The sequence below is a fragment of the Primulina eburnea genome, chromosome 11 (assembly GCF_022965805.1).
Source record: "Primulina eburnea isolate SZY01 chromosome 11, ASM2296580v1, whole genome shotgun sequence".
Classification (NCBI taxonomy): Eukaryota; Viridiplantae; Streptophyta; class Magnoliopsida; order Lamiales; family Gesneriaceae; genus Primulina; species Primulina eburnea.
Window position 1 is genome coordinate 1,186,709 of NC_133111.1, and position 110,163 is coordinate 1,296,871.

Below are 110,163 nucleotides of genomic sequence, written 5' to 3' on the forward strand. Positions count from 1 at the left end.
GTACATGTGGCTGTAAACAATATTGTAGGGGACGAGCAGCAATCATCTTTCCGCTATTGCAAAGTTTGAAGCTGAAATACTTTTTTTTTTAAAGCTGAACTAATTCATTTTGAGCAATTAAATATTTTGACACGAAATTCTTAATGTAATTATCATACATATATAATGTTAGATTATTTAATAATTATAGGCATATTGATATTTATGTTTGTGTAATAACTAGTTTAGAAATTTTAAATTATGTTTACAAATAATCAAAAAAGTTATTTTTTTAAAAAAATCGAACCAAGCCACACCGAAACCTAGGTCTGATTGTTTTGATTTGGTTTGTAAATTTACAAAATCGAAAATATTGGTATTTTGATTCGAGTTTTTATTATAAATCGAACCGATCCAATGCTCACCCCGAACAAGTAACTTCATTTAAGGAGAGTGTGACGTAGAAAACAAAGTCTTACGTTAAGTTAAATTTGTAGTGCACGTGGCTATAAGCAATATTGTAGGGGGAAAGCAGCAGTCATCTTTCCATTATTAGAAAGTTTGGGTACGTATGGTGGTGGGAAATTCCATTGGCACCCATATCTCTTGGTTCTTATTTCATCATCAATATTATTATTAAAAGAATAGATTGATTCCAACAAATGAAGTCTTCCCGAATTTTTGTGGGATTGTCAAATAGTAGATATCTTGTGAGACCGTCTCACGAATATTTATATGTGAGACGTGTCAACATTACCGATATTCACAATAAAAATTAATACTCTTAGTATAAAAAATAATATTTTTTCATGGATGATCCAAATAAGATATCTCTCTCACAAAATACGACCCGTGAGACCGTTTCACATAAGTTTATGTCTTTGCGAAATACCAATTTACCAATGCATTACGAAATAAATAACTGCAAAACTCTAATTCCTCATAATAAAATCAAATGATTTGGGTCTTGATTTGAATAATAAATTGAGATTTTAACTCGATTTCCATATAATGTATTTGAACAATATATTGGCTTTGTTAATGTATCTTATTGCTTTGATAAATTTATATCGGGTGATCTTCAAATCTCTCTTTTATTAGTTTAGTAAAATAAATTGGGCAAAAACTTGTGTGAGACGGTCTCACGGATCATATTTTGTGAGACGGATCTTTATTTGGGTAATCTATGAAAAAGTATTGCTTTTTATGCTAAGAGTGTTACTTTTTTTTAGGCAAAAACTTGTATGAGACGGTCTCACGGGTCGTATTTTGTGAGACGGATCTTTATTTGGGTCACCCATGAAAATGTATTACTTTTTATGCTAAAAGTATTACTTTTTATTGCGAATATGGGTAGGGTTGACCCGTCTCACAGATTATGATCCGTGAGACGGTCTCACATGAGACCCACTCTACTTTTTATGGTGAATATGGGTAGGGTTGACCCGTCTCACAGATTGAGATCCGTGAGACGGTCTCATATGAGACCTACTCAATAAATTGACATGAATTTGAGTTACATATATATGGTCAATGACCTAAACGCGATCTTTTCTCCAAATCAAATTATTTCAATCAAATACAACATAAATTCAGGAACATGACTTTGTAAATGACATGAATACAAATTATGTCACTACAAATGAAATCAAATATTTTTATAAGGGAAATTGAAAATCGGATAACAGAGGAAACGATAGGGAGATTGATCAAATAAAATGTGCAAGGATTGCTATAAATTTGATATTGATTTGTTGGATCACATGGAGATACGATAGAATCTGTAATGTCTCGATTTTTTTATCCATCTATTTCTTCTTTTAGCCATTCTAGTCGAATAATTATCACAATTTTGTTTTTGTTTTTCGTGTTTTTTTTTATCGAAAGTGTTGGTATTGACGCGGACTTATAACATGTATGACATCAAAAGATCACAAATTTCAGACAAAATTTCAGTTGTTCGAACGTCTTCCCTTCGGTTAATGAGATCCTACCCATGTGGGCATTGCCTCCATGAGAGGATGGATGGCCAAGATCTTGCCAAACATACAATTTCAAAAAAAAAAAGTGGGTCCTACATATGCATGGACAAATCTTGACCATCCATCCTATCATGGGGGCAATGCCCGCATAGGTAGGATGAAATAAACCCTTCCCTTCACGGGTCGAATATGTTCAAAACCTTAATTTTTCATTGCTAATAAGGAAGTGATCCCCAATTTCAACTTTGATAAAACCTTACCTTTATGTTTTTTTTGGAAACTATCTATAGTTAATGTTAACATTCAATGAGGTTTCATTATGTAATTCGAGGGAGATGTGCGAAAAAAATGGGTGATTGATACATGAAAATGAAGTAACAAAAGAATAGGGATTTTTAACCTCATTCTCATTTGAGTGGGTCTCATGTGAGAGCGTCTCACGGATATTAATCTGTGAGACGGGTAAACCATATCCATATTCACAATAAAAAGTAATACTTTTGGCATAAAAAGTAATACTTTTGGCATAAAAAGTAATATTTTTTCATGGATGACCCAAATAAAGATCCGTCTCACAAATACGACCCATGAGACCGTCTCACACAAGTTTTTGCCTTCTCATTTAGATGCTTGGTTCTCCCTTAAGATGATAACACTTATTCCATGATGGCAAAAACTTGTGTGAGACGGTCTCACGGGTCGTATTTGTGAGACGGATCTTTTATTTGGGTCACCCATAAAAAAGTACTACTTTTTATGCTAAGAGTATTACTTTTTATTGTGAATATGGGTAGGGTTGACCCGTCTCACATATTATGATCCGTGAGACGGTCTCACATGAGATTCACTCTTCCATGATAGTATACATTCCTACCATTTGGGCAGGACGTTTATCCATTCATATCCTCAAAACTTTCTAATTCGAGTATTTTTTTGTTTTAGTCTTGTAATTTGTCGAAGATTTGATTTCATACAATAATTTGGTTTTTTTTTTAAATCCGAAACAACTAAACCTATCTAATACAGTTTATTTGATATTGATTGTATCATACGTGATTTATGAAGTAAAAATATAATTATATTACACATATTAAAATATATATTAACAAAAATAAAAGGGAATGACGAATTTTTTTCCTTTCTTTTTGAAATATTGAAAGTTATATTGCTTTATTTTTATGTCTTTTTTTATCACATTAATTTTAAATTGAGTAATAAGCTTTATTATCTCTATATACGTCCTGTATAATAGAATCAATGTATATTTCGATTGATTTAGTTGTTTCGGGTAAAAAATTATCAAAGCAAAAAATTTCAAGTTACTATATAAAAATCAAAATTTAACAAATTATAAGACTAAAACAAACAAACTTACTAAAGTAAAATCTCAATTTTCTATTTCCAATTTTTGAAGAATTCGGGTAAAAAAGCTCGATGGATAACTCATCTCAGAATAACCCGTTTAATTTTTTGAGTCCGAACAAAGGCCCAGCCCATTGTAGGGGCCGCTACGATCGAATTTGAATCTTCAATCCTACTCACACTGGTTAGGTCCAGTTTGGTAAGCAGGATAAGGGTTGGATTATTTATTAATAATCTGTTTGCTTTGATTTTTAATTTTGACATTGATTAACTCATTGACAACTTTTACTGTGTCTGTAGGAGAAGAAATCCAGTTAACAATGAAGGATAAAAACTATCCGGCAACACCGAAAATGATTAATCCCCAAAATACCCCTTATTTTGAATATCAAAATGCAAGTGGGTCTTATTTTACGTCAGTATCCTATTTTCTTCAGAAGACTAGTGCCATTGACCGCGGCGGCTGAAGAACTTGGAAACCGAAAGGGGACAACCAAATCCTCATTTGTAAGATAGATCCGAAGAACTTCAGAAGACTAGTGCCATTTGGATTGAGAGAAACACTGAGAAAGGTTGAAAGTGTTGCTCTTGAGGGAGTCGCTTACACTGGTCAGAGTTGAAAACAGGCGCTGCATATCATCAGAGTGACGTCCAATTTGGTGGAAAAAACCTTGGTAGTAGGGACTGAAATAAGAATGACACTGGAGCAGAGCATCAATTTGCTAGAAATTAAGTATGTTGATGAGGAGGGGCCGCAGATCTTCTGGGTCAAATGGATTAGAAAGGAAGTTCCTTACATGAATTGGTGGTGGTGTCGTGTAAGATTATTTCACAGGTACAGTGGTCGTAAAGCCTTGCCTGATGGTTTAATGAGTTTCATAGAAAATATTCTGGTTTCAGTTGCTGAGTTCGAAGGTTCAGAATATGTTCCATATTCCAATTTCCAGCTGCTTCAATCGGAAATCAAGTGGTGTCCACACTTCTTATCATTCTTAACTACCCAAAATAAAACGAGAATGGGATATTAATTAAATATTAGGCTGAAGGGTATTTTCGTCATTAACAGATTTATCAAGATTTTATCTACCTTGTTAATTTCACACCACACATGATATTACATATCTCTCAAATTAATAATCTTATCATATCAAACATTTATCAATCAAATTATTAGTCATTCAATTATCACATCCTACAAACCAAGCAAACCCTTAGGGTTTCCAACAGCGACAAGCTAATCCCGCATTACTCTTGTTCTGTGTTTGTGTTTCGCCATGAGCAGATCAGGTCAACCCCCAGACCTCAAGAAGTAAGGGGCTTGAATTTAGAATTTACCGCAATATCTTATTAGTTCTTCGTATTTCTTGTAAATTAATCTGTCTATTTCTCGATTGACGGGCAGGTACATGGACAAGAAGCTACAGAGTAAGTGCCCAATTGTTCATCTTGTTAGTTTCAGATTAGGGTATTTTTATCAATATAGTTTTATAGAAGCAATGGTCTCTGTTACATAATCGTTTTTTAAAATATAATCATTGTTTCATATTTTACCATACTTGGATTTCGTGCATTCAATTTATGATATGCGTGTATGATTAATTCGATCAGTCAATTTTTGGGAGACATCAGGCAGAGGCACACACCATCTAACTAAAGTTATTGAATTTCAAATGGGTTGGAAGAAACTGCTGGATTTTGTATGATACTCGCTCGGTTTTGTAAAATTTATATGTGTTGATAGAAATAACTAGAAGTATGAACTTTGATTTCAGGATTCGAAAATTTGAACATCTTGAATGTTGGTATAGTCAGTTTCTAGCATAAACACCATTTATGGTTGGTGCAATCTGTGTAAAATGGCATCATATGATGTCATGATTAGCGCGAGCCTTTGCTATTTTGTGTTGCGTAAAAATTTCCTGTGCTCTAGATATTATCGGTCCTTGTCAAGAGTAATGTTAATTTCCATTCCCTGTATCTGATGAACTGTGAACTGTTGCAGTAAAGCTGAATGCCAATCGTACAGTGGTCGGAACCCTTCGTGGTTTCGATCAGTTTATGAACCTGGTAATAGACAACACTGTTGAAGTGAATGGAGATGAGAAAACCGATATTGGCATGGTGGTAAGTCCTTCAAGTCCCGATTTTTTGAATCGTTCATTTCCTGTCACGACTCGAAGGATGTCGAACTTACTGTTTTGTGTTACGTTTTGCTGCCTGTTGTAGGTTATCAGAGGAAATAGTGTGGTTACTGTTGAAGCCCTTGAGCCGGTTGCCCGACCACAATGACTGTATATTTGGAATGCACTAAGTAGATCTTCGTTGTAGTGATAAATTGGTCATCTTGGATACTGAAATTGTTGTGTTCTTTATGTGTTCCATGTATTTCATAGTATCCTTCTTGAATCTGGTAGCTTGTTTCATATTTGTTACCTTGCGGTATGAATTGACTAGGTGGCTTCAGTCTGAGAGTTAATGGGTAATTCTGCTTGCTTAGAATCATTTCAAAGGATGAAAAAGTAGCTAGGTCATCTCCGACCTATATCGACTTAGGTAGTATTGTACTAAAATACGCAATTTTTGCACTAAATATAAAAGTATATTCGACAGGTCGAGAGGGTTCATACATATTTCTTGTTTACTTTATACACATTGAGTTTTTTAATTACATGACTATTTTATTTATGATTTTTGTATTTAATTAATTTGAATAATTAAAACAACGTGTCTAATTATACGAGTTACTTTTTAATAAGTAGGGATTATCATAAATCAAATTATGTTAACTAAACAAACTTGAAATTAAAGCCACAGTGAACGCACTAGTACTGTGTTTTACATCATAATTTTATAATTGTTTTTTATAGAAACTAAAACTATTTAAAACCATCAATTGAATTGCATCAATACAACATTGTAGGTGAATGAGGCAACACCGTGACGGGGATCATCCATTGTATTATGCTTCACTAAACTTCAATGTATATTTTCGAACAAAATTTCCAAGCGTTTTCGAATTTCCTCTGAAAAATTCATGGGATGGAAATAATCTCTATGCTAACGTTGTACATCGTAAAGTGATGAGATTTTCTTGTACAGCGTGGAAATCGTATTTTGTTTCTTTTTTTTTTATATATTATTTTACTTGGAGCGCCAATCGGAGTTTAAATTTTGTTAAATGTGTCGATGGGATTTCACAACGTATACAAGGTGGAAAACATACATATCTTTTTGGGGTTCTTTTGCTTTACTCCATCATTTTCCATCTGTCTTAAAAAAAACACGCAAATAGTCGTTGTAAAGATGGACAGGAGAAATAATAAAAATAAAAAAAATTGAAAAAAACCGCTTTTTTAATGCTGTCTCCGTTTTAATTAGTGTTTGGAAAGATGGTAGGTGAACGATCACCATTTAGTTTCTAAGCAGCACTTAAAAGACGGTTTTTTTTTTCCAGCTAAATTATTTTTTTTTGTTAGTCTTCGTATTTATCCAATAATTTCTCTATATCGGATTCAATGTCAAAATAAATGATAAATTTCTTATCTTTATCCGATGCAAAATGATTGGCAATCACGTTGAACAATTTTATATTTAATATATATATATATAAAATTAGGCGGATTTTGAGTTGCATAGGTGACGATTAAGCAGTTTAGACGACCAATTTTTTAACAATGTCCAGACATATCATCTTTCTAAAAATTGAGACGTGACCGATCATTCAGCACCTAATAAATGTTTAAGCCGTATATTGATTTTAACACTAGATGTTACATATTTTTACACTTAAAATTTTTATAATATTTATATTTTAAATTTTTTTCATTCTAACTAGGCATGAAATGATAAATTAATCAAACATGCTTTTGACTTTTATTACATGAACCAATATCTACAAGTCATATAAAAGTTAAAATAATGAAATGTCATTTTTTCTTGAGATATGGATATAGTTTTGTTTTTTCCCCCACAAAGTTTTAATGTAACAAATCTCATTTTTAATTTTTGTGGTGCATCTAAGTATCCTGGACTTAAGACTATTCAAACCGTCATATTATATATATATATATATATATATATATATATATATATATATATATATATATATATATATGTATATATAATGCAAAAACTTGTATGAGACGGTCTAACATGTCGTATTTTGTGAGACGTATATCTTATTTGGGTCATCTATGAAAAAATGTTATATTTTATGCTAAGAGTATTACTTATTATTGTGAATATCGATAGAGTTGACCGTCTCACAGATAAAAATTCATAAAATCGTCTCACAAGAAACATGTTCTATATATAAATAAACTAATTAACTTCAAGTAGGCATCCTTAACTCTCAAATGGACCCTATTTGCTTATTGGCACTTATTGAACTTGTAAATACAACAGCTATGGGTTCAACTACTCCATTTAAAACACACACACGCACCATTGACATTGCATTATAGCCCAACAACTCCAACAATTATTGTAATTAAACAGCTACTTTGGCGCATTGCGACATGTCCCGCCGATAGGATCTCCATGTTTTGTACTAATATACGACTCTTTACATGTATAAATTTTTCAATATTCATGTCTAATTTAAATTATAGGAATAATATAGTCCCATTTAAACGATTATTATGAATGGAAATTGTTTTGTTTGAAATTATGGACATTTTTTTGGTGCATCATCGTTCCATCTTCCATTGTGCAAGAATCGTATTCAATTTTAAGTCAAATCTCTGCACATAGATATGGTGTCCTTAGACAAAGCGAAAGCTAATTTACAAATACTACATTACTAATTATATCATGCGCATATTGAAAACATAATTAGCGCCCCATTTTGTTTTTGTTTTCTTTATGAGTAGGTCTCATGTGATACCGTCTCACGGATCTTAATCCGTGAGACGGGTCAACCCTACCCATATTCACAATAAAAAGTAATACTCTTAGCATAAAAAGTAATACTTTTTCATGGATGACCCAAATAAGAGATCTGTCTCACAAATATGACCCGTGAGACCGTCTCACACAAGTTTTTGCTTTTCTTTATAATATCACGTGAAGATAGTCATATCTTGATTCTTGCATATATCTTTATTCGTGAGATAAGTCAATAATGTTTATTTTTATAATAAAAAAATACTTTTGACACAAAAATAACACTTTTTGTTAGTGACTCAAATAAAAAATTCATCTCGTAAAATTGACTAATGAGACAATCTCACCCGAGTTTTTGTAAATTTGAAAAATGGGATTGCCTAATATAATATAAAATAACTAGGCCATGAATTTAGCTTAGTGTTATAACAAGAAATTAAGAACATGACAAGAATATTTGCCAATATTGATGACCAATTATCTGGTAAGATTTACGGAAGATTTAAGTTAAGTTTCAATAATCATTATTTCATTCCTTTAGAATACCGAAACCATGAGAAATATATAAATAAGTTTTTTTTAGAAAAAAGAATGGAAAGAAAAAAGGGAGATGATGATGATGATGTACAATCCTCACCTTCCACATATCTTTTCTTGAATCGAACTCTACTCTAACCAAATTCTCAAGCATTGACACCCTACGGTATTTGTATACCAAGAAACTTCCCCATTTCTCGTCTTTCTGCTCCTCCACCAACCGATCCCTCAGTAAAGACAAGACCAGACCAGAAACCCCCCCACACCTAACAAATCCATTCAATTTCAGCCGATAAAAATCCAATCTTGAAACACACCGTACACGCGGTTGCTATCGAAAAAGGTTAAAAAATGACAGTGACACTGCCTTCACACTCAACCTCCATTACATGTGTAGCACCTACAAACAATGATGCTTTACCCCAACAAACCTTTCTTAACCCTGTAGCTTTGTACGGGAGAAATAATTGTAATTATAGCTATAATACTGGTACGCAAATACTCGGAGTAGAAGAAGGGAGGGGGGATCAGCTCTCTGTTCTGGCAGTTTTGGTGACTGTTTTCAGGAAATCTTTGGTGGGTTGTCGAAGCACAAGCTGTGAGCTTGAAGAACAGCTAATGGAGATTGGGGTGCCTACCAATGTGAGACATGTTGCTCATGTTACTTTTGACAGGTTTGATGGGTTTCTTGGTCTCCCGGTTGAGTTTGAACCTGAAGTTCCGAGAAGGCCACCTAGTGCTAGGTCAGTCCTTTTCCATTTTCTCTTTGCATAATGATATTCGATTTTCTTGAATTTCATGTTTTGGTTGTTTCATGCGTGCCATTTGTTTCTACAAGATGGTATTCTGTTAATTTTTAATTATGTTTCTTGATGTAAATCGTTGCATTTTTTGTCTCTTTTTGGGAAATTATATCGGTGAATTGGGTAAAAGCTTTAAATGCTCTATCTGCAACTTCTTTCCTTGTATTTGTTACAACTGGTTGTTGATAAATTTTTTACTTGCAGTTAATGTGCAAAGCATGGAATTATAGAATCTCTCAGTGTTTGGTCTGAATGGTTCAGTAAGGGATCATGGTATACCAATTCCCAAAGTTACGACTTTGCAAATTGGCAAATCCTGCTGTAATTTAGATGAGCCATTCACATAACATCGTGACTATCTTTTCCAGTTAAAATGGAACATCTGATTGAGTAGATGGAAATCAAACACTATTGCATCGTTACAAAGTTGTGTTTTTAATGCCTCCTTTATGAATTTCTTTGTTTTCCAAAGAAAATAGTAACAAGCTAAGGGAGACAGTGGACTATTTTCTCCGGTCGTCCTTGAATGTATTCTGATAGTATATTGTACAAGTGATGGGATTTATTAATTATACCAACAAGACAAAAGAAGAGAGTGATTCTTATATCGGATCGACTTTAGTTTAATATCACTTTGTACAGTACAAGAGTTTTTGGAGTTTCGACGGAGTCAATGCAGCTGTCTTTTGACACCAGAGGTAATTGTGTTCCAACTATACTTTTGATGATGCAAAGACGCTTGTACTCGCAAGGTGGCTTGCAGGTATTTCGTTTCCCTCTGTATATTGGTATACATGGAAAATTGGAGAAAGTGTTATATTTTTTGTTTTGAGATACATCTGCTTGTTCTCCACCAATTTTCGCAGTCGGAAGGAATCTTCAGGATTAATGCGGAGAATGGCCAGGAAGAGTATGTCCGGGAACAATTAAATAATGGGATGATTCCAGAAAACATTGATGTGCATTGTTTAGGAGGCCTGATTAAGGTGCCAATCCTTCATTTTGTTTGCTTTTATGTTCCGTTTTATAAAATTTTAAACGAGATCGAGCTGAATCTAATCCCCAATTTTAAATACCAATACATCTGGGAATCGTGCTTTTCTTTCTTTCTTTGTCTCTTTCTTTTTGTTTCCTTATGTGTTAAAGGCACAGGAACCAATCCCTCCATGTCTATTTATTTGTGTGTCTTAAATCAGTTCGTTCATGTATTTATGAAAATATCGAGTTTGTAGTTTATCAGATGTCATTAATTCTTAGCGCTGCTGCTATTTAGGCTTGGTTTAGAGAACTCCCTAGAGCAATATTGGACTCCCTTTCCCCAGAACAGGTGATACTGGCTCAATCAGAAGACGAGTGCACTCATCTTGTTAGTCTCCTTCCTCCAACGGAAGAAGCACTACTGGACTGGGCAATTAACCTGATGGCTGATGTTGCTCAGCTCGAATATCTCAACAAAATGAATGCACGGAACATTGCCATGGTTTTCGCACCCAATATGACTCACGTAAGCAAGAAAAAATTGATAGATGGGCTATTTATGCTCTTTGTTATTTGTCCCTCTTAACTGGTGCAATCTATTTAGTACTGGGATCCAAACCTCACAATTATATGTTACCTACAGATGTCTGATCCTTTGACAGCATTGATGTATGTGGTCCAAGTCATGAATTTCCTCAAAACTCTCGTCATGAAAACATTGAGAGCAAGAGAAGATTCGGTACCAGATGCTGGTCGTGCACTGAATTTGAAGCCTCCAGATGAAGATGCCCATCAGGGCTCGTTGGGACGTGTAATTCTTGAAGTCAACGAAGTGAGTGATCAGGATGAACAACTTCGTGTTGGCAAAGAACCATTGTCAGACAAAAACTGCTATGCTAATTCTACGTCCCCAACCAAGCCAGAAACTAGCAATTCAGCCAATTGTTTCCTTGGTTCTGTTGAGAGCATGCTAACTGACGCGTCTGATAATCTTTCTGCAAATAGACTTGACGGTGAAAAAGATGCTTTTGGTAATGGAAGAACTCAACAAAAGAGTCGGAGGACGGAAAGAAAATCCAATAATGTGAAGAAAGAGTCCAGAAAACCTGCTACAAAAAGCAAGGAATTAAGCATTACTAGCCGCTTAAATTCACGAGCCGAAAGGGTGGAATCCTGGAGGTGAAATTCTTGGAATAGTAGGCAGAGAAAAAGAGAGAATCTCGTGCTTTGTATTTAATTTGTATTTGGATGAATGCATTGTTCAGCTTTGTATTTAACTTCCGACACATTCTTGCCTGTATTAAAAATTTTAAAATGTTCAAAAATTCAAGTTGGATCAACTCGACTCAGGCAACGATTTCAGTAGAGCACGATGAGGATCAAGCTAAACTCAGGATCTTACAATTTTGGTTGGGAGTTGAAAAGCAAGTAAGTGGAGATCCTTTGTGTTGGATGCACAGAGTGACGTGTGATTTGAAGATTATTCCATAACCACTCCCCCGCGAAACAGAACATAAAATCAACACAAACTGTAACTCGAATACTGAAAGTCGACCTTCCAAAACTATGAGCTGCCCATATTTTCTTGTGAAAGATCACAAACTTTAATACAACCAGTCCATTCGGGCTGAGATATGGACCAACTTTGGCGACGTTCTTGGCATGTGGATTTTACTTATTTTTTGAGCTCTTGCTATTACATTTGGGTATTTGAGTATGTCGGTTTCATTGTACCTGGTCTAGTTGGTGATCTTTTTTTTGAATGGTCATGATATTCAATGTGAAACAGTATCTCGTCCTCCCAAAGTGGAGAGTAAGGATACACGACTTTATTTCAATCTAGTGAAAGGATAAACATTCACGATATTGCCAACACTCTAGTGGTGCCTCTCGCGTGGGTTCGATCCCATTTAAGCAAAAAACCCCACCCCCATAAAAAAACACATCCACGATATCCAATTTTGTAGTGATGTTTATGTAACCATTGCCTGATTTGCTTACTAGCATCATAGGCATTGGTAATGCCATCATTCAAGTTACCTAGAATGAAATAACTGGTTCTGCGCCAGGTTTCAAGAGACCAAGCAGGAACTGTCCAAGAAAAAACACCGAACATAAACTTTCAGTGGCCTCATGAGTGGAATACATCTCTCTGCTTGCTATATCCTTTTTCCAAAGTTGGGATTTGGATCTGATTTTGGCACAATAGTGGTGTAGAAAAGAAATGTTTCAAGATGATCAGGATAGTAATTTACAGATCCACGGCGCTAATCACATACCAAGAATTTCAACCATACAAGCATTCTAAACTGAGGTCACTTGTGTTTGATTGTTTCATGTTAGTTTACTTTTTGGCCTCCTTTCCCTCTCCTTACATCATGCTTATTCCTTGTTTTCTGCAGACACAGTTTGCTACAACGGTGTTTGCCAACTTGCCAATGGTGATTTCAGGCACTTGTTTATTTGAGAAGTTGCATCTGGACTCTGGTAAGGTTTTCCATGGTGTGGAAGTGACACTTTATCATTCACACGAGTCTGCATCTTCTATGGACATTTCGTGGATAAATTGGTAGAAGCTTCGAGTCGTTTGGTGAAGTTATTGAATGTAACCTTCTTTGGACAGCTAAAGACATGTTAGGATCATAATCTTCCTCTGGCAAAGCAGAACTTGGTTTCTATTTTATACTTCATCGAGATAAATACCCATATATCTTTTATGTATAATCCATATATTATATATAATATAACAGGCACCAGAATAACTCCCACAAACACCCATTAATTTCAGAAAATGAGATTTTCTCAAAGGGTAAAAATGTTTATTTCCTATTTGTTTTATCCCCAAAATGTGGGGAAATAGTTGGAATATAACTTGTTAATTTTTTAAAATAAAAGAAATCGATTATTCTTATTGAGACTTGAGAGTACAACCATTTGAAAGAAATTGACGATTTGTATTGAAAGAACTCAAGAAGAACAACTATTTTTTCAAACAAGATAAAATGTGGGATGGGGAATATGGTTAGATCAATAACCAAGATTTAAATTTCGGCTTTCATACCCAAAATTGAATCGAGCAACATCCCTGCAAATAGAATTTCTTGAACAAAGGAATTGTAACCCTGCAAATAGAATCGGAAAGACCTCCTGTAAATATTAGAAGGACTAGTTAGATTTAATTCTGTAGTGATATTCTTGCATCTGATTCTGAAATAGTGTTGAACTCCGAGTTATCTTCAGCGGCCTACATGCAACTCTTCGACATGTTCTAAATACGCGATCTTGAATTCAAGAAATTATGCAGTCTCACCCAGAATTTCATTATCTCCTCCCACATCTTGATCACGGGTGTTGCTTTATGTGGTGATGGCATTTCAGCAGGGTCGGTTGATGCGATCATCTTTAGTTGTTCTTCCTCCTCAAGTGGCGGGTGATTTAGCCAAATAGTGGGAGACTTGAACTCGAAGAAATCATCAACTTCATCCAACTTTTTCATGATCTCCTCCGACACCTTATGCAGAGTTTCTGGTGTCGCCGCTGAAGTTTGCCAAGGTGATGGTGGGATCAATGTATGAAAGTCTCGGTGATACCATGCAGGAAGCATAACGCATTCTTCACACCAATCATGATCACCAAAATATGCATCCATCCTCAAATTAACTCTTTCTCCTGCAAATATTTGACGGGTTTTCACAGAAGACACTAAGTTTTGGAGGAATGGTGAAAATATTTGATGGATTTTCATAGAAGAATAAGGTATTGGCTCTCAAAAACTCTGATTTTTATGGGGTTTTACGGCCTTTTGCATGCACATTTATTAGGAATAGGAAGGGCAGTAGTTTGAGTTTTGACGCTTAAAACTAAAACTTTCCTTGTGTGCAACCAAACTTTCTCCTTTGTAGGCCAGGCGAACTCTTTTTTATTTATGGAAATCCCAAAAACGAAATATTTCCGTTCAACTGTGAGAATTATTTCCTTCCGTATTTATGTGGATACATCAATTTTTTTTATAGGAATAAAAGTAAGTTGTTTCCCAGTTACAAGGTATTTTTTTCACTAAAAAAATTATATTACCCTAGCTTAATTTTTTAAAACCTTATTTTAATATCTTCAAAGATGAAATTATATCTAAAGTATATTCTTGTATAATAATATCGTGTCAATTGAGTTTATAAATACACTATTTTTTTACAGTGTAAAAAAAAATATCACATGACTATATAAAAATATATGATATAATTTATCAAAGGACCAGCAGATTTTCCTTGCTACCCCTTCGTTTGTGTGTGCGCCAAAATAATAAAAGAGACTTTGTGTTCAGTCCCCATTTTCTGGCATCTTTATCTTCACTCCCCATCAATGAAGGATATTTTTTTGGCATTTTCTCTCATCAGGGAGTTGTAAACCATTTTGTTCTGAAACAGGGAATGATCACCAATTCACCGAAATAAAAATAATTACTAAGGGATTAAATTGACCAAAAGCGGGCTAATTAAAGTCTAATGATTTGGAGTAGGTATACTGTGAGACGGTTTAATGAATTTTTATCTGTGAGACATGTCAACCCTACTGCTATTCACAATAAAAAGTAATACTCTTAACATAAAAAGTAATATTTTTTCATGGATGATCCAAATAAGAAATCTGTCTCACAAAATACGATCCGTGAGACCGTCTCACACAAGATTTGCCAACGATTTAATGATTAAGATATGTATATGAATTAGATTATTGGAATTGCATCATGTATGATAAATTGATCATAAATAATACAACATTTATATTTGTAAGTAAATATTCTCTTCTTAACCAAAAAAGTGTGGATAAATAAGAATTGGAATATTTAATATCAAATATATAAAAGCATTGTAAGATATTGATTTTCTATAAAACTAAGTCTATATGGTTTCTATTTTTTTTTCCCACATTCCTTGTAGAATGAGTCGACATGAAGGCGGATTACACTGAGAGCAAACAAAACTGTGAAAATATATTAGAGATCCAAGTTACATGTGCAAAGCACGTGCATCGTATGTGCATTTAAAATAGAAATCATATATGGAGAAAGTATCTCCGTAAACAAATGAATTTGGATGTTTAGACCAAACAGATGCTTAGATCTTGAACTGGAAGCAATATTTTTTAAAGTGTTAATCAAGAAACTCAAGCTTCGCCTAAACATCAGTTCCAGATGTGATATAGAAACAACCCATCACCACATTGTTTAATAACTTCTTGTTTTAAAACTAAGCAGAAAAGATGAAAAAGGGTGACATTGTAGTTCAAGAACAAACAGCAAAGCATTAAGATGTGATTTACCGTTCATACAAGAATGATAGGTCTTCGGGGGCTTCGATCCAAATGCGGTCAAAGGTGTCGTTTTCCTCCCAACCGTTAAGCTTCTTTCGGGGGAAGAATCTCTCTTTATCCAGAGAATATTGAACGCAACGCTTGCCATAGTAGAGAACCTTGGGGAAATAAACACTATTTCTCATCTTTCCAAGAAGATCCGTCACAGCATGGCATGAATAGAAACTCACAAAGAGCGTCAAGTTTCCTAGAGTTTCAATTCTTATCCATTCCATTTTTGTCTCGTCTAACTTGAATACGAGCGGGTCATCATGAGAGCTACTGTTTACAAGGTAGACAATTCCACCATGCTCTGCCATGAACTTTCTGTTATACCAAGATTTTGAATATGAATTCAGGGGCCTCTGAGGTAGGGGCACATGATGAACAGTCCAAGAACTTTTGCTGTGACTATAAAGCCCCAAAAAGCTGGTATAGCTAAAACAACAGAAATGGCCCTTGGAGAATACGATCTTATCAAACAGACTGCAATCAAATGCTGTGTGGCTTTCGTAATTAGTGGTCGTCCATTCTTTATCACCAGGACGACATGTCCTAATTTCAACGATAGAGCCAACAACTCGCCTAACTGTGAAAAGAACACAGCTAGGAGATGTTGGCGCGGCCGAAAAAGCAATCATTTGAAGTGCTAACCGTTGCAGAACAGGCAATTTTATCACATCTCGCGTATAAGGGCAAAAGAAGAATATGTTTTGAGGTTTAGGGTTCATCATCAGCAACCAACCATCCTTGGCATAGCAAAGTCTAGAGTCTTGCAACTCCGGAAACTTGAGCCAATATTTCTTGCGCTCTGAGGGGTCATAGAATTCACAAAGATCCCCATGTTTAGGCATATACATTAACCAGGGAGGTTTATTGGCTTGCCGGACAGAGAATGCAACAGCTAACCAGCACTTGCAAACGGCAGACGCACGGATATTGTCTTTTAAGTTCAATTTGGAAATAAACTGTTCCAAAAGCTCAATTGGAAGCCCCGACCATGTCTGTTCCTCATCTGAATCCACACTTGAATCTCCTCTCTCTGTTTTTATCGTATCAGCTAACCTACAAGAACAAAAACCGAGGAAAAAACAGCAATATCAATCGAGAAGTGCTATTACCGTAGTTGCACTTCTTCACTGTTGGTTAAGAATGCTGCTTGAAAAATAAACAAGTAGAACAAATATCATATGCAGAAACTGTAGATTGGTAAATCAGTAAAGAAATTCACAGGTGCTTAAATGCAGCAGGAAAAATTTCATAAGTATAGCCATTCAAGACGTTTCTTTAATGTGACGATTCAGCATGAGCAAAGATCAGCAAACCAAGGTTGTTATTTAATTATTGGTTTCAGAATACATTGATCATAATTACATACAAAAAAAATCGAACACTTAATTATTAGTGATGAATCCGGAACAACCAAAAACTACTAATGAAGGGGGTGCCATTTTAATGGCATAATTGAAACATGCCACGCCTTTTGCAACACGTGTAAGGGGTACGGCCGCTGTTTGCCCGATGGAAACAGGCGATGCCTCTTGCAACACGTGTTAGATGTAAGAACATTGTTTAAATCCTTGAATTTAGTACATTTTGGGTCTCCACAAGAGGTTAGATTGTTTCAGAACAACCAAATCTTTCCAACCGTTGTCCGTACAACCGAATCTTTCCGAATCTTTCCGACCGTTATCAAACAATTGTTTCAATCTATAGCTCCATCAGATGAAATCTTTCATAAAAAAATAGTGTCATTACAAATTAGGAAACCATCCTTGGCTCCCATTTCTTTCACAGATATACATTCTTGATTTCCCAACTTGGTTTCTGCTAGTCCCAATAATGTTGATGTCAAAAAAGTTTGACGGCAAAACTCCGATAAATTTTAAGCCTACCCAGATTTGATAAACCAGAAAGTAAACAAATAAGTAACTAAACAGATTCAATAAGAACCAATCATACTTTATCGGATGGATTCCTTAGTCATTCGCTGGTCATTTTTCTTCGCACACTTAAAACTGAATGAATGCCACAAATTTCAATTTCTTTCGCTAATACAACGTAAAAGAGTTAACCTTTACTCGTCTACAAAATCAAGTCTCAATCTATGTAAATCAAGAACATAAAACATACCGTAAAACCCACAACTCCTGAAACGAAATCCCAAAAAATCTCAACATATAAATTGCTAAATGTAGTATACACGGGCAACAGAAACTCACAACTTCACCCTTTTTCTCCGCCTGGCCATAATTGGTAAAACCCAGATGGGATTACAAGAAAATTTTCCTCTTGTAAAAGTGCGGATTCCGAAATGAAGAGGCGAAGGGAATTAGAAGAAAAAACTGCTGTTCAAGTGACCTGTTTGCCTAATACCTCTACCTGGAGGGGAAATTTAGGAAGATAGCATTCAACAACATCATATTTAAAAAACTAACACTCACATTTAAAATGTCTATTTTACCCTCATTTTAAATATTTTCAAATCTTTTTTTTTCTTTTCTTTTAAATCCTAAACTAACGTTTCTTCCTTTACAGGGCCTCCTTTACACCTAATTGTATTTGACGTGGAAGTCGATCGAATTAGATGCGTGGACCACCTTTTTTTAGGTGAATTTTTGCTTTGATTCAGCGGTTTGTTTCTCGAATTATCGGGGCGATGATGATGATGCTATTGATGGATTTGTGGGTAAAATAATGAATTTGTTTGGTTGATTTTTGGATGAGTTTTCGAATGAAGTGATTTTTGGAAGTACGACAATGAGCAGCGAGAGACAATCTGTGAGTGTGCGAGACCTCGTGGATGAAGCTAAGAAGCGGATTGATGTTTATTTCACCTGATAACTAACGAGATTGTGCTGCTTTGGATCACAAGTTGTAATTGCATCTTTAAGTTTCTGCTCATTTTTACGCATGCGCTACGGCGCTTGAAAAAAATGCCTTTTTTATTTTGTGAAATAGCTTCTTGATTTATACTAATGTAGGGAATATCATGCAGGAATCTAGAATTAGTTCGATGTTCATTTTACCTGATATTATAGTATGTTTTCATGTATAAGAAATTATGAAATTAAACATAGTGTGAAACAAGACAAAAATGACTGAGGGCGACTGAATGGCGACTGGGAGCGACCAAATGGCGACTGAGTGATATGGTAAAAAAATGAGCAAATTCGTGTTTTATATCATATTTACTATATTATGGTATGTTTTCATGTATAAGAAATTATGAAATTAAACATAGTGTGAAATAAGACAAAAATGACTGAGGGCGACCGAATGGCGACTGAGAGCGACCGAATGACGACTGAATGATATGGTAAAAACAAAGTGAGCAAATTCGTGTTTTATATCCTATATACTATATTATAGTATGTTTTCATGTATAAGAAATTATGAAATTAAACATAGTGTGAAATAAGGCAAAAATGACTGAGGACGACCGAATGGCGACTGAGAGCGACCGAATGGCGACTGACTGATATGGTAAAAACAAAGTGAGCAATTCGTGTTTTATATCATATTTACTATATTATGGTATGTTTTCATGTATAAGAAATTATGAAATTAAACATAGTGAAATAAGGCAAAAATGACTGAGGGAGACCGAATGGCGACTGAGTGATATGGTAAAAACAAAGTGAGCAAATTCGTGTTTTATATCCTATTTACTATATTATGGTGTGTTTTCATGTATAAGAAATTATGAAATTAAACATAGTGTGAAACAAGGCAAAAATGACTGAGGGCGACCGAATGGCGACTGAGTGATATGGTAAAAACAAAGTGAGCAAATTCGTGTTTTATATCCTATTTACTATATTATGGTGTGTTTTCATGTATAAGAAATTATGAAATTAAACATAGTGTGAAACAAGGCAAAAATGACTGAGGGCGACCGAATGGCGATTGGGAACGACCGAATGGCGACTGAGTGATATGGTAAAAACAAAGTGAGCAAATTCGTGTTTTATGTCATATTTACTATATTATGGTGTGTTTTCATGTATAAGAAATTATGAAATTAAACATAGTGTGAAATAAGACAAAAATGACTGAGGGCGAATGGCGACTGAGAGCGACCGAATGGCGACTGAGTGATATGGTAAAAACAAAGTGAGCAAATTCGTGTTTTATATTATATTTACTATATTATGGTATGTTTTCATGTATAAGAAATTATGAAATTAAACATAGTGTGAAATAAGGCAAAAATGACTGAGGGCGACCGAATGGCGACTGAGAGCGACCGAATGGCGACTGAATGATATGGTAAAAACAAAGTGAGCAAATTCGTGTTTTATATGCTATTTACTATATTATGGTATGTTTTCATGTATAAGAAATTATGAAATTAAACATAGTGTGATAAGGCAAAAATGACTGAAGGCGACCGAATGGCGACTGGGAGCGACCGAATGGCGACTGAGTGATATGGTAAAAACAAAGTGAGCAAATTCGTGTTTTATATCCTATTTACTAGTGATATACCTATTGGTGTTTCGGCAGGCCTTTTGATAAGGCAAAAATGACCGAGGGCGACCGAATGACGATTGTGTGATATACTATACTAAAATAGAGTAAATAGACCACGAACGTGAAGTTGCTCCTATTTTCTATTATAAGAATCATATATCACTCAGTCGCTCTCAGTCGCTCTCAGGCGCTCTTTGAATTATTTTACGCCACTTTTACATTTATACTCACACGATTATAATATACTATAATATATTAAATAGTTTACAAAACATTAATTTGATAACCTTTTACACATTGAATAGTACAAAATATCTTCGATTCATTCATACTAAATCATTAATGTTCAATTACATTTTTAAAAAAAATCCAAACTTGCACTTCCAAAAAACTATATTGTATAGAACTTCAAGTGGTTCTATTAGGATCACTCATATATCATTCAGTCGCTTTCAGTCGCTTTTTGTATTATGACATTATTTTTATATTTTACATTATCAATCCGTTATACTATACTAAAATAGAGTAAATAGACCACAAACGTGAGTTGCTCATATTTTCTATTATAAAAATCATATATCACTCAGTCGCTCTCAGTCGCTCTTTGAATTATTTTACGCCACTTATAATCAGTCATCATCCTAGCCGGAAAAAAAAAAACCGAAAAAACACAATTAAAAAAAGAAAAAAAAAACACGAGCTCCAAATGAGATCAGATGCTTTCCCAAAAATAAAATAAAATGAGAAGTCCAAAAAACATTCATTATAGTTTCATCAAATCCATTTCCCTGCGTTTGCTGGGGGAAGACATGATTCTTGATTTCTTTTCTTTATTATTTTCGATTTTTTCCTGGGATTTCAGACTGATTAAAATTTGTAAGCTTTTTTCTAAATTAATTAATTATTTTTTTAAGTGAGTGTTATTTATCAAATTTTGAGTTGTAAAAAACTAATTTTTAAATTTAATATTTATTTAAGGTTAGTTTTCAAAGTGGCCCCTACCTGGAGTTTACGGTCCTTTGACCAGAGTAAATCCAACATAAGTGCCACGTACACATCATGGGGGGTAGAATAGTGATTTTAACAATTTTATTAATATTAACAAAATTTATATATTAATTTTGTTATGATATGATTTTTACCATAAATATAGATTTTCATATCTAAATTTTATTTATGACAAAAATTTGTGTAAGACGATCTCACTAGTCATATTTTATGAGATGAATCTCTTATTTGAGTCATCCATGAAAAAACATTACTTTTTGAGTAGGTCTCTTGTGAGACGGTCTCACGAATCTTTTTCTGTGAGACATATCAACCCTACCGATATTCACAATAAAAAGTAATACACTTAGTATAAAAAGTAATATTTTTTTATGGATTACCCAAATAAGATATCTGTCTCACAAATACGACATGTGAGACCGTCTCACACAAGTTTTTGTCTTACTTTTTTATGCTAAGAGTATTACTTTTTATTGTGAATATCGGTATGGTTGATCCGTCTCAAAGATAAAAATTCGTGAGACCGTCTCACAAAAAACCTTCTCTTTATTTATTTTTAGATTTGTATATTGTATTTATATTATATAAATATTGTTCTCAAATGGGAATGAATTATATTAGTTCGTAGATCAATAATGGGAATAAAATATATAGTTCGGTATTAATATTTTTGAAAATTATTGATCTACGAAGTAATATAATCATATTGATATAATATCAACTATTCAGTGCCGCACATATGCGCGAGGGGTATTGTCCTCGCACATAACTCGTGTCTTTTCTCGTCTTTCTCGGTCTGATCTTTTCCGTTTATAATCACACCAATTATCAATAAATCATTTAAAATTATAATAACAAATTTTTCGGGCATTACAAAATCAATCCTAAAAACCAACAAGCTCATATATAAATGGAAATTTTTAAGTTGTATTTGGATCGATGGATTATGAATTCAAATTAATTCGATAACGCAAAGATTTAAAATAATGATATATGACAAGTCCGGACAAGGAAAAATTTGGTATAAGTTTGTTGACCCGATCATGATATAATATTTGTGGAAACATCATCATTTCGAAAAATTTAAAAACTAATAGAAGTGGACGAAATTAGGGTGGGTTGGATGTGCGTTACCAAAGCTAATAAAAATTAAAGCAGGCAACTCACTTCACTTGTCATACCCGAACCGCATCATATAATATAAAACTATTTATTTTATTAAGACTAAGATTTTTTTAAAAAAAAATACTTTCCGTATATTTAGATGGAGAAATCGAATGCATTTAATAACTATACTCTGTCATTTATATAAATTGAATTAAATAAGGCAAAAACCTGTGTGAGACGGTCTCACGAGTCGTATTTTGTGAGACGAATATCTTATTTGGGTCATCAATGAAAAAATATTATTTTTTTATGCTAAAAAAATATTACTTTTTATTGTGAATATCGGTAGAGTTGATCAGTCTAACAGATAAAGATTCGTGAGACCATCTCACAAGAGACATACTCTTAGATTAAACCAATATAAAATTTGATCCAACCAATTTGTGGATGGTCGTAAATTAGAATTAAAGCTAACTCGATTATTAGGTTACATTATGAATTATTGAGACATTATTTTAGATTAAAAGAGTCGAGGGTTACATCCCATTATTAACCTCGAAAAACTGAAGGTATAGAAGATTTATATATAAATAAGTTAATTATTAAAATTAAAACATCGAAAAATTGTAAGTGTGTGTGTGTGCGTGCGTGTTCTAACTATTTTACAAAGAATTTGATGAGATGGTACGAGGAATTGGTTCGGAATTTAAGTGACAACATATGTTGAAATTTTCTAACATCAAGCACTATTTATTTTTTGCATAAAAAATTATACGAAAATTCAACGAATAAGTAATATAATCTTGCCTTAGTTATCGTAATTTAAAATTATTTTTCCCTCTATTATCAAAGTCAATATTATTAATATTTATTAAATGAAAGAATAAATTTTCATGTCTCCTTCTTAATAAATACTGTTAAAAGATGCATACGTGTTGCATGTATATTTATTATTTTCAATTTGATCAAATAATACTAAACAATTAACACGAAATTATTTTTAATTTAGAAGAGTTATTTTATTTAAAAGGAAAGTTTTGTTTAATTTTTTTAAATGTAAAATATGTAGTGATTTGAGGAGGTTTTAATAAGAAAATAAATATAATTATAAAATTAAATATTTTAATGTCCTCTAAGTAGTTATTAGAAAATCTCACACTTAATAATATACTAGTACATCTACGCACGCGTTGCGTGCTTGTACGATATTTTTTTATAATTTATTTGGTTTATATTTAAATGAGGTTCAAAATATATTTATAAAAAATAATGAGTTGCTACATTGTAATTTTGATATATGAACTAAATAAATAAATAAAAAAAGGAATAAAAAATACCCAAATAAGAATGAGTGAGTCTCATCTGAGACCGTCTCACGGATCTTAATTTGTGAGACGGGTCAACCCTACCCATATTCACAATAAAAAGTAATACTCTTAGCATAAAAAGTAATATTTTTTCATGGATGACCCAAATAAGAGATCCGTCTCACAAATATTATCCGTGAGACCGTCTCACACAAGTTTTTGCCAATAAAAATTGAACATGCAACATATATCATAGCTAAGAAACATAGACTTTATCCACTAAAATACTTGTGAGTTGCATTAATTTTTTAGCACTTTATTAATATATATAATTAGTAAAACAGAGCATGACATCAAAAAATAATTATTTTAGAGGTCTCTTACTAAATAATATAGTATAGATATAATATAAATAATATCGATACATATATTATTTGATATAATAAAAATAGAAAAAATAATGAAATCAGCAGTCAAGAAGTTGTAAGCTGAAACTCCAGACAAAATCATCCACTATAAATAATAATTTTATATTATATTATATACTAATACAATATTTTAATATTAGTTTATTTAATTTGTTGCTGGGGCTTTATAAAATTCTTCCATTCCCACTTTCAACCTGATATTCCAAAAACACCTTAGCCTATAAAGATTATTTTCTTCTATTATGCCTCAAGTCGATCTTGTCAGCGCTTGCACTGGTGGAGGAAATGACCGGAAAGTCGTCTGTGTAACTTTGGCAGACGATGAATCGCCGGAAAATGAATTCATTCCCGATGAAGAAGACACCGACTTCCCGCCGGAGTCTTTCTGGCTGTCCAAGGATGCTGAATACGATTGGTTTGATCGCAACGCCTTTTTAGAGAGAAAAGATTCCACCAAAGGCAACGCGAACTCTGCGAATTTGAACCCTAATTCTAACCACAGTTCTCAGAGGTTTTCAGTTGCCTTGAAATCCAAGGCTTCCATTATTGGACTGCCAAAGACGCAAAAGAACACTTTTGTGGATGCACATAGAAGGACCTGTAGATCGGTGAACGTGAAGCTGTTCCCCAAACGCTCCTCCTCGGCGGGAAAATCGACTGTTCCTATAATTGATCCGGGGTCCCCGAAGGTTTCTTGTATCGGGAGAGTCCGCTCGAAGCGCGGCCGGCGGAGGCCGAGCTCCTCCAAGATAACCGAGAAACAGCTGGAAAAACAAAAAACCAGCCGGGAGAAGCAGGTGGAGATACCAAAAACCACCGGCGCCGAGAAAAAGAAGCAGAAGAAGAAGCGCGGGTTTTATTCCAAGTTAATGAGCGTATTCCGGTCCGCTGACAAGAATTCAGACCGCTCGAGTAGCTGTAAAACTGTGGAAGTCACGGAGAAAAAACCGGTGGCAGTTGGAGCGCAGTGGAGGAGCGTGAATCACAAAGCTGCGTGCGAGCCGCCGAGTTTGGGAGGCGTGACGCGGTTCTCTTCGGGGCGGCGATCCGGGTCTTGGGCCGCGGAGGATCTCAATCAAGTGGGTTCCGAGTCGCAGGAAATGGATCGGCGCGCGTGTGGCATGAGCAGAAGTTAGTGCGTGAACATCCATTAATTATTCTGATGACGTGGAATTTCTTTGAGTGGCGGCTATAATTAACTGTAATGTAAATAGATACGGGGATTGTACTCTATAAATACAATTGATTGGATTGACCCATAGTACACCGTGGTTTGTCAGTATTTGGGTTTTTTTTTTCATAAAAAAATTATATTTTTTATAAATCAAATTAAATCGAAAATTTATCTCATAAAATTGATTTATAAAACGATTTAATAAAAAAATTTGTGTTTGTTACTAGTAATAAAAATTTTGAATTCTCTATAATAAAGTTTGAATTTCTTTCCACTTTCTTTTGCGATAAATTGAGTTGCATATAAAAACAATGTCTTCCAATATCTGTCTCCATGGTTTTGCTGGAAGATTTTATGACACTGTCCCCATGAGAAGATCAAAGACTCAATTTTAACCATATATGTGGGATCCATTAATTTCTTTAAAATCAATGCCCAAATCGACACTACCGGTTTTGCTGCAGTACAGGGAGAACTTGTCATTCTTATCGATTACTTGGTCAAATTGAATATATATATGTTAGACTTCAACCCCTCCATTTTGCGTGGTGCCGTGTCAAATAAGAACCTATTTAATTATTTAGCCTTTATTTAATTAGTATAACCGAAGATAATCAATGATGAGTGTTCAGTGCATTTTCTTTTAAATGCGACAAAATAGTGAAATCGGGAGCCTCCATGTTTGACTCTATTTTCTCCGAAATATTATTTTACTTGGAAGAATAATAAAATATTATTTAAAAGTACAATGGGATTCTTTGTTTTTTCGTTTGTTTTGTTTTTTGTTGAATTTTGTTTCAAGGGGAAAATGGACTGCAATCAAATGAAAAATAAATAATGCATTTTAATTAGTAAAGATAAAAACTTGATTTAATTATTTTTTAATTTACAAATATATAAACATAGAATTGGCAAATAAATAATGAGTTGATCAATAATTTAAAAAGAATTGATAAAATGAATATAAGAAAAGTAACACACGTGTAATTGTGTACAAGAAATTATAACATGACAATTACACTGTATTATGGCACGTATTTCTTGGAGTTTGCATTGATATCTGCAGCCTTCATGAATGAATTCCAAAGGTCAAACATAAGATGAATGAAGCTTATTATACGAGGAGCCAGGGAAATTATTGTAAACTTCAAGCCGGACAGACAGAAAGTAATAATTACTGTTCTGTGAATTTTTTTTTTTTAAAACTAAATAATAATAATTTGGGCTTTGACAGAATCAGCAGCTGTTCTCTACACGGATTCTGGATGACGTAGCTCTTTGCCCTTCTTCCACCAGCGATTCTCGAGCGGAGATGATGCTGCTGCCCACCAAACTGGAGTCGAAAGCCGAGCAGTCAATCCAATCCTTGAGCAAATCCTCCTGCCCCCAGATATCCGGGATCCAGACCCGACCCGCCACCTCCACCCAGTGCCTCTTCAGCCTTTCTCGCCCGTAGCAACCATCACCCTCATCTCCGCTTCTAGCCGGGGAAACAGTACCATCTGTTCCCGCGTCTGAAAGTAGTGGTGGTTGACGGGATTGGTGAGTAGTAATTTCCTTTGGCACTGATTTATTGTTGTTTGATATTGAGAATGATGCATCGGATTCCTCTGAATCCGTTAATTTCTTGGACTTAGACTGAAGGGACGGGGTTTTGAGATTCTGGTTGCGCATGGCTTCTTGATACGATCTTTCGTGTATCGATCTGAAACTGTGTTGGGTAAAATGGAGAAGAATTGCTTATGATTGAGTGTGGGGGAGACGAATGAATGGGAGTGTGTGGATACACGTATGGGATGTTGGGATATCAGGGAAATAAACGAGGTAACATCGCAGCGGAACATCATAAGTGATATCAACAATAAATAAGATGGACACCAATATTTATAGTGGTTCACCCCAAGATTGGGCTACGTCCACTCTAAACCTCTCAAGGAGATCACTTCTTTATTAATAACAAAGAAGACAAGAGAATTGAGAATACAAAGTATTTCACTCAGAACACTCTGATTTTAACACTCACTTTCTCTCCACTAATCCTATTCCTTCCAAGGATAAACACTCCTTAAGAAATCTCACACTAAATCCTTTATCTCACTTCTACACTTATGATTGTAGATGAGAGGATTTGTGTTTTTGGTGTGATTTTGGAATGAAGAATGGGTGGGTATTTATAGGTAAAGTTTAGGGAAAAAACAAAAATAAAAACATCATGGCTTACCTCATAATTTTTGACTAATCAACACATGTGTTAATTGTGTTGTTGAATTCCAAAATTGTGTGCTTTGAATTCAAATATGGGTGGCTTGATTACTTAGCAATTCTCCCCCTCAAGCCCATTTTGTGATTCGATCAAACCTGCAACAGTTCTACAGTATTCCAACTTCCATTTCGGCAATGTCTTGGTCATCATATCAGATCCATTTTCATCTGTGTGAATCTTCTCAAGTTTTAACAACTTCTTCTCCAATACATCCCGTATCCAATGATAGCGTACATCAATATGCTTTGATCTTGAATGCATTGAAGGATTCTTTCCAAGATGAATTGCACTCTGACTATCACAGAACAACTTATATTGATCCTGCACAAAACTTAATTCCTCCAAAAACCCTTTCATCCATAATAGCTCCTTGCATGCCTCAGTTGCTGCAATGAACTCCGCTTCAGTGGTTGATAATGCTACACACTTTTGCAACTTTGACTGCCATGACACAGCTCCCCCTGCAAATGTAATCAGGTATCCTGATGTGGATTTTCGGGAGTCAACATCTCCTGCCATATCTGCATCTGTGTAGCCTACAAGCTCAAGTCTGGATCCTCCAAAACTCAATCTATGTTTAGAGGTTCCCCGTAGATATCTGAATATCCATTTTACTGCAGCCCAATGTTCCTTTCCCGGTTTTGAAAGGAATCTACTCACTACACCTACTGAATGAGCTAAATCCGGCCGACTACATACCATGGCATACATCAGACTTCCAACAGCTGAAGCATATGGAACACTTTTCATTTCTTCTTCCTCATCCTCTGTAATAGGACTCTGCTTTGAGTTCAACTTGAAGTGGTTGGCAAGAGGACATCCAACCGCTTTGGCCTGGTCCATGTTGAACCTCTGAAGTACTTTCTCAATATACTTCTCCTGCGACAACCAGGTCTTCTTGGCATACCTGTCTCGATGGATTTCCATGCCAATAATTCTTTTTGCTGGCCCCAAGTCTTTCATTGAAAAAATCTTGCTTAGTTGCTTCTTTAGGCCTTTGATTTCAGAAGCATCTTTGCCAACAATCAACATATCATCTACATAGAGTAGAAGCACCATCAAATCATCATCAGAGGTATCTTTGACAAACACACAATGGTCTGCAGTGGTTTTCTTGAATCCCTGTTGAGTTATCACCGATTCAAACTTCTTGTACCACTGTCTTGGTGCTTGCTTGAGACCGTACAAACTCTTCTTTAATCTGCACATGAGGTCCTCTTTCCCCTTCTCTTCAAACCCCTCTGGTTGCTCCATGTAGATTTCTTCCTCCAAATCCCCATGAAGGAATGCGGTCTTGACATCCATTTGTTCCACCTCCAGATCAAGCTCAGCTGCTAACCCTAGCACAATCCGGATGGATGTCATCTTCACCACAGGTGAAAATATTTCGTCAAAGTCGACCCCGTGTTTCTGTCCGAAACCTTTGACGACAATCCTAGCTTTGAATCTTGGTTGACTACTGTGTTCTTCGTGCTTCAATCTGAACACCCACTTATTCTTCAAAGCTTTCTTGCCTTTCGGCAACTTCACCAGCTCAAACGTCTCATTATCATGCAATGATTGCATTTCTTCTTGCATAGCCTCCATCCACTTATCCTTGTGTTCACTGGTAATAGCTTCCTCGAAGCTCTCTGGTTCTCCCCCGTCAGTTAGCAGGATATATTCATTTGAGGAATATCTGGTTGAGGGTCGCACTTCTCTTCCAGAACGTGTGGTCATTGTACCACGAGAACTTTCTGCTGGTGGTTCACTGTGAACACGAATCTCATCATCATCTTCATGATCGTTCTGCAATTCTTCATCTTCAACCGGTTGTGGATTTACCGTTGAAGGCCACCATTCCAGATCTTGTTCAGATCCAGAATTCTCCTTTTCCGCAGTCTCCAAGAATTCATTCTCCTGAAATATGGCATCACGACTTCTTATAGGCTTTTTGAGATCTGTATTGTAAAACTTGTAACCAAGTTGATCCTCGCCATAGCCTATAAATATGCACTTTCTTGTTTTGACATCCAACTTCTGTCTTTCATCCTTTGGTATATGAACATAAGCAACACAGCCAAATACCCGCAAATGATTATAGGAAACTTCTTTGCCTTGCCACACCTGCTCTGGGACATCATAATTGAGAGGAACACAAGGTGAGCGATTCAATATATATGCAGCAGCAACCACGGCCTCACCCCAAAATTCCTTAGTCAGCTTTGCATGTGAAAGCATGCTTCTGACTCTTTCTGCCAAAGTTCTATTCATCCTCTCAGCTAATCCGTTGAGTTGTGGTGTCTTTGGTGGTGTTGTTTGATGTCTGATTCCGTTCTTTTTGCATATCTCATCAAAGGATCCAATGTATTCTCCTCCATTATCCGTTCGAATACATTTGAGTTTAATGCATGTTTGCCGTTCAACCAAGTTTAGAAAATTGTTGAATGTTTCCGCAACTTGGTCCTTGGTTTTGAGTGTCCACACCCAAATTTTCCGAGAATGATCATCGATAAAAGTTACCCAGTACCTCGCTCCTCCGAGCGACAATGGCATCGGACCACATAGATCTGAGTGCACCAGATCTAGAATTTTTTCGGCTCTGCTAGGAGGTGAACTTTTGAATGATATCCTGTTTTGCTTTCCGGCTAAGCAGTTTGTGCATTGTTTCATATGAACCTGCTTTATACCGGGCAGAACTTGCTTGCTCACAAGGCGTGTAAGATTCTTTTCACTTATGTGACCAAGACGTCGGTGCCACAACTCTGTTGAGTTTTCTTCCCTTGCGTAGTTCACTCCTTCAGAATGATTTTCCTGAACTACATATAGCTTTGACATCTTTAATCCCTTTGCCACCACAAGTGATCCTCTTGAAATCTTACATACCCCATTTCGGAAGGTTGTACAGAAACCTTCTTCATCGAGTCTTTCGACTGATATCAGACTCAGGCGCATATCTGGCACATGCCTGACGTCTTTCAGGATCAGTGTAGAGCCATCCACGGTAGTCAAGCTCACATATCCTTTTCCCACGACTCTGGATAAGTCGTTATTCCCCATCCTCACCACACCAAAGTCTCCTTGTGTGTAGGATGTAAAGCATTCTCTTCGAGATGTGACGTGGACTGTTGCTCCACTATCGATCACCCAACTAGTTACTTGAGTTGCCAAATTTACGGACTCCTGCTCTAGCTCGTGAACAACATTGAACTCGTCAATGGCGTTTGTTTGCTCATCATCGGTTTCATGTTTGTTTTTCGGTTGCCGACAATATTTTTTAATATGTCCGTTTTCTCCACAGCGATAACACTTTACGTTGGCATATCTCCCCGAGGACTTGCTTCTTCTTGGCTTCTGATTTGTGTTTTTCTTGATCTTGCTTCTTCCCCTTGACTCAGCAGCCAAAATATCTGACTGTGAGGTAGAGGAACCTTGAGATCTCCGCCTCATCTCTTCATTCAAGATGCCACTCTTGATGAAGTCCATACTCACGGCTCCTCCTGGTGCTGTGTTCGTGAGTGATACCTTCAGAGTCTCCCAAGACTCTGGCAATGAAGCTAGCACAATCAGAGCTATCACCTCGTCATCAAGTTTTATGCTCATACTTGATAACTGCTCCACGAATCCTTGAATCTCGTTCAGATGATCTGCGACCAGAGTTCCTTCTTTGTATCGAACCTGGACAAGCTTGCTCAAATAGAACAATTTGTTGTTACCACTTTTGGAGGCATATAGTGTCTCCAACTTTGTCCAAAGCGTACGAGCATGTGTCTCGTTAGAGATGTGATTATACACGTTGTCATCGACAAATTGTCGGATGTACCCGCAGACTTGCTCGTGCTCGAAGTTCCATTCAGCATCTGATTTATCATCTGGTTTAGACTCGCTGAACACCGGTAGGTGCATCTTGGTGACGAATAGAAGATCTTTCATCTTACTTTTCCAAAGTTGATAATTAGAGCCATTAAGGCTAATCATCTTGCTTGTGCGTACCTCCATCTTTTGTGAATGCTACCAACGAATAATCGTCAAAGCCTGAACACAAAAGAACCACTTCCCTAATACTGTCTAGAAAGCCTTTTCTGATGTGGAAGTTCAGACTAAGCTGCAACCACAGAGCATACGAGGACTTCCTATAGTATTTGAGAATCTAGCTCTGATACCAGTTGTTGGGATATCAGGGAAATAAACGAGGTAACATCGCAGCGGAACATCATAAGTGATATCAACAATAAATAAGATGGACACCAATATTTATAGTGGTTCACCCCAAGATTGGGCTACGTCCACTCTAAACCTCTCAAGGAGATCACTTCTTTATTAATAACAAAGAAGACAAGAGAATTGAGAATACAAAGTATTTCACTCAGAACACTCTGATTTTAACACTCACTTTCTCTCCACTAATCCTATTCCTTCCAAGGATAAACACTCCTTAAGAAATCTCACACTAAATCCTTTATCTCACTTCTACACTTATGATTGTAGATGAGAGGATTTGTGTTTTTGGTGTGATTTTGGAATGAAGAATGGGTGGGTATTTATAGGTAAAGTTTAGGGAAAAAACAAAAATAAAAACATCATGGCTTACCTCATAATTTTTGACTAATCAACACATGTGTTAATTGTGTTGTTGAATTCCAAAATTGTGTGCTTTGAATTCAAATATGGGTGGCTTGATTACTTAGCATGGGAGACGTCGGAGGGGGACAAGTGTTTTGTGTTGTCTTTTGGATTCCATTTCGTGTGGTTTCTTTTTCTGCAGACTTTTGGTAAACCATTGTAGCCAGCCAATCGTATGCTATCGTTTTACCTCACAGATTGCACGGGATATCCTGCGTTCAATGTGAAAGTTGAAAATATTATGTCTAGCGTGTATGATTAGTTGTTTATTATTTTATCAAAAAATATAATAATAAAGATCTAATTTTAACATTTTAAATAGCACATAGCGATAATCATCGCGTTCAGGAAAGTAAGAAACGGGGTTTTGATTGTTATATCAACGGGTAGCCACCATATCCTCTAATAACATATATCATCTATACTTGGTAGTCTTTTTCGAGAGAGTTCATCAAGCAACTATATATTACATCTATCATATTACGATTTGATGTAGTTAAGCAATATTAAAAAGTTTGTAACGCATGTCCAATAGACGGTGCGTGATGCGAACATATCCGTAGTAAATCTTTGTAGCGCTCCCACACCTCGTACATCGATTCATGCTCATATTGGGCACAGGTAGTGATATCAGCTCTCAATTTCGTTGTCTTTGATGGAGAGAAATATTTGTTAGTAAGAAAAAGTGTAAAGAAATAGTATTGTCAGAAACTACATAATGTTTAAACTTTTCACAGATATCGGCAAAAATTACAATATGAATGGACAAAAACTTGTGTGAGACGGTCTCACGGGTCGTATTTGTGAGACAGATCTTTTATTTGGATCACCAATGAAAAAGTATTACTTTTTATGCTAAGAATATTACTTTTTATTGTGAATATGGATAGGGTCGATCCGTCTCACAGATTATGATCCGTGAAACGGTCTCACATGAGACCCACTCATATGAATGTTGGGATCTTCGAGTGTTGTTACCCAAAACTGGACTTTGTTATGAATCATATACCTAAATTATGAATGACTAGATTTCAAATTGATTTGCATCACAACTGATCACAATATTTTCGGGCACGTCCCATCGAGAGAATTTTGTGTACACTCGACATCTCATGATGTTGCTCTTCTTCCTCCTAATGCATTTGTTCTTCTTGTGTTGTCATCTTAATTCTTTGTTGCCTTATTTTTCTGTGAAAAGTTCTCTCGATTTCTGGATTGAATGGTTCAAGCTCCAAGTCAATGGATCGTGTCATGCACCAGAGAAAGAATATGTGGAAAGAAATGGTGTTAGCTTCACGAAAATGAAATCAAACTAAAGCAAATAACTGAAAAAAAATCATTATATAATAGTCCTTGACAACAACGCACAAAACTTGATCGAACTTTTATTGCACTGAAAATCTCCAATAAAAATTTGATCTTTTACGCGTGAATAAATTTATTGTATAATGTATAAAATACGAGTACCATGCCACAAAAAATGTATCACACAATTATTATTTTCATAATATAATCTTTAGTAAATCTTAAACGATATTTTGAAGTGTTCTTTATCTACTAAAAATAAACTAAAAGTATAATTCAATAAAAAAATAAATTCAAGACCTTGTTGAAGGCGTTGCGAAAATATTAAAATCAAGACATAGAGAATTTGTTGAAAATCTTGGTTCACCTCCCCTTGTTAATTCAAATAATCAATCTCGACATTTATTCATGCTTTTGACGAGATTCCCTAAATTATTAACACACTCTATCAAGTTCTGCTAACCTAATTCAACATGATGAAATAATTAAATAATGCTTTTGACATGATTTCCTAAATTATTAACACGCCTTCTCAAACTATAGTACACTAATTCAGCACGATGAAAAAATTAAATGTCTTTAATTATTTATCAAATATGAATTGCATGCACGATTTATGAAATCTCGTAGCTTTCGACCTATCAGGTTATCTATATTAACATGTAATCAATTTCATATGCCTATATAAATTGTAAATCCACATACTATTTTACTCCTTATTACAAACTATATATTATTTCAAACTCACTCGCAATATCAAAATATCATAACAGTCAGATATATTTAAATAATTCAAAGGAAAATAATAATACAATCAAGCATAAAAAAGAGTCGAATATTAAATTAATCAAAACAACAGTTTATGGTACGTAGGAGCCCCTAATTCCCAACAAATAATGAAAATTTAGCTCGCTCATCGCAAAACAACAATTAAACAATTGTTTTTCACCAAAAGAAAAAAAAAGAAAGAGAAGAACAAGAATGTTGTGTGATGTCATATCTTATTCCTTGGCTCATCGACTTGAGGAATTAAGGAGCGAGAAAGGGAGACCGGCCTCCTCAGCATTGGTGATATTTTAAGGTTTATAGTAATGGATAGAATGGTATGTTCCTTCCATGCATGTAAAGGATTTTTTGGTGTATCTGTGAGGCCGATGTTGATTTGATTATTTATGTGATTTTCAATTGTTTGGGCCATTCCATTCATGATGGAGAATTTGATATGTCGAAAGATTTGTTGAATCATGCATGCAATTTGCATGGATGACTCGTCGATGTGATTTGTCTGGAATAATTTGTCGGATTTTATAATGAGACCAGAGGCCACCGTCCCAGGATCAAGCCACTAGAGGGGCTCAAAACTTTTTTTTTTTTTTAATTATATATGTATATGTTGAGTCGTAGTCGTTCACTAAAATAAAAATAACTTTGTCCAATATAAAATAAAAAGAAGACAAATTTGATTTTTTTTCTTCTATATAGTTAATCAAAATCGATATTAATTAAATAATGTCAAAAGATTTTAGGATATTTGTTTAGTTTAAAGAGTTTTTAACCATCATGATTAATAAGTCTTGTATGAAAGTTCAACAATTTTTTAATATGCTAAAATATTTGGGAAACTGAATTGTTTATTCTCGAATACTTATATTGTCTATAATATTTTATTAATCATTTCAGTAACAATTGCATTAGTAGGAAAAAAAAACTTATAAGTTCTAGTTATTAAATACTACATTCAATCAACAATATCACAAGATATATAAATGAGCTAGATATGTTGTCGACTAATAAATAAATGGTTCGACAACTAAATTATATGATTTGATAAATATTTATGACTCAAACAATTAGAATGATTATTTCAAATATTTGTTGACTTGTTATTAATTTAATATATTATTTCTTATGTATTTATGTATTGTATTTGTTATTTGTTAACTGAATTCTCCGTTATTTTTTCGCAACTTGAGGGTCTATTTTTAACTTTCGACTGTAGTCTCATCGAATACAAGTACAGCTGGATATGTGACCAATTAGTTATTTTTAAATTTTATTGACTTAAAGGCGTAGAGAGAAATTATTAAAAATTGTTTTAATTCGATGTTTGGTAAACCTGGAAACAAAATTTGCCCGACAATATTGTGATGCAAAAAGCTCCCCCCAATAAACTAATATTTTTTTTTTCCAAATAAGAGAGTTGAATATTCCATACTCCGTGTAGGGTCCTCGACATCTCTATTTGTTCTTTTTTCCTTTCTTTAGCTTTTTTGTTTTTCCCTTCTGATCTTTTTTTTCTCAATCTACCCTTCTGATGTTCAAATATTTGTTCTAAAAACCGATGCTGAATTGGTTAATGGCAGAATTTATATCTAATCACATATTAAACTGATTTAACTTAAACTTATATTAATAATTGATTATTAAACTAAACTAAATAAAATTACTAGTACAATTATCAACAACATACGATGTTACCACCTAAACTAAACAAACAGATTGAGCTGTTCAATTATTTCGATCTGATAGAGTTTTTTCATCAGCACGACTTCAACCAAATTGTTCGAACAGATCAACTTGAAGACCAGTCTATCAACACATATCAACTTGAAGACCAATCTGTTAACATTCTCTGAAGACAAACAATTTATCTATAAGTTTATAATAAAGTTGTCAGCAAGAATAAAAGAAAGAAGATCTGTTGGTTACTCATTTAAGCTAAAGTCCATAGAATTTGAATTGACCGATACTATATTTGATAAAAGACAAAGAACAAGGGCAATATATATGCATACATGTCCGCTACCCAGTATGTTCGTGAGTACCAGAAATATTTATTGTCATTGGGGATCAACACCTATAAATAAAGAATTATTTATTGTCATTGGGGATCAACACCTATAAATAAAGAATGCATCAAAACTGAAGATCTCTCGAAAAAACTGTTACCGCTTTATCAATCTTCATCAAGCATTCAAATCGCACACCCCTCATAAATTCATTTATAATTTGTTTTCGCACGCACTCAACTTCTCATAAGATCGATTAAACACTTTTTATTCTCATTTATATTGTACACACGAGTGATGTTGTATTGTGAGAATCAATTGTAACTGTCATAAACCTATTTCTGAACAGATCAAGTTGAAAGAAAGAGTGCTAAGAGTTTCAACTCATTAGGGTCGTAGAACAAAGCTGAATTAGGTTTGCACAATTTGTTGTATTGTACTAATAAAATCTTCTAATGAAATTCCCCTAGAAATAGTATAAACGGAAGAAAAAGAGACGTAGAAGTTTAATCTTCGATCTTCCATAAACTTCTTGTCTATTTATTTATTACTATTTGCTAAGACTACCATAAGTAACTGACGAAAATTGTACGGTTGCTTTTATATCATACTTAATAAGTCCGAGCAATTTTTGAACTTAGGACTTGTTTCTAGTAGCTCAAATTAATCCGTCTGATTGGAATATTGATCTAAGCCAAGCATTATTTGATATAGTTTGCGTAACTATTCATTCATCCCTCCATATTGTTATCTTCGATCCTAAGTCCTAACAGAATTAATAAATTTTCACACAAAATTCTGTGCATATTTGTTTCACAAATCATATGATATGATGCCTAGCAAAATATCCATCACTAATTTCATCTTTCAAAAATTTTCTTACCGGTAAAATAAATTTTCAGTGATTAAAAAAATAGATATACAGATACGCTTGGCATAACTATTTTACTGCACTAGGTTCAGTGTATTCTAAAGACACTCGAGCATTTTTCTTCCACGTGCTTTAGAATACACGCAGGAGAACGTAAATATCATGTGTAACACAAGATTTTGTGCAAACTAATATGCTTACGATAGTTTTTAGGTGCTCCGACTCAAACACACAGATTTATCATGTTTAGTGAAAGGAAAAAACCTACGCCTCCACGCTTATCAAAGTTAAGATTCTTATTTTTTGTATGAAAGCCAAAAACCTGTACAGATGACAATCAACTAAAAGACTTACTTTAAGACCGAGAAATATGTAACAGTGGAATAGATCGAGAGAGTTTTCAAGCTGGGGGATAGCGGGAACGTCCTTTCTTCCTCAGGAACTCGGGAATCTCCACTCTGCCTTCCAAAAACGATGATGGCTGCCTGTTGAAACCAAGGTTTGCCTCGGTCTGGGCCAGATGATTTGCCTGTATTTTCAATACGGACCAACAAGTTGTCAGGATTGAGTGAAAAGTCGAGCACGCTGCACGTATACCATGATAAGTATGGATGAGATACCTGTAGGTTTCTCCCATCGCTTTCCTCTTGCCGTTTAAAACCAGTGGCGATCAATGTTATACTCACCTGCATTCAGTAGCATATATATGGGTCAACCTTTTGTCATTGAGCTTCAAAATGTTTGAATAAAAAAGCTAAGCCTAAGTTGTTAAGCGGAGGAAACAGATAACTCCACACACAAGAAAAGTACCCCCAAGAAAAAGAACCGGTATTTAATATAGAGAGAAATTAATAGTTTCTGCAACAAATATCGTCACTTTCACAGGTCCCAAATTTTGTTAAGCAGCTCGGTTTCTTTCCATAAATAAACACTCCGAGCTTCAGCAATTTATAATGTGAAGTTAAATGAGCATTGTCTCGAACTTTAAGGACGTATGCTAGAAATGGCGGTAGCAATAGTCATCGGTTTTGTCAATAAAAGCAGTCTTAAAAAGATCAACTTACTTGACCACTTATTGACGGGTCTATCACAGCACCAAAAATTAGGTTGGCGCTTGGATCGACAAGATCATATATGACCTCTGCTGCGGCGTTTACCTATGATCACACGTTGAAAACCACAGTTTCTGAATAATATGAATAAGAGAGCAATCATGAAGAACGAAGTACATGGAAGATAGGTACATGATGATGCTACCAAAAAATATCACATGTAGCAGGGTTTATTGCAAAAGAAAATCTCTCTTCCCCTCCTCCCTTCCTCTCTCTCACAAATAAAATGCTCATTTTTATGGACCTGGCTACAGTCTATTTGCGCATTGCAAATATCATCGCAGGTGGTTTCCTCAAAATTCACTAAACCGTGGAGCTGGGAGCTGTAAAGAAGAAATTGTTCAAATCAACATCTAAATTGAAAATTAATTATGGGAGGACAAGAGTAGTGGATTGAAAGCAACCCATCACAACCTTCATCCAGGGATGGGCCAACTAGACATGCTAAAACTGTGTAGCCCACTAACCACCTCACAGTACTTGAAACTTGAGAGAGGAAACCATAGTAGCGTAGATACAGAAAGTTTTCAATCAATCCTTTTTATTTCCACAATAGATGTAAATTTCACGTAAAACTAATAATTCACACTTCTATATGTTAAAACTTACGTAAATGATGTCAATAGAAACAAAGGACACCAAAAATATTATAATATAAAAACTACGAGTTTAAGCCAAAAAAAGAGGGGAATAGCCCCTAGTTTACCTCAAACAATGTCATATCACAGCCGCCGGTTATATTCCACACAATTCCGGTGGCTCTCTCTATTCCGATATCCAGCAAAGGCGATTGAATCGCATTCAATGCAGCATCTCTGGCCCTGCTCTTCCCTGCACATGGGAATATTTAGCCCAAACTATATGGTAGAACATTTTCGTAAATAGTTACTTTTGATCAGCAACGTCCATTTTGTATTTTCGTCCATACCCGTTATAGTGAAAACTAAAAAATATTTTAGGAGCATTGTTGAAGTGGTCACTTTGTGAACAAATTTGTTGGATTCTTTTTCTCTTTGCTAAGTACCTATTTTCCATAAGATTCTGATTTTTCATGTCGCCTCTTACCTCTTGTGTTTGGACCAAAAATTAAAGAATACGGAGAAAATATTCATTTTCACTGCAGAAGATATGCATTTTGCTCCCTTGGTAACCAATTCAGCACTTTAATAGGTGGACGAAGCCCCAATATATGCAATATATAGTAGCCAGAGAGGCAATAGTACAAGTCCTGGCCCAGGTTGAATTACAAGCAACCACGAAGGCATGCCTCCTCTGCCTTGATGGCCTAGTTCAGACATATCTACCCCCAAAGAAAGTATTATTCCCTCATAATATATCCATAACAATTGCTCATGTTAATTTTACTTCTCAAAAATATCTCAAAGTATCGAAATTAATTTATTCAAGAAAATACACGAGTAAAGTCAAAAGCAACAAGTATCTTCATGCTTGAAATTCTTAAAAACTGGGGCCAAAAGCTAAATATCTTGTATTATTGTGAAGAGTAAACATGAGATTGGTTAACAAATGATGAGAAAAGTAGGAGAAATGGAAGTCAAAATTCATCCAGCAAGCAACACGACTAATATTAACCAAACGGTTTACTGGCAATACCTGTTGCAGTTCCTATTCCCATTAATGAAGAGCCTGCATTAGCCATAATAGCTCGCACATCAGCAAAATCTACATTCACTAGCCCTGGTATCTGCAAATAATGACACCGGCAATAAATTTCCCTCGAACTGGAGTGGCAAACAATTGTTTCTCCAAAGATAAATTTAGAACAAGAATAAACAAACATGTATATAACAACAACACACAGAGAGTAGTGAACAGAACCTTATATAGTACTTTAGATTCGGATGATACTTAAGAAGATTGTGTGCATGATTCAAACACCATCAATCTCTGTACTTATTAAGATTGACTCTAAAAAACAGAATCATAACTTCGTAAACTGTATCCAATCTCATCCTCACTTTGGTCGTAGCAATTTGCCATCAAATTTGACAATCCTTATCCTATAACATGCATATACAAACAGAACAATTTAATTATAAACAATGTTAACCTAATTAATAGCCAGATTTCATGAGACACTCAGTAATGAAGTTAAATATTAACAAACAAGAGAGTGATTCAAAACACATACAATTATAAAAACAACACTAAAAACTTTCCGATGAAATATAGTTGCAGATAACCATGGAAAAAAAGATGAATAACAACAGACACCCATGAACGGAAATTGAACATATAAACAACCTTGATTATTAGAACAATGGCATTTGTTATACACATCCATACCGTGATTATGTCAGAGATACCACGAACTCCTTGCCGAAGAATATCATCAGCGAGATTAAATGCTTCTGTTACTGGGGTAGATGCAGAAACGGCAGTCAACAGTTTATCATTTGGAATCACTATTAATGTGTCAACATTTTCTCTCAAAGCAGCAATTCCTTCTTGGGCTTGGACAGATCTTCTTCGTCCCTCAAAAGAAAATGGAGTCGTAACAATACCAACAGTCAAAATACCCATTGATTTTGCAATTCCAGCAATCACAGGAGCTCCACCAGTTCCGGTTCCTCCACCCATTCCAGCCTGCACATAACCCAAGATGAGAGAATGAAGAAAACAGAAGGAACATTTTTTTTATCCGCAAAGACACTAGTTTCTTGCAAGTTCGATACCAACCCAGTCAAAAACATCATTATTTCTTTAAATGTAGATTTAGACTACAATAGTTGGAAACGAACCCAATAAAGTGATTATTGTTTAGTTTAAAAATTAAAATCATTCATCCATTTGCACATCATATCATATGTATAAGTGGACTGGCAAGAAGAGCATAAATCTAAGTAACTGTATATAGAAACAACATGGCATTAATTCGGCAGCAGCCAATTGGTTACGTATCCATTAAAATCAGACTTCCGATAACTGACAAAGATGTAAAATTAAGATTTCTACAGCATTCAATCACAATTATTTCTAGAAATTAGTCATCTCTATTGATCCAAGCAAATCATGATTGAGACAGAGAATTTTTTTGGAGTAAGGCTCTGTCTCATTGGAGCCGAAATTATTACTGCTTAAAATGAAAAAGAGCTGGACTCTGAGATATAATACATTTAATCATGATTGTATATACGAGTGAAAAAATATTAAAACAATGTGGATTAAGGAGGTTTAACATACTAAGCCAATGAAATATTTGATCAATGACAAGCTAAACTTACAGTTACAAAGACCATATCTGACCCATACACTGCATCCTCTATAGATTCTTTGCTTTCGTTAGCCGCACTCATCCCAATATCAGGGTTTCCACCAGCTCCAAGTCCTCTAGTCAGCTCCTGACCAATCTGCAACCGATTCTCTGGAAAGACAGGTGACATCCTCATCGCTTGGACATCAGTGTTAATAATCCAGAATTCAACACCTTTCATTGAGCTCTCTATCATCCGATTAACAGCATTTGAGCCACCGCCTCCAACGCCGATAACCTTTATCTTGGCCTCATTATAACTGTTCAAACTTGATGAATCTTTCAAGCTCTCGGAAACACTGCCACTCAAACCATCCTGCCTTGGGTCTGATATTGTAGGGTTTGTGTCACCTCTAAGCATCGAGATCTCCGGATGTAGACTCAGAAACGAGTCCTTGCTCTGAAACTGATTGACACTATGAGAGTTTGCTGTGCATTTTAGCTGGCGGAAATTCAAACCACCTTTTTGACTAATGCTTGGACATAAATTCTTTTCTTCAATCACTTTCAAGGGGCAAACTCTTGGTCCAAGAAAATTCCTCAACCCCACCGACCTTTGAGTATTGGGAGGAGTGAAATAAGGGGATGTGCATGTAGCCATCGCGGAAAATATATGAACCGAGAAGAATCGTGTTTACAGCCCAAAATATGCCAGATATAATCCACTGAATCCCAAATTTTAGCCTACTTTTCGTCTCACAACCTGTCACTAATTAAATCGTCAAAAAATGAGATTGCCAATTTAAAGCAACGCGAATTTTCAAAAGAGAAAACTCATCATAGTCATAGCCGGATATTATCAAGACAACTGCATTTGTAAAAAGTAAAAGGAAACAAGGATAGCACAAAAAATAAAGCGGCAAATAAAATCCAGATAGAAAAACCCATTCGGCACTTCCGGATGCAAGGGTTTTAAAAAAACTCGAAATAATCCTTAATCAATAATTATCAAATACAGAAGAAAAAGATACTCTGAAAGACAGCATTAAACAGCAAACACAGAAAAAAGAACCAATTAAACTCCAAAAAAAGAAGCCGTTCACCTAAGCAATTGCTGCTTCAAAGCAACAAAGAAGAACTCAATCGTAACGTTTGCTGCATTATTGGAAATAGAGATATTCTGCTAGCAAATGGTGCTGTCAAATTGCCGACGGCGGATATCACATCGATTTAAAAAAGGAAGCACGAAAGATCTCCAGGTTCACACGAGTCTCCTTCAATAAACTACAAAATTGTTTGGATGCCCACCTGTACTTGATTTAAATTATTGTTTGATTAAATAAACATTTTGTTTTGTTGAAGACGAAAAAAACGGAAACCAGTGGGCCTGAACCAGTGGGCCTTTAGCCTTAAAGTTTGGGCTTTAAATATTAGTAATATAAACACACTTATCTGCCGGGTTTTAAGTTGATTGGTTGTTTTTCGATTTTCCGTTGGTTCTTGATACGGACGTATCAAGAGGAAAAGGATAGAGATATCTGAGACGTAAACAAATTGAATTGGTTCGCTGTTTTTTGAGTTGATTCGAAAAATATTAAATTATTATGTGAGCTTGTCAAATTTAACATGTTTGAATTTTTTTTAGATCGAATTCGAACTCAAATTATATTATTCAATAGTTCGTCAGCTTTAATATTTTATTATATAATATAATATAAATATATATCAAATAAATAAATTTATTTTGCGTTTGGATTTGAGTTGAAAATTTGAAATGACTTTGTGTTTTGATAAATTTAAATTCTACCACAACGATTCAAAAAATAACTAGCGAAATTTCAAATTTACTGTCAAGTAGATTTTTTATAACCATTTTCTCAAATCAACCAATAGATTTATTTATTTATTTTGAAGGTAAACTCGTAACTTTATTAATTAAAATCATCCATTACAAGATTAACCAAGCAAAAGAGAAATTCATCATTCATCCAAACAAAGGTGAAGGCGAAGAACAAGCAAAACGAGCAATATTATGAGCAACATTAATCGACGATCGACAAACATGTATGCATTCAGAGATCGTAGGTCTCTTCAAGCGCTCCCTGATGTCCAATGTACAAAGTCCAATATAGCCAAGTTCATCTTGTTCGGTAATATGACGGCATGCATTGACAATAAAAAATCTTATGATACTTGTACATCAGTAAAACCTTTATCGTAGAAGAGAAGAATTCCTTCCCGGATTGCCAGCAATTCCCCATGTACTGCTGATAAAGGTTGGTTTATCTATTTACCAAAAGCCAACAGCAAACGTTCTTGATTGTCTCGAACTACCCCACCAATACTAAATTTGTGACTCTCCACGTTCACAGTCAGGGCCGATCCTAACAATATTTGGGCCTGAGTCGAACTTTTAAAAAAGACCTCTGAATCATAATGTGTGTTCATATTTTTTTTAGTTTTATAACAATTTTTCAAATTAAATCAATACGTCAAAGACAATATAAAAAATTAAATGAATAAAAATATCAAACATGTCCAAAATTATCACTAAAAAACAACCCGTCTAACAGTTTTAGAGCTAAAAATAATAATCAAGTCTGTATAATCAATTTGTTCAGTAATTTTTTTCTCAATCGATAACATAGCCAATCCATTCAATCTTTCTTGTGACTTGGTTGATCGGAGAAAAGTTTTGATGAGCTTTAACTTTGAGAAACTTCGCTCTACACTTGCTACTATAACCGGGACAGTCAACAAGATTTTATAAGCAATATGAGCATTTGGGAAACACCCATCCATTTTCTTCAAGTAATTCACTACATCAATGGCCGATTTTGCTTCTCTTGGTAATGAGCACCTCAAGAATGTCAACTCTGAAAATAGATCATCCCCATTAATATCAGAACAACCCTTATGAATCAAAGAATTTTCAAGATTCTTGCAAGACCTCAACAATGTTTCATTGTCTGCACTTTGTAACCTCTCTAGATTGAAGATGCATAAAAAGCCCAAGTCCCGAAGTATCATCAACATCTAAAAATTGCAGTTTAAATTCTTGAGCCTTGTCTCGTATTTTGTCTTTTTTTGTCGTTCTTTTTGAAGAATTTTAGCAGTTTTCACTGTTTTAACTTGGTTTGGATTATATATTTACTTTTCGATTATTAGGATTTGGATTATTCCTTCTCTTCTTGCTTTCGGTGTTTTTATCGGTACATTTAGGGATTTGGGGACTAACACCTTGAAATTTATGTGTCTCTAAATAATTTACAGAAGAAGAATGACGCGCAATGAAATTCAACTTGTAAAGAAATTTCATTTAAATCATAAAACAATAAACCTAAATCCAATATATCAATAGAAATCAAATTATTCAAGTAACAAGATTAAGGGGGAAAAAGCATTATAATACAAATTATTACCGTACATAACATTAATACACTTACAAGGGTGAGCAAGTGCAACCGATGCTGGAGTCGAATATGGAGAAGACGAAAGATAGAAGAGTGGAGCAGTGAGAGGGAGAGCAATTTTACAGGCTTTTATTTGATATTTTATTGATTATTTATATTTTAATATTTATAAATTAAATAGGCTGTTATTCATTTTTTATATATATATATTAATTTTTTTTAAAAATTTTAGGGCCCTAAAAAAATATGGGCATGAGGCCTTGGCCTCTTATGGCTCTTAATTGGATCGGCCCTGTTCACAGTCGCAACCACATTAAGTTTGAACGAGCAATTCCTTGGCGGTGTCCATGTCTTCTCTTGATTTCCTTTCAAAGGTATATCAGCTATTTTCATTTTGTTTCTGGCTTTGCGAAACTCAGATAAACGCGTTGAGCTCCAAGAAACATCAGCTGCTATTATGTATTTGAAATCTCTAATTTAAAAAATCCAAATACAATAATATTTAAATTTAACAATCCAAATTCAACTTTAGATTCTTTGGAGTATTTATTGTTCACTAACTTTAAATCTATCCATCCAAATTCAATTTTATATTCTTTTTGAGTATTTATTTTTTTTTGATAATATAAATATCTTGCTAACAGCTAACCGTTCTGAGTCAAACTAGAATTATTCTATCAAACTCAAGCCAAAAGTTTAAAACAATTCAAAATTCGATTTTGAACGGAATTCTAGAGTACTAATATTTTCTTCGTATGTGACTTGATTTGGTCATATATTTTATAAAATAAAGATCTTTTTAAATATTTGATTTTTCTCTCCTAAAATTATATATAAACACATTGAAACTTATATACTTGAATAGTTTCCGATGAGCCTGTAATGAATTAGAAATAGGCAAATACTTGTGTTAAACAATCTCACGGATCGTATTTATCGTATTTATGAAACAGTTCTCTTATTTAGGTCATCCATAAAAAATATTATTTTTTATGCTAAAAATACTACTTTTTATTGTGAATATGGGTAAGATTGACCTGTCTCAGATATTAAGATCCGTGAGACGGTCTCACATGAAACTCACTCTTAAAAATAAAAAGTAGAATACATCACTTCCTAGATACGTCTAAACAGTAATCCGTATATTAGTCTCCACCATACACAACATCATACGACAAACTGCCCAGTCTATGTTTAGGAACAAACACAAGCACATACAAGCCATGTTCAGTGCATAATTCTCGAAAAGGTACGTAACTAAACATACTAGTTCCAAAAATATTAACCCCATTAACCCAAATTCGCATCGACGCAGCACCACAGAAGCATTTAGCCAGAATCCTAATTAAATTGCGTTTGGCCAGCCATTCGTTTGGTCAGTGTGGACAACTAGAGCTCCTCCTCATTGTTCTCAACTTCTCCTTGACTTTTTGAGCCTTGGATTGCATCTCTACCTTCTTCACTTTTGCTTCCTCATAGTACTGTCACAACCGCATACCGAAATCACGACTGGCATTAGAACAGGTAATATTATACACATTACAGTCATACCTAGCAAGATCTTTAATCGCATTTAGTACGAAATTTCGACTTTCGTCGTATGGGTGTGGGTTGGCATAAAAGAAATTATTGGGATTAAGGACCGAAAAAATTTACCTGCTGTTTCCTTTTCCTCTCTAGCTCAGCCTGCAGAAGGATCAAAAGATAAAACTTGTTTGAGTAGAAAAGTTTTTTGAATGACACGTCGATGGATAGTTATTTTCCAAGTATTTACCAAAGCTTGTTTCAAGAGTTCGTTCTCTTCTTTTAACTGGTTCAATTCAGCTTCGAGTTCAACTGTATAAGCCTGCCAATTCAATCAAAACATCACTCTTGAATTATCAATATAGATCTAATGTCTGAAATCATTGACAAATGGATCAAGTACCTGCTTTCTTGCTCTTGATCGGGCAGCCGATTCTCTATTCTTGATCATCCTTCGTTGCCGCCTTTCCACCACCCTCTCAACCGGCCCATCTACGATCCTCTTCCGTCCCCCCCTTGCCGCATCCATTCCATACTGATTACCACTATCAACTTGATTCGTGCACAATCCATCCGATGACACTGGACTTACTGGAGATCCAATCCCTATACCTGCCTGCACCTGCCCGTATCCTGCTCCACAGCCATTCCCCATTCTACCTCCACAATTACCGGCACTTGGCTGCTGTGCGTACCCACTGCTGCCCCTTTTCGTCCCACTAGAATAACTAGACACCTCTCCAACGCCACTCTGCGGAAGCGGCTGATAAGTTCCGATCACAGGCCTAGCAACAAAATTGGGAACCATTTCCGGATGGTTGCTGTTTTGGTACATTTCATACGAAGGTGGCTGCTGACATGGTGTGGAGAGGCGATTTTGTTCTTGTACAATTCCAGCCCGAACCAAGAAATCTTCCAGCGTCATTTCTCCTAATGTATGTTGCCTTTGAGCAGGAGTGGGATTATGAGCATTGCTTTGACCATCTCCACTAGTGTGAATTTCGGTCCACACTTCGTCCACCGTTTTACGACACAGAGGCTCCGGGATACTCAGAGAACCTTGTCTTGGTAAGCTAGATTGCTTGGCCATGCCCTTATACGCAGACAAATTAGTTTCGCAACGGGGAAACTGCGCTGCATTAGCAGCGTTCATTGTCATTTGAGTCTGCGACTGAGCCTGATTCTCTTCAGCAGTCCATATGCTATTGAGGAATTCATCCATGTTCATAGACCCGAAATTCTTTCCACCCTCACAAATAGTATTCTGAAACTCGTCGAGTGTTAGCGAATATACCGATGATTGCCTGCCTAATGATTGGAGTGGCTGGTTCTTAGATTGTTGCTGCTTCGACTGTGACGAGGACTCGACTTCTCCCGGGGATTTGGTCTCGTTATCGGTAGTAACCATTTTGGTCTCTGTAGTATGAGTCGATCCCTGATTTCGAATACGAGTTTATAAACCAACAAAAATCTGCAGATCGGTATAAACACCTGCAGGTCCATATTTAGAAAAGTTTTTATAAAAGGCTGATTGCTTAACATACAGAGTTTAACATGCTCAAACGCTTGCATATCTCTACACTATACTATGTTGTTATAAATTATAAAACACAAAAGCCTTAGACTAACGTCTTTCATACGACCTATCACACAATACCTATATTTTTTCACTTTACCCCCAAACTCTTATTTGATATTTAGATTAGATTTTATTTCTAGATCGACTTATTAGTAATTTAATGTAATGCTTACAACAGTGTTTTTAAACCGGACCAACTGGTTAGACCATGAACTCCGACCGGGTCGATCATTTTCTAAAGTACCGGTTTTATTATCATTCCAATTATGAAAATATTAGTTTATGATAAACTAATATACTTTTTCCCACTTAAGTAACTTTTGTCATTTTAAATCTAGAAAATCTTGACTAAATCAAAAATCTAAAAATATTTCGCATAAACTTGTATGAAACGGTCTCATTGATCGTATTTTATGAGAGAGAAATCTTATTTGGATCATATAAATATGAGAAAATAGTAATGAGTTGATATTAATAATAACTCATTATTAAATTTTGAGTACGAGAGACCTATTCAAAATCTTTTTTTTTCTAAAAATACGTGATAATCTATTGCACTTATGCTACTTATATACAATCATTATAACACATATAATATCCATATAAAACCCGATGAATGATGAATGAAAAAACTCGCCTGGTCCATTGGGTGGGAGCTTACGAATGAGCTCGGCCTTTGTTGGGCAGACTCGTAAACGAATCAATCTAATTCGCGAGCTTTCCGAGCTAATTCGATAATATTTTCTTCGTATTAGAATTTATCAAACTCAAACTGAGCTCGAGGCAAAATTATGTTGTTCGATAGTTCGCGAACCACTCGTGAACTTTATTATTTTATTAATTAACATAACATTATTATATTATATATAAAATATAACCTCTCGAACGTTTCAAGCTTTTGAAGATTTGTTTTCGAAGCTTATTATCTGAATAATAGTTTGAATAACTCGCGAATAGGTTCGAAGATTCCGAGTCGAACTTGAACTCAGAACTTTCTTCCAAAAGCTGATCTCGAGTTAAAAAAAAAAAATTGAGCTCAAATTGGAATATACTTTATCCGATCCTTAAAATTTTACTAATATTTGACTTGGTTCGGTTCGATTACTTACCTAATGTTGGGGTAATCACGTAATATATTAGTCCAAATTGACATTTCCCTGTGAATTTTAAATCAAGATTCGCAATTTATGGCATACATCGATCCTCGACTCTATCAAAACCAAGAAACTAATCATTAAGAAATTGTAAAAGCTGCACCTTTTGACAATTAGCTTCTTCTTAAACCGAAGGAATAAAATAATAATAAACTAAGAGTGAAAGTGTTTTAACACTCAAATTAATTCTGGAATTCACGAGGAACCACCAGAAAATGTAATTCATAATGGAGATGAAATTTTCACGACCTATCGATATAACTTCGACTCCAAGAATATGAAAATTGTAAAAAACGAATACATATATGCATTAGACCAAAGCAAATTTTTCCAGAACTTGAAAATTTTACCTTCCCTTTAGAAGATAACAGCTAAATAGCCACCAAAATCTTCACATAAACACATGTAGCTCCGAGAACCAAACGAGCTATATGCATCAACAGAAAATATTGCTGAGGAAAAGAAATATGTAAGTTCCCAGCCGAGGAAACCTCTAGCATTACATGCACTTTTATATTGTACCCATGGAGAGAAAAGGAGAAGAAATCGGAAAGGGTTTACTTGCAGTGGAGCACCAACTAATTTTGCCATGGCAAATTAGGGTTTTGCCTGCACGAAGCAAACAAAATAGGTGCATGACAAATGGACACGTGTTGGACATGTGTCTTCGATGCAGTTTCGGAATCAGGGCTCGCGTTTGCCCTAGGCTTACACGTATCCATTGCTGCCGTTTTCTCCCCACCTGATAAATCCTCACGTGCGGGCTCTATTCGGGTCGGGTCGATCTGTTCAACCCAAATAGTGGATCGGATATGATACATGCAATATCTTTATATGTAAATATTCCTCCATCCATCAAAATATTTTCGGTCATGAATGATTTGTCTAGATTACACTGAAATGATTGAGATCATGATATATAATATCAAAATATATAATAAATAATCAAACAAAAACATAAAGATTTACGTGTTTCACCTATATACATTACGTTCATAGAGCTACTGCAAATCTTTATTAAAGGCCGAAATTTTACAACTGAATACAAAACATTCAATCTCTCATCAATTTGATATCGAGTATAACTGAAAAAATATTTTTTCTAACCCATACAAGATATACTCTCGACTCAAGAAAACCATTTTTTTCTTTTATTTTGCTCAATTTTGGGATTGCTTTGCAGAAAGCTTTCGATGAGATGATTGAAATTGAAGAAAAGATATCTATTTATAGAGTTTTTCGTGCATGTGAAAACTTGAATATTTTCTTTTGTCAGTTTGTATGCCAAAATCATTTCACAATTAGTTAACTATAATATTTGACAATTTAAATATGTCACCACCAACAGTCATAAATGCTGACAATTCACACTTTCTTTCAACAAACACCTACTTGAAGACTTGATTCAATTATGTCTTCACACCATCAATGTGACGGCTTATATCTCCCTATTTATAGATGGAGTCTGAACTTCAGTTTTTCAATGATTATTGTCTTATTGAGCATATCGACTGGATTTATACTTCCATGAATATTCTCAAGCATTAAGATTTCATCTTTCAAAATTGATTTAATGAAATGATATCGAACTTGTGTCCTAGTAGTATGATAAATGATTTTTTTGATAAATGAATAGTTCTTTGACTGTCATAGTGTAACATGTTACCCTCAAGCTTTTGACCCAATTCCTCCATAAAGGATCTCAACCACGTCATCTCATTGTTAGCTTCTCTAATAGCAACATATGTAGACTCAGTAATCAAAGCGCAACTATATTTTGCATCTTAGATATTCAGTTTACTACCGTACCATCTAATGTGAATATGTAGCACTCATTTTTCCATCCATGACACCACCCCTTATCGACATCGACAAAATCTTGTTAGCCAAATTTGACCTCATGAAGCACATAGATAAAGTAGTAGAACTTTTCAATTACCTGAGAATACATTTAACTTCCTTCCAATGTTGTTTTCTTGGATTGCTAATAACATGCTCACATTACAAGAAAATCTACATTCAGCCACACTCCAAAGATAATGTTTTTACGAAACATTGTTGTATATTTTCTTTTAATAACGGTTTTAATGAAAACCGTTGTCTTTGTGTGTTTTATTGTTTTTTTTATTAATTAACAGTGTAAATTATTTTATCTTTTAACAACGGTTTTTTGTCTTATGACAAAAAAACTTCATATTTACCACTATTATCAGACAGTGAGATCCTCACTTTCAAGTTGGTATCATTCTCAACCATGAATTTTCACCTTTTAAATATCTCATAAACATCAAATTATTTTTCAGAAAATAAACTCAAACTTTCCTACTCGAATCGTCGATAAATGTGACATAATATCTTGAGCATCCAAGGGATGTAACAAGAGATTGTCCTCATACAACAATATAAACTAGCTCCAACTTTGCTATTTATAGTTCTCTACCGCATTTTAAAAAGCTCACACTTTCCTGATTTCTAACGATACATCTTTCAAATAGCTTGTGTTCAACAGTTTTTAATTCTGGTATTATCTTCTCATTTAATACCTGCATCTTCATACTTTTTCACTCATATGCCGAAGTCTACAAGGCCATAGACTTGAATTAGATCTAACATCCATAGCTGCTAATGTATCTCTGTAACTGAAAATCATATAAAGTGGTCAAGTTTTCTTTCCACGAACAACAATCATGTCTCATTTGTTCACTTTCCAGAAACCATCACCAAATGTCACATTATGGCCTTCGTTGTCGAGCTACCCTACTAATATCATATTGCATGTCAATTTTGGTACATGTCTTACTTTTTTATTTTTCAAACATATCGATTTTACATCTTCATACAAACATCACCTACACCAACTACTTTTAAAGGTTTTCCATCCGTCGGAAAACTTTTAAGTGATTGCCAACAATGTTATTATCGAATATATCATTATTATCAGTTGTATGGAAAAAGAAGCTCGTGAGTCTATAATACAAGAGTCAATCTGGATTTCCATGGATAGTAATAAAGCATCATGTATCTCCTCAATAACAATATTAGTGTTTTCCTTCATTGATTTGCCGTTTTTTTCAAGTAATCTGTCTCAGAATAACTCCAACATTTCAAATGTGTTTTTGTATTTTCCATTCCTTGACTATGATCTATCACGTCATCAGGTAGAACTCTTTTTGCCACTCACGCCCTTTCATATGTTCTCGATAATTTTTCTTTCTTCTTCCACTTGAATAATTCTTTTCATTAGATGTACTTTGTTATTTGTTGACGGAATCTCAAACATGTTCGACAAAATAGACACCATATTCTCTATGGTTTGTGCATCTGCCACGTTATGTGACAAATTCTTTATTAAGGTAATTCGTATTACACCTGACACATGTCAGTCATGGAGCTCTCATTCATCAGTCTCCATATTTTCCGATTTTTTATTGATAGAGGTTGACGAGCTTCTTGATACGCGGTGTAGTAGCCCGAATCCCAAATTGGGTAATTAACGGAGTAATGGTGATTAAGAAGGTTTAATGTGTAATTTTGACCGGGTCATGATCGGACGGACCGAAGATGGTTCAGAAGCACCGAAGAGTTCGGAAGGTCCAAAGTGAGTTCGTTGGATCCGATCATTAGGTGTCAAGAGTTGATCGACACGTGGGAGTTCGGACGTTCCGAAGTGTAGGTTCGGTGGATCCGATCATGAGGTGTCAAGAGCAGCTGGACACGTGCATGTTCGGACGGTCCGAAGTGTATGATCGGAGGATCCGATCATGAGCTGTCAAGAGCCGATGGACACGTAAGAGTTCGGACGTTCCGAAGAGGGTTCGGACGATCCGAACATGGCCTATAAATAGTGGTCGGATTTCCTCATTTTGACTCGCCAATTCAGAGAATTCCATAGCATTTCAGTCGTTTCTGACAGGTTCTAGTCTTGTTCCGAGATTTGGGCACTAGCGGGGAGCTGCTGGTCTTGTAGCAGAGCTGTGCTCTAGTTGGGAGCTAGCGGCATCAGCGGGCTAGCGACGGACGAAGGCTTGGATTAGACCTGTTGTCTGGTTGTTCCAGTGGATTAGGATTGCTGTGATAGAGGTACGAAAGTACTATCCGAGATATCCTGGTTGAGTATACATTCTTATATGTGTTGCATGATTATGTGGTGCATTGATATATGTCATATGATGCATGCTATTATGTCACGTTTATTACTGCACGTTGCATTTCATGTTGAGCCGTATCTTCTTCGAGATAGCCTTTACTGTTGAGCTGTATCTCTTTCGAGATAAGCTATATCTTGGGGCCGCTCAGCCCTGTCTTGTGGACGCATGGACACCGAGAGTACACAGTGGCCGACGGGTCGGGAGGGCTTCGGTGGTCCGGGACATTTTAGGTCCACGTCTGTCTTGTAGTGGATGCAGTGACCCAGAGGTGTACCGCGCGGCACTATCCACTTGGCGCCTCTAGACTGAGCATTGTTGAGATCCTTTCCTTTGTGACTCCTGTTTCTTGACTACCCCGGTATCATGATCATAGCATGTGCATTTCATATAGGTCTGTATACTCATACTTTTGTACTGGGCGTTCTTATCGCTCACGTCCTCGGTTTTGTTTATTCTTGGACACCCCATTCCCTCGGGGCAGGCCTCAGGTTGGACAGCTCAGGAGGAGCAGGAGGAGGACGTTGAGTAGCTGGTTGGGTTAGTTTTCGGTATTGTTTTGATTCGATATGGTTGTATTGGGTATTTTTAGTTGAGTTATTCTAGACTTCGATTGGGTTGTATAACCATTATAGTTGTCGACTTTTTCCGCTGTTATCTCTGATTATTGTTTATTAGGTTAATTGCATGCTTAGTTTTTGATTAGTAGGTGATTCTGGAACGGGTCACTACATTTATGGTATCAGAGCATGCGTATGATTTTGGGATATAGATTCTGTTTTGGGATTTCCGTTGACCATTTTACCATTTTCCCTATTCTATGTTGTAGCAATGGCTGACCACTTTGGTGATGAGAGTAGTCAGGGGAGTGTAGGTCGTTGGGGTGACCAGGACGATTGTAGACGTCATCGTGAGCATCGTCATCGTCGGAATGGTCCTAGGCGTTTCGATATGCATCGTTTCATGCAGATGGGGCCTAAGCCTTTAGTTGGCGGTGAGACTCCCGATGATGCGGAGGATTGGTTAGAGCGCATGGAGAGTTGTTTCGTTTTGTTCATCCTCTAAGCCTGATTTCGAGGACGAAATCTTTTTAAGGGGGGGAGAATGTAGTAGCCCGAATCCCAAATTGGGTAATTAACGGAGTAATGGTGATTAAGAAGGTTTAATGTGTAATTTTGACCGGGTCATGATCGGACGGACCGAAGATGGTTCAGAAGCACCGAAGAGTTCGGAAGGTCCGAAGTGAGTTCGTTGGATCCGATCATTAGGTGTCAAGAGTTGATCGACACGTGGGAGTTCGGACGTTCCGAAGTGTAGGTTCGGTGGATCCGATCATGAGGTGTCAAGAGCAGCTGGACACGTGCATGTTCGGACGGTCCGAAGTGTATGATCGGAGGATCCGATCATGAGCTGTCAAGAGCCGATGGACACGTAAGAGTTCGGACGTTCCGAAGAGGGTTCGGACGATCCGAACATGGCCTATAAATAGTGGTCGGATTTCCTCATTTTGACTCGCCAATTCAGAGAATTCCATAGCATTTCAGTCGTTTCTGACAGGTTCTAGTCTTGTTCCGAGATTTGGGCACTAGCGGGGAGCTGCTGGTCTTGTAGCAGAGCTGTGCTCTAGTTGGGAGCTAGCGGCATCAGCGGGCTAGCGACGGACGAAGGCTTGGATTAGACCTGTTGTCTGGTTGTTCCAGTGGATTAGGATTGCTGTGATAGAGGTACGAAAGTACTATCCGAGATATCCTGGTTGAGTATACATTCTTATATGTGTTGCATGATTATGTGGTGCATTGATATATGTCATATGATGCATGCTATTATGTCACGTTTATTACTGCACGTTGCATTTCATGTTGAGCCGTATCTTCTTCGAGATAGCCTTTACTGTTGAGCTGTATCTCTTTCGAGATAAGCTATATCTTGGGGCCGCTCAGCCCTGTCTTGTGGACGCATGGACACCGAGAGTACACAGTGGCCGACGGGTCGGGAGGGCTTCGGTGGTCCGGGACATTTTAGGTCCACGTCTGTCTTGTAGTGGATGCAGTGACCCAGAGGTGTACCGCGCGGCACTATCCACTTGGCGCCTCTAGACTGAGCATTGTTGAGATCCTTTCCTTTGTGACTCCTGTTTCTTGACTACCCCGGTATCATGATCATAGCATGTGCATTTCATATAGGTCTGTATACTCATACTTTTGTACTGGGCGTTCTTATCGCTCACGTCCTCGGTTTTGTTTATTCTTGGGCACCCCATTCCCTCGGGGCAGGCCTCAGGTTGGACAGCTCAGGAGGAGCAGGAGGAGGACGTTGAGTAGCTGGTTGGGTTAGTTTTCGGTATTGTTTTGATTCGATATGGTTGTATTGGGTATTTTTAGTTGAGTTATTCTAGACTTCGATTGGGTTGTATAACCATTATAGTTGTCGACTTTTTCCGCTGTTATCTCTGATTATTGTTTATTAGGTTAATTGCATGCTTAGTTTTTGATTAGTAGGTGATTCTGGAACGGGTCACTACACGCGGGTAATCTTTTATATGTAATCGCTAGAATGAAAATTTGTTCTGTTGAAATTGTCGATTCCAAGTTCCGACCCATCATCTCTGGCAATCAATTCTCTAGCCTTGGCAAAAAAACTCTGAAAAATCATTTCTGATGTGGACGATTAGACAAAACATCAACCAAAGAGCATACTTAAAATTCTAAAAAATTCTCCAACAAAACACTGATACCTGATGTTGTGTATTACACCGAAACAATTGAGATCATGACAATAATATAATACAAAAATAAAGAATAAGTATTCAACAAATATAGGTTGTTAGGATCATGTGCTTACAACTAGGCCAAAATTTATAACTATTAGTCAAGGCAAAACTCTATTTTTTTTACTCGTGGCAGCGTAGAGTGCATCTACTTGGGTGCTAATACGTCAGACTGTTAGGTTCATGAGTCTGAGAAGATGCGTATCTATCTGTTGGTATTGTATCATATTATTTAGATTGTAGTCTTATCATTTTTCTACAGCCGACCATATCCCCAATGGAGACAGTATTACCCGTTAAAATCTGACGTCACTCTTTTATGGTCCACCTAGCCAACCAGATCAGGCTGCGCAACGTCAGCAGCTTGACACACAAAAACTTCTTAGGATCTCACTCATCTCAATACTACTCTCACTCATGCAGGACTAACCCAACATTCTGTCCCCCAAGAAATATATAAATATGTTTCTTGGGAGACTAGAACTCGTGACTTTGCTGTGATACTAATTGTTATGATCAAGCGTTACCACTACGTAAAAATCTATAATCGTTAATCAATGTACAACTTTGTTTTCTTATACTTGTGGCAGCACATAGTGCACCTACTTGAGTGCTAATGGGTCGAGATGTTAGGTCCATGAGTTTGAAGAGGTATATATATGTATATCTAATGGTGATGTCTCGTATCATTTAAAGAGTCTTACTCATTCGCTACTGTAGGCCTTGTCTCCAGTAAAGAGAGTAATAAACATTAAGATATGGTGTCACTCTTTATGGTCCACCTAACTAACCAAATCAAACGACATAACGTCAGCAGCTTGACGTATGATAACTTCCAAGAAGTTACACATCTCAGTACTACTCTCACTAATACACGCTTAACCCAATATAATATATGTTCACGAAGCTATTGCATAACTTTATTATATGGAGAAATTCTATAAGTGAATATAAAACACTTAATCTCTCATCATCCCAACATCGAGTATAACCGATAGTATATTTTCTCTAACTCACAAAAGAGAATTTCTCAAGACTAAAAAAAACATTTTTCTTTTCTTTGCTTTCTCAACTTTTGGGATTACTTTGCAGAAAGCTTTCGATGAGATAATCGAAACTGAATAGAAGAAGATTTATTTATAGAGCTTATCGTGTATGTGAAAACTTGAGCCTCAACTTTATTTTTCTTTGGTCAGGTCGCATGCCACAATAATTTCACAATTTGTTAACTGCCATATTTTACAACTTAAATCTGTCACCACCAATCATCATAAATACTGACAGTTCACACTTTCTTTCAACATGGTTTCATTTTTGAAATCATCTACTTCAAATTGAGAATAAAAATAGTGCTACTATTTTCTTTTCTTATTTTTTCCTAGATAGTAATTTTTCAATTGGGTTGGTCTCACCTAAGCTCCATTAGAGACAAAGTCAGAATTTTGATTTAGTGTAGAAAACAATATACTATAATTAATAAATCAAAAAAGGATACCCGTTAATCGAAAATCATAAATAATATCTTAAAGTTCGAAAACATGCTACATACGGCTAAAAACACATGTTAATTGAACGATCGAATAACATTGAAGTAAAAAAGTGAATCTAAAATTTGGTGAAATTTTGGATTTTTTATAGAGTGTGGAAGATGAAATTGTAAATAATATGGATAGGAGCAACTGCTAATCGAAACACATGAAGTTCGTGACTCATGAGGAGAAAGCATTGCCCAAATTTTTACAAAATGTCTATTTGGATAGTAATAATAGGTAAAATTTTAAAGAATTGAGTTTAAAATTTGGGCTTATAAATTATTGAGGAAAAAAATTTGGGCCAGTTTCTATCCACACGGACGTGAGCTAGCTCCGCACATGAGCTCAACAAGCTCGAACAAAACCCTTGACTTCAAGTTTTTGGTTTTCAAGTACGATGATCAATCGATCATTTTATATAAATTAAAAACTAATAGAAGATTCTCGGTGTAACATATACTCACACAATTTCAATATGTTAAATCAATAATAACAATATAATTAACGTTCTATTAAAAATAAAACATTGTCTATACGCCAGTTGAAACATACAAACAACAGCTAATAATGCATACATCATACCATACAAAATATCTTCCCCGAAAAAACAAAAAAATCTCATGAGATCATATAAAATTATTAGTCGAAACTTCGACTTATCAATACGTACCAGATCATCTATTTCACAAATGTAGTCCATGAAATCATATTACACCGAAAAATATATTAAATATTCGGAGAATATAAGGTTGTTTCATAGAGCTGTAATATTGATGGAGGCTACCAAATTTTTCACCATATGGCTAAAAATGACAGCCCATTATTTATCGACACTCCTAATCGCATTGCACTAAATCGACCAAAACAACAAAAAACGAAAATAAAAGATTTTGTGGGTGGGGAGATTAGGATTATATTATATATGTTCTCTTAATATCATTTGTTGGATTTGGAGGAAGGTGTAGCGCCGGCGCTTGCGGCGGAGGACATATTGAGATCTGGGATTGGAGCGGCGGTGGCAGCAGCGGCGAGTTTCTGTCGGAGCTGGCCGAGCAAAGCCTGGTTCTCCTGGTTCAGAATCGCCGCCTTCTTCCTCAGCCTGTCATTCTCCTTCATGATGTAACAGTTCTCCAAGTACAGCTTCGAGTTCACCTTTTCCATCCTGTCAATTATTACCAAAATATAAATAAATACATTAAACTATTCGAAAAGAAACCTGAACGAGATTTGGTCTCTCTCTGTTTGTGAAAGAAAACAGGGAGAACTAAGGGACAGAGAAAATGGGCTTTCTTTCAAGTTTATAACAAACATACCACCTTATAACTCGATCGTTGATTGAAGCACACTTCTTGAAATTTAGTTGAGAGAAATGAACAACTATGTAACGGAGAAGGTGGAATATTTATAGTGCAAAAAGTTAAGTGGTAAGTTTGGTTCTATTTTCGGTGCTTTTGGAATTCTGTTTCATCTAATAATTGCTGTTTCTTTTTTGAAAAATATATTGAAAAAAAGTCGGATAATGGAAATCTTGTGGAAGAGTTGCTTTTTAACACTGTTTCTTCCACAATAATCATGCAGTTGTAAGCATGGAAGGCGGCTTCCATAGGCAAGAATTTAATGTTCTTACCATTTTACTATGATTTGTTATCATGACTTCTCTTTAAATGATGATCTATCTGATGTACGGCTGTGATCACTCCCAAATTAAATTGAATATTTTAGATTTTTGAATCTAAACTTAGGAGCATGTAATGTTAATCGGGGAGACGAGGATTTTTGCGGTATTTTCAGTGGGAGGAGCTCGGCCTGGGAAGATTCGCAATGATGGTTTGGATTGTGGTCCAGTCCCCATTCGACCCATAATCAACCCACCCCCCGAGCCAATCGATTCTATTTTGTTTTGTTTTGTTTTGTTGTATAATATTATTATTAAATAGTGACTATGAAGAATTTTTTTTTTCAAAAAAAAAATTCACTTAATTGCATTAAAATGACATCCACATTTACATTTTGCTTGCTGCCAAATATCAAAAGGACACGTTTAAAAATTCAAATTATCAGTCAAAATTCCATTTATTATTCATAAAATTTGGAATTAAAAAAAAAAGAAATATTTAATGAAACATGGGGATGAATTATTGTTGGTAATTGAGGCCTACTCTGGTAGTGTCATAAGTGAGAAGAATTATTATATTTCCATATGAAGGCCCAGTTTGAAATGATGGTTATTTGTAATAATTTTACCTAATAGCAAATGGTAAGAAATTATTTCTTTTTCTTGTTTGAAATAATAGGATGAGTCGGTTAACCTCATGGGTTTTTTCACTGCATTAACGTCGATCATCATAGCTTGCCAGTTCTATAGAAATAATGAAGAACGGATATCCATTTGTATAGTAAATAGTGTTCTAAAAAACGATAGACGAGCGACCACCTACCAAATACTTAGCGTCGAAGTGTGACAATTAAGCAGTCTAGACGCCTGATTTTTTTTTTTTTTAGTAATGTTTATTGACATCTCATTTCTAAAAATTGGACGAGCGCTTAGGAAGGGATCTAAGATGTGGTTTTTAAAAACAAAAATAGTAAATATTTATAGGTAAAATTGGTGTGAAAATTAAATTTTAAACGACGGCAAGCAAGTGAACGGGAAATGGCCCCCCTACTTCATACCAATTGCTCTACCCTCTTCAAGTTGGTTCTTTTCGCAGCCATTTTGAGTCGCCTTTTTGGCAAATGTTGGTTGCGCTCATGATTAATTCTACGTCTCAATTCAACCTCTTTTGTTTGGATTCAGATCTTCTACTGTGTTGAAAACACGGAAATTGGTACTGTGTATTTTTTAAACGATATGATCACGTGATCATCTTGTGGACATCACATCATATGAGATAAATTTAAAAAGTTGTCAGATTAAACGAGATGATCATGTGATCATCTCATGTCAAAAGTGTGTCGCGTGTTGTGTTTTCAACACAGTAAATGATCCAAATCCCCTTTATTCTAAGGCATGCATTGTTTAAAAAAAAACACACAAAAAATAACTAGAATTGAGTCTCTTGTGAGACGGTCTCACGAATATCTATCAGTAAGATGGATCAACTCTACCGATATTCACAATAAAAAGTAATACTCTTAGCATAAAAAGTAATACTTTTTCATGAATAATCCAAATAAAATATCTGTCTCACAAAATACGACATGTGATATCATCTCACACAAGTTTTTCCTCTAAAATAAACGCAAACAAATAATTAATTTGCTACAATAAAAAAATATTATTAAAAATCTCAGTCCAATCTAAAATATTTTTTCCAACAAAAAACTCAATGTTACTTTTTAATTATTGGTTTTTCGTTATTTACTGCTTGTTCTTTTGGACCATACATGCAGTACATTGAGCTCATCTCCGATGCAAAGCTTCTGGTATAAATAAATTATAATCATTTCACATGGAACCAAATCCCTGCAAGGGTAATGATGGAATTACGTAATTATTTTGTTGACGCTGCGTCGAGCCCAGCACGTGACATTAGAATCTAGTGATATAATTTAGTTTGACGCAATGATTTTATAGGGGACCACGTAGGTTCAATTCTCTATTTTGACCTTCTGACGTGAGGGTACAACTTCTATTCCTTGGCCAATACCGGAGATATAAATTGTGACATGTAAAAAAAAATCACTTGTAATATATTTCCTTTTTTTAAAAAATACGTATCTTGTATGTTTTTGTTAATTTATTTTGTCTTCAGTGTTATGTCCGTGATCGGAGTTAATAGGTGTTGATGTTATTTAATAATCACGTAATTGAAAATAATAAATCTTATGGATCAAAAGTATATTCAACCAGTTTATAAATCATAATCAAAATTTATTTTACTATCATCAATTCCAAAATTTATCTTGTTCTTTGTCCTCAACTTATTCTCCAGACTCATCCAGTTAGGGAGTAAGTGGTGAGTGTTTGGGAAAACACTTAGTAAGTGAAGGGCTGTTCGAAAATAACATATCATATTTCATGTAACATATAACTTAGGTATAAACATGAGCACTGAAATTCATCTACTTTTCCATAATTTACTTCTATCAATTCCTTATTTTTTATTATCTAAGGAGACGAGGTTATAACAATGCTTATAATCACATCGTATAAAGGTCATAAACTAATCGTAATTTAGAATTTCATCAATATCCGGATGAATCATAACAGTACTAAAACAAAGCATAGTTTTTTTTTTTTTTTTTATCGTAACCGAAAAGAAAGAAACGCAATCGAACAAAACTTTTAAAATCATAGAATAACATTTGAAACACTAGTTTTAAAACAAAACTACTTACCTTGATCTTGAATGAAAACGAGAGTGAAGATTGCTTAGTTCGAAATTACTCCCTAATCCTGATGACACACCGGACAGAACTTCGTCTTGCAAAAAGCTTCGAAAACTTGATAGCACTTAGGGAAGCAAATTCTTAAAAATATGAGTGAATTTTCGAGTTAGGGGTTAATAAAAATCTTATCAGGTTGATATTCCTTCCAAAATTTTGAGATATTTTTTCCTTAATTTAGAAATGTTTATTTCCTAACCATTGCATTGCCAAAAATCGAAAACTTGCACCTCAAATTTATATAATATTCGAAAATATATATTGACCTGTGTGGTTGAGCGTTGACTTTTTTTTGTGCCTGCATATTCATGATAACATAGGCTGAATTGAATTTTCTAGCTTTTTTGTTGAGCAAAAACCATCTTGCATGTATTATTTTTTTCCAAATTTGATTGATATCCTATATTTAAATTCCACAATTTTTGAATATATTGCACTGAATTTGCGAATTTAATGCAATATTGGATTAAAATTTTGGAAAGCATATATTATTTAATAATTTTAAGTTTATTGTTTTCACATTAATACCATAATTTGAAAAATAAATGCTCCCACATGTCTATAATAATATAAATAAAATACATGCCCTAAAATTTGTGGTTCTCACGTCTAGTTAACTCTTCAGTGATATGTCCTATTTTAACTTTGATAAGTTGGTTTGATTTAAGTTGCATCCACTGCTCGGAGGCCTCGGTGGATTTTGGACAAGTAGTTGAAACCATAAATAAATATTTCGTGAGAATAAGATATGAAATTTATGCTGATTTAAGCACAAAAAGTTGATAATTGATTATAAAATATTAAGTGTCCGTTCAAACAAACAAAAACAAAAACAAGTGTCCCTTAAATAAAAGCCACTTCCACCTAGTATTATTTATCATAAGATTTGAGTGAAATTTATTTTTTTTATATCAAAAATATTTTTTCACTCTTGATCGATCTGTTTTGATACCATAGCACATTAAACCAAGTCTTAAATTTAATAGTAAGAATAAAATTTTTTACTATGTAAAAATAAATCAAAAAAATTCTCTTTGATGAAGTAGCTTCTTTATATAAACTAAACACCATTGATTAAAAAAATCACTTACAAAAATTCGACTCGATTGATATATTTTTCAATGCAAGCAGACACAAATTAATTTCTGATATTTTACAGCTTTGAACTAAGAACCATGTTATACATATTAATAAATTATATTTACTAAATACATATCATGATTTGAATAATCCAGAGCCATAAATAAATAAAAATTACAGGTATAAACTAAAATCAATTTTCTATAAAAAAAAAAAAAGAAAAGAAAAGAAAAGAAAAGAAAGAAAGAGAAATCATGCGGTAATATCATGACAAGCAGAAATGGAGGCAAGACTTTTCAACCAGATTTGGTCAGATGCAACAGAAATGTCATCATCATTCCTGTGCCACGTCCACAGACCGTGAGTTGCATTAAATATCTCGAACTGCCCATGCCCGAAGCTTGCCTCCCTGAATGCAGATATCTTTGGCTGTGGATCCATATACCTGTTCAATTAATTGTTACTATATATATACATATATTGGGGGGAATTAACAAATTAAAATTAATAATGTTGGTTACTTGGAGGCCAGGCCTTCGCGGTTTCCTCCATCCCCAATGGTGATGTACACCGGCCCACATGCATCGGCCTTATCCTTGTACACTCGGACCTCCAATATCATATAAACACAACGATTATTAACAAAGAATACATAAATTATAAGTCCAAACCTATTTCTCCATGCAACTATTTTGTACATTCGGTTTAGTAAGTTTGCAAAATTTGATTTTATTCAATAATTTTGATTTTTTTTTTTTTTTACTTCCAATCCTATTTCCAGACCGACTCGTTTTTGACTCACTTGCAATTAGTATACCTTAAAAATTTTAAACCTAGGACTGCAGCGATCCACCTAGACAGATATCTTATTTGGGTTATCTATGAAAAAAGTATTATTTTTTATGTTTAAGAGTATTATTTTTTATTGTGAATATCGGTAAAGTTGACTCATCTCACAGATAAAGATTCGTAATCATAAAAAACCTACTATTTGATCATCGTTATCAGAAGAATTATAAATAAAACGAGAAGAAAAAATGTAAGCATATCTTACAAATCGCTCGTAAGCATGAACATGACCAGCAAAAACAGCGTCAACACGAGCACCATAGATCAAATCTTCCAAAGCCTTCTTCATGTCAACAGATTCACTCTCCCCTTGATGAGCCTCATTCGAGTTATACCACGGCGCGTGCACCACTACGATGAGCCACGGGGTCTTCCTCCGGTCCACCATATTCAAATCGGCCTGCACCCAACGATACTGATCCGAGCCCGGCTCGAAATCCGTGTAAGACCCCAGCATAACGACATGAACACCAGCTACTTCGAAAGAGTAATACAGATTAGAAGACGAATTACTCTCTTTATACGGCATCACCCATCTCGCATTGTACGATGTAAAGCTTTCGCTATGGAGAATCGGAATTTCCTCGATCTCGTGGTTGCCTTGGGTCACCATCCAAGGCCGGTTGCTCGCCAGAGGCTGAACTAAACGGCCGAATGTGTCCCACAGACGTTGGATGAAATCCGCGTACGACAAATCTCCGGGTAGTACCAAGATATCGTAGTTTGATTTTGAAATATGTTGAAGGGTTGAATTTGTCCATCCTGTTTGTCCAAGATCACCTGCACTAGTCCATGTTAATACAATCAAATCACGCTTGTTTCTTAATCGAATATTTTATACCTATGATGGCGAATTTGATCGGAAATTGTGACGGGGGAGTCTTGAAGTTAAACTCCGTCGACGAAATCCAGCCGCAACGGTAGTAGTACACGGTGTCCGGAGTCAGTGGGCCGATGATTACGTTGTGTATTTCTCCGGACACGTACGTCAAGTAGTCGTATCTGTCGATGGTCCCGTTTGCTGAGCGAGTATTAGCTCCCGGAGATGTGCCGTAGTACACAACATCTGGGGAGGAATCAGAAGTAATCCATGAAATTCTCATATTATTCTCCCCACTCAAGGATATGTGCACCTGTAAAACGAGACATGAATTTCTATAGCTAGTAAAAACAAAATGGTTCAATACATATTAACCCTTGGATGAATATACATACCTGCTGTGGTGATGTTCCATCGTCGTCTTCAAGTGCGTCCAACAAAGGACGGAAAAGAGTCTCCCTCGGTGGCGGACGCTTGTAGGCGGCGGAGCCAAAACCTCCAGAATAGTACACCGCCGCTGCGAATGACAATACGGCAAGAAAACCTTTCATAATAAGCATGTTTAATTTGGCGATTTACTCTTTTGTAGACACTTCAGAATTTAGGGGTTCTTGTTCATTGGATGTCGTCTTAGTATATATATATACACACACACATATATATATATATATATATATATATATGTATGTATATATATGTATGTATAGATGTATGGCGTTAGTGTGAATTTTAGTGGCGCAGAAGGGACACCAAACGCAGTAGATGCGGGACACGTCCATTGTATATGGGTTGTGGTTAGGCCATTTAATATCTAAGCAACAATTTATCGTGCACGTATCAGGGAATTTTTTTATTGCTATGGTCAACTCATGATCAAACCCATTCGAATCAAAATTTTACTCAGTTTAATTCGATTCACTAATTGGCTGTCGACCACCGACCAATCGTATAGATATACATTAACTTATTATATATATTTTTAATTAAACGATGCTTTTCTAGATGTATTTTCTAGAATTGGCAGAAAAAACAAAAGTTTAAATTTGGTTTTAGCTGCGGACGCCACAGGTAAGACGAACGTCTAGCATGCATTGATGTAAATCCAAATAATTTTATTTATTTATTCTTTTTTTGAGGGAATATCCACATGACTAGGGAATCCCAAAAGTATTTTTCGGCCGTTGCAGTAGTCGTATAGTTTTGTATTTCTTGGGAAACTAAGTTTACAAACTTTGAGGTACTCTTTCTTCACGAAATTTCCATGTTATGGAGGATACGATGTTGTTTCATGTTTGGACAAACACCGTAGAAAGAAGATTTCATTGCTCGTTTTTTAAGTTATTGTTCGATCTTTTTAATTGATTTTTAATTTTATATTTGCATATAAGTTTATTTACAGATAATATTTAATGTCCACACAGTTCTACGAAATGTCGGCATGGATACGTGAGCGTTGGGTTTTGGAAGTTGACAATTTTTTTTTTCGGTCCCAAGTAATAAGAGATGTTTAGCTGTTATATTGGTTTGGAGCAAAATACGGAGGAATATTCTGATACCTTATTCCGTTGCAGTACTGATTTTGAAAGGTTGGACTTCTATTTTCAATTTCAATATTTTATAAATTAATTATAAGATTACAAACGAATTATTTTTTTACTGCTAAAATAGCATTTTCGTTATATATACCACGAAGAAACATTGTGTAATTAATGTTTATTTGAATGAAAAATATTATTTTCATTACAGATTTGGACCAAGTCGACACTTCTCATTTGACAAGTCCTCAAGACTTTTGAACAAGAGACCTAGTCACAAATCCTTAAAAATACGATCGATTGTTATATACTATCATACCTTTTATCAAATTTTGAAAAAGTATATATAAATTTCTAATAAAAAATTTATTTTGATTGTTTAAATACATATGTCGGTGTTTTGAACGTACGTATATCATTAGGCGATGATGTCCGATCGTCTCCCTAAAGTCATTATCCGATAAGATTATTTTATCGAATAAAAATTAGTTTTTAAAATATAATAAGACATATTGTTCACATGGACCTTTCACGCCTTGCAAACTACGTCTTATAAATAAAACATAATAAAAGACACCCATAATTTAATTTGGCGAAGCCTAAATTAATTAAAATATTAAAACAATTTTATCTCACCCTCTTTATTTTATTAACTTGTACTTTTATTCCATCGACTCCCAGTGAAATATCAATATATCCCAATTTCACCTTGTATGTAACAAATTAATTTTATAGTAATTATATATATATATATATATATATATATATATATATATAAATTGTAGAAAAATATTTATTAATTTCTAAATCGTGACGGGTTAAGTGTATATCATATATTGTGCAAATACATTGATTTGAATAAATGATTATTACAGAATTAGAGGATCCTTTTCATATTTGCTCAATTACGCCAAAAATTTAATACACAATTAATATCAGTTGAAATTGAACATTATATTAATAGAACATGTACGGTTTTATCTGCTCGTAAGAGCATCCATATTCCGGTTAATGAGATCCTACCTATGTGGGCACTACTCTCACTTCATTTCAACGGGTAAGATCTTGCCACACATACAATTTCAAAAAAAAAGTGGGTCTTTTATATATATGAACAAATCTTGACCATCTATTCTATCATAGGGACAATGCCCACATAGATAGGATGAAATAAACCTCATATTCCATAAAAAAAAATTGGGGTCAACATGTCACATATTTATTATATGAGGACAACCACAATCGTAGAATCCAAGTTAAAGCATTTATATGGTCTCCAGTCTGTCACATCAAAAAGAAAAAACTTCGTTCATCTATCCACCGATGTGGGCATTGGCGGAGCCGGGCTTTAGCCTGGTTACCCAATTTTTTTTAAAGAAAATTTATAATTTTGGAATAATATGATATTAGTTCAGGTAATTCAATTTAAAATATTAAAAGATTTTAGAGTTTAAAATTCTAGTTCGAGCATAACTATATTTCTGACTCCGACACCAATGTGGCTGCTGAAAGAAACAACTGGAAGTTCAAGTTTATTTTACGCTTTTTCGGGGATGAGCTATCCAAATTCCAAGGACAAACACGATTGTAACGGTACGCTGTTTCACGTTTATGTTGTTTCTTTTAGCAGCTAGCAGATAAATGTTCAGAAATTCTCGAATCTCTCCAAATTAATAATTATTAAACATTAGTTTAATAATTAATATTATTGAAGTAATTGTTTAACAAATTTTTATTTTATATTTTTGTTATATATGTACTGAGAATACATTATCGACTCCTAGAATGTGGACAGGAAATTAACATAACGTCTCATCCGATCCGCTTGAAAATGAAGATAGATTGGTCATATCTACTACTCATCTCAATTTTTACAATCCGGGGTTCGTCGGATTCTGATCCTCAACAGGTACTAATATTTATTTTACCTACTTGCATCTGTACATTTTACGTAGCAATATTCCACTATCAAGTATTTGTATTTATTCGTGTTTGAACTTTTGTAGGTACGTATTTCATTGGGAGGAAAGAATCAAATGTTGGTTTCATGGATCACGTCGGATAGAAATGTTGAATCAACGGTAGAATATGGGAAGACACCTGGAAAATACGAAAATTTGTCGACCGGGGAAAGTTCTTCGTACCAGTACTTAACATACAGTTCAGGAGAAATTTACCAAGTTAAAATTGGGCGCAGGTACCCTGTACTACTATAGATGTGGCGGTGCCGGCCCGGAGTTCAGCTTCCGAACACCGCCGTCAGTTTTTTCCAGTGGAATTTGCATTGGTTGGTAAGTGTCGATGTTTTCTATGCTTGGGCTCGATGGGGTGGAGACAAGATTATAGGTTAGATTCATTAGTTTTGCATGACTTAAGATACTAAGGGTGAACCCACCCTTGGGATAAGGTCATGAGCTCCAACCCCATCTATGTTTTTTTTTTTTTTAAATAAAATAGATTGGTTTTAAATTTTAATTTTTTCAGCATTATCATAGATTATGAAATTATGCGACTTTGATGTCAAATTCGACGACTCTAAAATTATATCGAATATTTAGTTGTGATTATTTGACGTGCAATAATATTGACTTATGATGTATATGAATATTCGAGTTTATATTTTTATCCTAATTATATATTGATGTGAATTTGTGAAAAAATAATCAATTGTTTGAAATATTTGAGAATTTTTAATGTTGTAATTATTATTGGGCTTGTATTGCGATTTTTCTAGTTAGAATAACCAAAAATTACACAATGAGATTTGGAAAATAATTTTTTGTTTGAAATTTCTAGTTTTCTAACTAGGGAAAAAACTATTAAATTATTTTTAAACAAAAAGAGCATATATCGACAAGTAAATGACAAATATCAATTACAGTTTAGGAGTGAACAAAATATCGGTTCCAACTAGAATAACTTAGCGAACTGAATTAATTTGATAAATCACTTCAATTTATTCAGAAGTTTGGTTTTAGTTTTTTAAAATATCGGTTTGGCTTCGACTTATATTAAACAGCAGTTAATCAAAAAAACTGAATTTTTATATATTTTTTAATATTATTAGATTTCTAATAAATTTTATAAGGATATAAATTTTAAAAATTTAGAATAAAATTTTATTGGCAAGAGATCAATTTTATAAAATTTTATAACATGATTTTTTTAAAAAAAATAATATAAAAGTTCGGTTAATTCATTTACCTATAGAAATAATTTAGTTTTTCGGTTTGGTTTGTTCGGCTTAGGTAGTAAAGTTCGGTGATTTGATTTGTCGAAAAAAGATCGGTTAATTCAATTTTTGAAAGTTATGTTATAACTGAATGTTCACCTTTACGGGTGACTTCTAAGTTTAATCTCGGCTCAGTCTCTGATCTTGTTCCATCTCAAAGTTTCCTGATAATATTCCTAATACAGGAGACTTAGGACAAACAGAGTGGACTAAATCAACCTTACAACATGTTGGCGCCATGCATGCCTTATGATGTATTTCTACTCCCCGGTGATTTGTCATATGCTGACACCGAGCAGCCACTTTGGGACTCGTTCGGGAGCCTAGTTGAGCCCTTGGCGAGTTCGAGGCCGTGGATGGTGACCCAAGGAAACCACGAGATCGAAACCATACCCGTGCTCCACCTGTTGGGGAAAACCCATAAACCGCAGAATCTATCACGTTAAATCATTAAGAATTTGACTGAAAACTTAAGCGGAAGCGTACCTGAAGCCATAATTCTGAATTGTTTAGAACGTGTCTTGATCTTCCAGATCTACGCGCTCTTTCCTTGAGAGAATCCTTTAGTTTTCTCTTCAGAACTATTTTCTTAATGGGAGAGAGAATAGTGAAAGTGACAACGCGAGATCCGGGGACCATGACCCTTATTTATAGATAATATCTTCTGATATTTCCGTTTTAGCCCATCATAAAAACAGAAATTACACTTATGTCTCTACACATTAAAGGCCCACAACCCATTAGATACATTAAAGCCCAATAACCCGAAACATTAATTGATCACTTTATTTTGGGCTTAACTTAATAGACAACCCACAACACATAATTATTCGCATATAAGCCCATATAAATAAATTGATCCATAACATGCCTATTTCCAACTGGTCCTCCCTTTAACCTTATTGAGATCAAACTTTAAATCATAATCAGAGTGTGACTTAACTTGAAATTTATTTCTGCAGAAAATAAATTTACATGACTGTAACTGAAGATGTCTACAACTGAAAAAAAGCATTTAAAATAACAAACTCCCACTAAAACTGAATTTCCTCAATTGACATAACACCCATACTAGCAGTGTGCTCATGAAACTGTTTGGGTGGTAGTCCCTTAGTAAGCGGATCCGCAACCATGGAGTTTGTACCGATATGCTCAATAGACAACTTTCCACTTTGAATTCTTTCTTTAACAACCAGAAACTTGATGTCAATATGTTTTGACTTCGTCGAGCTCCTGTTGTTATTGGAATACATAACTGCTGATTTATTGTCACAATATAATCTTAGTGGCTTTTCAATGCCATCAACAATGCGCAGTCCCGTGACAAAATTTTGCAGCCATATTCCGTTATTAGATGCCTCATAACATGCTACAAACTCAGCTGCCATGGTGGAAGAGGCTATAAGTGACTGTTTAGCACTCTTCCAGGAAATGGCACCTCCAGCAAGGAGATAGATGTAGCCCGACGTAGATTTCATACTATCTTGGCATCCAGCAAAATCGGAGTCAGTATACCCAATGATCTCAAGCTGATCCAACCTCCGATATATGAGCATGTAATCTTTTGTTCTCTGAAGGTACCGTAAAACTCTTTTGACTGCTTTCCAATGTTCCACTCCTGGATTACTTAAATATCGTCCCAACATTCCTGTCACGTACGCAATATCTGGACGTGTACAAACCTGAGCATACATCAGACTCCCAACTGCAGATGCATAGGGAACCTTCTGCATTTCTTTTTCCTCAAAATCATTCTTTGGGCATTGTTTGAGACTAAATTTGTCTCCCTTAGCCACAGGGGTATCCGTTGGTTTACAATCTTGCATCCCGTATCGCTTGAGAACTTTCTCGATATAGCCTTTCTGAGATAATCCAAGAATACCCCGAGAACGATCCCGATGTATCTGAATACCCAGTACAAAAGATGCATCACCATGATCTTTCATCTCAAAATTCTTTGATAGAAATCTCTTGGTTTCATGCAACAACTCTATATCGTTGCTAGCGAGCAGAATGTCATCAACATATAAAACCAGAAAAATATGCTTACTCCCACTGAACTTATGGTACACACAATCATCGACCAAATTCATCTCAAAGCCAAACGAGATGATCACTTGATGAAATTTGAAATACCATTGTCGCGATGCCTGCTTGAGCCCATAGATGGATTTCTTTAATTTGCAAACCATATTATTTGTGTCTTTGGACACAAAATTTTCTGGCTGCACCATATAAATCGTTTCATCAATGTCACCATTTAGAAACGCAGTCTTTACATCCATCTGATGAAGCTCAAGATCGAAATGCGCCACCAAAGCCATTATAATCCTTAAAGAGTCTTTCGAAGAAACCGGAGAGAAAGTCTCTTTATAATCAATGCCTTCTTTCTGTGTAAAGCCTTTAGCGACAAGACGAGCCTTATATCTTTCCACATTGCCTTTCGAATCCCTCTTGGTTTTAAATATCCATTTGCAACCAATGGGCTTCGTACCTTTAGGCAATGGGACAAGATCCCATACGTCATTGTCCTTCATGGACTTTATCTCCTCATTCATGGCATCATTCCACTTTTGAGAGTTAGAACTATCCATGGCTTGACGGAAGTTAATAGGATCATCCTCCATCAATCCAATGCCTGCCTCATGTTCTTGAAGAAATACAATGTAATCGTCCGGAACTGCATTTCTCCGCTCTCTAGTGGATCTCCTTAATGGCATAGGTTCTGGAGGTGCTTGAGTTTGTTCATCTGGAATGGGAGGATCTCTAATATTGTCTTCCTGTATTGTGTCTTGGTCAGAGTGAGGAATATGATCCTGATCAATGTCCAAGACACCTGTGGGAATATTTACATATTCCTCTTCAAAGACAATATCCCTTACTTTATCTCCCCCCGCAAACTCAACATCCTCAAAGAACCTGGCATTTTCTGACTCAAAAATCGACTTACTCGTGGGATCATAAAACTTGTACCCCCTGGATCTTTCAGAGTATCCAATAAAATAACAACTAACCGTCCTTGAGTCCATTTTCTTTTCATTAGGCTTGTAAGGCCTTGCCTCAGCTGGACATCCCCAAACGTGCAGATGCTTAAGACTGGGCTTTTTACCCGTCCAAAGTTCATAAGGGGTTTTGGTCGCTGCCTTAGTTGGAACCCTGTTAAGGATATATGCTGCGGTCTTTAGTGCTTCTCCCCAGAGTGATTCTGGTAAGGTAGAATGACTGATCATACTCCTCACCATGTCCTTAAGCGTTCTGTTTCGTCTTTCAGCAACACCATTCATAGTGGGCGAACCCGGCATAGTGTACTGTGGGACGATACCGCATTCCTCTAGGAATCTAGCAAAAGGTCCTGGACGTTGTTCACCTGAACCGTCATATCTACCATAGTATTCACCACCACGGTCAGATCTAACGCTTTTAATCTTTAAGCCAAGTTGATTTTCAACTTCAGCTTTATAGTTTTTGAACACATCCAATGACTGTGCCTTTTCATGAATGAGATAAATGAAGCCATATCTTGAAAAATCGTCTGTGAACGTTATAAAATACTGTTGACCATTCCAAGAAGCCGAAGGGAATGGTCCACAAATATCAGTATGTATAAGTTCTAAGACGCCTGAACACCTATTGGCTTCAAATCTCCTTTTGTTGGTTTGTTTTCCCTTTATACAATTAACACAATTATTAAAATCTGTGTAATCTAAAGGTTCGAGAATTTCGTCTGACACAAGTCTCCTTATTCTCTTTTCAGAGATATGACCCAATCTTTTGTGCCATAACGCAGCTGAATTCTCACTGGTTAATTTTCTTTTAGTGCCTCTACTTGTTTGCAGGGATTCATTAAATGAAGCAATAACATCCAAAGAATAAAGATTATCGTATCCTGATAAAGAACCAGAACCAACCAATTTTGAATCGAGAAACAAACTGAATATTCCATTTCCAAAAGAACAAGAATAACCAAATTTGTCCAGTGCAGAAATGGAAATCAAATTCCGTCTAAAAGACGGCACAACAAATGTTTCATAAAGATCCAAATATATTCCAGTCTTTAACAATAATCTAAATTTTCCTATTGCCTCAACTTCAACTTTGTTGCCGTCACCAACATAGATGAATCTTTCAGCATCATTTGGTTTTCGGCAATCCAGGCAACCCTGCATAGACACACTGATGTGAGTTGTTGCACCAGAATCTATCCACCACGTGTGTCTAGGCACTGAAGTTAAATTAACCTCAGAACAAACCATATTCAGAAGCATACCTTTCTTAGCATGCCAAGCGTGATAATTACTGCACTGCTTCTTCATATGCCCATCACTGCCACAGAAAAAACAACCAGAACTTTGAGAATCACTAGGATTCTTCTGTTGTTTCTTCGGAAGCTGTGTATCCGCAGCTACCTTATCCTTCCTTTTCTTTCCTTTATCCTTCGAGGTAGAGGCATAATGAGCACTTTCTGTCTTGTCTTGCTTCAACCTTTCCTCTTCCTGGACACAGTGCGAGATGAGCTCATTCAGAGACCAAGTCTCTTTCTGACAGTTATAGCTCACCTTGAACTGGTTAAACTGAGGAGGAAGAGATATCAAAACCAGATGCACCAGCAAGTCCTCAGAGAGGTCAAGCTTCAGTGCTTTTAACCTTGAAGCAAGATGAGACATTTCCATAATGTACTCCCTAATGTTGCCCTTACCTCTGTACCTCATTGAAATGAGGCTTGCCAAAAGTGTACCAATTTCAGACTTTTCACTTTTAGCAAACCTCTTTTCGAGGTCTTGAAGGAAAGCCTTAGCTGTAGCAATGTCGCTAGACATTGTGCCCCTGAATGTTTCCGGAATGGCCTTCTTCATGATCATCATACACATGCGATTTGATCTTTCCCACCTTTCAAACTCCCTCTTTTCATCAGAGGTACTCTTATCCGTAATGACGGGAGGAGAGTCAATCCTTATCGCAAGGTCTAAATCCATGACTCCGAGAACTATCAACAAATTCTCTTGCCATGATTTAAAATTCGAGCCATTTAACATAGGAATAGAATTTATGTTGGAATGAATATTTGCAGGAGTCAAATCTGAACAGAGAACAAAAACAAAACATACATGCTCAACCAAATATCCAAATAAAATAATCAATAAATTCAAATAATGTAAACCCCCATAAACAGAATATTGAGCACTCCATTAATTTTTCATCTTTGGACAAAAGATTAACTTGTAAGTGATATCCTGGCGCAGCAGTCAAACACTGATAGTAACTATCATGTGAAATAACAACCTTCCTTTGGGCCGATTTATTATTCACATGAAAAAACGAACAACTATCACATGTTTACCACCACAATTGCATATGTAATTATATTAAATATTAACCTTCCTTTGGGCCGATCAATATTCATATAAATCACATATACCCAAAATCCTTTTGTATTTCAAAATAAATTTAATTTCCATAAAAGAGGTCACTTTGGCGACATTTTATTTCAATTAATCAATTTTAAAAGTACATATAACCTTATCATTATTTGAACTAATGAAAATTTAACCTTAACCGAATAAACCTAAAACCGAAAAAAAAAAAATATTTTTTTTTTTCGGAAATTCCGTACGGGCCGACCGACCCGAATCCGTACGGCTCGGGCAGACCCGGGTCCGTACGGCCCGACCCAAAACCGTATGGGTCGGGTCGACCCTGGTCCGTAAGACCCGACCCGAAACCATATGGGTCGGTCCGACCAGTTCCGTACAACCCGACCCGAACCGTACCTTTTTTTTTTTTTTTTTTGACAAAAAAAAAAAAAATATCCGACTTTTCGATTTTCCCTTTTTTTTTTTTTTTTTTAAAACTGGAAGAAAAATCGAAATCTTATACCAAATCTTTAAAATTTACAACCAAATCTTTTTACCAAAACTGAAACTTTAAAAGATTTGATTTTCAACCAAAATATTTTCCAGATCTGAAGCCATAGAACAAAAATTTTCAGATCTAAACCAAAATATTTTTCAGATCTGAAACCGTATCAAAATATTTTCAGATCTGAAAACATATCAATATATTTTTCAGATCTGAAGCCATATCAAAAAAATTTTAAACAAAATTTTATTTTCAGATCTGGATCCAAAAAGTATCCAAAAACTTTAAGCAAATCTCAATGATTCAAACATGAATGGCTCTGATACCACTTGTTGGGGAAAACCCATAAACCGCAGAATCTATCACGTTAAATCATTAAGAATTTGACTGAAAACTTAAGCGGAAGCGTACCTGAAGCCATAATTCTGAATTGTTTAGAACGTGTCTTGATCTTCCAGATCTACGCGCTCTTTCCTTGAGAGAATCCTTTAGTTTTCTCTTCAGAACTATTTTCTTAATGGGAGAGAGAATAGTGAAAGTGACAACGCGAGATCTGGGGACCATGACCCTTATTTATAGATAATATCTTCTGATATTTCCGTTTTAGCCCATCATAAAAACAGAAATTACACTTATGTCTCTACACATTAAAGGCCCACAACCCATTAGATACATTAAAGCCCAATAACCCGAAACATTAATTGATCACTTTATTTTGGGCTTAACTTAATAGACAACCCACAACACATAATTATTCGCATATAAGCCCATATAAATAAATTGATCCAACACCACCCACAAAGCTTCACAGCCTACAACGCCCCATGGTTAATGCCTTACGAAGAAAGCCAGTCCACGTCAAACTTATATTATTCATTTGACGTGTCTGGGGCACATGTGATCATGCTCGGATCCTACACGGATTTCGACGTGGGATCGAATCAGTACATGTGGCTGCAAGCGGATCTCGAGGCTGTTGATAGGACGAAAACGCCTTGGATCTTCGTGTTGTTACATGCTCCCTGGTACAATTCAAATATCGCTCATCAAGGTGAGGGAGAGAGCATGAGGAAAGCAATGGAGGAGATGATGTTCAAGGAACGAGTCGATATTGGTCTTGGCTGGACATGTTCATGCATATGAAAGATTTGTAAGTTATTCAATATTTATGATATACCGTTAATTCATCGTGCACACTTATATGAGCATCGATGATATGACACTCACCTCACATTGAATAGGTGAATGTCATGTCCACTCACCATAACACTCACTATGCATACTTATGTGAGGATCGATAAGGTGATATTCACTTATTGTATATATAATTCGATATGTTTAATCACGTTTACTAAATGAGTGACATCTCATAGTAAGCACATTGGAGAACGTCATAACAAAATTATATACGTGTGTGTGTTTTTTTTTTTGCATCCGAAATGTTAAATAGTATTGTGAGTTTCTATAGGCCGTAATTAATTTTTTAGATCCATCTCATATATATCAGCACAAAGAATATATTTATGCTCTATAAACACATTATTCATTAATACACACACTAACACATTAATACACACACACACATATGTACACAAAATATAATATTTAATGTTTTCTTAAAAATATTGCCCATCTTCAGGCTAGGGTTTATGACAAGAATGCCAACGAGTGTGGTCATGTCTATGTTACCATAGGTGATGGAGGAAACAGAGAAGGTCTTGCTACAACGTAAGTACATCTTCAATTTCACGTTTAAAAGTTTTTGGAAATGGCTGTTATAAATGAGCCACTTGGGTGTATTACGGGAAAAATACTAGAATTACAAGATTTTTCACAGGGCAAAAACTTTAATGTTAAATGTTTATCTTTGAAGGTTCGAGAACCCTAGTCCTTCTATCTCTTTGTACCGAGAGGCGAGCTTCGGACCTGGCCGGTTAAGGGTGTCCAATAGCACCCACGCGCACTGGACTTGGTGCCGGAACAACGACGCCGACTCCACTGTTGCGGATGAGATATGGTTAAGGAGCAAGTTCCTCCAATTCGTGCAACGGATCTGGTTAAATCGTGGAAATGGATATTGAATATTTGCATCATATGTTGATATATATCGATGCATGCTTGCATAAATTAAAACAATAATTAATCTTTTTTTAAATTAATAATTGATCGTTATATAGTTTAATAACATGAGAATTTAATAATATAACGTAACTTTTGATATTATTTCATAAATCCACCAGTTGCATCTAAGACTTACAAGTAAAGAATTGAGTGATTAATATATTAGTCACATTCCACTTAAAATCAATCGCCGTTGCCCATTTGACAAAGTATATGCATTGTGCAGTGCGTGAAGAATTTGTTTTTATTACATCTCAATTATTAAATGTTTTAGAATAATAATAAGCGTAAATTTGTCCGATCACGTAAAGATAATTACTGTAAAAGATGAGAGCATTATTTAATAATAGTAAAAATAGAGACATATACACATATCACCTAATTATACACGCCGTAATTTGATAATTTCGTCAGTGAATTATTCCAATAATTATGTTATAGGAGATATATTTAATCCAATTATTTAACCTTATTTTACAAGATCTTAATGTGTTGGATGCGACACTCTTGTATGAAATCAGACTATTTTAAGTCGTTTTATTAAAAAATAAATATAATTTTATATTTTGATAAAGAAGTAAAACACAAGCTTTTTCTTTTAATTTCTCAGAGAATCATACATGTGTTTGACTTAATCGGTCGGAAAGATAAATCATCATCCCCTTGAAAGGTTTATCACTGCTCTTCTGTACAATCTACATAAATTGGAATGATGATTTTAAACTACTGATTTTGAAAACACAAAAATCCTGTGAGACGATCTCATTGGTAGTATTTTGTTAGACGGATTTTTTATTTGGGTCATTCATGAAAAAATACTATTTTTTATGCTAAGAATATTATTTTTTATTCTGAATATCGTTAGTATTGACTCGTCTCACACATAAAAATTCGTAAAACCATTTCGCAAGAAACTTATTCGTTTGAAAAATGTTCTTTTAACTGATTATATATTCAGTTTTTCTATAAATAAAATACTAATTTTAGAAAGATTCACCAAAATGTTATCTAGCAACTTAATCTTAAAAATTTATTTTAGAAAGATTCACCACTGTTTCTTCACCAAATTCCTCTAACCCACAATCCACCTCTACCCAAACAAGGCCCACGTTTCACACCAGACCATGGCAGCAACCCACCTCGCCGTATGCCCATTTCTCTCTGCCGCCGCCTCCCTTGCTTTCCTCTTCGTCTGCGTCGACCTCTTCGATTACTTCGCCGCCCCCATCTTTTTCCTCGCTCACACCCCCTTCTTTCGCCCAACAATCCCAGGTATATCACCCCCTCCTTTTTTTCTCTTATACGCAGTCTAGCCACAACTCACGGCCTATATCTCTATTCGCATTACTTCCTTCTAATGTATTGGTTGTCAGTGAGTGAATCAGTGACCATGTTGTTCTAACACTTTCAAATGCCGTTAAATTTATTCAGAAAACAATTTGGGTAAATTATAAGTTTTTGCGGTTGGATTAAAGGGAATAAAGAAGTCAACAGTGATCCATTTTGACATAACATTGGATTTGGCGCGAAGCGTTGGACACCCTATGTATGCTGTGGATTCAAAATAATTACTTTTAATTGAATTGATATAGCTCTGGAATTATTCTGTGGCTGTGAATTTTGTTTTCTTGGTTGTGATCACGTGCTGCAAGAATTTACTCTTTCTGCTTCTTGTGTTTTTGCATGTATGGAGTTTTGGTTTTTTGGTTTTACGTCAATCTCTGGGGTTCAGGTGAGGCAGCCAATGCAGGAGATGCAAGGAATAGGAATGACCGGAGCACTAGGCACAACATCATCAGTGAGGCCGTTAGCGGGGGTTCCTGCCCAGCAGTTTAGACCTTCACATTCGCCTCAAAGGGCACAGATTATCCCAAGTAGCCAATCTCCAGCTTCACAGGTTGGTTAATTGATTAAAGTGTAAAATATTCCATTAAATGCCGAGATTTTCAATTTGATTGTTATAACTTCGGGCGGTGCAATTTTGTCATCAAGTATTTATCCATCATTGAGTTCTGTTGAGGTATCTAATCGCTGAGAAGATCTTTAAAAATATGTTTCTCTCCATGATTGATGCTTGGAGGAAACTTTTACCTGCTTTCTTTCCTAAACATGTCTTATGTGTAAGTTCTGAAGATATTTAGCATTTGATGAATTTATTTACACACTTGAAGACTTAAAAAGCCGTGACAGTATTTCTTAAGTTCCATGACACTTCTCAGTATTAATATGATGATTTTTATGTGTTCTACCTTTTGCTTTATTCACTATTGCTAGTTATTGATAGGTGGGTGAAATTTGTATTGCGTTGATTGATTGTATTTATCCAAGAGTCGATGTCTTCGAGAGTTAGGCTGTGATTGCATGATGCGTAAAGTTTATCCATATCTATGAAATGACATGCTTGTTGATTGAGAATTGAGTTAATTTTACCGTAACATTGAGTCGTATTCCAATCCAGAATTTTCAAGGGAATGGTATGCTGAGAGATTCTACTTTGGGATCTTCTGCATCACAGTCACCCAGCAGTGTTCAAGGTACACAGATCCAAAATCAGCCATGGTTGTCATCTGGAACCCAAGGAAAACCTCCGCTACCATCTCACTCCATTCGGCCTCAAGCAACCCCTCAATCAATTCAGCAAAGACCTCGCATAACTCAGTAACATCATAACATACCTACCACCTCTCATAAACAAACGATTAATTCTGGCCAACAGGTGGCACAACCCTCAGCCCCGGGTCAGCAACAAGAGCATCATGGCCAACAACTTCTATCTTCAAGGATTCAACCACCCTCATCTCATCAACAGCTCACCAAGAGTCCAGGATTGGGAGGCCAAAGACTGCCTCTAGGCATGGCACAGTCTGGTGCACTTCAGACTGCAGTGCTCCTTAAAACAGCCACTTTGGAGACTGAAGAAATTCCTAACAGGTTTGTAAGCAAGCGGAGTATTCAGGAGCTTGTAAACCAGGTGTGTCCACTCTCTTTTCTATGTTTGACTTTGTTTGATTTTCAATTTGACTTGTGTGAAGTTTGGTGTCCATTGGCTCTTTCTATGCAAGAATTGAAACCAAATTCGATGAATATTTTACTGTCTTCTGGCTGAATTTTGATAATATTTTTTGTTTTGGATGCTAATTTGGTTGTGGTTTTTGCCACTCTTATTCTTTTATGCTGGTGGAAGAGCGTTATTTTTTTTAATCCGGTTTGGTGGTTTCCAGCTTGTGATAGCCACCTAACCCTGTGGACTTGTATGCGTAGCACAATCTGTTTGAAATTAAAAACCTAGTTAAGTTGCGAAAGCCGATTAGCCAAAACACATCTTTTCAACAAATCGAATAATGAACTAAGCAAAACATGAAAGATTGGGACTTTTTCAGACTGCCAGTGGTGGATTAGTTTCTTTTGTTCATGTAGCACCCTCTCGCAATATTCTTCTTTTATGGAAGCTTTTGTAATAAAATTAGTTTATTATGTTCTTGTACATTGTATTAAATTTGAAGTGTTTGTTTGATTAAAATTTGACTCATGTGTCACCTGCACTTCTACAGATTGATTCGTCAGAGAAGTTGGATCATGAAGTTGAAGACGTTTTGGTGGATCTTGCAGAGGATTTCGTCGAATCAGTAAGTGAGATATTTAAAAATTTTAAATCTCATCTTGGACACGCATTAAGGGCATTTTGTTTATTTTTAAATTTTATTTTCTGGTGTATTATTGACTTTTTCATATGTTTAGTTTGAAATTTAAAATATGAAAATAGTCTCACATTTCAAATGTAGTGCTTCAGTTTCTTGAATACTTAAACTATCCTATTCTGATAGATAACTGTTCTATTTTCTGAATGACTCTCTTGCATGCTCTACATGTTTTCTGTACCTTCTATACGTTTATTATTGTTTGCTTTTCTTCATTATTCTCCCACACGTTGGTATGCTCTTCAACTTTCCCATCAATTTTGCTGTACCAGATTACAACATTTGGTTCTTCTTTGGCTAAACATCGAAAATCCCCCACGCTAGAGGCGAAGGACATACTACTATATCTTGGTTAGTTTCTGTGTTACTTCTATATTCAATTTAAATGAAAATATGTATTATAAAACTTGTGCCCAATTCTTTTTCCAGAAAGTAACTGGAATATGACTATTCCTGGATATGGTGGAGATGGGGCTTACAAGAAACCGGTAAATTTTTCGTTGCTTATTATTGAGCAAGAGTGGCACTTATAAAATTGAAATCTTGGAAGGCTCTTCTATTTCTACATATGAGTGTGTGCCATATCTCAAATATTTTACTTCTTCTGATCCGTTTCATATGGTTTTTCAGTTTATCAGTGATGTTCACATGGAGCGGCTTGCAAGAGAGTGTTTATTTCTTATTTGTTTTCCCCTTCTTTCTCTGAAGTTAACATTTTCACTATGCAATGAATGCCAGCATATGTTGCATAGATATGAATACGGGTATTGTATTGAATTGATATGAACACGGCGATGCGACAAATTTTGATATATATATATATATATAATATAACCCCACTGTGTACATGACTTATCTTAGCCGTGTCCAAGACGTATGCTACTTGTCTAAACTACAAAAAGTCACAAAACAGATTTTGCCGTATCCGACATATTGGCTTGTCATATGAGGAAAAAAATTATTAGGAGTATCCGTCCTACATAGGGGCCAGCTTGTTTTGATTGATTAAGGATACTTGGATACTTATGTATTTTCTTGCCATCTGTAAATTATGTGGATTATAAGTTCAATGCTATTTGTGCCTTTACATGAAGTTCTTCGATATTCTTCCTTCTCTTGGCAGATAAAAAAGTCAATCGCGGCCCCAGCTTCGCAAAGTGGTGGGAAAAGTCATATGGCAAAGGTACCTTCCAATATCATTGATTCTCCTCCTAAACCCAAATTGCGAGAAACCGCATGAGCGTCGGTCACATGACGCTGGAAATGTTACTTTGCTGGTATTTGATAATTGATACTCTTTTTTGCATTCTGAAGTATATCCCTAGAATGATTGTGTTGAAAATAACGAAATAGCATGCAACATCTTTTATGTATTACTTCCAAAAATCTGGTTTTCTAGATTCTTTGCTTTTGCTATATATTAGATGAGTGAAGTGTTGAAAATGGAAATTCATTTATTCTACCGGTTGCCTTCTCAATATCATTACATCTTCTTTTGTGTAAGTTGGCCACGAACTCGATTATGGACAAGTTCTTGGCACCACAAGTAAGAGTGGATCGTGTTGTCACTGGGACAATTACAGAGTGCTTACCATTTTATCGTTCACATTATTTTGCAGCTTATCGATTTTTCTTCTTTGATGCAGGTCGAATATCGGAAGTAATTGAGGGCATGAGCTTTGAGCGACTTCTTCTCACGCATCGCGTCTAACAAACATCAGTGGCGGACTTGGGGATAGGCGGGATTGCTCCTCCTTCCTCTTTAAGTTTAAAGTAATATTGAGATGTGTAAATAGGATTTAGTATCACTTTTTTTTTTTTTTCAAATTTTAGATCCCACCCCTCCTTTTTTTTTAATGGAACCTGCGGCGACTACCCTTAGGTTCGTACTGGATGAACCCTCGGGTTGAACGAAATAGCTTGTAAACCATGCAGTAATCCACACTAGGCAAGTTTTGTGCGACTGATTCATCCAAAAAGGTGTTAACGTGAAATATCAATTGATCATAAATATACATATTCCACAAACTTAAATAGTTAATCATCGTCCTGTGATAATGATTTTTAACATTAATAGCTTCCATTGTGTGCTGCTAAATCAATTATACAGTAAAAGTACAATCCATCAATGTCTCATTTTCTGGGCTTTCATTAATGTCTTCATCCACTACTAATTGCGCTGGTCGACTAAATTTCAATATATTGGACCTATTTGGTAGTTAATCATCACCCTAAGACAACAGCTTTGACGGTTAATCATCAACCTAAGTCACCAGCTTTGACGGCTGATTCTTGTCAATTCATGTATAAAATGACGCAAAGTAACCATCCATAAATGACACAAAAAAATTGGTCAAATTTAAAATGCAATTTTTTATGACATAATCTGTGTTTTTGAGGGTTACATACGTACACACCATCCAGATGGAAGGGCTTAGAAATCTTTTTTTACAAATAATTACATGGTTGAGAATTTAAAATACCTAAGAAAATTTTAGAAAAAAATCTTAATCGTAGACGTTTGATTTGCAATATATTAATTTGAAAATTTACCAAAATAAATTATATTAAAGATTCGACATGGTTGAGAATTTAAAATACCTAAGAAAATTTTAGAAAAAAATCTTAATCGTAGACGTTTGATTTGCAATATATTAATTTGAAAATTTACCAAAATAAATTATATTAAAGATTCGAAATTTGACAAAGCAATTGATTGGTGGAATAAGTCAAGGATAAGGACCAAATAGCTCAATAAAAGTAAGTCAATTTTTCAAGATTTTGTCGCATTAGTACCACTTAAGAAAGCAGTTAAACCAACTCTTTTGAATCTTCTAGCCATCTTAAAGCAATCAAATTAGATACGCTCTATTTACCACATTGCTTGACTATATTTATTGTGTTAAAATTGATAGTTAGACTTTAATTAATCTCAAAAGTTAGCTCGGTTGTGGAAGATTGTCCACATCCATATATATAATTCTCAAATATCTAATATGACCGATCGACCAAAAATGAACACGTAAAGCCTGAAGTTTACAAGACATTATCGGGTAGCTCATATGACACTCCAACAAATAACGGTGATCAGATTGTGACTTGAATACAACTCAACCTTGAAAAGTAGCTCAAGAAGACGAGGATTGTCTGAGTAGATACAATTTTCAAGGTTTTAATTCAACCGGCCTAATTCTGATATCTTCAAACGGTACATGTTTTTACCTACTTTTTCATACTCGACTGATAATTTAATCACTTGAGAAGCTACTTTGACTTAAATTCCGTGAGATTTATGCACTTTCGGATTTCTTCAGAAAAAGAAATGGAATCAAATTTCGGACATTTATTTCTTCAATATCTGTTGAGAGTTACCTACCACACTTGAAAAGAAGCAGTTGAACGTAAACCAAAGCCATTTCTTCTTCCCCTCCATCACCCAGAGTCAAAACTAATTCACTGCACTGTTCCTACAACCTCCATATATAAATAGATACACACAAGCCTCGAACAAATCGAAGCTGTGTATTGCAATTTGTAAGTACTACTCATGATGAAGTACTCGACGGCAATAGCGGAAACAATTTCGTGGTACGCTTCGCTGCTGCTAGCGTTAATGCTTGTGTTGAGTTGCTGCGAGCCGAGTGAGGGCGGAGAATTCCAGGGGAACGCCGACCCAGTGTCGTCTGAGAGGCCATGCGATGAGATCTACATCGTGAGAGAAGGGGAGACGCTGCATAGCATCAGCGAGAAGTGCGACGACCCATACATTGTTGAGGAGAATCCCCACATCCATGACCCGGATGATGTCTTTCCGGGTCTGGTTATCAAGATTACCCCATCAAAATTTAGATAGAGCCAGCTAGGCCAGGTTTCTTGTTTTCTTTTGCATGGGTATCGGTTTTTGAAAGAATTTGGGACAAGTCGTGCGATCGACACGACAGTTTTATATTCTCCTTTAATTCCCTAGGGATGTACTGAATATTTGTGTGATATCATCTAAATGATAGAAGTTTTCAATTGTTGATAATTTTCCTATAGACGTTGTTTGCTATTTTAGTCAAGTAAAAGCTTGTTTGTTTTGAGTTCTAGTATCGTAATTTGTCTAAATTTGGTTTTCACGTAGTAACTTGAGGTTTTTTTTTTGTCCGTTGTGTCCAAAACCAACAAATTCACCAAATATTGCATATTTGACATCGATAATCTCTTACGTAACTCATGTGACAAGAATAAAACTTATATTACACGAATTAAAATATACATAAACAAAAATAAATAGAATCGACACTTTTTTCTTCCAATTTTGAAATATTGAGTCGTTTTGATCTATTTTTTTATTAGATTTATTTTAATTTGAGTGATATGAGTTTAATTATCTTCACATGTCATTTAGGAAACAATAAGTGCACAAAAAATCATATTCGATGGATTAAGTTGCTTCGAACAAAAAAAACCAAAGCGAAAAAAATTCAAATTACTCTATGAAAATCAAAATTTGACAAGTTATAAGATTAAAATCCAAAATAAACAAACGTACAAGACTAAAATTGTAATTTTCTCATCTCTAATTTAAATATATTTCAAATTTTATATTAATATAAATGATCTTTTTATTATCTTTTTTACAATAATTTTGATATTCAATCAAATATAGGTATTTTTTTTTTTTTGCAAACTTGTCCTTTCATCTTGCAACGAATATATTTTGGGAACTCATGGAGAAAACCCTACTACGTCACATTTCCCTGGTGTATCAATGCATTCTGAACGTGATTAAATGAAATGAGAAGATACTCTAGGCCTCCGCCCGCAACCGAACACTCCGCGGCAGCGTTCATGCTGTATGTATACAAGTCATTCACAGTTGTTATACATCAATTATTCGTCAATCCTAATCGAGAATCAAGCTTACCTATATGAGATGATGATAATGCAGCAACGTATTCGGATTCAGGTCTGAGATTTCCGTCGTGTGTTGGTTGTTAGTTTTGAGTCTAACGATGCATGCGTGAGAACATGCAGCGGATGTGTGTATCATGATAAATGCATGAGTTTTTACGCGGTCCCATTTTTCTGGGATTCGTCGCATCCCACACTCAAGGATGGATCACCTTGAAACATAATCAAGTAACAGTTATTTTCATTTTTACACTCGAGAGAGACGAATGTCAAATAAGAAAGACGAATGCAAAATCGATTTGCGACTCGGTCACAGCTGACTATCATCTAATTACACTGCAATGTTTCCAAAGCCTGTGTCACATACTTGGAAGTATATAACACCACCACACTCTTGATTCCTTGTAAAGTACGCATGGGCTACCATGTTAAGTTTCCTATCGTTCATATGTTCGCCAAATATTCCAGAACATGTAAGTTTTCATCGAGTATCGCAAATATCGCAAGCCACACGACGAATATCGAATATGACATATCGGCTATACGAGGAATATTGCTGTTTCAACATCACACAATCAACATGATAAAAATTTTGCTTCAAAAATAATTGACACCAAGATTTCCAAGGGGAGTGAATCTCCAATGATCTACAAAATTAAGCATCCTTGAAATTATTTCAGGCTATGTACAAGTAAGGTACGAGTATTCTAAATTGCCACGTATACAGACCACTCTATTTCTTAAAATATACACACCACATTACAATTTTTAAGACATAAAACACACTCAGGAAACATCAAGCTTCCTAGACTCTATTCTGAGTCAATCACACAAATCCACACGTCATGGCCGATAATGGCAGGCGAGCGCACCTAAGAATCCATTTAAATTCACAAAATGCATTGGCCTCGAATTCAAAAGGACCCTTCAAAATTGGAACCATAACTCTCTATACCAACTCTGGTCCTGTATTTTTCATCCCTTATCTTGATCATCTTCAATGTTTACCAGAAACCAACTTCCGTGGAAAAAATATCAAGGTATACAGAAATATCATGGTTTTATCTTCAATATATATCATTGCATGTGTGAATTATCGCCACGGCGATGCTTCAATTTCATCAATTCCTTTCTCTTTATCCTCGCCTCACCCGCTGCCGTGGCTTTCTTTAATTTTCTTGAAGGGGACATCAATGGTCTCTCTTGATTCTTCTCCAAGAAACCATGCCTAAAAGCATCCACCCTCACGTTTCGGTTTGATGACAACTGGTGGTCATCTTCTTGGATATGAGCAATAGAAGATGAACAAGTGCCACACTGGTGAATATGTGAAGCCTCGATATTTTTTCGTTTAACCCTGGGATGAGATTCAGGGGTACCAACTTGAGTAAGAAAAGGAAGCAACAAAGGTACAGGTAGCATGAATAAGGGTGTTCCTGGTTTATTGTTAATCCCTCCTGTGCCTTTTTGTCCTTGATCTGAACATGGTTTCTCCCAAGTAGGCATTGTGCCATCAGGATTAGGTATGAATTGCGAACTGAAAGAATCAGAAGATGGGACGACAGGGGGCCAGAAGAAGGGAACAAAAGAGGGGTGGTTATACACGATTAACGGAGGGGTGGTGACAGAAGCTGCAGTAGATATCTCTGCACGAGCTGAATTTGATTGATCTTCTCGCCTTTCTCCTGCTTCGGCCATCTTTCTTTTAGCCATCTGCAAAAGCATAAGCATGGTGATGTACAATAACAAATTTCAAGAATCGAGAAGGCAATGCATTCATCGTCCCACAATTTACCTCTGCTTTCAGAAATTCGTTTTTGTCTTTCAAATAATTATATTTCTTCATTACCAGCTCTTTTTCCTGCTCACACAAGAATAATCATTGGCGACAAACTGTATCCAAATACACTCTTCAATGCGAACAATGATGAAAATTTAGTCATGTATGTTCACGAGGACTAGATAAGATTAAGAAAAGAAATGGGCGCACCTTCTTCAAATATAGATTCTCTTCCAACAGATTAGCAGCTTTCCCCCTCAACTCCAGGTACATGGTCTGGAGGCAAAATAAAATTATAGTGTTTAATAGGTAAAAAATTTAATGGTTAAACCGTACCAAAGAGACGTAATATTATAAGGCAAAAGCAAAGGTATGGCATCATAAATGGCCATTTCCTGCCTTCTGAATGAACAGGATGCAAACTAAAAAAATATCAACCCTCGTAACGATGTATTGATACAAATGTGTCCACAACAAGTCATAAAAGGGTAAAAAAGATGAATGAGCAAGGTCAGAAACATTCCCGTTTTCTAAAAAACAAAGATCTGCAGCGTCAACAAATCAATGTAATTGCCCGAAAGGCCACCTGTTTTCTATGGTTCACGTTTTCTAATATCTAGGATCCATGATCCATGCTGGTATTATTCTCACAATTCAAGACCAGAATAAGTGCTTGACAGGCAAATTTGGAGATCATTTGGAAACCAAGAAGTTAAACAATTAATTAATGGGTCTCAAGTGTATAAAAGCTCACCCTTTTTCACCTACTTGGTCAATGTGGGACGTTACCTCAATATGAACCGATCAAGCTGAAGAAAACAAAACAATCCAAAACTCTCCAAATTAATTCGGTAAACATACTTCCCTATGGAAAGAGTAAGAATGTAGATGGGAGACCAATTCTATCCTTCAAGATAAAACTCATTATTGAAATCTTGCTAGCGTAAATAAATCCTGGATGGCATCGACCAATTCCAATTCAAATCTTGTTTGGATTAGATTTCCAGGATTATGCATATGATATTTCAAGGTGCATATCTTGCTTCGTCTTGCGAGCTAGCTAGATCGTGCGATAAAAATAGATTCAAAATCTGCTGGATCCTATAGGGGAAAATAGGCCAGGCTTTGTCTTAAACTAGACCTTACAAAGCCGCTTGTCTCACATATATGGGTCAATTCTCATTTGCAAGTGGTTGAGAGGCAATGAAATTGTTTGTTTTGAATGCGGAGAATACGGGCATCAAGCGTAGATCTGTCCCAATAAAGAAGCTAGTTTGTTTTCAAAATTCACAGCATTGGCTCAAGCGAGTGTAGATCTGTCCCAAGAAAGAAGCTAGTTCGTTTTCAAAATTCACAGCATTGGCTCAAGTACTTGCTACTTACGCAATGCATCTCTCTTACACAAAATAATGTTCCAATCCCCTATTTCGTGTATTTAAGATGACTTTTGACATTGAGAAAACATGTGTCAATCTGAAGTCAAACATGTGTCAATCTGAAGTTGGACGGGAAATTTGAAGTTGATTCTTTTATGCCTCAGTTGCTGTTTTCCACACCTCTTTCCTTCACAAAAGCCCATCTGTAGGCTCAAATTAGAAGTACATTCACCTGTCTCTATCTCCGAATGTATAAACCTCCTTTTCCCTTTTACAATCACATTCAAATTGAATTTATGATGCTTATCGTAGCAACAAACATAAAATGTAAAAGCAGTTCTGTATTGAACCAGAAGCCAGGTAGAGTGGTGAAGGAAAATATGATAAAGCGTATTTAACATTTTCACGAATCTCAATGTACATTATTAAAAGTGGGGTCTTTCAAACAGAGATGAAACTTACTTTTCTGCGTCTAATTGTCCGTCTAGCAGACTCTCTATTTGCTAGAATACGGCTAAGCCTTCGTGCTTCCTTCTCAGCCTAAATCGTAGACAATAAATTGACAAAAAAACAACATCACCGGGTCATTGAAGAAGTGATCCAAGTTTACGTACCTCTGTCAAATTTTGCTTTAAAGTTCTGAAAATTTTTGACCGACCACTTGTAATACATGTTTGACCGATTGCAGCCTCAGCATTTTCTGTATTGTTCATGGGAGCAGCAACTGTGGCAGCTTCATCACCAGAAAACTGTTCGTCGTCCATTCCTTGGTCCTGATACACGGACAAAAGTGTTCTAAGAATAAGGTTATTGCTATAAACCGCATTGGAGGCTGAATGCTGGACACAATTTTTCATGTTTACAGATATATGTTAGAATTCAGAAATATATAGGTCTAAGAATCTACTATTCAGTAAATGTGTTGTCACAATTTGGGGAATTTAAGATTCCAATCTGCGCAAAAGTTGGGATCCATTGCTCCAGTCATATTCAATTTCTGGCATCACATGCATAAAATTTTATCACATCAGCTTTCCCCAGAAGGAAAAAGGAACCGTGTTAGACATGGCAAGAGGATAACTTGTCGTTACAACTCCAACCCCACAAAAAAAAGGAGGGACTGGAAAGAATATGAAGAAAATAAACTGAAAAACAATCTTTATAAATTAATCTGATCTTGCTAACCAAATCTTACCTTCAGTATGGGCAAGAAAAAATTACCCCAAAAATAATATTTTACTCACAATTCATTGATTTCTAAGTGCACCACATACAATTTCCAAACCTAACCCTACTGTCAAGATCCTTTCTTCGATTCGATAAATCTGTACAATCCACAACAAAATCCAACCCAGCACTCCGAAGAAAGAAAAGTATCTTTGAGCAAGAATGAAAATTCCAATTATGATCGACGACAAAAGAAAGGTAGAAATTTAAAGCAGAACTGAATGCTGATCTATAAACAGAAGAACCCTCTTGAAAACCAGAAGTACTTCCCCGACCAAAAACGGAATACCAGGCAAACTAAGACGAAATCGGATATAATTAAGAAACCTGAGATTCGGCCAAGATCTGCTGAATAGGCCACCGTTCCCCCTCGCGGCGGACGGAGGAGTCGCGGGACAGCCCTGCCAGAGCCTCCGCCGCTTCCAGCTCAAACGTCAACATCCGGTCGTCCTCCAGCTCCCCACGCGCCTCCTTTCCCTTGTCGACAAATTCCATTACCCAAAGGAAAATCTCCTTGCCTCTCTGGTTCCCAGGATCTAAACCACAGAAGACAAGGCAGCTGACACTAAGCCATTGATATGGACTTGCTAGGAACAAAAAGAAAGAATAGGAAACAAGGGACCCACATACCGGTGGTTTATGGACACGTGTTACGCCAATCACGTATCACTCGATTCCAGGCGTTTGGAACCGCCACTGTCAGCGTAACCCAAATAAGCATGTCACGTGCAAGCGGCTGACATTGGACGAGAGTTGTACATCAATTTGGCAGCATCCCATAGCAGAGCCCTTATAGTAATCATTTTTTTTTATATATACTATAATTGTTATTAATAAAAATATATTGTAATTGTTATTAATAAAAATTAGAAAATATATATATATTGTTGTGAAAAAGTAAAAATTTATGGTAAAAAGTAAAAATCTCAAACTCTCAAAATTTATCAAACTACACACTTTATAATATTTTTCTCTCTACTCAATTGTGATTTTCTTCACAAATGAGATATCTATTTATAGAGTTTCATTACACATAATCCAAAAATAAAATACATCATTACCTACATCATCACACACAAATTTCTAACTTTACAACTCTTATTTTCAACATTCAAATATTCAACTATTACTTTTCCATATTAAAATATATTATTTCAACACTCCCCCTTGTGATGATGATCATGATACGATGATGTCTTCATTACGTGTTTTGTACTGCCTCGTTAAAAACCTTACTAGGAAAAACCCATTGGGATAAAAACCATAGTAAGGGAAAAAGAGTGCAGTCACGTGAACTCCCCCTCATGTTGACACGAACAACTCTTCACAAATTTCGTAGATTGCGCATCCCAATATTATATATGTGCTTTCTGAATATTGACGTAGGTAGTGCCTTTGTGAAGAGATCTGATGAGTTTTCACTTGATTGAATGTGACGAACATCAATACATTTATTCTTCTCAAGCTCCTTGGTGAATGCGAAGAACTTAGGAGGAATATGTTTAGTTCTGTCGCTTTTTATGTATCCTTCTTTCATTTGAGCAACACATGCAGCATTATCTTCATATAGTATCACAGGCTTCTCATCAAATGATAATCCGCATGAAATTTGGATGTGTTGGGTCATTAATTTTAACCACACACATTCACGACTTGCTTCATGTAGTGCAATAATCTCGGCATGATTTGATGAAGTTGTTACGAGCGTTTGTTTCTGTGAACGTCAAGATATTGCAGTGCCTCCACGAGTAAATACATATCCAGTTTGGGAACGTGCCTTGTGTGGATCAGATAAGTATCCAGCATCGGCATAACCAATTATACTTGGATTAGCATCTTTTGAATACAAAAGTCCCAAGTCTGTCGTTCCTCGTAGATAACGGAATATATGTTTAATTCCGTTCCAGTGTCTCTTTGTTGGATATGAGCTAAATCTTGCCAACAGATTCACGGCAAAAGATATATCAGGCCTTGTACAATTTGTAAGGTACATAAGGGCACCGATGGCACTTAGATATGGTACTTCTGGACCAAGAATATCTTCATCATCTTCACATGGACGGAATGGATCCTTTTCTATGATTAATGATCTAACAACCATTGGAGTACTTAAAGGATTTGCTTTATCCATATTAAAACGTTTAAGGATCTTTTCTGTATAATTTGTCTGGTGAACAAACATTCCACATTCTTTTTGTTCAATTTGTAAACCCAGACAATACTTGGTTTTTCCAAGATCCTTCATTTCAAATTCTTTCTTCAAGTATGACACAACTTCTTGAATTTCCTTATTCGTTCCAATGATGTTTAAATCATCAACATATACAGCAATAATTACGCATCCGGATGTTGTTTTCTTAATGAAAACACAAGGGCATATTGAATTATTTACATATCCCTTTTTCATCAAGTGATCAATTAGTCGATTATACCACATTCGACCTGATTGCTTTAACCCATATAATGATCTTTGTAATTTCACAGAATAACATTCCCTGGGTTTTGAACTTTGTGCTTCAGGCATCTTAAATCCTTCAGGGATTTTCATATATATATTACTATCAAGTGATCCATATAAGTAAGCTGTAACAACATCCATAAGACGCATTTCTAAATTTTCAGATACCGCCAAACTAATCAAATACCGAAACGTAATTGCATCCATCACAGGAGAATACGTTTCTTCATAATCAATTCCAGGCCTTTGAGAAAAACCCTGTGCAACAAGTCGAGCTTTATATCTTATTATTTCATTTTTCTCATTTCGCTTTCGAATAAAAACCCATTTGTATCCAACAGGTTTTACACCTTCAGGTGTAAGGACTATAGGTCCAAAAACATTACGTTTATTTAGCGAATCCAATTCAACCTGGATGGCTTCTTTCCATTTTATCCAGTCCTGCCGATTTTTACATTCACCAAAAGATTTTGGTTCATGATCTTCATTATCATTTATGATGTCGATTGCCACATTATAAGAAAATATATCATCAATTTCATCTATATCTTTTCGGTTCCATATTTTTCCAGTATTAATGTAATTGATAGAGATTTCATGATTCTCGTCAGTTTGTGGTTCTGACAGAACATTTTCATCATCATGTGTTTCTTCAGGAACAACATTCTCTATTTTGTGATCATCATGTTTCTCTATGAATTTTCTTTTTCGAGGATTTTTATCCTTGGAACCGACTGGCCTTCCACGCTTCAGGCGTTTAATGACATCATGAGTATCTTCCATTTGTTTCTTTGGAATTTCAATTCGAGCAGGGGCATTTGCAGCATGTATATATGATTTAGTTACCCCTTTTGTGTCTGCAAATGCATCTGGTATTTGATTTGCTATTCTTTGCAAGTGTACAATTTGTTGTACATCTTTTTCGCATTGTTTTGTTCTTGGATCCAGATGTAACAATGATGATACATACCATGTAATTTCTTTTTCGGTATGTTTTTGTTCTCCCCCTAACATTGGGAAGATTTCCTCATTAAAATGACAATCAGCAAAACGTGCTGTGAACACATCTCCTGTCTGAGGTTCAAGATATCGAATGATTGATGGACTATCATAACCAATATAAATTCCAACCTTTCTTTCAGGTCCCATTTTCTTTCGTTGTGGTGGTGCAATAGGCACATACACCATACATCCAAAAATTCTCAGATGAGTCTGGTTCTTTACCAAATGCAAGCTGCAATGGAGAGTATTATGATATGCACTTGGTCTGATGCGAATTAATGAAGCAGCGTGTAAAATTGCATGTCCCCATATAGAAATAGGGAGCTTTGTTTTCATAATCATTGGTCTAGCAATCATTTGCAGACGTTTAATCAATGATTCAGCCAATCCATTCTGTGTATGTACATGAGCAACAGGATGCTCAACAATGATTCCCATAGACATACAATAATCATTGAAAGTCTGGGAAGTAAATTCACCAGCATTATCAAGTCTAATTTTCTTGATTGTATAATCGGGAAATTGATTCCTCAATTTTATTATTTGAGCAAGTAATCTTGCAAATGCAACATTTCGAGTTGACAATAAACATACATGTGACCATCTGCTGGAGGCATCAATCAATACCATAAAGTATCTGAATGGTCCACATGGTGGATGGATTGGTCCACAAATATCACCCTGAATACGTTCAAGAAACATTGGTGATTCAGTTTGGATTTTGACTGGTGATGGTCTTATAATAAGTTTTCCAAGAGAACATGCTTTACATTGAAACTTATTATTCTGAAAGATCTTCTGGTCTTTCAGTGGATGACCATGTGTATTTTCTATAATTCTTCGCATCATTGTTGAACCAGGATGTCCCAATCGATCATGCCAATTGGTTAATATCGAGGAATTATCAACTACCATGTTTGATTCAATGGGACTTATATGTGTATAATGCAATCCAGTAGGGAGCATTGATAGTTTTTCAATCACATATTTCTTTCCTGATTTATATGTGATAAGACACATATATTTCTCATTCCCTTCATTCATTGTTTGAGTATCATACCCATGGGAATATATATCATTAAAACTCAACAAATTTCTTTTCGATTGTGGTGAATATAAAGCATCATTGATCAAAAATTTTGTACCATTAGGTAACAAAAAATTGTGCTTTACCACATCCTTTAATCAAGTCTACAGGACCTGATATTGTGTTCACCGTTGTTTTTGTTGGTTTTAGTTCCAAGAAATATCTTTTATCTCGGAGGATAGTGTGCGTTGTACCACTATCGGGTATGCAAACTTCAGCTTTGCTCATAGCATTTTCCATATTTGAACTTCAAAAAAATATCCAATGAAATAAAATTACTGACAATACATATATAAATATAACACATATCATAATTGTACAATAAAACATTATTATATGAATACATGAAAAATAAATTATTGTACATTTATATTCTACCACTATATTGTTCATTTTCAGAAAAATCATTGAGAAAATCTGCAGCATCAAAATTGTTCATTTCTATCCCACCAACATGTTGATCATTTCCAGAGAAATCATTCATAAAATCACCAGCATCAAGATGAGTTGAATCACTCAAACGGTCACTGCGTTCAGTGAATTTGGTCTCCTTTTCTTTCCCCTTTAATGATTCTTTATAAAGTTTACAAAGGTGCTCAGGGGCTCGACAAACTTTGGACCAATGTCCTGGAGTACCACATCTGTAACAAGAACTTTCATATCTTTTTGAGTGATTCTCATTAACACTAGTATTCTCATGATGTCTTTTCTGTGGATGGTTTGGGACGCTCTTTTGAGATGAGTTATAACTATCTCTATTATTTTCAAAACCACGGCCGCGTCCACGACCACGACCAATTCCACGTCCACGTCCACGACCTCGACCTCGACCTCGAACAAAACCTTGTCTTTGAAATTGATTTTGGTTTCCAGTTATAAATTCATTTTTACTTACAGCATTTACTTCTGGAAATGCTGTTGATCCAGTGGGTCGGGACTGATGATTTCTCATTAATAGCTCGTTGTTCTTTTCCGCCACAAGAAGACAGGCGATGAGCTCAGAATATATCGCAAATCCACGTACTCTATATTGTTGCTGTAGAGTAATATTTGATGCATGAAATGTGGAAAATGTTTTTTCAAGCATCTCAGATTCTGTGACCTCATGTCCACAAAATTTTAATTGCGAGATTATTCTATACATCGCCGAATTGTAATCACTGACTTTTTTAAAATCTTGGAATCTCAGTGTGTTCCATTCATCCCGGGCGGTCGGAAGTATAACTTCCCTTATATGTTCAAATCTTTCTTTTAATCCCTTCCACAAAGCCATGGGATTTTTTTCAGTCAGATATTCACATTTCAATCCATCGTCGAGATGTCGACGCAAAAATATCATGGCTCTTGCCTTTTCTTGTGACGTGCATATGCCATTTTCTTTAATGGTCTCGCTTAGACCCAATGACTCAAGATGCATTTCTACATCTAGAGTCCATGGCATATAATTCTTTCCCGTGATGTCGAGCGCAATAAATTCGAGCTTTGTTAAATTTGACATGGTGGTACTAAAAAAAATTACGATGCATTTTATTAGTTAATAAATATTGCAATACAAAGTAACGGATAAACAACAAGTACAAGTATTTGTAAAAATAAAGAAAACGCACGAGGAGGATATTCTCCGATAAATACAAGACTCGTGAGTATGATAACCAAAATAATTAAAAATATCCTTGAGAAAACCATCTTCTTTTTTCTTCGAAAAATTTGATGATGAATAATTTTTAGAGAAGAAGAGAAAGTTGGAGTGATTGAATGTGTTTGTGAGATGATATTTATAGGGCAAAAACTAGCCGTTTGTTACCGTTTATGACCGTTGGTGTACAAAAAATAAATGTATGTATTTGTATAATTTTATGGTAATAATATGATGTATATAATATTAGACATGTTTAAATAATTATGTATATCATATCATAATATTATAATGAGTGTCATAATTTATTTTGTTTAAAAACCTTATAGGCTTTTATACTTGTCGTATCCCTTACCGAGAGTGTGGGATGTCGTCTTAACATCCTCCCAGGATTTATAACAAGTTTTATGAAAAATTTATTTTTATTATTTCTAATAATAACATTATATTGTATATTAAATAAATACACAATAAATAAATAACAGTAAAATAAATATTATTACTTTTGTTACCTTTTTCTTCTGTTTGGAGCTTGGAATAGTATGTAGGACTTTTAGAGCTTCGTGCTGATAACGTGTTGTGAAAAAGTAAAAATTTATGGTAAAAAGTAAAAATCTCAAACTCTCAAAATTTACCAAACTACACACTTTATAATATTTTTCTCTCTACTCAATTGTGATTTTCTTCACAAATGAGAGATCTATTTATAGAGTTTCATTACACATAATCCAAAAATAAAATACATCATTACCTACATCATCACACACAAATTTCTAACTTTACAACTCTTATTTTCAACATTCAAATATTCAACTATTACTTTTCCATATTAAAATATATTATTTCAACATATATATATATATATATGTATAGTTTTTTAACAATGACAATATTAAAAACAACAAACTTTATAAATCAAAAGTCTAGTTGAAAAATGTAATGTTTATAAATATTTATATTTTATTTAATATGATAGAAAGTAGTGATAACTAAATATATAAAAATAATATAAAACTCAAAACCATAAAAGAAATGATATAATCAATATAAATATTTACAAGTAGTTTATATTTTCAAAATATATTAAAATAATATTTGAATTTATTTTTAAAATAAAACCTTTCATTTTAAAGTACACATTTATTTTTTATTTGTTTTCAAATATTTAATGTGATAGTTGAATACATTAATATTAATAAATATTTATTATTAAAGATTTTTTGACGGGAATTGTGAAGATGGATTTACAGGGTACACAGTGAGTCAGAGTTCTGGATAAATAAAACAGCAGAGTAATTATTTATTAGGGATACGTGCTTTTAAATCTCCAATATCATAGTTAAATGTGCGTTCAGTCTATGTCAAAACCGAAACTTTCTCTACAGTATTTGATTCACAAAAAAAAAATTTGCATTCCATGAGCCCATAATTATTATTATTGGACGAAATTTGATACAAAATATGGAAAATTCGGAACATATATATGATATTGCATAACAAATTGTTTTAGATTTAGTACAAAAGATAAACTTGAGTATAACATTGGAATAACTATATTAATATTAGTTTTTTTATATTTGTTTGTGCTCTCAAATATCATATAATAGTATCCGATTTGAAATATTTTATACTGAAATATCATATATTAGTACCATATTTTTAATGTGTTGTACAAATTTTCATCTGAAAAATATGTGTCATTAATACCAAAATTTGTTATACATGTTTGGGTATCCAAAAATCATATATTAATCTTAGATCCGAAAGAGTTAATATTCAAATATCATATATCAACATCAGAGTTCAATATTTTGCACCGAATTTTCATTGGAAAAAGACGTGTCATTAATACTAAAATTTGTTATGTATGTTTGGATATTAAAAAATCATGTATTATTGACGGATCTGGATCTGAAATATTTAAGCACTCAAATATCATGTATTAATAGTAGTTTTTCAAGGATTTTGCTAATTTTTCATCCTAAAAAAACGCGTCATTAATATCGAAATTTGTTATACATATTTGGGTAATCAAAAAATATTTATCACTGTCAAATCTAAAACATTTAGTTCCAAAGTATCATCTATTTGTTTCAGAATTTCAATTTTGTTGTATGAATTTCCTCTAGAAAAAAATGTAGGACAATGGAGTGCATAAATTTTTTTTTTTTGTGTTAGTTAGATACTGCAAAAAAAAAAAAAACGATCTAACAGAGATTGAATATACATTTAATTATTGATATATGATTTATTGATCATCTGCTCTTATTATTAGTTTATTCTTAATATGATATTTGGAAAAGAAAGAAAGAATGGGGGACATGCGTATAATGGAATTCCCCTCAAGTGAAGATGGATCGAAATGGGTAATAAAGGGTGAGTGGATTAAAAAAACAAAAACAAAAAAAAGCTTCTATTTCTTTATTTGTTATGCATTTACAAGTGTGGGAAAATAAGGACCTTAAATATCGACGTACATATGCAGTGTAAACGTACATAATACAAAAAATTGTGTGAGACAGTTTTATGAGTCGTATTTTGTGAGACGAGTCTCTTATTTGGGCCATCCATGAAAAATGTTATTTTTATGCTAAAAGTAATATTTTTATTGTGAATATCGGTAGGGTTGACTCATTTCACAGATAAAGATTCGTAAGAACGTCTCACAAAGAGATCTACTCCGTACATAATATGTGACAACATCCATCATTGATTCGTGAAAGTGGGGGAAGATTATAATTTTTTTAAGCCGTTGAATCTGAAGAAAAATAAGGTAAATTTTATATTTCTATTTATTTATTTTGGCAATAAGAAAATGCAATATTTATTGAGTTGATTTTTTGATTGACGGCCTTATGGGTCTATCCACTGCGAGTTAACCTGATTCATATTTACGATGAAAAATAATATTTTTGACATAAATAATAATATTTTTTATTAGTTAGGTCGGATTGAAAATTCGTCCAACAAAATTGAAGACACTCATAAAAAGTTTGTGATATTGAAAATAGGTATATAAAAGTTGGCATACTATTTACCACAAAACTAGTGTTAAATCCGTGCGAAACCAGTACTTCGGAAAAAAAGGGTAGAGATTCATGGAATTTCCTTGCACAATCTTGCGTCAATCCCCATAAGCCACTACCTACAACATAGGGTCGTTTGAGCTTTAAAGATTCCTTTATCTAAGATATTGTGGCATATTGTTCATGCGAGGGAAGTGTATACATAAAATACAGAAATCATGAGGGTTTTGAAGGTTGGCCATGGACCCTTGCCAGATGATCCACGGTATGGTCGGTCCATACGAGTCATCCAGGATTCATTCTCTGCTATTATAGTATCCTAATTCCGATGTAACAAACCAATATCGATTTCATTTGTACCGCATTCAATCGACAATATGTATCACGGGCGAGTGAACCAAAGTTCACGGCATCTCTATTTTATGCGCAAAGACGTCTCGCCCTACATTGGATCATTCGCAGGAAACGTAGTAAAAATAAAAGATGTTTATAGTAAACAGTCTTAGCTGAACAAACCAATGTTCGTAACGAATTGAACCCCCCATAGTAACATAGAAATATCGAGAAAATAAGCCCTTGAACTTCACCCATACAGAAAATCATAATTCAAATTTTACTGGCAAAGGTTAGACCACCTGTGGCTAGTTGATCCAAGCTGTCGACTGAGGGCTGGACACGTGCGACTCTAACAGTCATATTGTTTTCTTCAGGAGTGCCACTCTCCAAAAATGCACCAATTACTTTTCCATCTTTGACCCAATACGATCCAAACTTGTGGGTCGGAGAAGTTGGGTTGGTTGCTGTCACCAAAGAGCAGTGTTGCCCACATTGTCACCGTAGAACTGCCATGACAGGTCGAATGCACGGGAATAATCCGGAAAGAGTTCGGATGAAATTGATTGATGAAAGCTCCTAGAAAATGGCCACATCAACATAAAAAGAAGGATGAGGAAATCTAAGGCCACTGCACACCTGGTCTTTGAAAAAAGTGTAGAAGCCCTCCGGAGGCCTATCTGCTCGATCGGAGGAACCGGGAAGTCGAATTTGGAAGGAAGAAGGGATATATCATAATGCTTTAAGGTCTTTCTCCACCCCGGGGCGAAGAATGCTTCCCATGGTGGAAAACCAAGGAGCACTCGGGGCGTCGGAGGGAAGAGAGTTGGGAGCCCGGGCTTTACCTTTCTCCTTCTTGGATGCCTGGGAAGGACCAGATGATGTGTGGGGACTCGGACGCTAATCATCTTCTTAATCATCGTTGGGATTTAATTATCAGTTCTGATAAACAGGGTCTAAAATTTTTTTTCTTTTTAAAATGTAAATGCGGAAGGTAATGGAATCTAAATAATATACATCTCAGTATAAAATACATTTCAGTATAAATGTACAATACGGTACAATCTAGGTCTAAGGTTCAGTTACTAAATTCAAGTAATAAAACCAAGTCTACAATAAGTCCGGAATCACCACGCTAACTCGTCTTTTCTCCTCATCTTCTTGACCCCGATCCAGCCCTACCTGTTGTCATGCACACATACAAAACAAGACAACAGCCGGATAACTCCGGTGAGAATAAATCCCAGTATAAAACATGGTAAACATGCATATACATAAAGTAAATCATGAATTATTCTATCATGAATAAACTAAAAGCAATAGGTTTCATAATCTATGAAATCAAATCAAATAAACATGCAACACAAATCAGTTAAACATGCTACTCAAATCAAATAATAAAACATGCTATCATAACTGAAAGTAATAGCAATGGGTTTCATAGTCTATGAAACCACATCCATAAACGCATGCAGTTCTAGTCAAATCATGTCTAGACTCGACTCAACTATAACTCTAGGGATCCCGGGGTGAATAAGACATCACTGTCTGTCACCTACCCTCCCAATCGGGGTGACGTACGTCTTATTCCTAGACTTCGGTCATATCTGTATCGAATAATCTACAATAGGAGGGTGTCTGCTCCTATGTAACGATACACCGAACGTCTAGAAGTCTGACTATCTGTCAAACTTTCCTATCTCAAATGCAATGAATAAAATCTATAAACAAAGCATGTCCATTTCAAAATATTTGAATATAAAGTCTATAAACAAATCATAATCATATCAAAAGATAAACCATAAGTCTAGTATGTGATTTAGTTGGGAAACTCAAATGAGATCTGATTTGAGTTATGTCTTCCCAAATATCACATGAATTATACCTTTGTCGTCCCTGTCTGACGAAGACGATGACCTGTATTCAAATCTGTCCATATCCAATCTGAAATGACAATATCGAATACATAGTATCAATGAATAACTCAATTCACAATCTGTTCTGATCAATACTCAACTCAGTACATTATCTGATCAATATCTGAACAAGATACAATTTAATTCATATCATCGACATCACAATATAATCGAAATCATATCTGAATCTGATCAATCTAAATCAACTGATGTTTCGACGGCATAACAATATAATCTGAATAACCCCGTCAGTTCAACATCACAAATATAATACTGGAACTCATAATCGGTGTCCATACCATTCATAATCTGAATACTAACGCAATTATGATATATAATCTCAGCCAATATCTTCCAGAAATCATAATAATTACAGAAACAATCTATTCTTTAATCTGACTTCAATTCTACAATGTCTACGGTAGAAGAAACACCATATCTGAATCATATTCAATTCTAGCAACATCATATTTTCAAAACATCTCAAAACGTAACAAAACTTACGTCCTTGTGTAGCTCGTGTCGAGAGGAACTCAGAACTGAAGTCGGATTTGAATTCTGACGGACGGATCTTTCACAATCTCCAAATCTTCCCTCGGTTCCTTTTTCCTTTCTCTTTCTTATTCTGAAGGAAAGAATCGTATATACATATATATATATATATATATATATATATATATATATACACACACACACACACATATGTTGCATGATACAAGGCAAGTGGCGTCGTGCATGTTCTGCTCGTTTCGCGCATATGCGCGAACAATGTCGCGCATATGCGCCAGTTATAAAAACTAGCATTTGTCTTCTCGCGCATATGCGCCAATTATTCCGTGCATATGCGCCAATCATTCTGCTAAACCCGCGCATGTGCGCCATTTATGTCGCGCATATGCGCCGATCATTCTGGACGGGTCGCGCATATGCGCGCCTTATCTCGCGCATGTGCGCCGATGCTACTGGATGTTCCGCGCATGTGCGCCAATCCTACTCTTCACACAAAATGTGAATTCTTTTCCGGCTCTCCCGAACTGATCCGTTCCGCTTATAATCATATCAATTATCATCCATGATTATAATAATCATTTTCAAATCTTTTCAGATTAACCGGATTAATTTCTCGGGCCTTACATGATGTAGGAATGGTTCTTAGTGCTTTTGGTTTTTTAATAAGCGAGTGAAAGTAGGTCTTTCTATAGAAGAAGAAAGAGAATCGTAACGTGCCACTGCAGACTCGCACTCCGGCGAGATGCGGGCATTCGCTCCAGAGGTAGATGAGGTGGAGTTAGATAATTTCTAAAGAAATGTAAGAACGAGGAGACTTACGAGTTGTGTGAAAGTCTGGAGGTAGTAGCGGTCGCCGGAAGAGATGCACATCACGCCGAAAAATAAGAAAAAGTGGAGAGAATGCGAGAGTGAAAAAGGGACAAGTGAGGAGGGTTCATTGTTTTATATATGTGAGGGAAAGTGGTCTCAACCGTTGATCTAAAGATAAATGGACAGTCAGGATGCATCTTGGAAATTGTTTAGGGATATGAAAGGACAGGCTCGGAATACAAAGCGTCTCATACTGTTCACCTTCTCGGAACTCGAGGCGTTTTGCATCGTTCAGATTCTGGGGTATACCTCATCATGACATCAGCACTACTACTCGAGAATATGAAACGACAAAAATTTCCCATGAGTGGTAACAAGAGATTTATCGAGACAACTAGAAAGAATTTAGCCCGACTATTTAAGGAGAGAGTGGTGATACCCACCGGGCAAGGCTCGGGTCTTGGGCACTGGATGATCCCGGGTCATGGGTTAGGTCCTGGTAAGCTTTGGATCGGTTCGATAATATCCGGGCAAATGACTGCCAAAACATCATCTCCCCAGGTTGCCAGAAGCCGGGCTTCCAAACGAGTCCTCGGGTGATGGTTATCTACCCGGATTACCTCGATAGTCGCACATCACTCGAGTGCACAAGTATGAGATACCTTATCTTGGTAATCATTAGTGTTAATAGAATCGCATGGATTTGACAAAAGCGAAAGGACCTTTTAGCGTATCAGAGAAGTTGGTGTCAGAAAGCAGGGTATGGGCAACTATATTGTCATAATTAGTAAATGGACACTGAAAACATGGACATCACTGATTTTATTTCTATATATATCATGTTTGTTTCAACATTAATAAAATATTCATTGATTCACGTATATGTTGCCCCTATCATTTACTCCCTAGATTTTGATATATCATTGGCACAACATTTCTCTTTGCTACATTGGTTTTCCTCATTCATTTGCTGACTTTAGGATCGAAGTGACCACGCCGAACATCCTTACGACGCCCATTCACGTTGTTGCCTTCGTGTTTGCCGATCAGCACCAGCTCTTTTCGAGAGAAAAACCTTCTGTTTGGACGCATCTCATTGTGCTTTCATCTTCAACATTTTCATAACTCGACCCGGTGAATTTACCCACACATACCATACCCATTTTTACGGGCCGGTCACTTCAATAGCCAATTCACCAGGTCGCACACCCTGCTTGGCAAATTCCCTAGCAGCATATCACTGAGCGTGCAGAAAGTTCCATATGTAGATCTCTACAACACAACCAATAAACTCTAATACCAAAAAAACGCAATTTTTGGGCTTTTTGAAACAGGCCCGATCAAGGTTTCTATAGAAATTTTGGGCTCTTAATCTATTATATGAAATGAGTTTCTTGTATATCTACTTATATTATTTAAAAACTATGCTCTTTTTTCCAATAACAAATCAATATATGCATAAAAAAAATTGGTTGGAATAAATGGTTTAAAATAACGTTGTTTACTGTTGATATTAAAGTGAAAATAAAATAATTTTATTATACATTTCAAAATTAATATAATAAATGTTATATCAAAAATATTTAACTATAAATATAATTATATAATAAATTTATTAATATGTGCAAGGTGATATTTATACTAAGACGTATCCCCTTCATATAAAAATCAATCTTCATAAAATAGTTCACAAAATAATAACATATAACTTTATGGGATAAATGAAGTGCGATAAAATGATGACACATTGGTTTGAAAAGGTGGAAGAGACTTAGGAATAAGGAAAGAGTTGGGAATTCAATTCCCCCAATCCTATAATTGGAATATTAATTATGGGAATTAGAAGAATGTTCATTTCAATGAAATATCACAAAAATTCTTATGAAACAGTCTCATTAGTCAATTTTGTGATACTGGTATCCGATCCTTTCCGACTCATTGAACAATATTATTTTTATGTCAAAACCACTACTTTTAATTGTAAAAATGTATAAGGTTGAACTGTTTAACGAATATAGATCTATGATATCATCTTATAAGATATCGACTATCGGAAAAATAGCTATTCTGAAATTATTATTTTTAGTTTAGATGGTTGATAACGGCTGGCATTGCATTGTTGTTCCTTTTAGTTTTTTTTTTTTTTTCTAGCTCTCTTATTTGGCTTTGTATAATAATATATCAACAACAAAGCCTCATCTTCTATCAATAAATGTGATGCATGTGCAAACGGAAAGAGACACGAGACATGCACGAATATCGTTTTCATTGGGTTTAAATCACTCACCCGTTTATTTATAATAATAATAATAATTTATCTGGTTGTTTGAACCACAATTGAATAAAATATGTAAATTGGGTCCAGCCAACTTCTCAATTTTTGATGAGTTGCTTTCCTGTTCTATAATCTTTAATCAAAATATTATTCATAATATAAATATTTCTCATTTTTCCAAATAAACATGTGATATTAATTCTAATACAAATTAAAGAATCGAACGTTTGTCGTTTTACTAAAAGTTGCTCTCGGTTATAGGAAAATGTTGTCTATAGATTTGAGATGGAGATAAATAAAACTGGCGAATAATGAACTCAGTGAGCCGGCCTGAGCTAGGGGAAAACGATGTTCATGCATGATCCATAATAATGAACAGTGAATATATACAGTGAGTTCAATTATTAGGACCTAACAACAAACCTACCTTTTTCATTCACAGTTCATTATATAGATCTACCAACGCAACCCATAAATCCATCAATCAAAATCGGCTGCGCAACCTAGCTCCCGCGGCCAACTCACGCCAGCAAATTATTGTGCGGCGAATTCCGCACTCTCTCGTCAATCGTGCAACATACTGCTAGCTAGCTACTTTTTGTCTGGAAAATGTGTTCGAATTTTTTTGTGGAGATAGATCAGGGGAAGAAGATGTCCAAGGAAAGGAGAGTGGTGACTTACGAAGAGTGCCAGAAGAATCACGCGGCGAGGATAGGCAAGTACGCCGTGGACGGTTGTTGCGAGTTCATGCCGACTGGAGGAGAAGGAATCGGCGCGGCTTTCAGGTGCGCTGCGTGCGGCTGTCACCGGAATTTTCACAAGAAGGTGGTGCACGATGCGGGAATATACTATGATTCTTGGTCCAAATCCTCCACTCCCAAATAACGAACGGTATTCATATTGCGGCGGCATGCGATTGTATCATGTGACCTGATTATTTTTTGAATTTTTTTTTTTTTTTTGTCCCTCATGATTTTGATTTTTATTGCTGGGTGGGTTTTTATTGGAAATTAATTTTGAATTTTCATTGCTTTTTTTTTCTTTTTACGTTTTCTATTTTTTTAGTGTTGGATTGATTTCTTTTGGTAATCATTGTGAAAGTTGTTTACAGACATATTACTCTTGTCTCACTTGAAAACAATATTAATTTTAAAATAAATTGTATGAAGATGTAAGAATTAAGGTTTTGAGTATTTGCAATCCTTGAAAAATATTCGTTTCATATTTGACAAGATTATCCTCTTCCATTATTTTATTTTTGTTTTGATTCCTATATCAATTATCTTCCTTTATTATAAAATGTTGATTTACCACCAAAAACATAAATGTTTTTGTGTTAATTTTTAAAAAATATTATAAAAAATAACTAAACTATACCTAAAATTATAAGGATATAAAAAATTCCAATTATTTTTTAATTCAAAATATTTTATAATTTTGAGGTGTCAACAAGTTTAATTTAACAAGTGGTGGCAAAAATGTCAAAAAAATCAAATTAAGTTCTTCTATTATTTATATTATTTGTACAAAATATATAATAGATTAAATTCATTTTTTATAAAGATCTTTTTATTGAATAATTTTACAAAAGTGTTTCAATTATAAATTTTATAAACAAAATTTTATTTTTAGTCTCCATAATTTCTTTTTATTGGATATTATGATTAATTGAAATGAATTAGTGTGTAAGTTAAAAAATGTATGAAGATATGTGATAATTAAATTATAAAACGAGTATGTAAATATCTCTTGATCTATAAAATTTATGAGTACTATATATTAAGATGAAATAAAGTAGCAATCAGTTTAATTCATAGTGTTCTTTAATTTATTTTTTTTTTTTTTTTTTATTCTTATCTGTTTATTATAATTTAATAATTAATTTAATTTAGGAATTGAGACAAACTTACTTAGAAAAAAAAACAAAAAAAATGTTATTATTGTAAACTTACACGACAAAAAGTAAAGATTAAGTGAATTCATAAATTAATGAAGTGAAAAAATAATTTCTCGTATATATGTTTGCGTTAACTACAAAAAGTATCATAAAAATTATAGCTTCGACGCTCATAGAAATATTTTTATTAAAATTTAAATTATATTCTCTGTTTAAATCTTGAACTCAAACAAGAATTGATGGAGCAAAATAAACAAGACAAGTCAATTGGTTAAAAAAAAAATCTTTTAAGACAACAAAAATTTCAAATATTTTTAATTATCTGTTGTCACGATTTTATTGGATAGCGCCTAAAATTATATGCACCAAAAAAAAAAAACATGCAAAAAATATAATTGTGATCCAAATATTTTGACAAAAATTTTATGCGTGATGAACCAGATAATAGAGCAGTAAATAAGAAGAAAGTGAATATGTTTTAAGGCTCACATTAGTTAAAAGACACAAACACATGTCAAATCAAATTAACGGACGTAAATGAACCGAATCTAGTCGAATATTAGTAAAAATTTAATGTTCGAATTAAATATATTCGAGTTCGAGCTCGACTCGAAACTAGAATTTTTTTAATTTTTGTGCTCGAGTTCGGCTCGAAATCTTCGAAGATATTTGTGAGATATTCGAATTTATTGTTAAGATAGTAAGATTCGAGAATGAAAGCTCGAAACGTTATAAAGACTCGAAATACATCTATATTTAATCATCTATATATAATTATATTATATTAATAAAATATTAAGCCTCGCATACGAACTATCGACCAAAATACTTTTGTCTCGAGTTTGTCTTGAAAAAAGTTTGAATATGTTAAAATTCGGCTCGAATCGATAAATTCAAATATTGATCAAATCGTCTCAAAAAATTCGCAAACCGACTCATTCATTTACATCTCTAATTATTCAAATAAGAAACCGTCTACTATTTGGTGTTTCGCAAATGATTAAGAGTAGGTCTCTTGTGAGATGGTCTCACGAATCTTTATCTGTGAGACGTATCAACCTTACCGATATTCACAATAAAAAGTAATAATCTTAGCATAAAAAGTAATATTTTTTATGGATAATCCAAATAAGATATCCGTCTCACAAAATATGACCCATGAGATCGTCTCACATAAGACTAAGTATTTCAAGGAGGTGTGAAATCATACTTTTGTTCAATATATAATATAAATGTATAAAATCAATTTTGAACTGACTTTTGCTAGTGTGAGTGGTTCCTCATCCGCCCATAATTATAATCGTTAGTTTTCTTACATTTACATTAATAGTTGACCAAATATTTTGTACTTGGTCGCTTCATGAAATAAAGTTTCGTGTTTCCTTTTTTTAATTGAAACTGGTCTCGTGACAACTCAGGAGGATGCAAAGTTCAATGGAAGCACCTATAATGGGATCGAATTATTAAATGAACTCTTAAAAGGAATTTATTGATATCATCTTTATGGTTAAAAACTACACTTCCATGTTAATTCTTGAAGTGGGTTTCATGTGAGACCGTCTCACGGATCTTAACCTATGAGACGGGTCAACTCTACCCATATTCACAATAAAAAGTAGACAAATGTTTGTGTGAGACGGGTCAACTCTACCCATATTCACAATAAAAAGTAGACAAATGTTTGTGTCAGACGGTCTCACGGGTCGTATTTGTGAGACGGATCTCTTATTTGGGTCATCCATGAAAAATTATTATTTTTTATGCTAAGAGTATTATTTTTTATTGTGAATATGGGTAGGGTTGACCCGTCTCACAGATTAAGATCCGTGAGACGATCTCACATGAGACTCACTCTAAAAAGTAATACTCTTAGCATAAAAAGTAATATTTTTTCATGGATGACCCAAGTAATATATCCGTCTCACGAATACGACCCGTGAGACCGTCTCACACAAGTTTTTGCCTAATTCTTGAACTCCAGAACAGAACTCACTATTATATAAACACAAATAATACGTCTCTTCACATATCTATCTATATCTATGAAACGAGTCGACTCATCCATATCTGCAGTGAAAAGTAATTTTTTGATTAAAAAAAAAACAATATTTTTTCATAATTGATCAGGTTGGATTATAAATTCGTCTCCTAAAATTGATTAATATGACAGTTTAATAGGAGTTTTTGAAATAAAAAAATTATAGACGCAAATTAATAATGTAAGCAATCTATCCAATATCCATCGACCATCCTCAAAATTATAAATCAAATCAAGCATATATCTCAATTTTTTTCATAAGATTGTTAGTACTTGTCTTAATCAATATTTATAAGTAGTAATTAAATAAAAATTTAGAGGACTTTAATTTGAACCCCTTCATTGTCGGCGGCCACATGGCTAAGAACCCTCTAGAATATTAAGGATTTATATATTACAGCTCATATTTGCGCTAGCTAGATCTCCATCTGCTCGTAAAACTAGAGTATCATGTACGTATAAAAATGACATGAAAATAATCTCACTTAATATTGATAATTTAACATTCCTTCGTGCTTTGCAATGAACTTGATCGGAGAATCATTATAATTTAATCCACAGCAAAGTCATTATATTCTACCACTTTTTTATTCAACGATTCAAATTTGTATATTTAATTTTTTTTTTTGTATCTATGCATATATTTTAGTTCATATATCCAATACATTATTT

General features: G+C 35.1%; 9 protein-coding genes, 2 long non-coding RNA genes and 2 pseudogenes across 15 annotated transcripts; 7 read left to right on the forward strand and 6 right to left on the reverse strand.

Moving 5' to 3' along the window:
* The first annotated feature begins 4,524 nt into the window (after nucleotides 1-4,524).
* On the forward strand, nucleotides 4,525-5,822 carry LOC140805760 (probable small nuclear ribonucleoprotein G). 2 transcript variants are annotated; one of them, XM_073162056.1, is made up of 4 exons: nucleotides 4,525-4,632; nucleotides 4,726-4,748; nucleotides 5,326-5,447; nucleotides 5,550-5,822. In XM_073162056.1, the coding sequence occupies exons 1-4, from the start codon at nucleotides 4,598-4,600 to the stop codon at nucleotides 5,610-5,612; spliced, it is 243 nt and encodes an 80-aa protein (XP_073018157.1). In that variant the 5' UTR covers nucleotides 4,525-4,597; the 3' UTR covers nucleotides 5,613-5,822. The 2 variants fall into 2 exon arrangements, with proteins under 2 accessions (XP_073018157.1, XP_073018156.1); XM_073162055.1 differs by having other exon boundaries at nucleotides 4,535-4,632; nucleotides 4,726-4,762; nucleotides 5,331-5,447.
* A 3,020-nt stretch (nucleotides 5,823-8,842) lies between these two features.
* On the forward strand, nucleotides 8,843-11,865 carry LOC140804969 (rho GTPase-activating protein 1-like). Its single transcript, XM_073161139.1, has 5 exons — nucleotides 8,843-9,487; nucleotides 10,190-10,310; nucleotides 10,414-10,533; nucleotides 10,821-11,051; nucleotides 11,169-11,865. The coding sequence occupies exons 1-5, from the start codon at nucleotides 9,096-9,098 to the stop codon at nucleotides 11,706-11,708; spliced, it is 1,404 nt and encodes a 467-aa protein (XP_073017240.1). The 5' UTR covers nucleotides 8,843-9,095; the 3' UTR covers nucleotides 11,709-11,865.
* A 587-nt stretch (nucleotides 11,866-12,452) lies between these two features.
* On the forward strand, nucleotides 12,453-14,042 carry LOC140805234 (uncharacterized). Its single transcript, XR_012112296.1, has 3 exons — nucleotides 12,453-12,839; nucleotides 12,928-13,012; nucleotides 13,904-14,042. It is a non-coding gene; the product is annotated as an uncharacterized lncRNA (long non-coding RNA).
* Nucleotides 13,482-18,247, reverse strand: LOC140805233 (F-box/kelch-repeat protein At1g57790-like). 2 transcript variants are annotated; one of them, XM_073161473.1, is made up of 3 exons: nucleotides 18,008-18,244; nucleotides 15,845-16,939; nucleotides 13,482-14,194 (listed from the first exon to the last, which is right to left on the reverse strand). In XM_073161473.1, the coding sequence occupies exons 1-3, from the start codon at nucleotides 18,052-18,054 to the stop codon at nucleotides 14,182-14,184; spliced, it is 1,155 nt and encodes a 384-aa protein (XP_073017574.1). In that variant the 5' UTR covers nucleotides 18,055-18,244; the 3' UTR covers nucleotides 13,482-14,181. The 2 variants fall into 2 exon arrangements, with proteins under 2 accessions (XP_073017574.1, XP_073017575.1); XM_073161474.1 differs by having other exon boundaries at nucleotides 13,485-14,194; nucleotides 18,097-18,247.
* A 6,195-nt stretch (nucleotides 18,248-24,442) lies between these two features.
* LOC140804474 (uncharacterized) lies at nucleotides 24,443-25,336 on the forward strand. Its single transcript, XM_073160512.1, has one exon. The coding sequence runs from the start codon at nucleotides 24,443-24,445 to the stop codon at nucleotides 25,334-25,336; it is 894 nt and encodes a 297-aa protein (XP_073016613.1).
* A 10,553-nt stretch (nucleotides 25,337-35,889) lies between these two features.
* Nucleotides 35,890-42,837, reverse strand: LOC140804361 (cell division protein FtsZ homolog 2-2, chloroplastic-like). 2 transcript variants are annotated; one of them, XM_073160330.1, is made up of 9 exons: nucleotides 42,634-42,837; nucleotides 41,562-42,293; nucleotides 40,624-40,923; nucleotides 39,931-40,021; nucleotides 39,023-39,147; nucleotides 38,269-38,361; nucleotides 37,825-37,890; nucleotides 37,559-37,733; nucleotides 35,890-36,176 (listed from the first exon to the last, which is right to left on the reverse strand). In XM_073160330.1, the coding sequence occupies exons 2-8, from the start codon at nucleotides 42,189-42,191 to the stop codon at nucleotides 37,605-37,607; spliced, it is 1,434 nt and encodes a 477-aa protein (XP_073016431.1). In that variant the 5' UTR covers nucleotides 42,192-42,293; nucleotides 42,634-42,837; the 3' UTR covers nucleotides 35,890-36,176; nucleotides 37,559-37,604. The 2 variants fall into 2 exon arrangements, with proteins under 2 accessions (XP_073016431.1, XP_073016430.1); XM_073160329.1 differs by having other exon boundaries at nucleotides 41,562-42,299.
* A 3,198-nt stretch (nucleotides 42,838-46,035) lies between these two features.
* LOC140804362 (protein ABSCISIC ACID-INSENSITIVE 5-like) lies at nucleotides 46,036-49,764 on the reverse strand. The gene is made up of 5 exons (XM_073160331.1): nucleotides 49,551-49,764; nucleotides 46,871-47,902; nucleotides 46,718-46,789; nucleotides 46,600-46,629; nucleotides 46,036-46,424 (listed from the first exon to the last, which is right to left on the reverse strand). Exons 2-5 carry the CDS (start codon nucleotides 47,873-47,875, stop codon nucleotides 46,320-46,322), a joined length of 1,212 nt encoding a protein of 403 aa, XP_073016432.1. The 5' UTR covers nucleotides 47,876-47,902; nucleotides 49,551-49,764; the 3' UTR covers nucleotides 46,036-46,319.
* An 8,584-nt stretch (nucleotides 49,765-58,348) lies between these two features.
* LOC140804863 (uncharacterized) lies at nucleotides 58,349-59,086 on the reverse strand. The gene is made up of 2 exons (XR_012112219.1): nucleotides 58,961-59,086; nucleotides 58,349-58,806 (listed from the first exon to the last, which is right to left on the reverse strand). It is a non-coding gene; the product is annotated as an uncharacterized lncRNA (long non-coding RNA).
* Nucleotides 59,087-63,260: 4,174 nt separating this feature from the next.
* On the reverse strand, nucleotides 63,261-65,404 carry LOC140804732 (probable purple acid phosphatase 20). The gene is made up of 5 exons (XM_073160835.1): nucleotides 65,178-65,404; nucleotides 64,804-65,095; nucleotides 64,168-64,742; nucleotides 63,635-63,723; nucleotides 63,261-63,558 (listed from the first exon to the last, which is right to left on the reverse strand). The coding sequence occupies exons 1-5, from the start codon at nucleotides 65,340-65,342 to the stop codon at nucleotides 63,366-63,368; spliced, it is 1,314 nt and encodes a 437-aa protein (XP_073016936.1). The 5' UTR covers nucleotides 65,343-65,404; the 3' UTR covers nucleotides 63,261-63,365.
* A 2,709-nt stretch (nucleotides 65,405-68,113) lies between these two features.
* Nucleotides 68,114-77,493, forward strand: LOC140804658 (purple acid phosphatase 22-like; annotated as a pseudogene).
* Nucleotides 77,494-77,739: 246 nt separating this feature from the next.
* LOC140804476 (transcription initiation factor TFIID subunit 12-like) lies at nucleotides 77,740-83,242 on the forward strand (annotated as a pseudogene).
* A 1,529-nt stretch (nucleotides 83,243-84,771) lies between these two features.
* LOC140804477 (uncharacterized) lies at nucleotides 84,772-85,077 on the forward strand. Its single transcript, XM_073160515.1, has one exon. It carries the CDS (start codon nucleotides 84,772-84,774, stop codon nucleotides 85,075-85,077), a length of 306 nt encoding a protein of 101 aa, XP_073016616.1.
* Nucleotides 85,078-86,768: 1,691 nt separating this feature from the next.
* Nucleotides 86,769-91,273, reverse strand: LOC140804727 (uncharacterized). Of its 2 annotated transcripts, XM_073160828.1 has the most exons (7): nucleotides 91,134-91,273; nucleotides 90,831-91,039; nucleotides 89,891-90,049; nucleotides 89,739-89,816; nucleotides 88,111-88,176; nucleotides 87,916-87,981; nucleotides 86,769-87,833 (listed from the first exon to the last, which is right to left on the reverse strand). In XM_073160828.1, the coding sequence occupies exons 2-7, from the start codon at nucleotides 90,996-90,998 to the stop codon at nucleotides 87,198-87,200; spliced, it is 1,173 nt and encodes a 390-aa protein (XP_073016929.1). In that variant the 5' UTR covers nucleotides 90,999-91,039; nucleotides 91,134-91,273; the 3' UTR covers nucleotides 86,769-87,197. The 2 variants fall into 2 exon arrangements, with proteins under 2 accessions (XP_073016929.1, XP_073016930.1); XM_073160829.1 differs by lacking the exon at nucleotides 89,739-89,816.
* Between the last annotated feature and the right edge of the window lie 18,890 nt (nucleotides 91,274-110,163).

Excerpts from the sequence above, each read along its gene's own strand:
- LOC140804732 (XM_073160835.1), bottom strand. The coding sequence starts at position 65,342 with ATGCTTATTATGAAAGGTTTTCTTGCCGTATTGTCATTCGCAGCGGCG. Across the intron at positions 64,743-64,803 it reads GATCAAATTCGCCATCATAG|GTGATCTTGGACAAACAGGA; the intron begins GTATAAAATATT and ends GGACTAGTGCAG. Across the intron at positions 63,559-63,634 it reads CGCGAAGGCCTGGCCTCCAA|GTATATGGATCCACAGCCAA; the intron begins GTAACCAACATT and ends TTAATTGAACAG.
- LOC140805760 (XM_073162055.1), top strand. The coding sequence starts at position 4,598 with ATGAGCAGATCAGGTCAACCCCCAGACCTCAAGAA. Across the intron at positions 4,633-4,725 it reads CAACCCCCAGACCTCAAGAA|GTACATGGACAAGAAGCTAC; the intron begins GTAAGGGGCTTG and ends ATTGACGGGCAG. Across the intron at positions 4,763-5,330 it reads TACAGAGTAAGTGCCCAATT|CTGAATGCCAATCGTACAGT; the intron begins GTTCATCTTGTT and ends GTTGCAGTAAAG.
- LOC140804362 (XM_073160331.1), bottom strand. The coding sequence starts at position 47,875 with ATGGTTACTACCGATAACGAGACCAAATCCCCGGGAGAAGTCGAGTCC. Across the intron at positions 46,790-46,870 it reads GATCAAGAGCAAGAAAGCAG|GCTTATACAGTTGAACTCGA; the intron begins GTACTTGATCCA and ends TTGAATTGGCAG. Across the intron at positions 46,425-46,599 it reads AGAGGAAAAGGAAACAGCAG|TACTATGAGGAAGCAAAAGT; the intron begins GTAAATTTTTTC and ends CGGTTGTGACAG.
- LOC140804727 (XM_073160828.1), bottom strand. The coding sequence starts at position 90,998 with ATGGAATTTGTCGACAAGGGAAAGGAGGCGCGTGGGGAGCTGGAGGAC. Across the intron at positions 89,817-89,890 it reads TAAAGCAAAATTTGACAGAG|GCTGAGAAGGAAGCACGAAG; the intron begins GTACGTAAACTT and ends TCTACGATTTAG. Across the intron at positions 87,982-88,110 it reads AGAATCTATATTTGAAGAAG|GAAAAAGAGCTGGTAATGAA; the intron begins GTGCGCCCATTT and ends TTGTGTGAGCAG.
- LOC140804969 (XM_073161139.1), top strand. The coding sequence starts at position 9,096 with ATGACAGTGACACTGCCTTCACACTCAACCTCCATTACATGTGTAGCA. Across the intron at positions 10,311-10,413 it reads ACTCGCAAGGTGGCTTGCAG|TCGGAAGGAATCTTCAGGAT; the intron begins GTATTTCGTTTC and ends CAATTTTCGCAG. Across the intron at positions 11,052-11,168 it reads TCGCACCCAATATGACTCAC|ATGTCTGATCCTTTGACAGC; the intron begins GTAAGCAAGAAA and ends TGTTACCTACAG.
- LOC140804477 (XM_073160515.1), top strand. The coding sequence starts at position 84,772 with ATGATGAAGTACTCGACGGCAATAGCGGAAACAATTTCGTGGTACGCT.
- LOC140804474 (XM_073160512.1), top strand. The coding sequence starts at position 24,443 with ATGCCTCAAGTCGATCTTGTCAGCGCTTGCACTGGTGGAGGAAATGAC.
- LOC140805233 (XM_073161473.1), bottom strand. The coding sequence starts at position 18,054 with ATGTTGAGATTTTTTGGGATTTCGTTTCAGGAGTTGTGGGTTTTACG. Across the intron at positions 16,940-18,007 it reads CAGGAGTTGTGGGTTTTACG|GTTAGCTGATACGATAAAAA; the intron begins GTATGTTTTATG and ends TTGTTCTTGTAG.
- LOC140804361 (XM_073160330.1), bottom strand. The coding sequence starts at position 42,191 with ATGGCTACATGCACATCCCCTTATTTCACTCCTCCCAATACTCAAAGG. Across the intron at positions 40,022-40,623 it reads GTATCTCTGACATAATCACG|ATACCAGGGCTAGTGAATGT; the intron begins GTATGGATGTGT and ends CATTATTTGCAG. Across the intron at positions 37,734-37,824 it reads GCGATGGGAGAAACCTACAG|GCAAATCATCTGGCCCAGAC; the intron begins GTATCTCATCCA and ends TTGAAAATACAG.